This window comes from Acipenser ruthenus, chromosome 6, assembly GCF_902713425.1.
Source record: "Acipenser ruthenus chromosome 6, fAciRut3.2 maternal haplotype, whole genome shotgun sequence".
Lineage (NCBI taxonomy): Eukaryota > Metazoa > Chordata > Actinopteri > Acipenseriformes > Acipenseridae > Acipenser > Acipenser ruthenus.
The window spans coordinates 15,574,313-15,693,816 of record NC_081194.1 but is presented as its reverse complement, the minus strand read 5'-3'; the positions used below and the strand labels follow the sequence as shown (position 1 = coordinate 15,693,816).

The window sequence follows — 119,504 nt, the reverse complement described above, 5'->3', positions numbered from 1 at the left end:
TACCTGTGGCTTCCTGCAGAGCTCCGCTTGTGGTAGCCTGTAGATCAGATTATTATAGCAGCAATTCCTATCCCTTGTGCTATGTCCAATGCCTTTTTGTAAAACAACATCGATTCCAAAAGTAGCCGGCATGGTATCCTTTCATCACTAATGCCATAGACGAGCCGGTCCAGCAAACGATCCTTCAATGTGTCTCCGAACTTGCAATACTCTGACAGGGCACTAAGCGCCGCTATGAAAGCAGCTACTGACGTCCCTGGCTTGTGATAACAGCTAACAAATTTAAATCACTGTAATATGGGTGAAGGTTTAAGATTATAATGGGTTGTGAGGGCTTCCACTAACTCGGAAAATGTATTTTCACTGGGTTTAAAAGGAGCCACCAAACTTCTCAACAGTCCCACACACAGTAAGTAAAATAGCATGTTTTTTCTCTGCCCTCGTAATATCATTAGCAATGAAATACTGGGACAGTCCTCCTGCTCAGCACTATATTCCTCAATTTTGCCAAATGCAGACATTTTAATTTTCTTTGTCTTTTTTCCCGGTGAGAAAAAGTCTGACCATAAATGTTGTACAGTACCTTGGAATCGCTTTCAAAAATGTATCATCATCGCCAATTTAAAGTATCCAGACTACAGGTTTTAAACTCAAAAATGTTTATTGAACTTACACATGCTAGGCATACAAAACCTTGGAACTCGCCATCCTGAAAACTACCCTCAAACTCCCCACATCCCCTTCCTGAGTCCAAAGTCCTTTGACCTCTGCTAAGTCTCATAAGAGCGGGTCATACTTACAACTAGAAACACAACCCAACATACCATACTCTACAGTTAGGTTGCATTTGGATGGAGAATTTCTCTGGCTAAAAGAACACTACATGGAAACACACACAACCCGAAAGTACTACCAAAATAGAGTGAGAAAACGGTGAGACTTATTTTTCGTTTTCCATGGAAACTTCCCCAATGATTGCAGTCACCATAAAATAGTAAGGGAAATATTAAATAATAATAATAATAATAATAATAATAATAATAATAATAATAATAATAATAATAATAATAATAATAATAATGTAAACTACATTTGAAGCTTCTTACTCATTAATAGTCAAGAGTGTATATATATATATAGTTTATGCAGAGCATCTGGTCCATGCTTTTGCCTTTGTTAACAATGGACTACTTGTACTGCTTGCTTTATTTGAATAGAATATCAATACCTTCCTGGTTCCTCCAAAGGCCATAATTTAACCTCAGATCTGGTTTCACTATACATACTGTATCCAAAAGTATCTGTTTACATTACTATTCAATGCAGATTCCTAGGGCTACACAGTGCTCTCATTAAAGGGGGCTTCTTGATGCTGGCTATTCAACTCATATCTGTTGCTGATTTTGAGAAAATAAAAAATAATGTAAGCATAGTTGACCACTCAGGTGCCAGTGCAGTGGTGTTTCTCATTTCATTATACTATAGTTTCAATTAAAATAAATGTCTTATTTTTATATAATATATTGTATATTGTAGTGACTGGCTTCAAATTAGGCTTAAACTTAAACAAGTGCTTTTTTATGCTAGAAGGGCCCAAGGGTTTACTTTCCCAGTGATCTTTCTGTCTATCGGGCACTACCTGTATAAACATTTGCAGGCCTTATTCTTAGTCATTTAACACTTTACCAGCAGTTAGATTGTTATTATAGTAATCTCAAATCTCAGGTACAGTGTATTTATAAAGCAGCTGAACTGTGATTACAGGGCAGGTAAACTTTTGTTGAAATCTGTATGGGAATCTGTGCACTTTAAGAGCCTGATTCATCCATTATGAAAATGAAATCCTTAACATTTATTCTGTAATATATAAAATATATATCTCCCATTTTCAAATTAGTTTCTGTCACTGTCTAATTTTAACACCTTACAAACTCCAAGACGGTGCTTGGGAAGGAATTGCCCAGCCGAGGCTGTGTGAAGAGGCAAGAGTCGCCGTGAGAAGGCCGGGGCTCCAGGATCCCAGAAGTAGGTTAGTTTAGGGGAGGTTGATCCCAAACAGTGTAGAGAGAGGGTTTGCACAGAGTAGTAACTTCCTGGAGGGGGACGTTCCTTTTAGTAGGACTAGCTCTGACCATTTGTGTGGCAAACTTTTATTTTTAGATGTTTTGTTTTCTTTAATGTGACACTAGGACTACCATTGCTGGTACCCCAGCATCAGCACTTGTGTTGATTACATGTGTGCGGCGTGTCAAAACCCAATGCTCTGTATCTGCCTCATTATTATCCAGTGACAACCCACACACATAACGAACCCCCCTGTTACAGTTCAGTTCATATTTTTCTATGCCTTGAAAGCTTTTGAAGAAACAGTACTCTGCTCTTGAAAACAGAAACCCAGAAAATACCAGAATTTTATCACAGAACAGGTTTTAGTACAATAGTTGGTGGGGATGGCAGAGTTGAAAAGCTACATTGGAATTTGAAAGGCTGTTCAGTCTAAATAAGGAGTGGCTCTTATTTCACAATGTTTGACAGTGTGAAAGGCATGTATTTTATTGAGAAGGTTTGTAAACACCATTTGAACAGTAACATAGGAACGTATGTACCAGAGTCCTGGTTATGTTTACTTTAGTGAGTTTCACCACAAGATTGTTGGAGCAACACTGTGATGCTGAAGCTTAGGATGCACTGTGAAGCATTAATTACACATGCTGCTTCAACTTCCTGGTTAATGGATTAGTGAGTAGGTGACTGTGTGTATATTGTATGTTGTGTGTTCAGGGTGAAAGAACGGGAGAGAGTGAGGAGAGAAATAATCAATTGCTACGTCGTGCTGGAGGAGCAGCACGGTACGTGTTTGTTTAGTGTTCGTCGCTGTTTGTTAGTGTCTGTTCGTTTTGTTTGTCTATTTATTTTGGCGTAAAGTGCCGTGTCCTGTTTTCTGTTAAAACCTTTTTATTTATAATAAACCGGCGCAAGCAAGCGTCTTCTTCATTTCACCTCATCTGTCCTGTCTCTGTGTATTCATTTCCTGGTTCTGACGTCACCACTCAGCCAGCCGTGTGACAGTGACCTAAACATAGTTGAGCTTTTTATAAATATACAGATGATTATGAGCATGAAGAAAAGCTCTGTGAATGTCTTGATTGCCTATGTATATTTGGTCTTAAGCTCACTATCAGCAGTGCAAGTTTCTTGCAATCCCAAGTAGAAGGCCTCAGCGTTGATCCAGAAAAGACTTCTGTCATAAGTTTGATCTGGTTATGCTAGTGTTGTTAAAGTTTTGAATGATCTTTTGGTATGTGTTGTTCCCCTAAAGATGGATAAACATCATAGGTTTTAGGGACAAGGTAAGATCACGAATGGACACAAATAAATTGTTCAGACCATGAATGGTCTTTCCAACTATAAAGAGAACACTACTGCTTTATTTCTTGCATGCATTTTATTGCTTCAAGAAATGAAAAAAACATGCAGTTTATTTTTTTAGATTTCCTTTTACACTTACTATACTTTTCATTTAATAGGAATTTCTAGCAAGAATGGATCCATTTACTGGACTGCAGGTGCTCACATAGATATTGTCTTGCTTCATGGCTAACATTTATAATGATCAAACCAAGGAACTGTCAATGTGACTGTCTGCTTTTATATAAAATTGGTAATTAATACCTCACTCTTAGTCCCTTTACATCCTACAAATTCCAGATAACATTTTTGGATAGCAATAGACTCATTTACCTATACCTAAACTAGGCGATGATTTTCAAGTAGACACACATTTATTAATAAGTTATTGACTTTCTGCATTTATGCATCAATTTAAAGCTGAAGATACTAGAACTAAAAAAGAAAATGAGGTGTTTAATCTTTCAGCACTAAGTAACTTTACATAAAGTCTGTCTAGGATAACTAAATTCATACTTGTGTCTAACACTGAGCAATAAATAAACAGGCAAAGATAATTAAATTGGTCAGCTTTTTGAGTGGAGTTGTTTTTCTTAGACCTGCAAGGGTCTATTTATAAAAGTACTTGCCGACTGCCCTAGGTAATCGAATTTTGTTTAAAACTAAGAAGGTCGTCCACATTGATATTCATAAAATGATCTGTGCAGACCGGCGACTGTCGCTAAAAAATTTATGAATGGGTATATATTCGTTCACAACCGAAATCAGTCTCCTTTTGAGGGCTCTGAGCTCCGCTATGAAAGCAGCTATTGACATCCCTGGCTTGCGATAACAGTTTATGAATCAGGTCCTTTGGTACATAAACACAATTTAAAGCCTTTTTCTTTTTGGTTCTGTGACAGGGAGACTCTGCCAATGGTTCTTGGGTTCATGTGAGCCTTTATGGAAGCAGCTGGAAAGCGCAACAGGAGATGTGTTGCTAAGGAAACAATTGAGCCGGTAGGTTTGCCCTGTGCTGAGCTGATCAGGAGGTTTGGATTGGCTGGGGAGCTGCCCAGGGAGGATGAGCAGAGTTTAAAAAACATCTGTGCTACAGCTCGAGTCTACTGCATGGCCATAGTCATACAGATGGATGCTGAGCGAAAGATTGCTGTATTTTGTTTCATGTTGTGTTGCAGACTTGTATCAACCCGGCAGCTGAAGCTATGGAGCCAGCACTAACCCTGGGAGCATCTACCCTTGCACACGCGACCACAACCCAGGAGAGCGTCCGCTCTGCAGGATTAGCTACTACAGAATCCTTCAACTGCAAGACGGTGCTTGGGAAGGAATTGCCCAGCCGAGGCTGTGTGAAGAGGCAAGAGTCGCCGTGAGAAGGCTGGGACTCCGGGAGCCCAGAAGTAGGTTAGTTTAGGGGAGGTTGATCCCAAACAGTGTAGAGAGAGGGTTTGCACAGAGTAGTGACTTCCTGGGAAGGGACGTTCCTTTTAGTAGGACTAGCTCTAACCATTTGTGTGGCAAACTTTTATTTTAGATGTTTTGTTTTCTTTAATGTGACACTAGGGCTAACATTGCTGGTACCCCATTGTCAGCACTTGTGTTGATTACATGTGTGCGGCGTGTCAACACCCAATGCTCTGTATCTGCCTCATTATTATCCAGTGACAACCCACACACATAACGAACCCCCCTGTTACAGTTCAGTTCATATTTTTCTATGCCTTGAAAGCTTTTGAAGAAATAGTCCTCTGCTCTTGAAAACAGAAACCCAGAAAATACCAGAATTTTATCACAGAACAGGTTTTAGTACAATAGTCGGTGGGGATGGCAGAGCTGAAAAGCTACATTGGAAGAGCTGAAAAGCTACATTGGAATTTGGAAGGCTCTTATTTCACAATGTTTGACAGTGTGAAAGGCATGTATTTTATTGAGAAGGTTTGTAAACACTATTTGAATAGTAACATAGGAACGTATGTAACAGAGTCCTGGTTATGTTTACTTTAGTGAGTTTCACCACAAGATTGTTGGAGCAACACTGTGATGCTTTGGATGCACTGTGAAACATTAATTACACATGCTGCTTCAACTTCCTGGTTAATGGATTAGTGAGTAGGTGACCTAAACATAGTTGAGCTTTTTATAAATATACAGATGATTATGAGCATGAAGAAAAGCTCTGTGAATGTCTTGATTGCCTATGTATATTTGGTCTTAAGCTCACTATCAGCAGTGCAAGTTTCTTGCAATCCCAAGTAGAAGGCCTCAGCGTTGATCCAGAAAAGACTTCTGTCATAAGTTTGATCTGGTTATGCTAGTGTTGTTAAAGTTTTGAATGATCTTTTGGTATGTGTTGTTCCCCTAAAGATGGATAAACATCATAGGTTTTAGGGACAAGGTAAGATCACGAATGGACACAAATAAATTGTTCAGACCATGAATGGTCTTTCCAACTATAAAGAGAACACTACTGCTTTATTTCTTGCATGCATTTTATTGCTTCAAGAAATGAAAAATATATGCTGGTTTAAGATTTCTTTTTACACTTACTATACGTTTCATTTAATAGGAACTTCTAGCAAGAATGGATCCATTTTGATGACATCATCAGCTCTATAAACATTCGTTCAGTTCCGTCGTTAGCTGTTAGGAACATAAACAAATGGAATCTATCGACAGTAGCTCCCATCGTATTAACAGCGTGCCTGTATGATACGTGATTTATACACTGCAGGATGCAATCAGCTTCAGGTTATTTAAATGACCTTAATAATTATTAATGTTCCTTTGCTTTGCAGGACTTATGCAATTAAATGAAAAAACACTTGTAAATCAATTATTTAAATTATTATGTACGCTTAACACATATACAGCATTACTGATTACAAAAAATACACCCACCCCTCGTTTTATCGCCCCTTGCTATACTGCGGATTCGGATATATCATGGTCCTCCCCATTTTTACAGTCTTAACTGCACATGCCTTAGCTGCACTATACATACTAGGCAATTTCACGTAGAATTACTGTTTGTTTTATTTCATAATGCACACCACAAACAAAAATATACAAAACAACTTAAAACAAAGCATGAATATCGTACTGTTATCATATACACATGCATTGCACAATAACACAAAGCAAATTAAATATCTAATTGTTGAAGTGTTTTTTTTTTATTTTAGCCAACAAGGTGTTCACTTGTGGCAGCAATGCACTAGCAAGAGTCACAAGGCAGTAATGTCAGCTCCCTAGCAACAAGCCTCCTATGTTGGGAATGGATTCTTTCAATGCAGCGGGTTTATGCATTTGAGACAGGCGAGGAAAACTCGTGAAATTAATTGGAGACAGTAACAGGGCGAGCAGCCCTGTACATTGATTTGTTTATTTTATTTTAGAACAGGGTCCCCCTCCACCCCTGTGTTATTTTGTATTTGTTTATTATGATTTAGTATTGTATTTATATGACGGCGAAACGCCGCGGGTTGGGTTATTGTTTTTGTTATTTATGTATTTCCGATTTGTTTTTTGTTTAGCGTGGATGGGTAGCCCCATCCACAGCACTTTAATTAATAAACTCGTGCAGATTGTGGCCGAGGGGTAATAGGATAATTACTAGCCAGTTAAACCCCTCGGCCACGGTATATAAGCCTGCAGCTCTCTGCGCTCGGTGTGGGTGTTGGAAGGAGAGAGACCAAGACGTAAAGGATCAGTGACGGCTAGTTGCCCAGCTTGATCGTATATTTTGTGTTCGTGATTTTGTTTTGTTTCCCTGTTTTATTTTCGCTCTGTGAGCAAGTTTCTTTTTGTTAAAACCTTTTATTTATTTTTGTTATTTGTAAATAAAACGGCGGCTCCGCCGCGTCTTTCTTTATTATAACTGCAGTCCCTGATGTCAGTATTTTTCCTTCCTGCTTCTGCCTGACGTCACCGCCCAGTCACCCTGTCACGAGAGACTAAGTTGATGAGAAGCAATTACCCTCCGCAGTATGAATTAAAACGGTGTGCTGCTTTTTATATGAAAAATGAGAAAAAGCGGGTTGCGTAGAGTACTTATATTGGACCCTGACGCCCCCGAAAAAAACGATGGACTGGTTGTACAGTATTTGTTAGCCTATTTATTTTTCTATGGGTCTCTTGCTATATCATGGCCCTCGATATATAGCGGATTTATATTGGACCCGACACCCTCGTAATATCGAGTGGGTGGTGTATTAGGCAGTGTTAATCACGGGGGCATCAACTTTTATACAATATATAATAAAAAAAAAAAAAAAAGCTGAAACAATTTGTGTCTTTTTTTTTAATGTTATATATATTTTGTAGTTTATTTATTGGGGGAGGGGGGGGGGGGTTGTTCAATATGGTCAGATAACATTTTTGACAATGTCATTTTGATGCTGTCGTTAGTTTAGACTCCACCACACCCAGCGTTCAATAACTCCAAGTTGTCAACAGCATTTTGCTGTCGTTCACTCTTATGAATAGCAGGTTGACGCTCACGGTGGCTCCTGAGTGGCGCATCCAGTAAAGGCGCTGCGCGTGGAGTGCAGGATGTGCCCTATAGCCTGGAGATTGCAGGTTCGAATCCAGGCTATATCATTGTTGATCGTGACTGGGAGGTCCTAGGGGGTAGCACACAATTGTCCGAGCGCCCCCCGGGTAGGGAGGGCAATCCATGATTCATCGTGCACCAGCGACCCCTTTGACTGATAGGGTGCCTGCGGGTCTGCAGTGGAGTCATCCAGATCTGTGTTGTCCTCCAACACTATAGGTCTAGTGGCTTCACTGTGGATCTGCAGTGCGAAAAATGATGGCTTGGCAGGAACACGTTTTGGAGTATGTGTGTTTCAGCCTCTGTTTCCCGAGTTCATAGGGGGTTGCAGCGGTGAACCAGGATAAAAATAAAAATTGGGCATTCCAAATTTGGGAGAAAACCAGGGTAAAAACCATTGACGCTAAGGACCGATGAAAACTTTATGCTAATTAAGTAATAGTTAAGCTTTATCTCAATTTGTTTAAAACATGCCTACATAGATCGTTGGGGCTTAACGACGCTGGGAAAATCAGAAATGTCATAGAAATTTGTTTTCAAGTCTTGTAAGTGCACACTACCTTTAGTGAAAATTAAGCATTTGGCTGTTCGCCAAAATGCATTGAGCACAACTGGCAACACACGAGAGAAAGTGGACTGGGAAATGCCAGCAATTGCGACTGTTTACAACATGCTTTCAAAAGTTCTTAACAACTGTAAGTGTTACAATTGTCGGCAGCTGTAGTACATCTCATTATAATATTTGAGAACCCTCATTTGTACTATCTCCGCCCCCTTTTTGCAAATTTATGCAGGAACGCCCATAATTACATATTTATCTAAGGTTGAACCGCAAAGAAAAACTGCTGCCGCAAAGCATTCCCTAAAAAGTCGCTAACAGCATTGCACATGTTTAGTACATTTCACCCTAGTCTTCCGACTTAAAAAAGGCCAACAAGATGCTTGGATATATAGTGAAAAGTCTTGAATTTAATCAAGGGAAGTAATGTTAAAACTTTACAATGCATTAGTAAGACCTCATCTAGAATATTGTGTTCAGTTCTGGTCACCTCGCTACAAAAGATATTGCTGCTGTAGAAAGAGTGCAAAGAGCGACCAGAATTATTCCGGGTTTAAAAGGCATGGAAAATGCAGACAGACTAAAAGAACTGAATCTATTCAGTCTTGAACAAAGAAGACTATGTGGTGATCTGATTCAAGCATTCGAAATTCTAAAAAGTATTGAGAATGTCGACCCAAGGGACTTTTTCGACTTGAAAAAAAAAACAAGGACCAGGGGTCACAAATGGAGATTAGATAAAGGGGCATTCAGAACAGAAAATAGGAGGAGATTCTGGGATCAATAAACCACTAACACCCAAATGAGCAAGATGGGCTAAATGGCCTCCTCTCATTTGTAAACTTTCTTATGTTCTTATGACTCGTCTGCAACTATTGTGACAGGAGCAACACTTTAGTACCCCATAGTGTCTTAAAAGTTTTCATACAGTGCATGTATTTGTGAAAGCCAACTTACTTTGTAGGCTGTGAAAGCACCTAATCCCTCCCAAGACTGTACTGCCAGCTTATAGCATTTGGCACTATTCCTTAACCTAATGCAGTGTAGTTCACTCACAGTCAATCTTGCTTTTCTTGTTTTTCCTCTGGATCCTCATGGTGCCATACTATCACATGTCTATTTGCTCCAGGGCATCGCTGGATGAAGTCATCTCATTGGTCTCGTCTTATCCTGTGTGGGTATCAATTAACCCTCCATACAACAACCCTGCCTTTTATACACACCACCTCAGCCAACAGGGCTTCTCTGTTAAGAATACTTGTCACTATTTGAATTTTTTAGTAGCTGTATCATTTTCTATTTGGTGTTTCTGATCTGATCTTTGTTTGCCATGCTTTCTAACTATTCAAGCACAAATTAGTACTGAACTAAGGTTCATGAAAGAGGCAACCTGGAGGCGATTTTGTGTCAATCCTAAAGAAAAAAGAAAGCTCCAAGCCCACTTTGATCTCGGTTTGTGACCGCTGTATATCCGTCTTTTAAATCTTTTGGCATCAGGATGCCAAAGAATGTGGCCTGAGGTAAAACTAACATTCAATATACAGTACATCCTATTCCTCCACATTCCTTTCGACTCTCTGAACAAGTGTTTTCTACTGCTCACTGGTTGAAACTCGTTCCTTCAGCTGTAATTCCTGGCTCAAATACAAATTGTGTTTTTTTCAGTGTGGGAACTGGTTAGAATGTGTGCTACAGAGGTAACTGGCAACTAATGAGGCAACTCGTAGATGACAAGCCATTTAAACTATGTGCAAGGTTCAAGCAATAACATATAAGCCCTAAAGCCCCTAAGCCCTAAATTAAAAACCCAAACAATAAAAACATTGCAAGCATTTTTTTAACTAATACACAAAAGATAAGACACAAGCATTCAAAACAGTGGCAATGGTCATAATGAAACCTCTAGTCCCCATGCAAGTTATGTATGTTCTTACCAGTAATTTACAGTACTTCCCAGCTCTTCTTCTGTTCCAATAGCCACATAGCATACATAACTTGCATTTGTGACTAGAGGTTTCATGTCCGTTTTCAACGTAGAAGTTCCATAAAACTTTGTTTTGCATGCCCTCCCTTACAAATATTTTACCATCATTTTTTTTGTTTGTTTTTTTTGTTTGCACTATCATGGCTTCAAAAAATATGTTGCTATTGGGTATATTTTAGAGTGTTTTTTTGAGTTTGCGTGTCATTACTTTTTAAAATGTTGGCATTGTTTTGCTTTTTTTTAAGGATTGTGTCTTTCTTTTTTTAGGTTGTCATAATTTTTTAGATTATTGCAAGCAATGTTTTTATTGTTTCTGTTTCGCACTTCAGGGCCTCTGTATTTTCCTCTCCTGTATTTGATTTGAACTTCAGCGGTTAAGCCAAAGATAACTGTAATTCTTATTTCTCATTGTAAAAGGTGACACTCAGCTTGCCTTGTGTTTGACGGCCTACAGTTTATGAGGTCAAGTGAGGGACTGTGACAGAGACAGAATGATTCTTGGTGATAAATCTCCTTCCCGACCTGTGAGGACGCAGTGTAAAGGGAACAGGTGCCCTGGATTGGATGGCCTGACAATTCATTCCCAGGGCTAGGTGGAAGTCGGCCATCTAAAAAGGGGGCTCAGCTGCGGTACGTGAAGCCATTGCTCCAGAGGGAAAGCGATGTGGCAACCGCAGATTGGAGAAGAAACGGCTGCACTCGCTAACCAAGGGGGCGTGACTGAAGGTACAAATAAGGGACGTGGCTAGGTGATCTGTTCCTTTGTTTATATAACTGTAAGTGTTTTGTTTGTTTTGTCGAGTCTAATTGTACTGTTTGTCATTATTTGATGGCTAACACGATCTGGAACTGTCTCTAAAGGCCCGCAAAAACCCGGACACTGCACCATTGATCACAGATTAAAATTGTATTTCACCACAAGCACTACAGCACTCACTCTGGACTTGTGATCGTGTCTGTGTTTTGTGTGTGTGTTTAACTGTGTCTATTATTTCGTTGTTTATTGAACTGTGCAATACACATTGTTGTGTATTGCCAGCCCGCCATTTCTTTGCTGTTGTCATCAGACATCAGGATTATAAATAAACCACCATTTCACCAGTACTTTGTTGTTTGCCACTGTCTTGAGCACTGCATCACCTCTACACCTGTGCACTGCAAACCACTTTGCCACAGGGACACAGATCGATGTTTATAATGAAAAATTGTCTAGTGGACTTCCTTCCAAATAGTGGGATGTATAATAAGGGTAGGTGTAGGTTGCCCACTGGAAATACAGATAGACAGACAGAGGCAGAACTATATAAACAGTTACAAAGTGGAAGAGTGTCTTTGCATAATCAGGCATTTGCAATCTGCACCCATGTGCAGTCTATACCACAACCCCATAGGTTAACAATGGAGCTAAGTGTCACAGGCTAACACCTACACTCCACCCTGAATAACTGCTGCACCCTATTAACTGTTGTCATTTCCTAAAGGTCTTGTCTCTAGAGCTTTGTTTGTGAGAGTCGTGCAGTGTGGTGTGTTCATGGACCCACCCTTACTCTTGTCTGACAGGGAAAGATATTGAAAGGCTGTGATAAACCATGCAAAAAAAAAAAAAATACTATTTGAGATCAGTCGGCTTCAGCAGCAACGTCTGGGCTACCAGGGGGAGCGGAGCAGGAGACCATGCGACCACTTGTGCCTGGTGGTGCAGCAACCTGGGAGTAAGGCCCAGCGACCACAGGTCCGGACACACAGATGAGATCCAGGTCGAGGGATTCAGCCCCCAGGTGCTGGGCTGTGACATGGGTGGTGGTATCCTCACCTCTCCCCCCTTCTCTGTAGCTGGCGGCTCCCTTCTTGGGCTCTGGCAACAGACAATCCTGCAGTGAAACTGCTATGGGTGGAGATTATCTCCTCACCTCCCCACTTCTCTGTAGCCAGCAGCTCCCTCATCTTGGGCTCCGGCCACAGAATTTACGGCAGCGAAACTGCTGCTTGTTGAAACAACAAATTCCCGGGCGATGACAAACAGGCATCCCCAGGTGATGGCAGACCCTTGGGAGGTGACGGCAGGTGCAGACCCTAGGGAGGGGCGACGACTGAGCCCCGGCTTTCGCCACGCTGCCCTCAGCAGTTCATGCAGCGGCTGCTGAGGTCGGCATGGCTGGTTGCCCTCTGGTGGTGGAGACGGAAGCAGCGGGTAATCTTTCTCTGGTGGTGGAGGCGAGAACAGCGTGTAGTCTCCCTCTGGTGGTAGAGGCAGGAGCAGCGGGTACTCTTCCTCTAGCGGTGGAGGCTTGGGCTTCCTTCTTTGGCTCTGGATGCTCAGCCTGCCCCCTCTTGGGCTTTGGATGCTCGGCCTGCCCTCTTCTGGACGCTCGGGCTTCCTCCTTCTGGGCGCTGGACACTCGGGCTTCCTCCTTCTGGGCGCTGGACGCTCAGGCTTCCTCCTTCTGGGCGCTGGACGCTCAGGCTTCCTCCTTCTGGGAGCTGGACGCTCGGGCTTCCTCCTTCTGGGCACTGGACGCTCGGCCTTCCTCCTTCTGGGCGCTGGACGCTCGGGCTTCCTCCTTCTGGTTGCTGGATGCTCTGGCTCCTTCCACTTGGGTGTTGGACACTTGGGCTCCTCCCACTTGAGTGTTGGACGCTCAGGCTCCTCCCACTCCAGGTCTGTGTCTGGATCCCAGACGGCCTCTGGGCAGCTGTCCTCCTCATGCCCATAGCAGAAGCAGAAGGAGCATTGTGGGACACCGGCCCGGCCCAACTGGGACTGCTCCACCTCTCACTCAAGGTAGACCTAGTCCACGACCTGGGTCATTGCCTTCAAGGCCTCCATCAGCCTTGGATATCCTCTGCTGATCCCCTTGTGCTGGATTTCAGGCTTCAGCTGGATGAAATCCAGGAGGATATCCAGGTGGCTGTCCCCCAGTAAATGTCTCCCCTCTGTTTCAACCACAGTGGGGTGCTGGGTTCCCTCAGTCAGTTCTCGTACCTTTCCATCCTCTTCACTCAAAATAATTTCTCTTCACACAAATTAAAAAGTGTACCCGCAGTATCTGTTCTGGCCTGGGTCCATGCAGTCACTATATCCCACTCCTAATACAATGTGTGACAGGACGGCTGAGTGGTGACGTACACAGACCAGGAAGCTGAGAGAGACACACAGGTACTGCTGGTTGAAAGCACTGGTGCGTGTATTCATTTAAACAAAAATCAAACAAAAGACTTTCTCAAAAAGCTCACAGAGCAAAATAAACAGTTTGAACAAAACAAACTTTTGCACACTAAATCCCTCCACCAAAACAAGTACCGTGCTTGTGCTTCCATGAGTAGCATTTGATATTTTTCTTTTTTTTGTCACTTTCATTTTCTCTTTTACACTGATTACACACAGGGCTTTTCTGTCCTGCCACAGGCTCACTTACACTGTTAGATGATTTATTTATTTATGTGCAGTAATCTGATACACAATTTTAATTACACTGTTTAATCAGTGGCAGTATTTAGATCTGCTGCAATTGTGATCTGACATGTTCCTAGAATAAACTACAACGTCCATAATACAGTGGTGCCTTCACTTGGTAGGAGACAGCTGTGTGCATTGGGCGTCTTATCCATTTTGCATAGCATAAACAACACATATACCAAACGATGGCTAGAAGTAAAGGAAAAGCAAAATAAAGTGTTCATATACACATGTTCATTCATTCATTTACTCCAGTTGTTAGTTATATGTTGTTTTATTGCTGGGGTCCGTTGCAGTTGATTCTGGATTTAACTATTTCACGATCAGGGATGAGAAGGGGTATACATTTTTAAAAAAATAAAAATAAAACATATTTTTTGTTTTAAAGCTATTTCTAAGTACAATCTTCATTTGCACGAGATGACATCTCTTACACAATAAGAGACACCCTACACACAAACCACTTCTGGGCAGACCAGTGTCACGGTCGACCCCGTGTTGACCAAGGCGATGCAGGGGACTCCCTCTACGCGTACTGGGACGTGGCGGAAGTCCCCCACCAAAGTCTTCCCAACAACAACAGCGGCACTTGGGTGGGGTGCGATCAGAAGCTTCTGGGGGAAGTGTAGCCCCGCTCCCCCCGGTTGTGCTGGTGGGCTCCTCCAGCTCACGGTGGCAGTGACAGCAGTGCTGGCAGGCTGTAGCAGTATTGGCCAGCTGCTCCTGGAGGAGTTGGAGACGAGATGGTACAGGTGTTCGGGACTCGGTGGGGGGCCCACGTCATTTCCCGACAACTAATGTGGCACATGTGTAAAGAGTGGAGCGGTGGTGGCTAGGCATTATTGCTGTAGATGGCCTGGCTGACAGTTCCAACACAGGCATGCGCGGGAAGCCTGTAAGGATGTGGACCGTATGAGTGCAACCATCTCCAGGAGCCAGTCAGGCATGTCTTGGTTGTCTGCGGCGTCAAAAAGTATTGTTTTGGTGGTCATCTTCTCTTTCGTTTTATAGTGGGTAAAGGCGTTAATGATAATCAAATTTCTCTGTTGCTAGCTTTCGATATCCCAGTTAAGTAAACATTCCACAGATACATACTGTAACGATGGCTACATTAAACAAATAGCGGTACAACATCTTTGTTTTTGTTTATGTTTTACTAGGGACATTAGCCTACTCTCAGATCACTGAAAGAAAATGGTCATGCATGGGCTTTATAAAAAGAGCCAGGGGTAAGAACACAGTTTAAATCTTTATTTTAGAGCATCCATTTGAACCTCGAGTTAAGTTTGATACATTTCACCTGCTTTCCACAAAGAATGACACTTTGTAACAAATATAAACCAATGAACATAAACTGCTAATTAAGCACCACATTCCTGTGAATGTTGAAATTAGAAATATGTAGCAGTTTTAAATAACATGTTTACACAGATAATAACAATAAAATAAAATAAAATGGGGTGGTGTCTTGCTTTCATCTTTGCAAATTTATCAACCTGTATTTTTAGCTCGCAATAACCATAATCTCTGTACGCAGGTATCTTTTGACCCTTTTCCTGCATGAAAAAAACCTTTCGTTTGCCGAATTAATACCAACATTTGCATACCTTTGCAAAATTTATTAGAACAAACAAATGTTTGATATTTGTGATTTAAATAAAGTGCTTCCTTTTTTTAAAAAAAATATAGAAATAATAACAATTCTGTGTTGTCGATATAATCACTGGACAACGACGAACTATCAATCAAAATGAATGAATGCTCCCGATGACTTGAGACAACGCGATGTGATTATATTATGTGTCGGGGGTGGTGGGGCAAAAGGTTGAACACTTAATTCCATGTATATCAACTGCACCCCCCGCCCTCACTATAGCAAATGACGCCCCTGCTTTTAGTTAACATTATACCTATTCTGTACTTTTAATAAAGCACCGTTATTACAAGACAGTAGTCAAACCACGTATGGAGTAGGCTATAACGTATATGCCATAACAAACAATCGTCGTTCTGTTGAAAACAACCAGTAAAATAAATAAATAAATAAAAAAGGTAGTAGGCCTACTGTACTTTCCAGATGCTATGGAATCGTTGTTTAACCAACAACTGAATTCCCACAGGTGGTTCATTTACAGGGCGTGGTTCTACATGGAGGCAGGGAAGCCATAGTTTGTCAGTTTCAAAAGGAACACCTGTGGTTTGTAACTCGTTAGCTTGCGGATTTGGTTTAATTTTGTTGGTTATCCGAGCAGAGGACATGGAATCGGTAACTCAGGGAATAAGCTCCTTGCCAAGTGGACTCGGAGTATTTAAAACTGTGCCAGATATCTTCTTTATCCCAGAACTTGTAAGTAGCTAGAGAAATTCGTATATCCTGGAATGCTCGTGCTATAATGTTTGCTGTTCTCCAGTGGCATTTGTAGCACAATTGAATTAAACTACAGCTTTTTTTTTCTTTTTACTCTGGTGTGTAGCTTTTTTAACGTTTATTTCTTTACATTATCAGTTATACAAAATATAAAATTCGATGTCGCAGCTTTAGTCAGGTAATTACTTTTATAAATTACTCAAAATTTCTTTGTAACTGTACGCTAAAAATTTATCACATGCATAGGCGTTTTAGTGAGTTGCCATTTGCTGTAGTGAATTGCCATTTGCTATGTTTACATGCATGAACGTTTATCACATGCACAAACCGTGCTCAGGTTACATGCAATTCATCACTATTTTCATTAGAAAGAACTAAACAAAAAGGTAAGATCAGGTTGCTTAGACTTACTGTCTGCAACCACAAACATATTTTCTCTAAAGTGTGCAAAGTTGTGATGCCATAAATAACTTTAGCAAGTAATACAAATATTACAGTACGATAAAAAAAAAAGCTTTAAACGCGACGAAGACTAATGCTTCAAACTTTGATCAACGAGTCGCACCATGATGTAATGAACACGTAGTGCCACTCCGCAGTCATTAGTATTTTATGCTACAGATGTCATTGATAGTGACTAATGGTTGTCAGTCCAACGCCAACCAAAAAAAAGTACATTACAGACATAAAGGGTGTTCCCAATGATTACAAAGCAAAAGCATCTCATTAGTAAAGTAAATGTAGTCTGTACACACCAATCTTTCAATTCACTTGATTTTCAGTGTTTACAGTTAAAACTGAAGAAAAAAATATCTACAATGTAAATACATTCCCATTTAGTTTACATGAGAAATACAAAATAGTCCCCAAAAGTACAATAAATAAGTCAATATTTTCTGTACAACGTCCTGAGGGAGATGGTTGGCACAAGGGAGAACTGTATTCCAATGTTGGAGGAAGACCAGGAGGAAAGTTTATTTAATGAATAGAAAACATTTCTGGGTATCTGCATTGTAGTGTGTGTGATGTTACAGTATCTACTGAAAGTCCATTCAAGCCCTTGTAATGTTACTCTGAAGGGATTGAGCAAACATTTAGAAATTAGGAGCCAACTTCATGAGTTCACAAATAACCAAGCAAACATTTTGCTGAAGGCAATTTTGAGTAAAACGTTTTGAGTTACAATACTGTGCTGTTTGTTTATTATGAATTGGTCACTATGCTTTTATCCAAACTTACTTAGAGACTAGGGGGTGAACTATGCATCTACAACTGCTGTTGCAGAATCACTTACAATAGGACCTCAGTTTTACATCTCATTAATTTTTTTTTTAGTGTAACCTACTGTAATGTACACAACACACTGTACTTGTAAAACATCAGAAACTATGACCACAGGCAATGGTAGCTGTTGAGGGAGGGGATTGCCAGCTAAGAGGTATATTCTTCAAAAGGGGAACCCTGGGCCAAACCCTACAAACTCCCCTCCACCCCCACACAGCCATTAACTATTTTATTATTGACTCCATTTCTGGCAAAACCACCACATTCATCACAATTGAGCATTTTCTGCTTGTGAAAACCCAGGCCTAAATGGCAGGTATGTTCATGCCAACTCTCCCATGGTGCGCCCCACTAAAACTGTAATTAGTTCCCATCTCCCTTACCTTTTTAATTATTATTATTATTATTTTTTTGGACTTTTGAATTGAAATAACACCTGCATCCAGCAACATTAAGTAATCCAGTGAAATGTGTTTATTTACAGGGTACTGCTGCAGAACAGCAGTGTTAGTAGTGGCTGACCAAAGCAGGAGGCTAGTCTTCTTTATTTTTGTCCATCTTTAATCATGCATTTCACGTCTTCCAGGTTTTCGGTGGACTGGTATGGATCTTGGTGGCATCAACAAATGTGCTTCTTACAAACCCTCAAGGATGGGTGATGTTTGTGTCTGTGTTCTGCTTCGTCGTCACTTTTCTCTGGTTTATACTATTCATGATCGGAGTGAATCAGAGCAGCCCTGTGTGGACTTCACTTGTAAGTAATAAATAAATAAATGTGTGTGTGTGGATTAACCAGGATACATCTCATTTTCAAGGGGGGTTACTGTAGTGAAAAATGGTAAAAGCATATCTAAGTATATAGTAAAACACTGGCAAGCTTGGACAGTTATTGGGAGCTATAGTAAAGCATGGTTAAATTCAAAGGTACTGTGCAAATATACCAAGACAAAATGTAAGGGCATCAACAGCACACAATCACGCACTTGCCAGCTACAAAAAAATTACAAATGAATATACACATTTTATATCTTTTTCCATTGTACAGTTCTGTTCTAAATCTAACATTTTAGAATTCCAATTCTAATGTTACTGTTGTATTGTATAGTATAATACATATATTCATTACCTTCCCTAACCTAAACATCAAACATAAAAAAACAAACGTGTAAGTGCAGTTTTTACATTTTAAAGCCCTACAGCGGAGTGGTTTTATATTTAGACAGTCGTAACAAAGAAAAGGGAGTTAAAAAAAAAAAATCAGAGCTGTCCGGTGTTTATTTACAGTATATCATAAATTATAACACATGACTTGTAACATCCATTATAATGCTAACTACATGGAATAAGATAGATACATGCCATATGTTACTCTAGAACATCTTGCAATAATCCTTACAACTACAAGTCCATATAGACCTGTCTAAGCAAAATAAAACAAAATGGTACTTCATCATAGACTGGAAGAGCAGTGGTCAGCATTATTGGCTACAGAAAAAAAAAAAAAATACTTGAAAGACTAGAATTTGCGAGGCGTCTCACATGCAACTGGGTATATTAATCAATTTGAATCTACGATGCCACAAATGATCGGTCCTACCACCTCTGGGGAATGTGTGTAGATCAGGACTCCAGGTACTGTACGTCTGCCCAAGTATGCTGGGTTGGGTAAAGTTGTGATTTGTTAGAAGATCAGGGATAGATTTTTAAATGAATTTTACACAAATGTATTTTATATAGAAGAGGACTGTCCAGTTGTATTGGACTGTTAATTATTAACTTAAATGTGGATTTTACAGTAAATTTATAGATATGGTGCATGTTTTTTTGTGTGTCTTCTGAATTCTATTTAAAATAATTGACATGACTGTTGTGTATTGTTTTTCAGGATGTGGCTTATCATGGAATTGCTGCTTTATTTTACCTGAGTGCTTCTGTTGCACAGTCCTCTGCTACAATTCAATTGCAGAATGATTTCTTTGTTTCCAAGTCCTATCAAGAGGACATAGCTGCAGTAGTAAGTACACCACTCCATTGTTGGTGGAAATTGACACGTGTTGGTACAAATTAATTGGGTTCCCACATGGATGGATTTTCAAGAATGGTACTTTATTGATTAACAGAGGGTGGACAGAAAATGAGAATGACCCTAGGGTGCGTTCAATAGCCAGAGCGCTACAGAACGTTCCGTAACATTTTCTGTTGAACGCCCTGTTACAAAAAAGTGCTCTGTAACGTTAGCCAACACTCTCAGGAGGTGACTCTGGGCGTGTCAAAATGGCATTTGACCAAAATATCTGTGTTAAGTACATTATTGTCTATGCTTGTAGTCATTGTTAATGTGTAAATCTTGTTTGCTTTAAAAAGTGACGTTTTTCGTACGTTTCCACACGTACAAGACGAAAACAGTCTTTATAATGGCTGCACATATTTATAAATGTTATTGTAAATAAATATAAACTTATGGTCATATACTGTAGTATTTTTGTTACGTTACTAAAGATAGGAATGTTAAGCGCTATTATTCTCATAGCTTTGCTACCCCTGCACAGTTATAACATTTTTTTTTAAGGGGGAGAGTGACGTTAACTTTATTATTATTATTATTATTATTATTATACATTATTAGTATTAGTATTACAATTAGTATTATTAAAATAAAACATGACATAGGCTACCTTGAATGTTGCTCGCTCCATCCAAAAATGAGCTTTAAATGCAGCATCTGTGTAGTAGGCTACATCACAACGTTCTCAACGTCATTTTCTACCCTCACTGGACTATTGGAGTGTCACAGCCACTAACGCTGCAGTATCCGTTGCTGAGTATACTGTCATGTAGGCATGATACTGTCTATCTTCCAGAAACTCCTGCAAATCTAACCCCATTGCAACTTTGTCCGCCATTTTTGAAAACCGTTCACTAACATACCTTTCAATAAGACCTAACTTCCGCCTCGTAGCGCCACAAAAAAGCGCTCTGCTTATTGAACACAGCCCTGTCGTAACACTGTTGCCATGGACATCCATGATGGTGCTGTGAAGAGACTGTTTAAGTAGTCCTGCAGGGATACATGGCCCTTCTTCAATGATTTGCCTTTGCTTCAGTGATTTGAAGCAAAGTCTGTTGAATGGCATGTAGTCAAAATGTGTGAGATTCTATTTTGGTTATTGAATGACAATTGCATGAAGTCAATCTGGCTGCATGATTTATGTATGCCGTTTTAAAACAATACCAAGCCAACCCTGCAATGTTTCAGGTATTCCTACTTTGTTAATAATGTTTCAATCTTTCTTACAGGTATGTTCCTACATTGCCACCCTGCTCTATGTGATCCATGTGGTGTTTTCTGCATTCAGATGGAAAACTTCATAAATACATTGAGGACAAACCAATGTAACTCCTGCTGGACTGGCTCAAAGACGTTTCTCCTGGGGGGAAATACTTAAAGACCATGGATTTCCCAGCTTTATCGCTACATTGTATTTTTATTTGTTATTGATAAACAAAATTATTTGTAATTGAAGGGTTGATTTAAAGGTTTTTAATGTGAAACTGATACATTTGTGTTGTGTTCAGAATATATAATATAATGTGTGTGTATGTATGTGGTTAAAGTGTTAACCAATCAAATGCATTTCATTTTTTAAAAATGTTTGTGTGTAAGTTTTTGTTTTGTAGCCCAAACTGTTTGTGAGCTTGTTTTAGACACTTGGATTGTAAGTTGCAATAGATGGGTAAAATAAAGTTATCTTGGACTTTACTTGCAGGAATACAGTGCTCCCCTTTATAACTATAGTTAAGACAACCATGCTGTCTTATAACTGGTTCTGTGATTATAAAAAGGAGAGCACTGTAACTCAATACTGTTTAGGTTAAGGCAATAAAAGGGATATGCAGACTCAAGTACAGGTATTTGTTCCAACCATGGCCTTCATTTCTAAATTGAACCTCAAGTAGCTAATCAATTATTTGCACATGCAGTATTGAACTTGCAAACCGAATCCCCACCTACTATCCTCCTGCGACCCTGTGTACATGGTAATATACACCATTTCATAACATAAAAAAGACTGATTTGTCTTAAAGGTGTAGGGACACATTTTTCAAAGTGTTTTGTGGCACGTGACAGGATGATTTAATTCATATTTATTTAAAATACTCTCCGTTTTATAGGAGTATATTTAAAGAGTCACTGATACCTGGCATTACAAGGAACATACTTACATTAAACACTCGGAGTCAATTGCAACAAACTTGCAGATTTAGTACACAGCTGCATACTAAGTTGCGGACTAGCTAATACGATACTATATCGGGATCATCCCCAGCTGCGTACTAACTTAGTACCAATTGCATCGAAAAAAGACATGGAACAAAGTTGGGCACTAGCTGATCCCCAGCTTTAGTATGGGGCTCAAGATTAAGCTCTTTATTATTATTATTATTATTATTATTATTATGATGATGTGTTTCTTAGCAAACACCCTTATCCAGGGTGACTTACAATTGTGTAGTGTGCTACCAAACAGGAAATGAAGAGGGGTGGGGGGCTCAAAATTGGAGTGATTGGTTCCAGCTATTATATTTCAGGAGTGTTATATTTCTTTACAAATCTTTTTTTTTTATTTTTTTAATTTACATTTTTTGATCTTAATAAAATTATGTACGGAAATGTATTTACGCACGAAAGTAAATACTAAGGCTGAATTGCATAAGAATATTTTCCCATTGTCTTAAACGAAATTCTCATGTATAATCTAATTTTCCTAAAACACCACCAAAATTAACAAAGCTGCATTAAAGGATAAACAAAAGTTGTATTGTCCTCATTTTTTAAAATCATACAATGGAGCAAAAACTTTTTTTCATAGTGTATAAAAGATGCTATTGAAACTTTGGAGGATGGCAGAAAGGATTTCAAGCAATTCTGCTGCACACAACTGCATGGCATATACTTGTAAGCAGATTTAATGCTGCCTTCCCTATGAAAGAGGCTGAAGGTAGAGACACTTGAGTCATACTGGAATTATGTTATTATTATTTGTTTATTTAGCAGACGCCTTTATCCAAGGCGACTTACAGAGACTAGGGTGTGTGAACTATGCATCAGCTGTAGAGTCACTTACAATTACGTCTCACCCAAAAGACGGAGCACAAGGAGGTTAAGTGACTTGCTCAGGGTCACACACTGAGTCAGTAGGTGAGGTGGGATTTGAACTGGGGACCTCCTGGTTACAAGCCCTTTTGTTTAACCACTGGACCACACAGCCTTTTAATACTATATATATATATATATATATATATATATATATATATATATATATATATATATATATATATATATATATATGCCTACGTTAAGTTGAATAAGATGAATAAGTTAAATAAGGATGAAACTTTTTGTTGCAAATGTTTTGACACTTTTTTTTTAGTTCATTTTCATAAAAATTGTCAATACATTTTTGGATTTTTCATATTTGCTTTAGTTGGTACAATACCACAAGTCTTTAGTCTACAGAAATTGCTAGACTAACTTATTATTATTATTATTATTATTATTATTTATTTATTTATTTATTTATTTATTTATTTATTTATTTCTTAGCAAACTTAGTATTGCATTTTACTATACTAGTCAAGAGTGCAACAGCAGTTACTTTGGCTTTGTTGCAATTGAGACAAATTTGAATACGCAGCTAGGGACTTGAGCTGCTTAGTTCATTGCAATTGGTATTAACTTGTGTACCAGTTTAGTACCATCCTCTGTACTAACCACGGGATCATCCCCAATTAGCACACTCTTTACAGCTCGCTGCAATTGGTATTAACTTGTGTACTAGTTCAGTGCTGTCCTCCATACTAACCACGAGATCATCCCCAGTTAGTACGCTCCTTTCAGTTCAATGCAATCGACCCTAAAGCAGACTCTTTTTGTTGTTGTTGTAAAATCTACAAAGGTAATTCTGTGCTGATCTACTGTTTGGCCTATCTTTATTATTCTCTGTAATATGACAATAAAATAAGTAGCTTGGTTGAGCATTTGGATCCTTGTAGCAAGTCATTACCATTTAGTGTTGCCTTCATTTTTGCTTTCTTTCATGAAACTCTTTACAACTAGGAAAATGAATCAACCAGCAGCTTTGAAATGTAATCGGCCAGTCATAAAGCCCTAAATGATCTATGCTTTACCATGCTTTCAGTATGCTTTAATACACTTTGCTATGCTTTTACTATGGTACACTTTTATAAAGGTAAATCAACAAAGATGCATTGTTTACTACATAGTAACACTAACTTTCAAAGTGCTTTTCAAAAAATGCAGTGGAGATGCTGCAGAGCAGGTGAGTGTAAGCCTTCCTCTCTGCCCCTATCTTTATGTTTACTGGGTGTGTTAATTGCAGAAATCTTGAGAAGCTTGTTTGTCAGGTTTTAGTATGCCTTCAAAAGGAAGGCTTGTTTTCGAAACCCTTCACTTCACATTTTGGTGGCATCAAGTACAGTAAGCAGAGAAGATGGCAACAACAGCCCAGGCTATTAACAGCCTGCCCAGTGGGTTAGGAGTATTTACAACTTTGCCTGATTTATTCTTTATCCCAGAACTTGTAAGTACTATTTCTTCAGAATATCTGAATTTAAGTTACTTGTTTGGTACTTTTATAGATGTATATATTTATTTACAGTAAGCAATCTCCCATAAGTTGGTTTCTTTTGGGATGTTACAGTAAAAAAAAAAAAAATAAATGTAGACAGCAGGCTTGTCAATATAGGGTTAACTGTAGAAGCTGCATGCTGTTTATTTGTCTGAAGAAAAGCACTTGCCACAGGTTTGGAATGATGGGGGGACGACACCAAAGTGACATTTATTCAGCAGCTAATACTGGAATGTAAAATAAAAGTTTAAAATAATCAGGCTATTTCATGGTAGAGTGATACTGGTAACTTTAGTAATACTTCTTACAGTTACCCAGGAGTTTCACATCTTTGTACCATCATTTGTGAAAACATTTTCTCTTCAGTTTTCAGTATGGTATACTTAGCGTCTTTAGAGATAAAAGAGTTGAATAAAGTTATAATTACAGGTCTATATGTTAAAAAAAAAAAAAAAAAGTATAATGAATTCCATTCAACAGGAAGCGCCAAGCCTTAAAACTTCATACTTGCATGATCTCTCCCGTCACACCCCAGGGTGGAACAGGTGTTTGGTTATAAAGCTCTACAAAGCAGGCTTAACCAAACCCTTATACGGAAAAGGTTTACTTTTTCAGGACAATTTATATGATAAACACTTCTGAGTTACAAAAACACAACACATTCCCAGAAGTGTGCTGCTTAGGTATAGGCACAGGAATTAAAGCAAGTGCTGTACTTCAGAGGGTCTTTTTTCTTTCTCGTCCACCTTCACCTGATCATAGGGCATTTTCAGGCTTGAAAGCTTGTGCTGTGTTAGAATTAGTTAATACAAAGTACATTGCTGTTATGCTGATAATGTACAATGAGTACATTGAACTACTCATAGATAATAAGCACAAAAGTAAATGTAACGGCTGCTCTTGGTAGGTGTTAAGTGTTAGTAAGTGTGGAATTATTCATGAATTGACCTTAATTTTAAACTGAATCTTTTTTCTTTTTGGCATGGTATGTTTTTTTATAATTATAATATTCTTTTTTATATATAATACTTCTTATTCTATATGTTACAATTCAGTCTGTACAATATAAGATATTCATGTTACAATCGGTTTATTTTATGTGTGTTCATGCATAAATACATTTGAATTAAATACACGTTAATCCCAGAGCTCCTGAAATGAACCTGCTGATTCTTCTGGATTTATTTCCAATGCGTTATTAACCAAAGTTAAAAGATAACAAAAAGAATAACAAAAAAGTGATACCAAAAATAATCATGCTAATCGTTCTGACTTATAAAGCACTTAAAGGTACGGCACCAGCTTACATAAAGGAGCTTCTAGTCACATATATACCTTCTCGTGATTTAAGATCAGCTCATGCAGGCCTTCTGTGCCTCCCACAAGTGTACACAAAAAGGAAGGGCGAGAGAGCTTTTAGTCCCTGTGCTCCCAGATTGTGGAATGCACTGCCACCTCATATCTGAAGTGTTACATCAGACTTTAAGTCAAAATTGAAAACTTACTTTTTCAGATTAGCTTTTTTAAACTGCATTTTAAACTGTGTTTCTCTTTAATCTCTATACAAATGTATTATATTTAGATTTTCTCCTGTTTTTTTTATATATTAGCTTTTTTAAACCTTAATTGTAAGTTTAAAAATTTCTATGCACATGAATTGTATTTTGACTTTCTTCTGTTTTGTCCTGTTGAGTTCAAACTTAGCTGTTGAAGGTCTGGGAATATAGAGTCCAAAGTGACAACACAGGGAAAGAAATAACTTGAGAGTGAATAACAGACATTGAATTACATTAGACGTTAGGTTCTTGTAAATGAAGAAGTGCCTTTTCCCCTTTAAAAAAAATATATGATCTTATTAGAGACCACTCAATATAAACCCCACATTCTTTCCTTGTACATTTCGTAATGAGGACAACAAAATAAAGCAAACAACTGTTACCATTTACATAGAAACGAAGGCAAACAGGCTGAACAGGTTGAGCAAAGTAAAGTACATCTACTTCAGGGAGTTGTTTTAAGGAGTGTCTTGCTTTTTAGGCTCACCCATCTTTAATAGTTGACTGTAGACTACTGGAGAGACTACCTCAATACACTTAGAGTAACTGTAGCTTTGATTTTAGCATTGCAACTGAGAGAAGCTATTCAAATTAACCTAATATCTCCTTAATCTAGTCATTCTCCCGCTAAATCTGAGATTTTGAAATTTAGCAGGAGAATGTGGAAAGTCTTGGAATTTATATTTGAAAAGAATTTCTGATGCGGTTTACAGAAGCAGGTCATAAGAAGTGCTTTTAGGAATCCCAGTACTGAAAAATGAGATAACATAATACCTAGAAAAGCTAAACTACAATAATGGCCTTTATATGAATACAATGGGGTGTGCATCTAATTAAAACTGCAATTTGAATATGTACATGTATCATTAAAATTGGTTTGATTTGGTATTATGGTACTACCCAGATTTCAAACTTCAGGTTTGTGCACACCTCCAAAGAAGGCGTACATATAGCTTCGTAGACTTATTTAATCGTGCCTCACATAATTGTGCATTTAAAACTTAAACATATATTAGATACAATTTTTCCCAAATGGTGACGCTATTAAACTCACTTTTAACCTTAGATCAAATCACGTAAACATCAAGCATATTTCAGGAGCTTCCTGTACTCAGAACAAATCGTTTCAGTCGCTGTGCATCAGCGTTCATCTCCTCCTCACCAGACTCTACCTCCTTTTTGTGTTCGTCTGATGGGAGGACAGCTATCCTGCCCCCACTGGCCATGGCTTCCCAGTTTCCTATGGTCAGCCTCTCCACTTGCAAGCTAATTTATGGGTAGGGGTACCTCAAAAGGTGAGGCCAAAGACCAAATAATGTACTGTAAAAATATGTATAATGTAATATTGTTGTCTAGCCTGAGCTTTAATAAATCTATGGCATGGGTTTTCTGACTGAATCTTAGGTCCATACTTTGAGTGAGCTGTTATTATGTGAGGCACTCAGATTGTTCACATACTGTATTATACATCTGCTTTAATAAGGGGCAACCCTTTATGTGTACACATATTCTAACATTTTGAATGTCTTACAGGTTTTTGGTGGGCTTGTTTGGATCCTTGTGGCATCCACAAACGTGTATATGGAAAACCCTCAAGGATGGGTGATGTTTGTGTCAGTGTTCTGCTTCGTATTTACATTCCTCTGGCTGCTGTTGTTCATGATGGGTGTGAACAAGAACAACTCTATGTGGGCATCACTGGTAAGCTCTGTCAGTGAAATTATGAAGAATGATAAAGTTCTTGTTATAAATCCAGTAATAATGAATTAATTACATATTTTGCAGGGATGCATTTCCATTTGCTATTCATATTCTGTTTAAGAGTTTTTATTTTATTTTATTTTATTGGTAAGAATACCATTGGCCTCTACTGTATTTGATTGTTGAATTTTTGGAAGCATAATTCTAAGTCCAAAAGTGAACTGTACCTTTACTTGTTCCATTGCATGTTTTTTTTTCTGACAGCACTGTTCTGTTCTTTTCTAGGATGTGGCCTACCATGCACTTGCTGCTTTCTTTTACCTGAGTGCTTCTGTTGCATTGGCCTATGTTACAACAGTTTTGGGACAAATCAATTTAGGAAATGAAATTCTTTTCAAGTACTACCAGGAAGACATTGCTGCAGTAGTAAGTACTCCACTAAACTAATATGCTGGTAAACACTGTGGGATATAAAGTTGCGTAACACCTTATTTTTTAAAAAAAAACTTGATTTACAAATAAATATTTGGTGTGACATTATTATAAGATATAGGGTCCTATTCATAGGGCAGTTTTAAGGAATGTTTATAAACATTGCCTTTTAATTATGATTAGACAGTGCCTTACATGTACAGCTGTGGCCAAATATTTTGTATCACCTAGAATTTTAGGATTAACAAAAAATAAAATACACACACACACACACACATTATATATAAGGGGGGACATCAACAAAAAAACAGAACTAATTTATGTGACTGGACTGTGTTAGTTAAAAGTTGAAAGTCAGTTAAAAGTTGAAGTCATTCATCCAGTAGACAGGACAAGAAAGTGTATTGGAAACCATCTATAGTGCTTTTGCATTTAGAGCATATATCTAACAATCCAATTGCTAGTTTGAGTACTGTCTCGTTAGATAATACTTCGTTTTTCCAATCTTCCAGATGTAAGATATTTATTAAGATAACAATAACCGGCACGCAAAGCTTACCAGATCTATCACAAGCCCACACCACAGTGCAGAGGCATAACTAAATAGCATTCCACCATGCAAACTGCACTACTGTACCAGTAAACCAGCTTTTAGGCAGTGGTATGGCTGCTTAAAATCTACATGTTTTCTAGAGTCCATTGAAAATGCAACAGAGCACCATGCTTGGAGAAATGCTTGTATGATCACCAGAGGGTCATCTGAATGCCCAGAGTCAGGAGATTATGAGTCAGAGCATTCCTATAATTAAAGAAGTTATTCAAAGCAAGAAAAACAAATGGACACCTACATTTTCTCTAAGCCTTGTGCAAAGGCTGTGTTTTATGCAGGAGAGTTGTGATTAGTGAACAGCAGCAGCATGAAAACAGACAATGAGGTTTCTTCTTTTTTTAAATGTTTAATATTATTAATGTGTTATTTCATCTGTCTTTCAGGTGTTTTCCTATATCGCGACCCTGCTCTACGCAATCCACGCAGTGATGTCTGCATGCAGATGGAAATCCTTATAAAGGCATCAGGCACCAAAAACGACAAAGCATAACTGGACCCATTTAATTAAAAGACAAGAACATGCAAGTCGAAGGTTCTTATACACGAGAGTCTATTTCACTTAGTTACCCATTTTTATTCTTCAGTAAAGGTTTAAGGAAAACATTCTAAGTGAGAAATTAATAAATAAAATAAGAAATAATTTAATGAGTGAACAGTTATGTTTTCTATTTTAGACTTCCATGTGCTTTTTTTATTGAATATGGGCCATGAAAGCAATTTGCAGACCAGCTCAGTCATTTCTTCTGGAAAAGTACACCTGATTTAATGTTTAAAATAAAACTTAAAGCTTGCTTTTTTTTTTTTACCCAAAATATACCAGTATATCGTGTATTCTTTAAAAAACAAATTAATGAATTTGTATTTGCAATATGATATATTTTATATATGTAGAACAAACATCTTGTAAATAAAATGCTGTATTTTAAGAATAAAGCTGGCCATTGCTACTACATTTTGAGTGTTGTTTTTCCAAAAATTGATGTTTATGAAATAATCTATTATTTGACTAAAGATTTTGACTATACAAAACTGAAAAGTGTGACATATGTTCAGCCTTACATACGTCCACCCACCTTTACCATATCCCCTGGCATTACATTGTAGGAACAATTCAATAATTGATAAATCAGAGTTTATCTGGGTTGATTAGTTCTCTTATTAATAATATTTAATTGACGTATTACAAAGATCAATGATTTACTATGAACCCACATACACACACTAGAGACAAGGAATGTTTAATCAATAGTAGTATTTTATTAGGTATACACATATTAAACAGAAATCAGAAAAGTCAGAAATTAAATCTCTTAGTCTCTAAGCGCAAAAACACAAGTCAAAAGCTTTCACTGCAATCATGCGGCTAGCAGGGCAATTGAAATATGACACCGCCTATCACCTCACACACCAAGCAGCATCTTCAATAACAAAGCAGGCTATGACGTAGCTAGTAACTTGCTCACAGACACACATGCCCCCCCACACACACACAGCCTAAACTGAAATGATGCAGACAATCTTAGAATATATCACATTAAGCTTATTAATGGTATATAGATTAAGGATATGGCAAGTTTACTTTTAAAGAAATTATTCATACAACAATGAGGTAGATTACTTATAGTTACTTCATCAAGTTTCACTAAAAGTGTGCAAACTAAATAATTAACAGTTCAATTCTATGTGAATTGTTACAATTAATTAAATTAGTTCCAAGAAAGGAAAATGCAACTAGAATTATACTCAATGGTTCCTTGAAGCTTAGACTTTTGGTCTGCTGGCTTGGAAACTCAATCTGTTGAAGTGTCCAGTACAAAAGGCTCTCCTCTCAGCAACAAAGTCTTCAATCCCACATTGGATCAAATCCAGCAAAAAAAGCTTTAAATTCTCGATAGAATAAACAAACAGCTGCAACAAAGTCTTCGGTCCTCGGTATAGGATGCACAACAACGCCTGTCCGCTCTGTCCACTTCACTGAATCTTTTAGCTACGCAGGTAGCAGGGCACAGTTTCTTTTGGATACTGTGGTTTTAGGTGCACAGCAGACCCAGACTGGTTTGTCTGATAACAGTCTTGGTAAGTTTTACGGCAGTCCTCCAGCCAGGCCTCAGTCTCGTTGCTTGTGGTCGTTGACTCGCTTGCAACTTGCTTCCTCTTCTTGGGTCCGTTTTCAGGCAGAGTCCCGTCTATACTTGCACCAATCAACTAATCTATGTCAGAAATAACTACTTACAATGATACAATGTCTGATCGCCATTTAATAATAAAAACAGAAAGCAAATATATTTTTTCCTGACATTTTTCTGACAATATTCAACGACATCTTGCAAAAAAATAATTATACAAATCCCACTGTAATGCTATTAAAACAGCATGTTATTCATTTTAATTTTATTAAAACTAGAAAATGTTCTGAAAATGACTGCACAGCAAGCATTCAAGTTAACTAATGAAAGTAGTGATCGCTTTACTTATGTTGTATAAACATCTTATTAAACCGGATTAAAAGTGTAGCAAGCTGTCTAAATATGCATGTTCTAACACCAGTGTGTTTAAATGTAAATGAAAAGTTTCTGAATTAAATACATAGTGTGACAGTAAACAGAGAGAAATAAACTTGTGTATATCCATTGTAGTTTCTTCACAATAAACAAAGTGGCAAATGACACATTTTCATGAAGTAATGGCATTAGAGGTTTTTTTTAAAGCTGTGCACACAAGTGAAAACTGTCAGATTTTACTTCTTTTTTTTAATTTATTTCTTCAAGAAATAAATGTGGAAAAGGGGGGCGTTGCACAAAGAAAAAAGAAAACATTTTGGTTTTCGTTTATTACTCTCCTCATAACATTAAACATGATCACAACAAAACGTTGATCGCTGTACTTAACATTTAACTTGCTAGTTAGGCCAGTGTCTGGAAAGAGAGAAGCATTTTCGAGTGATGTGCATTACCTGCATCTGTATCCCCCGATTCTGACTCACTTGCCAAATCTGAAGCCTCGATTTCTTGATGTTGTGTTAATACCACACACCAACTCTGGTTTGCACCCTTCAAACACCTGACCCAGACACAAGAACTGCAAGTTTTTAAGAGCTTTTTGCTCACGTTTATTTAATCAGACAAAATCAAAACACAAAACAAAAGCCTGGCTCCAACTTGGAGCACTAGCGAAACATTTTCCCAACTGAACTAGCACGAGACCGCTAAGCAGCTTACCCATTTCAAAAACACAGTTACCAGTTTGTACAACACGCAGTTGGTTAAATGCACACACAGTACTCACAATTACCTACGAACAGACTACTACTTCATTCACCACCAACACAGACAAAGACCAGCTTTTATACATGAGCACATGACACTAATTACAAACAATAATTAAATTAACAATCCTCTCAAATGCACACAGGTTTTTCCCATTCAGCCCTAGAGGCTTTTGGGACACGTCCCATGGACTACAATTTATAAACGCCCAGCAACTCGCCCTGCCACAATACAATACAATACAATATGTACCAAACTCCATCTTATCATTTATTAATGTTGTAATTGGCACCACACTCCCCCCGCTGATATGATATGTTGGGCACAATCTCATTAGACAGTCGCAGGCCAGAGGTGGCCTTGTCCTTTTGGTGGGGAAGGTGGCCCAGAGTGCCACTGGTCCTTCCACTGGCATGACTGTCATTAATCAATAACCATAACATCACAATCAGCCAGTACATGGGTAGGGGAACGAGGCCCATATCCTGCTTGCTGGCAGTAGCTGTCAGCAAGCAATAATTATTCATCTCAGTCAGCCAGCACAAGGGCAGCTCTAGAGCTCAATAGACAAGACCACGGGCCAAAGAGTATATTTCGTTCTCTTGGTCCTTCTATAAAGTGCAATAAAGATTCGGTTAAATCAATCCGCCAAATGTATTGTTTAAATATTTGTAGCCTAAAATACTTATTGCTAGATTGGTACTTGGCACACAAAACATATTGTCATTTTTGCAATCCAGACTTTTTTTTATTTATTTGTAAATAGGTTTGGAAAAATAATCCTGATCTGGCAAACTGATAATAAAATCTGCAAAGTCACCTACTATACACGTTGAAGCATTGAGAGATCTAGGGTTGAATAACTTTTCACTATTCAACGCTACATTCCGTTTTGCTGCATTCCATTTTGGAACATTGCATTCGGATGATGCTATGTTGCCAAGCAGATTCAATTAAAGTAATTATAAGAATGTAGTTGTTTCATTTAGGATTAAATATACTTTATTTTCCTTATATTGTACTTGCTATATAAACAAAGTTCATTGAATAACTGCAGTACGGATTATGATTTATATCACTCCCCAAATAGCTTATATTGGTGTTTTTATTTATCATTCCAATTAAGTTTTAATTATATTAAATGAGAGATAACTCAGGCTTATTAGCATTACCAACATGTCCCTCTCATTATACTGAAGATATATTTACTTTGGGGTATGCACATTTTAAAAAAATACTAAAAAAATTAACAAGGAGCTACATTATAAAAGTAATATTCCTAAAACCTTTTATATGGCTAACAATATTTGTCTGACATACTATGAGCCTAATCCAAAGACGCTCCCATAACATTTAGTGCTGGATGAATCAACCATGTGCTCCATAACACCTCCAGTATACCACTTGGAAGGGTGCTTATTGAAGGTGTGGATGTTTTGGCAGTTATTTTTTAGAGCTGGTTTCATTGTCACAGCAAGGATCAGTCAGGCTGCCAGATTGTCTGCTTTTCAGATGACACACGCGGACAGATTAGCGGGATGTTATTATCTGGACACTGATAGAAAATCCAGTGTTGACTGACACCAGCCAGAGCTGATGGTGTGCTACTGACACTGGCCAGAGCTGATGGTGTGCTGTTTAGCTGGCCAGCCTGGTTAAAGTGGATAAGAGTCTGGTTAAGCTGGTCCAAGAGAAAAATAGGCCCATTAAACATAGAATAAATTTGTTGTCTATTTTTTAAAAATGATCAATTTTATATAAATCAGTTTATCATCATGTATGTGGTGACTGTAGGAAGGGAGGCTGTGTGATCCAGTGATTAAAGAAAAAGGCTTCTAACCAGGAGGTCCCTGGTTCAAATCAGCCACTGTCTCATTGTGTGACCCTGAGCATGTCACTTAACCTCCTTGTGCTCTGTCTTTTGGGTGAGACGTTGTTGTAAGTGACTCTGCAGCTGATGCATAGTTGACACACCCTAGTCTTTGTAAGTTGCCTTGGATAAAGGCGTCTGCTAAATAAACAAATAATAATATTAATGGAAACCATTGGTGGCAACGATGTTGCACCTTCTTAGGTTACAACAACAGATATTAAGCTGATACCCTGGGATCCTTCAGGAAGCTGCTTGATGACTCTGGGATCTTATGTACGTTCTGGAAATACAGTAAATGTTGACATTTTATTTACTTGGTTGTGTTTTAACTTCAGAGTATTTATTTATTCATTTTTAAAAATGTAGTCATTGCCAATGGTTTTTACCCCGGTTTTCTCTCCAATTTGGAATGCCCAATTATTATTTTTATCCCGGGTCATCGCTGCAACCCCCCAGCGACTTGGGGAACTGAGGCTGTTCCTGCCAATTCACCAGACCTATAGTGCTGGAGGACAGCATAGATCTGAATGGCTCCACTGCAGAGCTGCAGGTGCCCTATCAGCCACAGGGGTCGCTGGTGCGTGGTGAACCGTGGATTGCCCTGCTGACCTAAGCCCTCCCTACCCGGGAGGAACCCCTAGGAACCCCGGTCACGGTGGGCAATGACATAGCCTGGGTTTGAAACTGTGATCCTCCAGGCTATAGGACGCATCCTGCACACCACGCAGAGTACCTTTACTGGATGCGCCACTCGGGAGCCCCCAACTTCAGAGTATTTATTGATAAACATGTAACTTCATCTATAACTTCCAGCCCTCAATCAGACACTCGGGTGTCACCATGTAAGTACTGTAGTAGTACAACAGTATAGATAATAACATTACTCAGCATCTCCTAGCAACTATTCCAGGGGACTTACTGTGTTTTGACCATAAGTTTTAATTGGGAAATAAGTCAAGAAGAAAAGGTAAATGAAAATCACAACAGTTAATGTAGTCCTCAAAGAAATAAGCATTAAGCAAAGTAATTACAGTGTGCCACTGCCATTCAGAAGGTGGTGTATTATTATTATTATTTATTTCTTAGCAGACGCCCTTATCCAGGGCGACTTACAATTGTTACAAGATATCACATTATTTTTTTACATACAATTACCCATTTATACAGTTGGGTTTTTACTGGAGCAATCTAGGTAAAGTACCTTGTAGCCCAGATGCAAAGCAGAACGTTGTTCAATGGTGGTTAAATCAACAACCTTATTCCATATTTAACACAAAGATTTGCATCCTGAGCAGCCTCCTGTTTGGAGATCCTGATTTTCAAAGGTTCTCTTCAGCCTCAGTCAGCTCTCTTAGCCCACACCTAATGAAAGCATCTAACCGGTTAAGCAACTAAACTTAGGCCAAACCTACTGTTGATTTTTAAAATATTTTAAAGAGACTGTATACCAGAATAACTCTACTACACGATAAACAAAAATACATTTTTGCAATAAGCATGATACACATTTGTTTTCTCACATTCCATCTATCTTTTCACTGACATAGAAATCTTCATATGGGAGTTAATATTGGACTCCAGCATATGTTTAACTGGAGCTGACTCACATACATGCATGGGCATGCCAGAATATTTAATATAGTTATTAAAAACAGAAGATATGAAAATTTTACTTTAAGCCTAAAGTTGGGGTGGGGGGATTACTCTGCAATGCAGTACTACTGCCGTTGCTACATCAAGCATATTATATATATATATATATATATATATATATATATATATAGATATAGATATATAGTAAGACAGCAGGGAGGGGGGTTAAAATCCTCCCTTTGTAGGATATGTGCGCAGGCACCTTTTTTGTTAGTTTGCTTTATTGTTTGATTGATTTGTTAATTGTTTTATTATTAATTATCCCCTGCACCTGGTGCTTATTGTTAAATTAGAGCCAGGTGCAGGGTATAAAAGAAAAGTAGATAGTTTGTTTGGGGCTGCTGAGGAGAAGGAGGCAGATGAGGTGCTCTGCTGCCAAGCAGTCGAGAGAGCAAAAGAGTGTACAATTTAAACCTGTGTGGTTTGTATAAAGTGGTTTGTATTACAGGTAAACGGCTTAGCCGTCCTGTAAGAGCCGTTTACTCTAACCCTTGGCTCCACCAAATCCCAGCGCAGCTTAAAGGAAGCTCTGAATTAAAAGCCTGATTGTTTGTATCTTAATAAGGGTGTTCCCTCTAGGTTGGGGTTTAAGTGCTTTACTGGAACACCATGTAATACTAATACACATTCCTAGACTCAACAGACACTTCCATCAGCATGATTCTACTGCAGGCCAGCAAGTGGCATGGGAAAAGAGTTTTGTATTACAAAAGGTAAGTATGCTTCTGCTCATAAGAATGTACTAAAGGGTTGTTTTTTTATTTGTAATCATTGTTATCACTCCTTTTTTAGTTGAACTGTTTGTAACAACATGCATGCTAATTTTGTTTTAATCATTAACATGCCAGGACTTCAGTGCATTTGAAGTCATATTCACACACACACACACACACACACACACACACACATATATCATTTATAAAATGGGTCTTTTAAATACTTTATCCTGATTGGTCAAAACAGGTCACATGGGGGTGTGAATATTATTATTATTATTATTATTATTATTATTATTATTATTATTATTATTATTATTATTTATTTCTTAGCAGACGCCCTTATCCAGGGCGACTTACAATTGTTACAAGATATCACATTATTTTTACATACAATTACATTATTTTTTACACATTAATTTTACATACAATTACCCATTTATACAGTTGGGTTTTTACTGGAGCAATCTAGGTAAAGTACCTTGCTGAAGGGTACAGCAGCAGTGTCACCCACCAGGGATTGAACCCACAACCCTCCAGTCAAACTTACCGAATCACAGAATCACAGAAAAGGAAAAAAAAATACTATTTCAAAATGCAAACATCTTTGTTGCCACTGTGAAACGGTACCTCAAATCTGGCATGGATACCTCCTGTCACTACTCCAGGATCACAAAGGATGATTTAAAAAATAAATAAATAAATAAATATAAAAATTCTTCCCCAACACTGTCACCTGACACTGCCGCAGGTCTTGAGAGGTTTGTTTTGATGTGCAACTAAACATGGCCAGACGTGGCAAAGAAGGTCAGCGTGATTGTCCTGCTGCACTTCCTCAGACAACAACAACAACAACAATGAATGAAACACTGTGTTGCTCGAAATCGCTTGCTGCAGCTCCACCTACTGTTCAGAATGAATTTCAATTTCAATTTCAATGGCACTGTTCAATGTAACATCTATAAATAGTGTTTCTTGTTTTTAATCAGTTCAATGTTCATTAAAAAAAAAAAAAAAATTGTAATTTTTTTTTTCTTTTTAAGTTTTAAAGGACTATTTTTGAGGTCAGAGGCGGAAGGATATTTAATAAAAATTCCTTTTTTGTTAATTAAAACATGTTTTTACGTTTTGTTTTTTTATATTTCATTTAGTTAGTTGACCCATTTTATAAGCGCAATAATGCTACGTTTACACCTGCACACCCGAGCCGAGCCGAGCCGGTGCCGAGTTGAGCCAGCCTGGTACGGCAGGGGTAACTTGAGTTGCGTTTACACCAGAGAAAGGCGAGCCGAGATGAGAGACGTCACGCATAATGCACATGCTGAGTCGATTACATTAAATCACACAGACTGCAAAAATAGAACTAAGCATTAATTTAATAAAACCTCTTTTCACTATGGATTTTTTTTTAATTATTATTATTATTATTGCGGAGAAGTACTGAAAATGCGGGGGTGGAGGGGGCTTGCAATACATACCTAAACAAAGAAAGCAAAGACCGGGGACCATATTAAAGGTATACAAAATAACGCGCCTTGGATATAACGCTCGTACAGCATGTCCCCCAATTCCCTATACAAGTGCAATACTTCTACAGTAAATACAGTACCGGTGTTCAAACTGTAAACAACTTACAGTGTAACTTCCGTTTCTGTCTCTCCATGTTGATACAATATCTGAACTGAAGAAAAGCTGCGCTGACACTTTATAACACAGACATCTTATTCAGCATTAATTTTATAACTAAATAAATATTAGGTGTGTAACGTGGTTATCTTTCCTAATCTATTAACTTTTTTGCTGCGAGAGGAGCTGCAGCTTCCTCCGAGAGTCGAGACGCTTCAGCCCCGCTCCGGCAGCCGAACCCGGGGCGAGCCCATTCCCTCTCCCAACCCGCTCTCCTTCTTGCATTTTGTTGGTTTGCTTGTCTGTCGCTTCGAACTGAACTCCCCACTGCCGTTTAGCCAGGCTATAGTTTAAAAACTGCTGATTAAAATTATCCTCGAGTGGGAATGTTACCTTTTTTATTTTTTTGTTTGTTAAAAATATAGCGTTGATTACATTGTGCTTTATGCATGGTTAATTCACGGAAAGTTACATTTTTGATTCACTATATGCGTATTATAGAGAGGGGGTTATTTTATTTAGTATTTTAGTCAGATGTGTGTTGTTATGTGTCCCGCGGCGTAAAGGTAAGGAGTTAGGAAAACATTTACCGGTTGAGGTCCTGGGGGTTGCCACTTTTTCTTGTAATGACGCTTGAGCGTGATGACGAAATGCAGTAACCCCGCCCACAGCCTGCTTCGGCCCCGAGCCAGATTCAGATATGTTGCAGGGCTGGAGTTTCATGGCTTGGTTGTAACACACCCGTACCGTGAGGGCGTGGAGCCCTCACAGTACGGGTGTGCTAGTGTGAACGGGGCATAAGACACTTCAGGGTGTGGGATATACTCTAATATTCACACACCCCGGGCGGTTAAAGCCACTCGGCTTAGCCTCGTTACTTATAACGCACCCGGGGCGTATGGATATTAGAGTATATCCCACACCCTGTCGTGCTTTATTGCTTACATATTGTAGCATGCATGGGTGTAGGCAGCAGCAGGGCTGGTAGGTGACATAATCACACGATTACATGGGCCCAATATACGCTCCTTGCAAAGGAGCCGGCTCTTTTGTACAGCGGTATCGTCGCTATGCGACGCCTGTGACTTCTATTATATGTAAACTTATGGAAACTATAATAAGATCCAAAATGGAAAATTACCTATATGGTAACAGTATCCTGGGAGACAGTCAGCATGGTTTTAGGAAAGGGAGATTATGTCTAACTAACCTGCTTGATTTGTTTGAGGATGCAACATCGACAATGGATAATTGCAAAGCATACGACATGGTTTATTTAGATTCCCAGAAAGCTTTTGACAAAGTCCAGCATAAAAGATTAATTCTCAAACTGAACACAGTAGGGATTCAAGGAAATGCATGCACATGGATTAGGGAGCGGTTAACATGTAGAAAACAGAAAGTACTGATTAAAGGAGAAACCTCAAAATGAAGCGAGGGAACCAGTGGTGTACCACAGGGATCAGTATTAGGTCCTCTGCTATTCCTAATCTATATTAATGATTTAGATTCTGGTATAGTAAGCAAACTTGTTAAATTTGCAGATGACACAAAAATAGGAGTAGTAGCAAACACTGTTGCAGCAGCAAAGGTCATTCAAAATGATCTAGACAGCATTCAGAACTGGGCAGACACATGGCAAATGACATTTAATAGAGAAAAGTTTAAGGTACTGCACGCAGGCAATGAAAATGTGCATTATAAATATCATATGGGAGATACTGAAATTGAAGAAGGGAACTATGAAAAAGACCTAGGAGTTTATGTTGACTCAGAAATGTCTTCATCTAGACAATGTGGGGAAGCTATAAAAAAGGTCAACAAGATGCTTGGATATATTGTGAAAAGTGTTGAATTTAAATCAAGGGAAGTAATGTTACAACTTTACAATGCATTAGTAAGACCTCATCTAGAATATTGTGTTCAGTTCTGGTCACCTTGTTACAAAAAGGATATTGCTGCTCTAGAAAGAGTGCAAAGAAGAGCGACCAGAATTATTCCGGGTTTAAAAGGCATGTTGTATGCAGACAGGCTAAAAGAATTGAATCTATTCAGTCTTGAACAAAGAAGACTACACGGTGATCTGATTCAAGCATTCAAAATTCGAAATGGTATTGACGTTGTCGACCCAGCGGACTTTTTTGACCTGAAAAAAGAAACAAGGACCAGGGGTCACAAATGGAGATTAGATAAAGGGGCATTCAGAACAGAAACTAGGAGGCACTTTTTTACACAGAGAATTGTGAGGGTCTGGAACCAACTCCCCAGTAATGTTGTTGAAGCTGACACCCTGGGATCCTTCAAGAAGCTGCTTGATGAGATTCTGGGATCAATAAGCTACTAACAACCAAACGAGCAAGATGGGCCGAATGGCCTCCTCTCGTTTGTAAACTTTCTTATGTTCTTATGTGTGTGGACTGCCTCGCCCGGTGTGATGTGCCTGCCTGCGATAACCAAGATCACTACAATATAATCTATCTATCTAGGATAATAGACATTTGCTTTGCAAAATCAAGCTAGTGCATTTTTAAACCTTCTTAAACGTATTCCTAAATTATTCCTCATAGAACACAAATTCAACACAAAGATACACAGAAAGATAGAGAAAAAAGGTCTCACTGAAGAACCAAAAAGATCAAATGCTTTTACTGTACAAGTGTGAAACCACCCTGTGACAGGGTACTCCCCACCCCTGTGTGTATATGTATTATTTTGTATGTGTTGTATTATTATTTAAAATGTATGGTTTAGTGTGTTAACTGTTTTATTGTTATTATTGTTTGACAGCCTGGTTGTAGTTAAAATGCCCCATCCAGATAAATTTGTGAGAATGCGTGGTCAACAGCGAGTGCTTATTGACAAACTGGCTGTTCACCACGCATATGAGAAACCCCGTGCCGAATGTGGTGGGGGAATAAACTTGGTAATTGGTAGCCAGTCAAATCATTCGGCCACAATATAAAAACCATCAGCCTTGGCTGAACGGGGTTAGTGTATTCAGAGGTAAGTCGTAAGACGAGAGTCACTAGGAGAAAGCAGCTGCTACCCGTTCTGCTTTACACCAGCATGATACTTGTTTTTGTTTCGTGTCTGTGTTGTTTGTTTGTTTGTTTGTTTTGGCCTTCATGCTGTTCTGTTTTGTTTAAAGTGTTTTTTGTTATTAAATCTGCGCACCAGTGCATTCATTACCCCAGGCTGTCTGTCTGTCTACTTCCTTACCCGACGTCACCACACAAGCCAGCCTGTTCACACACCCCAACATAACATGCATACCAGACTGGTCATCCAAACTTCTACTGAGAATACTATTTAAACTCTGTGTCATATACACTACTTCTCAATGGTCTGTTCTTCCATAACTTCAAACACGCCATCTTACATTCTGAGGTAAACAAAGTTAAGCAGACAAAAGTTTTGACTAATGAATACTGTACATTTATGAAGAAGGCCTTCCTCAATGATGAAGGGATTAGCTGAACTGTTTGGCTATTTGAATTCTAATTGTTTTACCTCCTAAATGTCCAAGTTTTCAGAATATCATTCAGACAGTCTTTTAAAGGATGTGTCATCAATCACTGTTTGCCGGTTTTGGGTGTGGACTCCACCTAGAAGTCTAATTGTAAGAATAACAAGGAAAGTAACAATACTTCCTCGACGCCCTGAGGGAGAGACAAGAGACAAGAGAAAAGTATAGAATAACTACTGTAGTAGTGTAACTTGTTATGTTGCTGTTTAGGGATGAGTGCATCCTAAAAAAAAAAAAAAACAGTGCGCTGAAAGTAAAACAAGTTTTTTTAAAGAAAAATTATGACACTTAAACATATACTGTAAATAAATTATACTGTATCATGAAAATTCTTAAATACTGGATAACAGTGCGCTCAAAGAAAGTAAAGCAAGTTTTTTTTAAGAAAAATTATGACACTTAAATATATACTGTAAATAAATTATACTGTATCATGAAAATTGTATACCAAAGCTGCTCTTTGAGCCTGTGACACAGTTGTGGCCCCGCCTCCAAAGGCACAAAAGGACTGCGCCCTTTTTTTCATTTTTTTCAAGCCTGCTGCAATCATGGACGCAGTGACCTTGAAGGTTAATGGTTACATTTCTATTTCAGGGAACCAGGGTTCTTTCAAATACGAAATGTAACCATTACTGAAAGGGTGAGTGTAACAAAGCTGTTAAAGATTGCAGATGACTGGAATGCTACAAGGCTAAGCTGAAGCTTTCTTGTGCGTTACCATTCAGGAACCCAGTAACAAGTAGCTAGGGTGAAAGAACTGAGGGAAAATGTCGCCTCTATGTCTGTGTTGTAAGGGTTGAGTGAGAAGCCACCCTTAACACTCTAGTTCCAAAACCAGGGTTTACAGGATCCACGACATTAAGTCTGTAGAACTGTGGCAAAGTGGTGAGTGGTTACAGGTGTGTGCAGTGCAGAGTGGATACAAAATACAGACAGACAATGATTTCCAGGTGCAAGGTTGTTTATTGATTTATTATACAATGTCCAGAGCCGTATGGCGAACCCCTGTAAATAATAAATGATGGAAGTGATACAACGGCGTGTATCACTTTGTTTGTAATCCTCGGGTTTGACCCAAAACCAAATAACAAAAGTTCTATTACACCCACATGAAACACAAAACACAAACACAGTTACCAGTGAGTGATTATTAGTGCTCGTGCTACAAGACAGTTCTCCGTGAACAAAGGGGAAAGTGTTGGTGTCCGGGTTTGATGCTGGCTGAATAGCAACAGCTCCGGATCTTTAGTAGCAGTCTAAAATAACAAACAAACAGTTTTTACTCAGACAACTAAAACACAACACTCACGTTTTTAGCAACACAGGATACTCTTTCTAGGTTTGTTCTAACCATTTACAAAGGAACAGATCACTTACGCTATGTCCCCTATTTATATCCTCGCTCATGACCCCTAGGTTAACGAGCGCATCCGCTCCTCCAATCTTCGGATGCCACACCGTTTACCGTCTGGGTCATTGAGTTTGTATACTGTAGCTCCGCCCCTTTCCTAAATGACAGACTTCCACCTGCACTAAGGAATAAATTGTCATGCCATTTAGTTAAGGGTACTCTGTTTCTTTTAAACAGTGCCCTCACAGGTCGAGAGGGAGATCTAACACCAAGAATCATTCGATCTCTGTCACAAGAACCTAGTGAAGGTATGTGGAGAAGAAACTAGTGAAGGTAGACCACACAGCTGCATTGCAAATGTTTTTGATAGATGCACCCTGGAATAAAGACCACTAATTTGCTTCCCTGATTGAATGGGCATTGAGCTTTTTCGGAGTGGGCAAGTTGTCTAGCTCATAGGCAGTCATGACAGTGTCTGCTATCCACTTGGACAGCCGTTGCTTAGACAGGGCTTGATCATGGGACTTCACCCCATAGCAGACAAACATTTGCCTCCAACTTTTTGTCCTGTCAACATAGGGCAGAACATATGAGCAGAACTGGGCAGAGCGTATGGAGCTGTCACTCTCTGTCGGACTGGAAAGGAGGTGGATGGAAAGCTTTCAATTCCACAGACTGGTTGACATGCAATGCCAAGATAGTCTCTGGCAAAAAGGCAGGATTGATATGTAGTGTGACCTTTGTCCTGGCCTCTGTAAAAATGAAGCAGGCTTTTGCAATAGAGAATGCCTGCCTCTCACTCACCCGCTTTGTGAAGATGATAGCAAACAAGAAAGCCGCTTTAAATGATAAAAATGTCAGCTCAGCTGAATGCAGGGGCTTAAATGGAGGCTTCACGAGGAACAATGTCCTTCATAGGCTGCCGAAGCCGGCGAGCCTCTTTCAAAAATTACCCCACCAGGAAATGAGCTCCTGGGGAGACCGAGTCAATCTTAAAATGGCAAGCTGAAATAGCTGCCAGATAGACTTTTAATGTGGAGTGGGATTTCCCCTTGTCAAATATGTCCTACAAAAATTGCAGTATTACTGCCATGGGACAAGTCATGGGGTTGAACCCACAAGGCAGACACCATATCTGAAAGACGCCCCACTTGTACCCGTACTGGGAATGCGTGGGCACTGCCCTGGCTCTGTAGGGTGTCAATAACCCTGTTGGACAGACGCAGATGGCTGAAATGCAGCTGTTCAGGGGCAGACCAAGAGCTACAGGCTTGATGGGTCGGGATGCCTTAAGGTCCCCCTTGTCTGATTGAGCAGGTCGGTGACTCTTCTTCCTCTTTCACGGGTGAGGGGAAGGAGAGGCAGAGCTTGAGCAGGATGAGGAAGACTGTGAGGACGGTTTTCTCCCTTGGCACAGAACCATGGGGTGAGGACACAGTCACCTCTAAGAGAAGGTGATGGGGAAGAGCGCTGAGCAGGCGTAAGGGACGCTTGGAGAAAGGGGCACAAAACTCGCAGAAGCTGCGATTAGCTAGTGCCTGTCCCCAGGCAGGAAGAGCACCTGCCATGCTTGACCTCAATAGGCAGACTGGCCTTGTATTTCTGACAGTGATAAAACCCAGGCATGATTCAACAAGCAAACAATACAGTGTACAGTATATAGTTGTACAGTTGCTGCCTCATTCTGCTTATAGAGATCAACCTGGGCGGGTCAAGACCCGAGCGGGACCAGTTTGATACCGAACTGGTGACCTCAGCCCCAGTTGGTAGTGGGCTGAAACTGGGTTGGTTCGCTACCGGTTTGGTGTATTTTACATCGGGTCGGTACTGGTTCAATTACTGGTTTGGAACCTGGTCAGCACCAGGCCGGTTTAGTACCAGGTCGGAGGCTTTGGCACCGCGTAGGACCGGTCGTTACTGGTTCAGTGACTTTAGCATCGGGTCGGTACAGGTATGGTACCGGGTCAGAACCGGTTCTGTGACTTTAGCACCGGGTTGGTACAGGGACGACACGGTCGGTTCTGGACTGGTACCGTGTATCAGTTCACAGTCACTGTGGGTGGCAACATACAGGGATGGCCACCTGTAAAATCCTCTGGCAAAACCACTCAGTAAGTACCCACACAAAACTGAGGGAATGGGAATGGACTAACAGCCTTCACAATGGTAATGCTAAAAAGCTGTCACCAAAACGGCATCAAGATAATGTGGTTAAAATTGCTTAAAGCAACAACAACCGAAGCGAGTATCTCAGTCTCAGCAGCTGCTCTTGCTGTACGTGTGCTGAGCACCGCATTGCAGACAGGCCTGCGTGTAGTATCTGTAAAAAACAGAAAAACAAAGAGAAATACTTTCTTAACAAAAAACAGTAATTAAACAATTACATAAATAATGTAAAACACCTCACATGCTGCTAAATAGCAAAAACAAGAATAAAATAAGCTCCTGCCGGAGCTATGTAGCCTGGGGTGAGAGCACAAAGTCAGCTGACTTATGTTGCTGGATCCCTGGGAAGGAGCGACTTGCGCCACTGGCTTGACGTGGGGCATAAGGCCGCAGCGGGGCATAACAAGCAACAGGCTGTAGTGCACACAATACGCGTAATTAATAAAACTGTTACAGTGATTAGATTGAATATCGCATATAATTTGTGTAAACAAAAATGCAAATATATATACAGATCATAGAAGTAACAAATGTACTTCTCTGAACAAGGCTCTCCAATCAGGTCAGTCTTGAAAGAAAAAATGGCACTAATATCTGTGAGCGCAGTCCTTTTGTGCCCTCGGGGGCGGGGCTACGACTGCATCACAGGCTCAGAGAGCAGATCTGGTATACAATATTCAGGATTCGGGTCTTTAGAAGGTAAATGCTCATTTGGTAATGGCTACATTTCATACTTGAAAGGGAACTCACAATGCCCAAATCTGAACTACAAGCACCACCAGGGGGCAGCAATCCAACACTACAAAGTAAGAAAGGTCTTCTGCATTGTGAAAGAAATGAGTGTCAACAAAGGTGCTGTAAGGTTTTTTTTTTTTTTTATTTTTTTTTTAATATACATTCACGGTCTGCCGCTAAACAGCCTGGGAAGGAAAATAACCTAGAGCAACAGTATTTAGCATATATTTACATGCATTTATTTATTTTTTTTAACATGAAGTGACATTTACATTTGTCTTTACAAAACCCTACTGCAGGGGTCTAGTTTTTAAGAATATGTGCATCTTTGGATATCACAAGCAGCTGTGTTTACTGAGACACGTTATTGGGTTATACAGGAATGGGCATGAGAAGATGCAGATTTGCCTCACTACAGCAAACACAAATTACTGACTTGTGAGGAGTTATTAAAATTAGACTTGTAATTATTTTCAACGGGGGATTGATTGGATGTCATGCTTTCTATTCGAGAAGTGGACCCATTGCTGTTTTAGTACATACAATGACTCCAGCAAGATTCCAGCTCTGATCAGTAACTGATGAATATACACTTCAGCCCTGAAATCTATTCAATAAATTGACTGAATTAATTTTAATTAAAAATGACCACTCTGTTAAAAAATATTTTTAAAATTTTTTTTACACAAGTAGTTTTTAAAACTGAAATTATAATAAATGTATTAACGAAAGAGAACTGGTTTGGTTGTCATCCTCACTCTATTAAATGAGTGGAATTTTGTGGAAATGCAGGAAGTACCACCTTCTATAAAAAGGGTCATAGCTCAGCCCTGCCACTGATCTGACACCCTACCTGATTTTGAACTACAGGAGTCCTTCTATCATGCTGATGCAGGTAAAATATTATTCTTCTCACTGGCAAAAAAAAGTTAAAATCTTGACTTGGGCCCAAAGATAGCTCCCAAAGAGAAGTTTACTTTGCTTATCCAATCACTTCCGGGTAAAACAGGAAGCTAATCCCTGACCAAAATCAGTCCTTTCATTGGATTAAAGAATCTGAATGACACTTCCTTTTACATTAGCAATGTGTGTCATTAGCACAGGTGGTGACCCCTACTCCATGGAGACAGAGAGATAACAGGAGGCGTAGCATTCGTAACTTTAGTTATGTTAAACATGTTATACAATAATTATATTTAAGAATTATTTTCACTTTAAACTTCATTAACACACAATAGACATTTTAATATACTTAAAGAACTCTTAAACTTGCATCCACAAGATTAGTTATTAAAATGATTCTAAAACCAATTTAAGTTTTACTTATTTGTTATATTTCAATCTCTTAGTTTTATTAAATTTAAAAACCTGAGATTGTTAAACAAGTTAATATTATACCTTTGTAAAGGTTTGTTTTTCAATTAATTTTAGAATAAGGAAATTAGTAATTTCTATTCACTGAAACGTTCAATGTTTCATGGTAACAATTCAGTTCATGGGAGAAAGTCATGGCACCTCGTATCCTCCAGGTGTCGCACTTCTTCACCTTTTATAGGAAGAACATTGTATATTGGTCTTTCGGACAGACATTCTTAATTAATAGATAAGAATCAGCTTTGTTTGTTTAGACCAGACTGTAAAGATCAGCACAGCAGGTAATCTCAACTATTCCCCAATTTAAATCTTTATAGCCCTCTGTTACTAATATATAGTCCTTTGAAGTAGTTCTAGAGAATGTTAAGGGGGAAGGAAGGGGAAAGGCAAACTTACTTAATATCACAGCATCTCAAGTCTCATCGTATAAGATTTGAAATGTCATTTTATAAAGTACATTCAATTACAACTACGAATTTCTCCAACATAGTGCAGTACACTGCAATTATTTACATGTAAGATACTGAAACTATTTCTTTATAATATGTAGGCTTGTCTTTTGAGATTCATTTAAGATGTCATTCATTATAGGTCACTCGAATAGACTCTCCAGCATATACGTGGGCTGCATTCAAATGTCCGTAGTGTTATAGTAATGTGTCAAATGTAGCATGTTGCCAAAGCTATTGAAGTCATTTGCAGTTCTTCAGAGCAGCTGGCCTGTACCATAACATGCATAAATACAGGTGGAAGATGCAAGATACTCCTGGAGGAACGGACTACAATCCTGCAAAACACTTTTAAGCATCTGTATGCCACACCAACATCAACCATTGCATCAAAAGGTGGACTAACCGATATTAGATGGAGTGGCCAAAATACGCCTGGATCTGGGTGTGGGATATGTACATTGTAAATGCATAAACCAAAAAGTTAAATAAAAACCAAATACTTCAGGGGACACATATTGCCATAGGAATTTTTTTTTTAAGTATATATAAGTATATACAATCTTAAATTGTTTCTGACATATGACCAAAGTTACAACATATGTAGTTTTAAAAGTTATTTTTTATAAAATAGGATCAAGAGTATTATAAAGCAGCTCGTTGCTAGATAAGCCATTCTATCTTTTACAGGGATGCTTAAAATACTGCAGCAAAGTGTTAGGAAGGGGGCACTATTGAGCGTCCATAATGTACAGTACACAGAAACTAAAGGCATGTTTACACAGAAGCAAATTGCTGTGTTTGTGCCGACACTAATGCGGTATCACTTTTAGTGTAAATGGGAAATGCCAGTAAAAAGCAGTCGCACTTTGTGCCGGCACTGAACCACCTTTCGAGTTGGTTCAGAGACGTCTCTGTACTGAAACGGCTTTTTCTCAGTGTAAACTGCAATGCCACCACTGACACAATATTTTGCGTTCAAGGTGGATTTTTGTTCCCCAAATAAACGCAATTTCCAGTTCTGCCGCGTGTTGAAGAAATAAATCCAACAAAATGGCAAGTGACCCAGGCAGTAATTGGTCCGAAAAAGAAGTAAGGGAGCTTTTGACCATAAGAGCAGACGAGATAAATGCACAACTTGATGGAACTGTGTGAGATGCTAATGTGTATTCCATAATAGTAAAGTTAATGACATGCGGTGTTGTATGTAATAAAAAGCAAGTGATGGCTAAATTCGCTCTGTATGTCTTCCAATCTTTTCATTCGTCTATTGTGATATTCAGAAAGTATAGTGAAAAATATTGCGCATACCACGGCAGATACCAAAGGCATCATTGTTTTGATCACGGTACTGAACACTAGCAAATTATGTTAACATGAAAATATCCGCCTTCTGTGTAAATGTGCGAAAGCTGACAAATTGCCAACATTGAACCGACAATATTGTTGTGTGTAAATGGTAAATTTATAAAACAAATCGTAGCATCTGTGCAGGCACTGATCCTGCATTTCCTGTGGGAATACGGCTTATGATTCATATAGGATACTTACTCTTAAATAGGGTTATGTAGTATTTACGTAGTTTAATATAACATGATATATTATATATATATATATATATATATATATATATATATATATATATATATATATATATAAATTACATTAAAAAAAAACTGCCACCAGATTATACGTGCGTGGGAAATATGATTATTTTGCATGCATTACATTATGGTACATATGACTTTTTTTGTAATCTTGCTGCAAGTCATGAAATATACCAGATTTATCTATCAAGTGCTGCTGACTGCTTCAGAATACCTTGTGGCAAAATAAGCAGCACTATTACAGTATAAATAATTTCCCCAGGCAACGCTAGTAGGTCTCTGATGTCCCCATACTGCATATAGGATGTAAGCTTTTTATTTATTTTTTTTCATATTCCGTCAGCAAAAAACATTAAGCATAATATTTTATGCTACATTTCTCAAGACCAAAATGCTTGCCTTATTTAAACGTTGTTACCAATTAGTGATCCCATTCCTCATCACCAACCCCCTTTGATGACTCATACCAGTGCAGCTGTGGGATACAAGTGGCAAGCCTGCATCATTGGAAACTCTTTCACCCCATCCATACATACACTGTATCCATTTTAGGGATTGAATCGCTAGGATCACTGTCATTTAAATACAACATTGTGTATTATTTAAAACACCTTTAATGGTAAATCTAAATATCCCATGTATGTGCATGCAGTGGTTTCTCAAATGGCAATCACATTTGATTTTGCTAAGTCACCATGGCAGTAACCCATTTCTTCAAGTAAATGAAGAACAAATATACCAACAGTTGTTCTTCATTGGTAGTAAATAGGTAAGTGCTACTGTACTTATGGGATGTGGGGTAAACTGGCAAACCAGCAGGGGTAGCTGAATACAGACAGCAGCAAGAAAGAGATACCAATACTACCAGCAAGGAAATAAATACAAAAATAAAAAGACAATTAAGACAGTGTTTCATCATTGAGCAAATAATTATTATCTGTATGTTCATAAATAAATCAAGATAAGCCCATTATTTATTTATACAGATTTTAGATTCTTGGTTTTAAGTTTACAGAGGAAGAGCAGTACTAGTAACAATAAACAGGCCTGAAAAACAAAACACTAACCTAAAACGACGCCTATTCATTTACAGAGGATTGCGTATCATGGATTGTGAATCAAAAACTCACCAATAAGAAAGTATTTATAAATCTACTGGAGGACTTAAAATATTTTTGCACATGACATATTAAACATTACACAAACTCCTCGCCTGTTGACTATTTTCATTATACTGTATGTCCAACAAAGGAAATGAGTTGTTCTCTGCTTCTCCACTGCAAGGATAGCTTTGCTTCCACCAGTTGGTTCTGTAGCAGATCACCAGATGGTTCTTTTCACATCGGCCCAGACGGAGCGCTTCATTCCTTGAGCTGCCTTCACATCGTCCCAGTCCAGCTTTGTGTCTGGGATCTCGTCCTCTGGCTCGGGATCCTCCCTGGCTCCTCTGCGAGGGGAGGCGACGATGATCGGCAGCGGCCCGCACACATTCTGAAACTCCACCACGTGCAGCTGTTTATTCTCCGCCAGGTTCTGGTGGGTTTCCTGCGGGGTGGGAAAAACAAGGTTTTTTTTTTTCATTTTGTTTGGGTTTGTGTATGCCATCGCATATCTGGAGTTGCAGAAATTGGCTGTTACTTTTTTACTACTCAGTTTTAATGATATTCTAGTACTACCATTTGTTTTTGGCAACAGTCACATCAACATTAATTTGATTTTTCCTTTTTTTTTTGGAAGATCACTTCATTCCTATATCAAAAACATCCTTTATTTATTCACTGTACACATGACTTTACCAATAATCTATGCAGTCTATTCTTTCTAAAGAGCAGCGGATCTTAATACAGTCCCTATAAAACTCTGTCAAGGACATCATGTATTTTTATTACATGAAGTGATCTTAGTAAGAATCACTCAATAGTAACTCCCTTGCACTAGTTGTCACTGAATTCAGTGGTGGCAGTATTAAGATACCCTGTCACTAGACCAATTGAACAAACCCCATTGTAATTTACGATTTCCGATAATTTGTTAACACAAGTTTAGTTTAACTGGGCCTGACATCTATTCTGATGCACAGATAGATAAATAAATAGATTCAAGTAAACCAAAAATAAATGACTATACTCCAAAAAAAGAACAAATCTAAGCATGACCAAAAAGTGCTATCAGTCCAAAGGAAACTGTCAGATTAGGTTAGCAGCATCAAAGTGACTCGGCATCCCAGGGGGAAATACAGCACAGTTCTACATTACACCAATTCCAGCCTCATCGAGACTGAGCTTGAACTAAAATGTATTCAAGACAAAAATAAAATGAAAATGTTTTTGAAGGGGGGATCTTGTTTCTACAAACAGTAACAGTGGGTAAATCCCAGTCATTCCTTAATGTATGATCTGAGAGAATGCAGCAGTGGAAATGCAGCCGCTGTCATCCCTTTAATAGCACAAAGTCCTATGTATTGCTGCACTTTATTGGGATATATTATAAAATGGATAAGGAGACCACATAATCCTCTACAAAGATAAAAACCCTGCAGTATAAAAAAAAACAGTGAAACATTTTTCCTGCAGTGTGATCTATAGGAACAGAATTTTCAATAACGTATAATAATGAATGTAAATCACTAACTCTCTCTGTATAGAATTATGGAAGCGGAACATACACCCTGTGGCGAATACTAATATAGCTCAATGTTGCAAAGTTAATTAAAATCCTCATTTGGGCATTTGGGGATTTTGACTGCACCAGAAAAACAGCAGGATATCGTTATTTGAAAAACAAAGAAACAATCAACTTGTCAACACCCTTGTATGATTTGTGATGTGTTGGACTGGGTAGATCCTAGGGTAGTGGTGGGCAACCCTCGGCTCGCATTGCATCTACCTGCAACCCCCCCCCCCCTTTTTTGTTTTTTATAAATAAATAAATACATAATCCGGAAGAACTGGAATCTCTTCATTCTATATATGTAATGTGTTACCTGGAATATGCGATACAAAAGTTAAAGTACATTTTGTAATAAAATGAGATCGATAGATATATATCTATATATATATCTATCTATATATATCTATATATATAGATATATAGATATATATATATATATATATATATATATATATATATATATATATATATCCTCCGTGCCTAAAGAATCATTACCTGTTTTGCCAATCCCTGGAATAAGGCTCTTGTAATGTTGAGCAGATTTGTTGATCCAGAAACCTTAGCATACATGTCTTCAATACCAATTAGTTTGCACATAGTAATGATAGCTCTGTGGCAATGCAGTCCATATCCTGGAGAAAAAGTTTAAAAAATAAAAAAAAGAGGTCAATACTAATTGTATATACCTATATTTGTCAAGAGTCCAAATAGACTTCAATAAATTGTAATTATTGTGTGTGGTCATAACTGTAAACAATAAATCACAATAACAGTCACAAGTTTATGTGTTTGACTTGCTGTTCTTTTAAGAGCAGTGAAAATGACATACATTTTTATGCGGGTAGAAAGATTAAACATTCAACTTAGTGAATTCAGTACATCTGCAAAAAGCCTGCAGTCACTGTGATAGTGACAACATGAAACAGGTGCTCCATAATTGTTTTATGTAAGTTTTTTTTTATACTAAAGTGATTTAGAGGACTGTTTATTTAACTATTATTCTTTTCTGTTGACAAAACACTGGTCTCACTTGAAATTTAAAATGTAGCTGTATGTTAATTAGGGAGGGCTGGTCCCTCCTTATGTATGTGAGGTGAGCTAAAGTGTCTGTTCAGGTTAAAAAGTCATCAGCATCTAGTGAATCAAGTTTCCTTTTGTATTGCTGTCAATATGCAGTACCTGTACACAACATCGGTTCACTAGATTTTGCTTCATTTATAAGAGGACCATAGCAAACAAAAGTAGTTTGACATCATTAATTACACATCAACACATAGCAATCAAATTCAAACTGCAGCATAAAACTCATTAACAGTCATTCATTCCTAATTGATTTTTAAATATGACAAAGTTCAACATTTGACTGCTCAGCCGCATTAAAAATAGATATTTCCTGTAGGACAGTGATTGATTTTTTTTCTTTTCTTTCTCAAACCCAGTGGTGACTCAAGCAGACAGCATATTATCCGCTTCCATTTTTCACATGACAGAAAATAACTAATCTGCATATGCAGTGTATTATGCCTAAATCATTCTAATAAAGCTGTACACATCGATACAGGCTCCAACATCAAAGTAGCACTACTTAGTTTTAGCAACAGGATCCTCTTCTTTACAACAGGGTCCTAGGGAACACAAATGCAGAGGCAATGCAGACCCTCCCAAGACCTTGCCCCATTCATACCCTGCAGTGAAATCTTGCTGCAAGCAGCTTACTAAGTCACTGTTCATCATCAAGCTGGATGCTGTTTTTAGACAGCCTGGATCATTTATATGCAGCTAAATTCCTTTGAGAGAGCTTGATCCCAAAATCTTTCGCAAAGGCCAAACAGTTGTCATTTTTCAAAGACTTCTTTTACCAGCAACCTATCCTGCTCAGTCGGCTTTGTTAAGCTCAGTGGAATGCACTGAACCCATGCTTTTCTAGACCCCCTCCCCCTCACCAACACCACTAGAGTTTTATTATCCAGCTGGGCTGCCTGCTGCTTCTCTGCAGTAACTTAATTCCATTCTTTACTGTATATGTTTTATTATTAACAGTGTAGTTCACGCTCAGTGATGGGAATCACTGACTGAATAGAGCTGGTGCGAGTGCTCCTCTCACTTGGACATTGTAATGGGTCAGTGATACTGATTAGTTTGGATGTTTAGTTTTTTGCAAGTGTCATTTCTGTAATATGAGAATCCTCTGAGAGGAAATAAGAGAGATACAGTATCTAGTCTTGTTTATGCACTTGGCACTAAGCCTTGACATCCCTCTTGGAGAAAGCTGAAACGAATAAGGTTATAGGCTGGTGTAAATTTAAAAGAAGAAATGCTTGTTTTTAACCCAATAACTGTAATACCTCTATTTTGCTTCTTCATCCTGATGGTTGTTCTCTTGAATTTGGAATTAATATCATGATAAACTATAAAAAAACAACAAAAAAACACTGTCAGATACAATTAAATGGGTCTATCTTACATTGGGGAATGGATGGTAGGGTTTGGAATACTGTCAGGCAGGTTGGTTGTTACCAGAGAAAAGCCATCAACGTTCTATAATCAGTGATTAACTTTGGAGGGTATCGGCCTCTTAGGAAACAGTTCACTTTTAAACCGAATAAAGTCTTTACTGGTATACCGACCGTTTAGTCAATAAATCAGAATGGGTTTTGAAATTACAACACAAAAGGCACCATGCAGTTATATACATTATTATTAAAACCAGAAAAGACTTTGTGTTGATCTAAGTTTTTAATGTGCACGTACTACGAGAATACCAGCTTTATCCTTTTTCGGATCTTCAGACATTGCTTGTTTTTCTTTTATAAAGACCTAAAGAAAGCAACTGCAATGCCTGAACATGGTTATAATATTCCTTCAATTACAATGATACAAACTATAGAGAATAATGCACTGATAAAAGGAAATTACAGTTTTATCTGGCATTATCTGACGTTTTAAAAAGACACTCCAGTTAAACTAGACAGAGTGCTCAGCTGAGTGTCACCTATTAGCCATTTTGAATGAACTACCCCAAAGTTATGTGGATCTCCTGATTCAAGTTATGTTTAACAAGCTATACAGTAAGGTAACTTTATAGAAAGACTAATTAACTGGCATATTAAGTTAAAAAGCAAATATGCATGGGTATAAATATACATATTATAATATTAGACATATTTACTGGTCTGCTGTTTTGAGTGGAGTTATCTTCCCTAGAGTACGCTGTAATAACAACAGTCTGCAGAGATAATCTGTGCTAGAACTGTACACAGGTCTGCTACAGAGTTCAATACTGTATCTACACAAAATGATCATGCTCTAAACACATCTGGCCCCAGGGAAAGTATTGGTATTAGTGTTTCCTAAACCCGAGCAAGCAGAAGGGGTCTCTCAAATGATGCACATGATGCACCTTAATTATTTTACTTACTAGTATGGTTCTGGTACCTCTCTATGTAGTACAAATAATGAATAGCTCTGTTCTTCGCCTGGAAAACAATAAAACAATGCATCAATGGTTAATAAAACAAAAAGGCCTTGAAAAGCTAAAACGGTTAAGAAAAACTGACATTCATTGTGTCCACTTAAGACTTTGTAACAAATGTTTGAAAAACGTCTTACTTTTCTCAGAGCTGTAGTTCTATCAGCTGCTTTTCCAAGTGCAAAGCCTAGAGAGACAAGAGACATGCGTATTTATTTATTTTTTATTTAAGAAAATGCCAATAGGTGTGTTGTAACACAATAGAGATTGAGAACATTTTGATTAAATTCCTCATGAAAGATATGTTAAATGAATAATTACACAGAGCGACTATGCAAGGCTTAACTTCAAAATTGGAGGAGGATGTTAGGTTTGTTTTCAATACAACTCATTTACTTTCCTATTGTTTGCCTTGGGATATGCAATAGTTATCACATTAAGTGGCAATACCTGCTGGACAAATAACAGGTTTGGTGGTGTTCGATTGCAGAACCCATTCAGTATTTTGTGCACGTCTCAGAATTAAAACAAATTATTATTATTATTATTATTATTTATTTCTTAGCAGACGCCCTTATCCAGGGCGACTTACAATCGCAAGCAAATACAAATACATTCAAGTAATACAATAAGAGCAAGAAATACAATCATTTTTGTTCAAGTGTGAAATGACAATGAAGAGCCCTACTGTACCTAAGGCTTGTCTTAAAATCTGCTACAGGTTAGTTCATAATATGTATTCTATATAGTTTCTATTGCTCTTTAAAGTGTTTTGCATTTTGCTCTTTTGATTGAAAAATAAATTAGCACCAAAAAAATAAAACAAACAAAATACCAATTACGTTTAATTGACAGCAAGGTCAATTTGTAAGACTGCGCAGACATTTGAAAAAAAATGTAATGGTTCATATTTTTCAATCTTCTAATCTGCGGGGAATGTAGGCACATCCACTTTATGGTACAAATGAACAGCACGTGAAACTGTTTCCCTAGGGTGACCACCTTTTCAAAATGCAAAAACAGGACACCTGCCATTCCTTATGCTGGGGTACATTTACATATTTTCTTTTACTGTTTCCCTCGAAGAGAGGGGGTAGTAATGATTAGTTGTAGTGATTGTGAGAGTAAAATGATTAGAAATGGAACCAGCACAAAATATTTGTCAGCTACTTTTTCCTTTAAGTCTGTATTTCAAATGGGTTTACTTGTCGCTTTTATTGTTGTGGACTATTTTGTAGTTACTGTTCTGTCTCTATGGCAGCACGTTGTGTTTATTCATTTTTAAAAACAAAAACTCAGGAAAGAATAGAAATGCAGCACTCTGACTGAAACGCTTTACAGCATGTTGATGCAGAGTCATTATCGGCATGAGATGAGATGTCGGTGTGGTTCAGTTGTGTGTACCATGTGAAAGGTTTCTGGGGGTGCGCCTGGATATAGACATTTTTTATTGTTTTAACTGGCGAGCGAGTGTAAGGCAATGCAAACAGATATGCTATGGTTTGACTGTAGCGCTAAACTGTAAGATTGCACTGTGTCTATGAATTCGGGACAAATCCTGTCCCGGAGGCATTAAGCCCGGTACCGGGACTTGATCTGTACACTTCGGGACTGTCCCGCCCAATTAGGGACGGGTGGTGACCGTATGTTTACCACGTTATTGAAAAATGTAGTATTTATAAATGTAGTTTGTACGACGGGCAACATACAAACCACTGAAAGTTATCTGTATGTTTTTTTTTTTTTTTTAATCAAACACCATTCAGAGACATAAGTAAGCAGTAGGATTTATTTCCTCTCTCACCTGCAGCACCGTTTCCATTTCCAACAGCAACGAGAGCGCTGATGGATCTCTTTCGTCCTTCCTTTGCAGTCATGTTAAACACACTTTTCACCTGGGAAAAAAATAACCTTCATTTAAAATACACATGCAAACCTTCTAATTATATTTCAGACACTGTATGACTAGCACAGCTCCTGAAGAAATGTGTTTTATTTTGTATTATACATCTTAGCCTGAAAGGTACATTTTTGTAAATAAAGAAATGCATAAAAGATGAACACAGTTATCGATAACTCTGTCTTAGCCATTCCAGTAGAAAGCAGTACTGTATCTTCTATTTGTAGCCGCTTTGTGTCTATGAATTTACTATCTGCTGCTGTACCAGCAGGGGGCAGTCATGACACAGTAATGAACTGATCTTTGGATCTAGTGCAGATCCCACATTGAGATAAATCCATTACAAATCATTAATAAAAGTAAAGTTAACCACACAGCACACAGTTAAAATATAATACGTGCTATTTCTATAACATTTTATATAAAAGGTTATATATATATATATATATATATATATATATATATATATATATATATATATATATATATATTTTTTTACAAATTAGTACCAGTACCTCCATTAGCAACCCCCTTTGTAGTATATGCAAGTAAATGCAACTGATAATTTGCAGCTGATTTGGTAACTAATAGAAAAACAAAAACAAAAAAACACTGTGTTTAAGCGAATCATACGTATTTACGAGAGCTTACATATTTATATGTGAAGGTTGTCCAGTCAGTTGAAAGTAAGCATTATGTGTACATTTGTTGCTTTACATCAGTTTGGTGTGTGTTGATATTTGTGTATTACACTCTCTTTGGGCTTGCGCACTGTATTCATTTAAACTTGTAGCTCAGAAGTAAGGGCTGATAATACGTTATTAAAAACGATTCCAGAAACAAACATAGCCTTCAGTATACCGCTATGGCCAAAAGTGTTGCATCACCCTAACCTGCAGAATAATGGCACGTTAACATATTAAATTACATTCTGCTTTGTAGCTTTCCATATACATAACGAAAAATAGACATTTAAAAATGAGACATTTCGAAATAACATAAAATACTGTACTACTATTATGGCTTCCGGTAGACTTTTGCGATATCATTTTGTAGGGCTGTGTTCAAAGGTTCGAAGGTACGTTCACTAGCCAGGAATTCGAAGGTAGTTTTAAACCTTCGAAGGTTCATCAGGTGGCATTCACGCAGTGTTTTTTTCCCCTCTGTTAACAGAAACTGTTTGACAATGTGCGACTACTATAAATCAGACATTAAATGTCACTCGCGTGCAAAAATTGGATCTGTTGAGTTGAATGCAAACTGTGCAAGCGACAGCTAATGTATTATGGACGCACAACCAATGTGCGTAAATTCATATTATTATTAATATTTTTAGTAGTAGTAAAATGTGACTGACAACCTGCTTGGAATGGTGACTGTTAAATAAAGCTTTGTTTTGCCTAAGTCTACTCCAGCTGCTGCAATGCAAGCTTACTGTATATATCGCAAGCAGAGCAGCATCAATTATGTGTAAATAAACGTGTATTTTTATTTAAATTATAAAAACATGATTACTGTTCTATACAACATATTTTTAAACTACATGTGAATGTTTTATTCCATTTATATGGCTTACCTGTAAAATAGGTTTTTCAATCAAATATAAACAAATAGCTATGGTGACGTCACCAGTAAATTATGCAAATTAGTACCACTGAAGGTTCGAACCTTCCTTCGAGAATGTGTTCTGGTCAAAATGTACCCTTTGTTGCAGCCCTGTCATTTTGTAGTTTCTTTGATTACATGATGTTAAACAGAAGATCAACATGATGTTAATATACTTGCGTTGGGTCAACCATCCAATTTAAACCCATCACATCTACCTTTAAACCATGTGAAGCCTTTTTAAGCCTGCCAATAACCTGCTGTGGCAGTTTTCATACCAGCTGCCAAGGCCTCCTATTCTACGAAATTAAATTAAACAGATGTCACCTCCCAACATTATTTTGCTGTTGTATAACTCAAACACATCAGCTTAATGATTCGTTACAAAGGGGTTGTCCACAGAAACAGAAAATACATAACCATTTACTATACAGCAAGTAGAATTAAATTCTAATTTTCATTTACTGTCACTAACATCTGGTTCAGTTTCATCATATGACGAAGTACTATTTTAAATACAATTACAATTAATAAGGCAACTTCTTTTTTAACCATAAATATGTAGGCTACTTTTGCAGGCTAGATTTCTGCATTGGAAGTTACTTGAAAAACAAGATTCCCCTGTAAAAAAAAAAAAAAAAAAGGAAATAAACCACTTTGTGCTAAACAATCCGGTTATCAGTATTCCTTATTGATTAGGGAGTGTGATCTCCTCTCTTCACTTTACATGCGAATACAAAGAACTGTCTTTTTTTTTCTATTTCATATGCCTTTTCGAATTCTTAGGGGCATCACAGGAAACCACAAAGTTAACTACATACTATACAAGATGCATAACCAGCTGAAGGTGGTGGAACCGGAGTAACAGGGCGTTCACAGACAGCAGATCAGACACTGTTCCAGGGTCACCAACATGCACACACCTAATCAGTGCAGGTCAGATACCTGAGCGAGTGGAGCCCCCACCCACCCCCCCTCCCTCATGAAAACGGTCCTATTCTCCTTAAGTTTAAGTGCTCTGTTGGGACTCTGAATATTGAAGTGCAGTGGAACGATACTGTACGACATATTGATTAAATGCTCCGAGCCAAATGTGTGAACATTCTCTGCTACTATTAGACCAATACTCCCAGGCTGATGATCAGTAGGGTTCTCTAAAGAGGGTCTTGGAAGGTTTAATGCCGAAACTTTACGCTAGCTTCAAGTACTAGCATTCACATTATTAAACACATTTACTGTTGAAAGCACCTTCAATCTTTTCCTTCCTGGAAACCGCTGTGACAAAGAGAGACTGCCACTTAAAACCAGTTGTGTAACATCCACCAGAAGCCATCTGTTCAGACTGCTTTAGATATCATTATTCCAGGGAGATAAATAAATAAATAAATACAAATAAAAAGTAATTTTGGTTGGAAGTCATAGCAAGAGTAGATTACAAGATTTGCCCATGCAATATACGCGATACACCTCAAAGCATTCCATTTTTGTCAGAGCACACCACCCACTACCCACCAATTTTGATTCAAAGTAATTTCAGATACTGTATGTTACAGTGGAATTGCCTTCATTCCTGTGATGTGTTCCACCACAAACTTAAAGTGGATGTAGCCAACAAATTAATTCTATACATTTTTCCTGTTGTACATTTCCATTCGGTATGTACATCTCAAATGTGAAGTTTAGAAAGAAACACACTTTAAAAAAAACAAAAACATTTTAAACATGATATCTGGCACTACACTAGGTTAAAGAAATCTTTGTTTGCAAGATTTGTTTTCCGGTAACCCTTCAACGCCTTCTTTCCTGCAATTAACCCGCTGGCTGCTTTCCCTATTGACTGATATACAGTCAGAAAGATACACTGATCTCAAAGACACTTCTAAGGTGAAAATAAACCTAGGAAATGAAACAGTAAAACCTTCCTGGAAGTAACGCAAGGAAACTGAGAACCTAATAAAAATACATATCTGCTGTGTTTCTTTCAAAACTGCACAAATGCTAAGATTTATAACATTGATTAATTTACATTATTTGATGCAGTGTCATTACTGAGTTTCTGATCTTCCATATCAGATGCTTTAATCATTTAAAAAATGCTGACCGATAATCTATGTTAACTGCTGTGCATCTGCTAATAGGAGTTAACAGCAGTCACCTTTTTCCTGTTTTAATATAACTTTATGAGTCTTATTCCTTTAAAAGCCCACTGGCTATCTGCTTTGCAGAGAAACAAATTACCAGTTTCTCTTTCCAAGACAGCTTGTTTCGTGGTCTCGGCTAATACTGTCAGAGTTATTGTACTTTATTAAGAAACTTTAGTTTAACACCCCTGTTGTGACCACATTCTTAATGTTCTAACACCTGCCCTTTTATTCCATTCCAAATATACCCTACATTGTTTAAAAAGAGACGTGCTTTGCTTTAGGTGGAATCATTAATTAGCAGCTGTTACCACTACAATAGTACATTATTTTACTATATACTCTTTAAATGTATTGGTGGACTAAGAATGAAGCAAACTCCTTAAAAACGGACCGCATTCCCTACCTGAGCACTTGCAAACAGGTCGATCACACTATTCATGCAGAGACACTGCCTGCCATTTGCACAGCAGTTGATTAGTCAAGCAAGGATTAATACCAGAGCATGACAACGATCAAACATTCGTCGAAACCCTGCAGGAACTTGGAAGACAGAAGGAAAGAGCAGGTGTGGGGGGGACATGCTTGATGTTGCAGCAAGAGTAACCAGACTTGTCTACAAATGTTCTCCAGGAAGGTTAAACCAAGGCGTTCAAACAGCTTGGAGCATATCTAGTGGAAGTGAATGAACTATATCGGAGGAGGATATGAAAAACACTGGGAACTGCGAGTTTAGATCTAGATTTCAAGCATATATCTGGCATACGTTACCAAAGATTTGTAAGTTAGTGGTTTGACAACTTTAAAATCCTAAGGTACCCATCTATGCAGTATTATGACAAGAACCTGTTAACTTACTATTATAAATCTTCTCAAAAGTAAATACTTCTAAAAAGAAGCTAATTGTCTAATGAGATAAAAGAGATAGTGGTACTTAACAGGTTAAAAGGACGCCAAGCACCAAATTGATTTCCTCAATGGTTTTCCTACCGATTAAAATATAGGGTAGATAAAGAATGTTACTGTATGTACATGTTTGCTTTACATCCTTAAATGTCTAAGAAGTTCCCCAATCAAGATGTTGTTTATGTCTTTAAACTGTTTAACATTATACAATGTTAGGAGTGTGTCAGACTAAAAGCATATAACCTAAATACAAATGTGTAAATATAAGACCAAACACATGAGATGTCAATACCACACTGTGTTATGCGGGAAGCTGGCCAGCTCTGGTTCTTTTTTTATTAGTCTAATTCCAAGTGGCTCTCCATCACAAATGCAAATAAATATTCAAAATAACACAACAATGGACCTTGGTTTCTCTTCCTGCAGCGAGTGCGCACACAAGTAAGCCTTCTTTGGGCATCTTAAGGTTTCCCGGGACACTCAAAGACCCCGACTAGAAATGCCAAAAGTCCATGTTTAATCAAGATTGCACAGATGGACATGAATGATAATTGCACTGTGGCTTTATGCACTGTAAGCATATATGTTCAGAGAGGACTACAGCATGCTGACCTTGAGTATGCCAATGTCGTTGCCTTCCAGACACCTTTGCCTCTGCAGGCCATTAGCTCCGGAGCTCAGTGCTGTGAGTTATACTGATGGCATAACAGGGACCTGGCAGAGACTTGCTCAGTTGCTTTGACTTTAGGATTAAGGAAACCAGTATTTGTTTTCTGACAGTCTCTGGACATAAAAAATGGATATGTCCTTATTTATGCAAGGATATGTTTGAAGAACATAAATCATATGATCGAATGTTTAATTTCTTTATGTATTGTAAAGGGGAAGTTTCTTGTATGTTGAAGTCATTATCACTATTGTTTATGCTACTGAAAGTCTTTCGAATCAATACAAGTAGAAATATTACAATGCACAGTTCCAGGGCACACAAAAAAATTGAGAGACATTCCTTTTTAGTGTCATTTCCAGGTTGACATCCTATATTTATTTGCATCCAAACAGTAAAAACATGTCAGGTAATCACTTGCTAACACTAACAGCAAACACTAAATATTTAGTTTTGTATTTAAATGTGTTTAATGGAAGCTGTCCTTGGTGAAGGTCGTTTGGTTTTCATTATCAGAGCTTATCCTTTTTTTATTTACAAATAGAAGTATGATACAAATTCATGCCAAAAGATATAGTTGCACGAAATATGGCATGTTGACACATACAGTAATTTGAAATGACATTATTTTTATGATTATTTCTGTATATTGTGGTAACTGTCAAGCCAATACAGAAGCAGCACAATAAGGAGTGATAACTTTGCCACATGGCCAAATATATACACAAATCAATAAATACATAAATAAAAAATGGCAACACTAAGACATAACATGGTAAACATGAAATGTATGTTTTGTTGCTGCGTTTACATTTTTGGAATTCACTGATAAACAAAGTCATAAATCTCATTTGTATGGATTCAGCCAAATCTAGTTTCCAGCTGCATGTGTATCTGTGCTCCTGCAGATGCTGATGTAATTTGGCTGATACACATTAAGTTTTAAATTCATCTAGGGGAATAGTTTATTTTCATCACTGTACTATTTGTCTTTTATAAACCGCTTCAACAAAAGTACCACTCACTATATTTGACGATACAGTATGATATCTGAGAGCTCCCGATTCTTCAGGAGTTCAAATTGAGGTTCCGTGGCTTAATCAAGATGGGATGACTTACTAGTTTGTATCTAAACCTATTATCGCTTCAATTTTTGATATGTAATAAATTATTGTGTAAGGATGAAAGGCTGTCAGGTTGTGGTTATAAACAGATGATGACAAGGTCGGAACCAGGAGGGTTGAAATCACAGAGTTCTTTATCAAGCTAGACTGTGATCGGGCCCACAGGTAATGTCGTTTTTGGTGAGCAAACTTGATTAAAACACTGGTTTGTTTCAATCTTCTAATAAGCAAAGGTTAAAAACTAAAGGAAATCTCTGCAAATGGCAGGAATAAATATTGCAGTGTGGCAGGGCAGAAGAAAATCCCTACGTATAATTAGAGGGGTGTGTTGCTGGTCGGGATGGGTGTTTGGAAGGAGGAAAGTGAGCGAGCTGAAAAAAAATCTAAAATGAAACAGAAAGTAAAGGCAATTGCTACTCGTGCTGGGCAGACCAGTACAGTATATGTTTGGTGCTTTGGTTTTTGTGCAACCTTTTATTTTGCTCTGTGAGCAGTGTTTTGTACAATCTTTTGATTTATTTTTGTGTGAATACAAATGGCGCACCAGCGCTTTCAACCCTGCCTGTCTGTGTCTCTGTGTCAGCTTCCTGGTCTGGTCTGGGTAAATTTAAAATTTACTAAATCAGACTATCCTGGTCCAGACAGGCAAGCTTCACATGTTGAGTAAATATTTTATAAGGCATTCTTGCACATTCTTGTACATTATTTTTTTAGGCATTTAAAGACCATGCAGCATCAAACTACATTTTCATATATAGGCCTATATATTTTTTTCACCGTCATCTTTCCATTTTATGATATTTGTAATGATAGGAGTGTTTATAAATAACTCATATATTGTGATTTATTCACCTTTTTATATAGTACATGCAATAAGGTGTTTTCATCTGTTCAGGAAGAGCTCTTCAGTTTAAGTTTCCAGATTCCCTTTTACCACGGACATATGCCACAGGGTAGAACCACCAAAACGTCTGTATAACAGCCAGCACCATTTAGTTACCTGCTAGACAGTAGCTACAATATGTACTAAATGGCACTGGCTTTTGCTGCTATACGGACACTTGCCCTTGTTAAATATGTCTCTGGTGAATCTGTCAACCAGAACTGAAGAACTGCTATGGAACATGGCCAAAGCACCCGATCACACTATATCAAAAAGCACCCGATCAAACTATATAAAAAAGCACCTGATCAATACTATATCAAAAAGCACCCGATCACACTATATCAAAAAGCACCCGATCAAACTATATAAAAAAGCACCTGATCAAACTATATCAAAAAGCACCCGATCAAACTATATCAAAAAGCACCCGATCAAACTACATCAAAAAGCACCCGATCACACTATATCAAAAAGCACCCGATCACACTATATCAAAAAGCACCCGATCAAACTATATAAAAAAGCACCTGATCAATACTATATCAAAAAGCACCTGATCACACTATATCAAAAAGCACCCGATCACACTATATCAAAAAGCACCCGATCACACTATATCAAAAAGCACCCGATCACACTATATCAAAAAGCACCCGATCAATACTATATCAAAAAGCACCCGATCAATACTATATCAAAAAGCACCCGATCAAACTATATCAAAAAGCACCCGATCACACTATATCAAAAAGCACCCGATCACACTATATCAAAAAGCACCCGATCACACTATATCAAAAAGCACCCGATCACACTATATCAAAAAGCACCCGATCACACTATATCAAAAAGCACCCGATCACACTATATCAAAAAGCACCCGATCAATACTATATCAAAAAGCACCCGATCAAACTATATCAAAAAGCACCCGATCACACTATATCAAAAAGCACCCGATCACACTATATCAAAAAGCACCTGATCATACTATATCAAAAAGCACCCGATCACACTATATCAAAAAGCACCCGATCACACTATATCAAAAAGCACCTGATCACACTATATCAAAAAGGGAATGCATGATTGCAAACATCATAAATAAACAAACGAACAACAAAACACACAATGAAAATTTAATTTTAACCAAGATATTTGATGCTGCCCTATCACTTGGGTGTTGAAAAATCCCATTCTGCTTACTTGAGTTAATTCCAATACAGTTGTACAGTGTTAAGGTCACTGGAGAAACTGGTTCCAGGTTTCAATGAAGGAGGCTATCTGCACTATAATTATTCCACATCATTCAAGAAGTTTCCATGCAAATATTTTTAAACCACACATATGAGTTACATTTAGGGTTCAGTCCGGAACACACAGTATGTTACCCCAACCAATCAGAGACTAGAAACAATATACAATCCCAGATAATAATATACATTAAAGATCATTATAACAATACATTCAAAAGAGCAATTGATTCTTAAGCCCAACATACATGAGGAAAGATGTTCAAAAAAACATCCTGGTGTATGATCAATTAGAAGAAAAAAAAATAAAGCACTTGTTGATAGGCACGCTGACAGGCCATGTCCGTATGTGGGGGCAGAACCTACGAAGGGCATGAAAAATACCTCAACAACTGATTTTTGTATACTTCAGATTCACTTTATTTAATGTATCCTTACGCCAGTGGAAATACTCTCTTTGCCTTTAGAATTAGACAAAGGCTAATTGCTGGGGAAAAAAAACCCAACATATTGCTGCTGAATTATTCATTTATTTTTTCTAGATATTTTAAAATGAAACAAAACAAAACTGTTTTAACCACATTGGTGCAGCAAACAAATTACTGCTGGTTTTAATTCTTTACACAACAATGTTGTTTTACACCTGTATTACTGTAGCACTGCAAGGGCTCAGTTCAACAGGGAGTAATGATTCATTCAATCTCAGTGCTGGTCACCCTGAACAAGACTTATTACTCACTGGTATTAAAAAACAGTGTTTAAAATTACCATCCCTTCCCAATGCCTTAACCTTGCTTTTTTGATGTATAGGCAGAATGTTTCCTGAATCATTTGAAGAAGCAGGTTCTCTCATGTCGGCTGGGCTTTATTTTAATGTAATTTTCTTTTACTTTTTATTTATTTGTTATGTGTCTTATTGAGACTTGCACTTTTATTGCAGGGATGCAAACAGTTCTTACACAAAGGGATTTTCTGCCAACACAACCTGACCTTGCATCAAAGCGTGAATGTCACATAGCTCCTTAATATTCAGTACTATGAGGCAACAAACAAGTGAGCATTTCTTGGTTAAGAATCTTATTTTTCACTTGACCAAATTGTCCTACATAATTTTTTTTTGGTGGTGGTGGGGGGTGGGGTGGGGGGCGGGGGGAGCAGGGTGGTTCGATATGAAATATGAAGTAATTCAAAAACCTGTTTTTTTATATATAAGTGTATGGCTGAAGAGGAAGGGGCTAGGGGAAATATCTAATGAAATCAAGATTGATTCTTCTGAGAAGGTTTGGCTTTACTCGTATATAAAGGGAATGCATTTTCTTCTCTTTCAAACTAGAGGGATGACAAACGGCAGCCGCTGATGGAATGTGAAACAACATCGATAAGCTGCCCCAAGCAGTGAATCTGCAATGCAACAAGGACGGGCTGAATTAGTGTTTGGACAAGCGAATCCAGGATGTATATGCTACATCTGACAATTTTAATTCTGAAGCTCCCAGAAACATCCTCACTCTGTGATCTTTTATTTAGCCAAGAAGTGGTAATAGAATTACTTCTCTACTAGTAACTTTTCCAGTCACATTATTACCACAAATTGTAAGCTTTCTTGTAATATGTTAACAGTGCTTATAAACACCAAGCTACCAAACCATTTAATTTGGCTTAGAGAATCTTAGAGAGTTCTACTCTAATTATACTCCTGGTACCTCACTGAAAATGAGACACTCAGTGTTAGTGAGTATAACTATACTGGTAAAAACAGTTACATTAAACAAACAAACAAACAAACAAACAAACAAACAAACACACATGTGACAGGTACATTCAACTACAGTACATGTGCTAAAAGATTAAACTACAAGTAAGTGAACTTCATTAATTTTAATAAAAACCACTATCTTGGTAAAATCTTGGCTAGAGAAGTATTCCCTAAAGAATGACAGAAGACACTGTACACCTCAAGTAAAGTCCACTGGTTATCTGACACCAACACCACTGTTGTTCACCCAGGCTTACACAGGTGCCAATTAATTTCTAGCACAAAGGCCCCCACAGGGCACGCAGAGGCAATGGCACTGTGAAGCTACAGCGGCACTCAATCTGCAGCACTGCTGCCTCTATTAAGAAACCTACAGTAGCACAGGCTTGCAATTCCCTTATTCACTTTACTTTGAACTACTGGTGGAGACTGGATAGGTGTTTGCATTTCCAAAAATACTGATTCAGTGTTAATTAAACAATGGTGTTAAGGCCATACTCGTACACCTATTTAAAAACTGACAATTATGTATGTGGTCAGCCTTTTGAATGCTTTATTTTTTATAAAGCTGTTGACATTTTTCTGTCAACATCTTCATATTATTCTACTTTGCATGCTTATGACATTCTTTCATGTTTTTTTCTTAGTAAGAAACAAACTCTTTAAAATTAGCCAGTTAGATTTCATAGCAAACCAAAAAAATTTGTTCCTGTCACAAAGACGGCCGGAGTGGGTGGCGTCAGACCAGAAACAGGAACACAAACGACAGAGAGATGGGGTTTTGGTGAGGCTGAACGCGTGATCGCGTTCAGCATTTAATAAACAGAACAGAAAATAAAAGGTTGGAACAGACAAAAACACTGGACACGGCACTATAGCCAAAATAAATAGACATACAAAACGACTAAACACTAAACAGACGGTGCAGGACAGACAGACGAACAAACACGGTGAGTGAAAACACTTAACTATTCTTCTTCTTATTATTATTACCTCCGTCTCCAATCCCGTTCTCCACTCACTGAACACCAACCCTGAGTGCAAGAAATGTGCGTCTATATATACTGTTGTGCTGGGATTCAATTACTAATTAATTACTCACTTGAATCCCAGCACGTGAATTCATTACGTGCAACCCCGTGCCACACATTATACACATTTTATCTGCACGTGAAGTGATGTGCCATCCTCGTGCCTAAATATAATTATACACTTTAAACACACGTGAAACACAGACCCGTTTATATCCCGTGTACCAATCTATACACCAACATTAACATACGCACGCATACATACATACACAGAACACACAAATGCACACAGGGGCGGGGCACTTTGCCACATATACCCCCCCTTGTGCGCAGCACACATGGCCTCAACGGCCACCTCCCCCCTTAAATACCCAGCAGTCCAGGCCAAAGTCTCGGGCTGGGAAGGGAGGCTTCAGTGGGCCCATGGCTGGAAATGCTGTCAGCTCCCCTGCCGGTAGTGGCACGGCTGACAGCCTGTTGGTCCCGTCCTGCAGCGAAAAAGCTGCGGGGGCAGGTGGTCCCCCGACCTCCCCCTTCTTCGTAGCCGGCAGCTCCCTCCTGTGGGGCTCCGGCCACAAGAACTCCTGCAGCGAAACTGCTGCTGGGGAAAGTGGTCTCCAGACCTCGTCCCCCTTCTTTGTAGCCGGTAGCTCCCTTTGGTGGGGCTCCGACCACAGTACTGCCGGCAGCGAAGAAGCTGCAGTGGGAGCACGTCTCCGGACCTCCCCCACGATCTCCGGCAGCGAAACTGCTGCAGTGGGAGCAGGTCTCCGGACCTCCCCCACGATCTCCGGCAGCGAAACTGCTGCAGTGGGAGCAGGTCTCCGGACCTCCCCCACGATCTCCGGCAGCGAAACTGCTGCAGTGGGAGCAGGTCTCCGGACCTCCCCCACGATCTCCGGCAGCGAAACTGCTGCAGTGGGAGCAGGTCTCCTGACCTCCCCCACTTTCTTCGTGGCCGACAACTCCCCTTGGTGGGGTTCCGGCCACAGTACTTCCTGCTGCGATGCGGAGCAACTAGCAGCCCCAAGCAATGCGGCACGGCTGGCAGCCCCAGGCGAGGGTGAAGCGTGGCAGGGAGTCAGGACCAGCCGGGATGCGGGTGTTGGCCCTCTTCTCGGCCTCTGCGACCAGGCGATTCTTACCCATGCTTCCCTCAGCAGCCTATGCAAGGGCTGCGGAGGGCCGCCAGCTTCACGCCCTGGTCTTTCTGGTGAAGGGAGAGGCAGCTCCTGCTTCTCTCCCCCTGATGGTGATGGAGGCAGAGGCAGCTCCCGCTCCTCTCCTCGTGATGGTGGGGAAAGTGATACCAGCAGGCATTCATCCTCTGCTGGTGGGGGAAGTGATACCAGCAGGCATTCATCCTCTGCTGGTGGGGGAAGTGATACCAGCAGGCATTCACCCTCTGCTGGTCGACAGGGACCCAGCAGGCATTCACCCTCTGCTGGTGGACATGGCGGAGGCAGCGGCAGCTCCTGCTGCTCTGCTCCTGCCGGTGGAGGTGGCGGAGGCAGAGGCAGCTCCTGCTGCTCTGCTCCTGCCGGTGGAGGTGGCGGAGGCAGAGACAGCTCCGGCTGCTCTGCTCCTGCCGGTGAAGGTGGGAGCAGCGTGTAGTCTCCTGGCGACGGAGGTGGGAGCAGCATGTCGTCTCCCCCTTTTTCAGGGGACTGGTGCTGCTCTGCCTCTCTTGCAGGGGACTGGTGCGGCTCTGCCTCGGAAGGGGAAACCAGCAGGCATTCTTCCTCTGCTGGTGGAGGTGGGACCAGCAGGCATTCTCCCTCTGCTGGCAGCTTGGTTCCTAGGGTTATGGAAGCCCCAACTTTCCTCTCTTTGGGCTGTGGACGCACCGACTCCTCCCTTTTGGGCTGTGGACGCACCGACTCCTCCCTTTTGGGCTATGGACGCACCGACTCCTCCCTTTTGGGCTGTGGACGCACCGACTCCCCCCTCTTGGGCTGTGGACGTTCGGGCTCCCCCCACTCAGGCGTAGGACGTTCGGGCTCCTCCCACTCAGGCGTAGGACGTTCGGGCTCCTCCCACTCAGGCGTAGGACATTCGGGCTCCTCCCACTCAGGCGTAGGATGCTCGGGCTCCTCCCACTCAGGCGTAGGACGCTCGGGCTCCTCCCACTCAGGCGTAGGACGCTCGGGCTCCTCCCACTCGGGCTGTGGATGCTCAGGCTCCTCCCACTTGGGCTGTGGACGCTCAGGCTCCTCCCACTTGGGCTGTGGACGCTCAGGCTCCTCCCACTTGGGCTGTGGACGCTCAGGCTCCTCCCACTTGGGCTGTGGACGCTCAGGCTCCTCCCACTTGGGCTGTGGACGCTCAGGCTCCTCCCACTTGGGCTGTGGACGCTCAGGCTCCTCCCACTTGGGCTGTGGACGCTCAGGCTCCTCCCACTTGGGCTGTGGACTCTCAGGCTCCTCCTCATAACTGCGGAAGGGACAGTTGGCGAACAGATGATCCTGGTCGCAGAGGAGGCACCCCGGCGTTGGCTTGTTAGATCGCCGTGGATGTCTGGCCCTTAGGCGGCACTCCTCCTCCCTGTCCTTCACCTCTTTATCCTCCTTCCATCCCATTTTATTTATTTATATATATTTTTTTTTTGTAATCCAACATTTTTTTTTTTTTTTCAAAAAAATGCGGTTCCTGCTCTGGCCTGAGTCCTGGAGGCGCTGTCGATCCCACGCAGGACACCACGTGTCACAAAGACGGCCGGAGTGGGTGGCGTCAGACCAGAAACAGGAACACAAACGACAGAGAGATGGGGTTTTGGTGAGGCTGAACGCGTGATCGCGTTCAGCATTTAATAAACAGAACAGAAAATAAAAGGTTGGAACAGACAAAAACACTGGACACGGCACTATAGCCAAAATAAATAGACATACAAAACGACTAAACACTAAACAGACGGTGCAGGACAGACAGACGAACAAACACGGTGAGTGAAAACACTTAACTATTCTTCTTATTATTATTACCTCCGTCTCCAATCCCGTTCTCCACTCACTGAACACCAACCCTGAGTGCAAGAAATGTGCGTCTATATATACTGTTGTGCTGGGATTCAATTACTAATTAATTACTCACTTGAATCCCAGCACGTGAATTCATTACGTGCAACCCCGTGCCACACATTATACACATTTTATCTGCACGTGAAGTGATGTGCCATCCTCGTGCCTAAATATAATTATACACTTTAAACACACGTGAAACACAGACCCGTTTATATCCCGTGTACCAATCTATACACCAACATTAACATACGCACGCATACATACATACACAGAACACACAAATGCACACAGGGGCGGGGCACTTTGCCACAGTTCCATACATGAATTACTTTATGCATTTACTGCAGTTCAAATTCTACCATATGGATTACAATCAAGATAGAAACCACAATCTTTACAAATACATTTTAGGGAACTTATTTATCAAAACGTTATGAATCTGGGTTTAATTAAATAAAAACAGTCAAACTAAAACCAAAAAAATCTACCGTCATTATAAAAGAACACATTGAGCAACACAAATGACTTATTTGCAGTAGGCGAGTGATAACTTCTCTGCCCTTTGAGAAACACATTTTCACTTATAAAATGACAGTACAGACAAGAACACAAAGCCAGACAGCAGTGAGACAAAGGGAGCAATCTTTGATTCAAATTACACTAAAACAATCATCTGAAGAAAAATATCTCGCAAGCATGGTGTTATACAGTAATTATAAGTAGCATTTATTAATTCACATAATTTCAAAATGTAGTGAAAATTGACATTTTTCCAAGATTACACTGGGTGGAGATAAAGTACAGCCAGCTGATACTGCATAGTGCAGATGTATCAACATTAAAACAAACAAACCAGGTAAATGGCTTTTTAAGTGGCAATAAATTACCTGGCCTTGGGGTTTGCTAAGAAATAAATAATAATAATAATAATAATAGTGTTATGAATAGCCTTGGTTATTTCATGCAATTTCCTTTGCTCATTCCATTTGCAATGTTTACAATTAAATATATGATTATATGGCAAATGATGAATCTATCTTTTTTTTATAGATATTGCATGTAAGCCTATGATGGCTTTGCCAATGTAGGTTTTAATGGAGACCATGGCATTACAGTGTATTTAACCTATTAAATTCCTAGCCAACAAACTGCATTATTATTATTATTTGTTTCTTTAGCAGACGCCTTTATCCAAGGCGACTTAGAGACTAAGGTGTGTGAACTATGCATCAGCTGCAGAGTCACTTACAATTACGTCTCACCCGAAAGACGGAGCACAAGGAGGTGAAGTGACTTGCTCAGGGTCACACAATGAGTCAGTGGCTGAGGTGGGATTTGAACCGGGGACCTCCTGGTTACAAGCCCATTTCTTTAACCACTGGACCACACAGCCTCCTACGTCTCTTCAGGTGTTCAGAACACGAAATAGCATTTTTCAGAAAATAACCCCCAAAGCTCTCTCAGGCTTATCATTTGCTGTTTTTGCAGAAAGGGAAGTAATAAATACAGGCAATACGGCATATTTTCCTATAATGCACAAACACTGGATAATTAGGAATGGCCTTATGGAACAAGGGTACATGTTACAATGTAAACTGCACTTTGGAGACGACTCAACATCAGTCAAGTTCATCATTAAGAACACCTTTTAAGAGAGACTCATAGCAATCTGTTTTCCGAATGCACTACAAACCTTTGAATCGCTGATCACATTTGTTACAGTTCGTGCTCAAAGACTAGCACTCTGTTACAGTAGAGATAAAAGGATCCAATTTATCACTGGCTCTTGACTCGAGCAGTAGTCCATACAGACTGTCATACACAACTGACAACTACTAAGCAGTGCACAATTAATGACAAATGGGTAACTCAGCCCCTGGGCTACGCCACAAGTATCCAGAAATAAACTCAAAATGCTGTGCAAGCCATGGAATCTAATTAGGGTTTAATCAGTTTGTATCTGTTAGAAATGTCATGCAGGATAATTGGGCACTTTACATGGCTGGAGATGTGGAGAGGCTAGAGCAGTCGTTATAGCCTGCTGCTTTCTTATGGAGACCCAGGGCTGAATTAATGTCATCCCCATAAAGTACATGAAAAAAGTTAATTTGAACAACTGTGACGGTACAAAGGCTACCTGATAACCATATTTAGAAATAAGCTGTTTTTGTAAGCTACAGGGTGGAATGCTTTAGGCCTTCTTGGTGACAGAGTTCATTTAGGCTCTCCATTTGATCTTATCAGACCACAGCCAAACGGCTTACCACTACAGAGACTTTCCACAAAACAATATTGATTAAAAATACATACATACATACATACATACATACATACATACATACATAAACAAGCTTCCCATGACAATCATTTCTCTTACACGTCTTGTCCTCTTCAAAGTCACTAAAAACTGGTGGATCTATTTGAAATACTGATGTCGCTTAAACAGATAAGGCTCCAAATGTACTGTAGCACAGCACTGACAGGACTAAAACAGATCAGTGACACTACCTTGGCCGCTTGCATGAAATAGTTAAATGAAACGCTGAGCAAAATATAATGTACAGTGCTTTAAAATATCCAGAAAATGGCAGATCTTACCTCGATCACCCGAGAGTCAAAATCTTCATAGGTTTCTGTAAAATAAGTTAAGAGATGTGTTAATATGGCAATCTGGCATTAAGTAAGTCTTTAGGATCTATTCAACATTAATCATGCAACAGCCAACTATTACGGACTAAAGGTTTGAGATATATATATATATCCAGAACTACAGCAGCGCTTTATTGTTCTGTAACTATCTGGTAATGCCATCCATCAATTGTGAAATGTACCCTATTAAAACCCAATTTACTGTATCATGAAGACATGGGTATGTATTGTGAAAAACAAAATATAAATAAATAATTAAATAAAAAAGCAAATTGTACATTGACACTAATATTTTACTCCAATCTAGGACAGCAGGTCAAAAAAAACCAGACAGACACATTTTCAATATATAGCTGTAATCTTAATTTTAAAAAAATAAAAATAAAAAAAAAACAACATTAGAAATTCTCATTTGGTTCAGGGGAGATTTCCGAAAATTTTGTTGAAAACATCAGTTCAACTATACTACTATTGTCCAGCTGGAGATGTATCAGGCTTCAAATCCGTCTACTACTACTGGTACCACGAAGAAAAATAAATAAATACTACGACTACAGCTGTACAATTACTACTACTACAACTACTACTACTACTACTACTACTAATAATAATAATAATAATAATAATAATAATAATAATAATAACCCTGATCTATAGATTTTACAAGTCCAACCCTTATTTTACAACGGATTGCCGGAGGTCAGGGTGGTAACCAAACAAGACGTGTTTTGTAATGGGACAGCCCCTCTCTCGTATGTCCAATAGGAATGTGGGGTCATGTATTTATTTTGTCTTTTGGATCGTTTCCATGTCGCGTTTGGTGTGGACTGAAATTCGGCGACTTCGCTCGCGTCCAGTGTGGATGCAGCTTTAGAAGTACCCAGTGGCGTAGGCAGGACTTTGTTCGGGAGATGTTCAGCTGAAACAAAATAATACTAGCACTAGTCAGTTAAGTGCCACATTTTTCGGTGCATTTCCTGAAGTGAAAAAGAAAGGCTTAAAAGTTGAAACTGGTAGGGTAAGTTTGCAGAAGCTTGTGGACATTTTGCAGCACACTAGGCAAGTGCAAATATCGCAGACATATTTTCCTTTAACTTGTGTTATTTTTCTTGTTGTTGTTTAATTGTATGTTTGTATATATGAAATAAAATGCAATAAAAAAAAATAAAAACTAAAGCTACCCCAAGACCTCCCTCCTATAATTACCCAATACAGCACAATTTACATACAAACCCACGATCCCCACACACTCCCATTATTATTAACATAAATAATACGTAGTTTAAAAGAACCAATAAAAACAACTCTTATTTTTTAGAATGTTTTTAAACAAGTTTCTATCTAATTATTTAGAGGGCAACATTATTATTATTTATTTCTTAGCAGACACCCTTATCCAGGGCGACTTACAATTGTTACAAGATATCACATTATTTTTACATACAATTACCCATTTATACAGTTGGGTTTTTACTGGAGCAATATAGGTAAAGTACCTTGACTATCAATCAGCCTTAATCAGAATATGCATCAAAACCATGTATTCTTTAAACTGTCAGACACCTGCAATTCAGGATTATTATATAACACTCAAATCTTGTTTCGATCACAGCGGGCTCAAGTACATCTGTCACTGAATCATGTTAAAAGACATTTATACTTCTTTACATTTAATCATGGTAGATGAATATCCCTGATGACATGGATTGTGGAGGTAAATATGTATGACTGCATCACTTGATCTCAGAACTGCTCAATTGTGGTGGACAATCCTGAGCACAGGTTTTATTGAGGGTATCAGAATCATGATCAGTTATGTATTAGTTATGTATTGGAGGCTGTGTGGTCCGGTGGTTAAAGAAAAGGGCTTGTAACCAGGAGGTCCCCGGTTCAAGCCACTAACTCATTGTGTGACCCTGAGCAAGTCACTTAACCTCCTTGTGCTCCGTCTTTCGGCTGAGACGTAGTTGTAAGTGACTCTGCAGCTGATGCATAGTTCACACACCCTAGTCTCTGTAAGTTGCCTTGGATAAAGGCATCTGCTAAATAAAAACAAATAAATAAAATAATAAATATTACATTTGCATGGGTGAAAGTGGCCAATGAACATTTTGAGTGAAACTCCTGTGGAAAAACCAATCTTTTGGCCGAGGGTCTGGGGGCTGCCAGGGGCCCCCCGAAGCTCTGGGGTTGTACATGCTCTCAGATGCATTTTGAGCCATTTTGGACCACTTTCAGAAGCAAATTTGAACGGCTTTGTAGAAAAAGAAATTCAGAAATTACTTCACTTACAACTTGTCATTTTACCAGATGGATCAACCTGATAAATCACACATGAGGATAGTTAACAAGCATTGTTTTTGAAATGTTACTCAAACCTTTTACATATATGCCCAATTCACATAATATACATTATAAAACCTCAGCTGTAAAAATCACATACAATCTCTGCTTAACTCAATCAGATGTTGTAAATACTGGGTTCATACAGTTTTTCTCATACAGATTTCAAGGACTTTTCAAGGACCATTTTGACAATTTTCAAAGACCTAATTTAAGGAGCGTTTGCATTATACGCACTTTGAGTATAGATAAGCTCTGGACCAGTAAACTTTCTTATTCAGTAACACTGAGCCAGTTTTGTTACCTATAGGTGAGTGTTTCATTCTAAAAGCAGTACAACTCAGAAGCAATAGTCCAATAATTCTGTGTCTCAATCATAGGTGCCTGACTTTGTTAAAAAGTGGGGGGCAAACTGAAGGACTAACTGCATTTTTTTTATTATTTTTTTTTAATTAAATTAAGAAGCTAAGAAACCAAGCAAACCTTGCTGTCGTGAAGTTACAGTTTTAGTAATCACAAGCCAACAAAATTGGGCAGGTGTTTCAGCATAAAATGTTCAATATGTACTCACTAAGCACGCATTCATTACAAATACATGCAAGTAGCACAACCAGTACAAATACTTGCCATGTCAGAAGCACTATTCTGAAGCAAATGCAAAGATTTATTTTTTTGCTGAATAAAACAATTTCAACAGTATGTATTTAACAGTATAAACTTAGTTGCAGGAAAGACCAGTCAAGAGTTATTTCCTGTTTTATACCATTAAAATGGTTTTATTCGTCTAAAAAATGGTGTCTTTGCCTTTGTGCTGCCTTCTAAATATGGTCCACTGAGTTTGAGGACAAAGTTAGCCCATAATAAAACCACTTAAAACAATAATGTAACTGCTGCTACTGCAACCAAGTCATTTCTTGCTAGTTTTAAAATATTTATATTTTGAACTTTAAATAATGGGGCAAGTTTTGCACTTACTTCGGATCGAGTACATTATTGTATATCTTTAGCACAGGCTGACAGTGCGCAGAACCACAGGGAGAGTAATAAGCACAAATATTTTAATTACCGTACCTTACAATTTCAGGTATGTACTTTTAAAGAAAAGGCTGGTTCATACTTCTTTCGCAGGTGAATGCGATACTTCAGGCACAGAGAGCTTCACTATTTGCTGTACAGAGTTTGTACTGTATTTCGTGCAGAGTTTGTTATACAAGAGGCTTAAAAAAAAACAAACAAGCGACGTTGTTGGTACATCCGTCCTCTCAACCAACAGAGAACCCAAAAGAGAGAATTTTATACAATAATTAGAGAGATGCAGGTGTATGACAGTGAGAGATATTTGAGGTATTTTAGAATGACAGGTGAAAGGCTTTACGATCTGTTAAACAGATTGGGACCAGTGCTTCAATGCAAAAATACACATGCGATGCCAGTGCCACCTGCAGAAAGACTTGCAGTCACACTGCACATAGCAACTTGTAAATTCACAGCAAAGTTTGGCCACAAGCTTCGACTCCACTCATTACTTCAGACCAATTCGTACTTGGTTTGATTGAATGGGTAGTACACAACAAGCTTCAACAGGAAAGCTAAAAAGTTATTTCAATAAAGAACAATGACAAGTTTTTATGAAAAAAAACACTCTAGCCTATTCACTAAAGTAAAAACAGGCTTCTGTTATTTTTAAGCATCACTGCTTCAGATTATTACTAGTGCTTCATAATAACAGGAACAACATTTTATTTAGAGTTGGTGTTGAACTTAACCCGTTAAATGGCCCTGCAGCAACACAAACCTACTAACTTTCTTATTTAAAAAGAAATAAATAAATAAACAAACAAACATCTGGTTCTCTCTTGCCTTTCTTCAATGCATATAATTTAATTAACAGAGAATAGAAACAAACTATAAAACTAACACCTAGCCTATATTTAATGAATCATTTTTTATTGTCTCCACAAACTGCCCAGCATCTTCTGTTGCAGTCACACTGCTGCTGACGCTAGCTGTTGTAAATAGCACACTGCAGACTTTAGGTCAAACCAATGTTTGTGTAGGATGCATTTTATTATGTTTTTTTTGTATTTGTATTTTTACATCGTAAACCATTTAAAGGCAAAACCATAACAAAACATAGAATACTATGGGCCTCCCCTGTGCCCTATGGGTTAGGCGCCTACTGTCTCAATCAAATTACAGTTCAAAGGGAGAAAGAAAAAAAAAACAAAAAAAAAGTCACAAAAATCAATTACGTGTGATTTTATTTGGCATTTCTACGGAATTCGGTCTACAGACGGAAAACTTTCACCCATGCCTTTGTTCTGATTGTTGCTTTTTGGGGGTGAATACAGGCTTATATAATTATTAAAAGAGGTATGTTCACATACTGACAACACATGTCATTACGTTGTGTTTTCAGTACTGAAACATGATTGGATGTATACTGGGAAGCACTTACTATGTTCATCCTGACCTACTCCATCGTGACAGCTTTTTGTTTTTTTTAAATCTCTGGCAGATATGTTCATTATGGGCATCAAACTACTGTAAACTGTCTGGTTGCATGTAACAATCTTGAATAGGTTTTAAATATATTGCACAGTTTCAAACATGCTGTAATTCCATTGAGTTTTAACATACTAAACCAAGGTCTAAATGTTATTGCATGGTTAAAGAATGTATATGTAATCTAGGCCTATATACTATTGTATGTTGTTTTCCTGTATGCTGTAATACAGGTTCTGGAGAAAAGGTGACATTGCTTCCACTTCTGCTTCCCTTTTTAAAGTGACATTGTCCCATATGGTTTTAATAGTAGTTTTAAAACATAATATTAAAAAATAATTTGTGCAGTTTTTTTACAATCAAACATAGTACTGAAAAAAACATAGAAAATGACACGTGGAAAAAAAGAATAATCTTATTTTTCTGAGTTATTAAATCTGTGATGTAGTTGATGTGGCAAGCTGTTTAGTGTTGGTTAGACAAATTCAAAGTGTTTAACATGTGGATAACCTTTAAAAGGTTTAAACTCTAACATTTAAAAAAATCATGCTAGCTTAAACTACTCTTAGTCGGAGGAGCCATATCTTACCTCCGTTTGGACCACTGTCAGGGGGCCCGAGACTGATCCCTCCCCAGGAGTTTCCGGTCCACCCTCGCTCCCTCTTCACCTTCATCCTCCTCCTGCGGTCCCACTCGTCTCTTTGCCGGATTATCTCGGCCTGCAGATCCTCCTGCTGGGCTTGGTCTCTTTTAGAGATAGCCTGGATAGTCCCACTTTTCACAATTGGGATATTCAGACCAGGCCAAAGGAAACCCCCACGTCCTGACAAAATAACACACCAATATTTAAAATAACACTTAATGATTGGGTTTACCCCATTCCTTATCAAATACCCTGGCTAGCGAACTGTGCTTGACATACAGTAACAAGCTGCAGTGTGAATGTGTTTTTTTTAAGCTGTGTTTTTCATTACATAGTTTTGTTTAGCACTTAGGCTACTGATTTTCCACTATTGCAGAATTATACATTGGGAATGGAATTAGGCATTTTGGGAATGGAATTTTGCAATGTTGTCTTTTTTAGCTCACAACTAGTTTTTTGTGTTTTTTTTATTTTTACACGCAGCCAAGTTGAGTTAATTCATCATGTGACTTCACTCACACGTCTCTGCTGAAACTCAACATGGTGGCTGAACCAACGAAGAAAAAAAAATGCAATGTTTCAGCAAAAGACAGAACTAAAACATTTTCTGATAATCTATATGAGGATGGCATGATACTATTCTGCAAATGTTGCTGTCATTCGATTGACTGTGTACGAGTCAATACCATTAAGATCATATTGCCAGTCGTAAACATGTAGAAAACAAGAAAGCAAAAAAGACAGCAACAAACGCAAAGCACTGCATTCTTTTCTATGCTGAAAAACTGAGTCCTAAGATACCGCGCTCAAAGCGTGACTTTCCCGAAGTGAGCTAAATTAATTGCATATTTAAATTACTGTTTAGTTTATTTATTTATTTCCACTCTACCTACATTTAACAAAGCTATAATTAGCCAGATTAAACCATGAACATTTCTTAATTAAATTATATTATCTGGACGATGAAGAAACAAGCTCAAAGCTACTTTTCTAGCTATACATTCATATCATTAAGTTAAAGGAAATTGATCGTTTTACTGTGTAAAGGATGTTGTCACTACACTACACAGTTTGTTTCATAAAGACATTCAGACTTGAGACACACCTCTTGTTAAATTTAGCAAATAAGGCAGAATTAGCAAAGAAACAATTGGGAGGATTAATTATGCATTTACATTAAAAGGGGCGCTATTTAAATTACAATCGGGTGATACACAGCAGAGAATCTGTGTAGAGCAACGTGTCAGTCAACACACATTTTTTATATTTTATATTTTATCCTGGTTATTGTATTGCCAGTAAAACGCTAAACTTAATTTGTTGAGTACTGTAAATAGGATTATTGTTATTGTAAAGCCAGAAAAAAATGGAATTGGTCATTTTAATAAAAAATGAATTGTGCTATTCCCCGGAATGGAAAATCAGTAGCCCTAGGTACTGCTTGAAGCCATCTGTACAAGTATTGGATAAGTCCCCCTTTGAAAGTGAGAAAGAAGCATTTGAAGTTTCCTTTGTGATGTGATTTCAGAAAGAGTCAACAGATTCAGGCTATGCTACCCTACATACTGTTTCAGGGGGTGACATACCAGACACCTTATTACTAAGGTTTAAGACACTTAATAGAATAAAACTGGGTAACTCAAGATTACGTGCAAGCACAAAGCAGAAGGAGCAGAATTTGTTGCATTGATGACTTCACGTGGTCCGGATCACTTTGCTAAAACCAGAACAAATAAAACGCTATGGTATGACAAAGGAGAAGCAGAGAATACAAAACAAGAGCACACAGAGATAAGCCTAGAATAACTGCTGGTAACCAACATACATCAAGTATGTCAACTCAAAGGGCTTTGCTACCTCCATTCTCCCAAAGAGGAGATTACCCAAGCCACAGTGATCAGTTATCTGTGTGCTTGGCACATTTGCTTGGGTCATTGGACTTAATACTTCTTTTGTGCATTGAGTCAAAGTGATGTATGCAGACCTGATAAAACACAGTTTTATTTCACTTATGCCATGTGTAGATAAGCAACAAGATAAGCAACAAATAATTAAAATAAATCAGCTATATGGGTGAATGAGCTAAGCTCTTCTGTGGTTGCATTTGCCCAATGTGGGCATCTTGGTCACATCACTAAGGAACAATGCATTAGTTAGTGGTTTGAGAAGTGTGTTGGATGTAGACCAAAATTAGTATTCAACAATTGTTTGTGTTATCCACTTATGCAGATGTACATTAATAATTAAAAAGAAGGAAAAAAAACAGGATTATGTGCAAGTGAGTTTAGGTCTTCCGAGCCAGTAGAAATAATTAGAAAATAATGGAAAAAAGAGAGGCGGGACTGGAAAGTTTGTTTAGCTGTGCTCAGTCTATCTTATGATTATACCTAGAAGTACCACAATTCAGCTAAAAGACTTACTGGCAACATATAAAAGCAAGAAAATAAAGTCAGACAAAAAAAAATCTTTAAAATAGAGTACAAGCCATTTATCACCTTTTAAAAATCGATGAGACAAATTTAGAATTTCCGAATTTGACAAGACTGAAGAAAAGTTCAATAATCCTACCCTCGCCGACAGTCTGCCCTCTGTTCAGATCTTTTTTCATCTTTCTTTTGGTTCTTTTCCCTCTTCCTTTTCTTGCACCAGCTCCAGTCTCTGCCATGACTCCCCTCCATAACTCCTCAGCTGTCACTGTTTTAAGAAAATAAATAAAATAATTAGTTTTCTGCTAAAATGCCCTTGTAAAAGTAATCCGCTACAGTAAACGAAAAATACTGCGTGCCAGAAATGGTACCTCATGGGTGATCATAGTACAAGTGTACAAAAAGGGCAAAACAAAAATACTGGCAAAACAAAAGGTGCCATGAATATGGCTAGCACTACTCCTCTAACCAAGGAGGCCCCGCTGACACACTCCTCACTATATGGGATTTCAAAATCCCTAAACTAATCTCTACTCCATGTAAGTTTAAAACCCTGACCCCAGTTCCACACACAGGGGTTGGCGGTTTGGTTTCTTTCATTGTCCGGGGTAGCGTGGATGATCTTAATCTGACCCTTTCTATCACCAGACGCTGTCAGGACACGCCTACCAACCGATCAAGGAACTTCAGCCGTCCAATCCACAGCTATCGATTCCCTGTAAACAAACCTGGCTGGCAGCATGTCTCGGGCACAGTATCTGGCTCTCAAATTATTTATACAAAAACAACATACGAAGGTAAAATAAACAAAACAAAAAACACACTTTTCATGTGCAGGGCCTCAAACCTACTGCAGAAGTAATGCATTAATTTTGGATTATGGATACTGCTAATGATTTCTATTAGCTGTCTTCCAAACAAAAAACAACCATGTTTTTTTTGTTTGGTTTTTTTGGTCCAATATCAGGAATAAAGCACCTGCCATCAACATGATACAGTGCAAGTTCAGATTTCATTGAGCAACACTGTCCACAGGCCAATATGCCCCATTTTCATATCCAACAAGGAGCTGTTACTTGGCCTCATAAAATGGGAAGAAAATGCAATTTCCAATACCAGCAGTGATCAGGACAGTATCCTTAAAAAATAAACTACATAACAAATAACCAATATTCAGTGGCTTTAATCACACTTATTAAAAGAGAGAATAGATTGGTGTGGCAAGAGAGGTACACCAATCTAATCACAATTCTTGTTTTACTAAATTAATTTAAAATGGAAGAGCAGTTTTTTCTGCTGTAAGTTCATTAACCCGTTCGCTACGGCACCTCTTGAAATCGTTCACATATGAACGATGATGTAATGGTGACGTTAGATGCCCATTTTAAGCCTTTTTATACAACCATTGGAGTAGTGGTTAGGGCTCTGGACTCTTGATCGGAGGGTTGTAGGTTCAATCCCCAGTGGGGACACTGCTGCTGTACCCTTGAGCAAGGTACTTTACCTAGATTGCTCCAGTAAAAACCCAACTGTATAAATGGGTAATTGTATGTAAAAATAAGGTGATATCTTGTAACAATTATAAGTCGCCCTGGATAAGGGTAGACCCGTCTTCACGGGTCTAGCTGGACCCAAGGACCCGAGACCCGACCACGCATTTACGAGATCGTACTTCAGTTCATTTGATTTTCAGATAATGTATTTATCTTTGTATCTTTCACACAAACATATTACATATTTCATTTTACAGTCCTCTGTGTAGGTTCATGATGGAATAAACACTGTCTGTAGTTCAGCCAGATTTCCAGGTTGACTGGAAAAAAAACACTGCTTTAATACTGTATCTAGTCAGTGCATATACTAAGCTGGGGAAAGGAAAAGCGTTCCACTGTTTTTTCGGGCCTGGTCGGATCCGGGTCTAATAAGAATTCTACATCGGGTCAGTTCGTGGTCGGGTTTGATTAATTCGGACCTGTGAAGACCTCTAGCTCCAACAACCAACCAGGAATGGTTTTATATACTTTCAAAACGAAAGTTAAGTTAGATAAACAGAAAGCTAGACGAATGAGTTTTAGTTTTTTTGTTTCGGGAGATTTGACGATCACAAGTACAAGTTTACCAGAAATCATACGAAATCGTCCAAAATGTTTATAAATCCAAAAAGAAATTAACTAAATATTAACTGTAGTGAAATATTCATAGGATGAACTTCAGGGATGGCTCTCCAATGAAAATGCATTTCACTAAAGCCCCAGGCCAATATAAAAATACCTTTTATTATGATGTGTAGAATTGCAGTATCTTAGGTTTTAGTTTCAATTATCATATAGGCCTAGACCATGATTTTAAAGCGCAGCATTACCAGAGAACATACAAACTTGTTTTACATGACCAAGAACGCTTACCGAATAATTTGATTTTTTTTTTTTTTTAATTTTTTTTTAATTTTTTTCTTTTTTTTACAAACCATGTTGATGAGTTGACAGACCTATCTAATGGCAAACTTCTTCACATTACGCACCCATCAAACAATTTGGTGTAAAATCAAACCCAGACACGGTATTTATAAAATTATTTCTGATCCCAGTTCCTGAGTGTTGTGGCTACCAGTGATACAGTTACAGTTTTTAGATTGGAGACTAAATTACACTTATATTTTTTTAGAGACATTTCTAAAGAAAAAATAATTGAGTACATTTTAAAACTTATTTTTTACATTCAAACTAGGTAATCGCAGGGTATATTTCATCATAGAGTGAAAACGTTATTCTCTTAATAATCTTCAGACTCTCAGCTGTTTAGAAAGATATATTACGGTATACTTACGGTGGCTATTTATCCTGATACACAAGCTGAAAGTCAAGTTATGTCAGTCAGACCTCAAATAGGTAGAATGTTCACCGAAGCTGAAAGGCTCCCGACTGATGATGGAGATGATAATGAGGCTTGGGAACCCTCTGATTGAAAAATAGTAAAATGAGGACAGACAGGCATGTGTCTACACTAATATGTGGATGTCAACCCTTGTCAGCCACAAGCAGAACCAAAAACGTGTCCTGCGTGTACTACAATGGTAACACATTGTAAAATCATGTTTGAATGTAATGATCCACAAGCATTATCATTTTCTCATTTGAATGTTAAATCAGACAATGTAAAGATAATTGAATGTTTAGGATGTGATTCAGCTCACCAAGTAAAGTGGGCTCACTTGAGAAAAACAGAATGCAAAGATGGGAGACCAGCTACCAGAATTCATGTATCATGCAGATATCAAGCACTTGAAACTGTCACACACATGTGGATGGATCCTGGACCTTGTGGTGGCTTTTAAGGAACCTTTAAGAAGAGAACCAGAAAAAGATTTCCAGTCATGCTGCGAGCACTCTGAGATCCTGATGGATACTGTGTTTAATAGACCACTGGAAAAAAATCAACCAATGAAAGGGCAAGAATATTGTTGTAAAAACTCTGTATTCATTTAGAGTTTGCTGAGACAGCTATAAGCAGAAATGTTATTGGAAAGAAATCTGTGTTAACCTAAATGAGAAACTCATATAAAACATATTGACCTAATTTAATAACCTTGATGGGGCCTCTTGCAATGTTCATATAGCCGGAGAGCTTCTTGCATTTTTACTCATCTTGTGGGAGAACCAGGGCTGGGTTGCACCAGCTATGCCTAAGTTTGTCCTATTTTCGGTTGCACCACACATACTTAAGGCAGAATTTAGCTAGTTTGTTACTAAGAGTGGAGACTCCAAGTCGATCACGTGTTCCCTTTCAGTAACCAATCAGCACTGAGGATGTTAGAGCTGCTGATCAAAAAGCCACCTTCTTAATGGATACCCTGAATCGCTGAATAATTTATTATTTTATTATTATTATTTATTTCTTAGCAGACGCCCTTATCCAGGGCGACTTACAGTCGTAAACAAATACATTTCAAGAATCACAGTACAAGTAATAATACAATTAAGAGCAAGATAAATACAATGACTTTGGTTCTAGCAAGTACAAGTATGACAAAATACGATTCAATAATGAAGCAGATAACAGTGTCAGTGATAGTTGCATCAGGATATAATTAAATACAAAATACTACAGATTAAATAACACTTGACAGATTACAGTACTCTAAAGTACAGGATTAAATGCAGTAAAATAGGGGGCAGATAAGAGCAAGTAAAGCGCATTTAAGGAAGAGTGGTAAGTGTCCAGGGGGAAAAAAAAGAGGAGTTCTACAGGTGCTGTCTGAAGAGGTGAGTCTTGAGGAGGCGCCGGAAGGTGGTCAGGGACTGGGCAGTCCTGACATCTGTAGGAAGGTATGGAAGGGTGGTGGGCAATTCACTGACACATGGAGACAGTACTTTATTTGTAACGCCGCTCAGGCGCACTGATTTATTTGGTACAGTAGATGGCGCTGTTGTCCGTGGACTGGATACTGACAACAGTAACCAGAACCACGATGCTTACTAATACAGGTACAGGCACAACAAGTGCTCGTAAATAATAATGAAAACCAAAGGCGAAAGAAAAAGGGAAAATAAAACACAGTAATAAAACTACAAACAAAAAGTGCTGCTTACGCAGTGCCCCCGCTGCCGCTAAGCCGGTCAGAACGGGCTCAGTTACCCTCTATACACTGGGATGGCCGGAGTTCCCCGTACAACTAAGCACGTCCCCTCGGGTACGTGGTGATTTCTGTTATTTCTTTCCTCTTTAAAATTATTTTAAGGCCGGCTGTTTTCTCAGCCAGTTTTGCCTCGTTTTATTTTAAAACTGACGTCTTTCGTCAGTGTCACTGGGTATTCCCCAAACACGGCCACCCGAGCGCCCAACCAAACCAGATCTTATGGGCCGAGCAGTCTCCCAAGGCCCGCCCCTCAGCCACTCAGAGAGAGGAAAAGCACACACACCCTCTTCCCCACCTCTCCGTGTCATCGCCATGACCGACAGGCGGATCCCACGAGACTGCTGCCCTCTACCTGCAGTAATACGGATGTGCCAAATAGTCAGTCCAGATCTCCCCTGTTACAGAAGGTCATTCCACCACTGCAGGGCGAGGGTGGAGAAGGAGCGGGCTCTGGAGGCAGGAGAGCGTAAAGGAGGTAGAGCCAGTCTTCTAGTGCAGGAGAAGCGGAAAGGTCGAGTGGGGGTGTAGGGAGAGATGAGGGTCTGGAGGTAGCTGGGTGCAGTCTGGTCAAGGCATCTGTAGGCTAGTACAAGAGTCTTGAACTGGATGCGAGCGGTGATCGGGAGCCAGTGGAGTGAGCGGAGCAGTGGCGTTGCGTGGGAGAAGCGAGGCAGAGAGAACACCAGGCGAGCAGCGGAGTTCTGGATGAGCTGGAGCGGACGGGTGGCGGACGCAGGGAGGCCAGCCAGGAGGGAGTTGCAGTAGTCTAGGCGGGAGAGTACCAGGGCTTGGACCAGGAGCTGGTCCAGGCCCTTTAAAATCAACATACTTCAAATTCATCCCACAGATTTGAATGCTTCAGAATAAAGCTGTCATGTTTGGATCCGATGTAGTACGCTGTGACCCAACCTGTGAGGGTGCTGTGTCGGCCATCTAGAAAGGGGGCGGAGTTACGGTACACTAAATCATCGACCCGGAAGGGAAACAATGTGGCAGCCGCAGATTGAAGGAGCGGTTGCACCCGTTAACCAAGGGGTCATAATTGACGGTACAAAAGAGGACGTAGTGAAGTGATCTGTTCCTTTGCATGGTTAATGTTGAACCGGAAGGAAAACCTGTATTGTTATCGTGAGTGTTTTGTTTGTTTTTGTCATGTCTAAGGAATCACTTTGTTTGTTGTTATTAGACGGCTAACACGATCCGGAGCTGTCGCCAAAGGCCAGCACTTACCCGGACATCACTGCACCATTGTTCACAATTAACTGTACCACGAGCACTAAAGCACGCACTGTGGACTTGTGATTGTGTTTGTGTTACGTGTGGGTGTTAAAGATCGGGACTATTATTTCGGGACCAACCCGTGGATTACAACACAGCAACACACAATGCTGTATTGCCTGTTATTATTATTTACTGTGTTTTGTCTTCAGACTTGGGGATATTAAATAAAACACCATTGCACCTGGATTATCATTGTCTGTCTGTTTATTGATCACTGCAGCACTCCTGCACCTGCACACTGTTAACCACTTTGCCACATACGCAAAAATAAACACACTCTGGGGAGTGTTTTCAACATACGTTCAAAACACTCTACTAGTCACTCAGGTCACGTTTATAACACTATACTTCTACGTCCAAAACACTCCCCTATGTACTTTCAAAACACTCTCAAGCATTTATTACTTTCAAATCACTGAAGCTCACAACACTTTACAGTACATTAAGTTCAAAGCATTTACGTACATTTTTACAGTTATGTTATTATATTTGTATTTCCCCAAACGTTTTTCAGCTAAAGCTAAACACAACCATTTACTAATTGAAACTAGCTGTACAAACGTACAGGATATCAAAATACAAAGAGAGGTGAAATACAAAGCAAACAAAAAAAACATTACCAAAATTAACAATATACACATTAAAGAAAAAAACACAGGACTACATCCAGAAACAGACTGTTCTGCAGACTGTTGATTTATACACCTGTATCGAGTCGACTACCGGGTTTTGGAAATACCTTAAAGTGAGGCAAACCTGGAGAAATGGAGGAAGTGTTCCATTTCTGGAAGATTAATGTTTTATGTTACTTTTGACTTCATCAGTGATCTTAAAAATATGCTCACGTCTAAATTTAAAACGGGCATAAAGGTCACTATCATCGTAATTGTCAAGAGGATGTATGCGGTCTCGCAAAACACGCTGATGCCGAAAACTCTGAACACAATCATTTTCAAACAGAAGTTCACATAGTAGTATTATTTTTTTTTTTTTGCTGGTACCCAGTATTATCTATTTCTTAGCAGACGCCCTTATCCAGGGCGGCTTACAATTGTTACAAGATATCACATTATTTTTTCATACAATTACTCATTTATACAGTTGGGTTTTTACTGGAGCAATCTGGGTAAAGTACCTTGCTCAAGGATACAGCAGCAATGTCCACCACCTGGGATTGAACCCACGACCCTCCGTTCAGGAGTCCAGAGCCCTAAATAGTTGCCGTGCCATCTTGGAATGTGATTCTACGAACAGCTTACACCTACCTGAAGGTATGTGTAAAATTTAAGTAACAACTAAGCCTTACGTTATAACTATCTTACCTGGTGCAACCCGTGTAAATTTAGTAATGTGTAAAACCAAAGTTAGTAAAGACGCTATAACTAAGCTAAGTAAGAACTTACACACAGCTGGTGCAACCCAGCCCAGGATTCTTATGGTACCAGAAAATATATATTTTAATTGTAATTTTGCTCCCAAATTTATAAGACCTTTTCCCTCCTTCGTGCATCTTTACTCCTTAAAACTAATAATATACAGTACCAGGCTTTTCCCCATTTTTCTAAGATAAGAATTTATGAGGTCTTCTCTAAAACTAATAAATATATTCTTGTACCATGGAGCTGCCTCTCACTTGTTAAGCTAAAAGACTAATTTATTTATTTATTGCATTTATATAGCGCTTTTTATACAAAAGTATCGCAAAGCACTGTACAGTACATAGCATGTCACACATAACTGCCATAATGAGATATTTTTACATATTTAAATAACAGTATACACAGTACAAAAGCAGCAATTTTAAAGTTACATTAAAACCCACTAAGATAAGAAAGCCATTTTATAAAACTGCGTTTTTAGTCTTGACTTGAAAACTGTAACGGTCCCAGCTTCCCTGACAAATGAAGGCAGAGCATTCCATAATTTAGGAGCTCTACAAGAAAAAGCCCTACCTCCCGTGTTGCTTTTGTTGACCCTACGAATAACCGCAGCCCCACACCCTGTGGTCACAGAGTGCGGTTTGGAAGATACGGGGTCAGTAACTCCTGCAAATAACTAGATGCTAATCCATTCAGAGCCTTGTAAATTATCAGCAAAATCTTAAAATCAATTCTATACTGCACAGGGAACCAGTGTAAAGAGGCCAAAACATGGGTAATATGTTCACTATTCCTGGTTTTAGTCAGAATTCTAGCGGCGGTATTCTGAACAAGCTGCAAGCGGGATGCCACACGTTTTGGGACACCAGGAAAAAAAGTGCATTACAATAATCAATTCTAGATATGGAAATATTTCCTTTGAATTGGAACACCTGATATATCAGCGAGTTCTGCCTTGGTTGTAAAATTTCAGTTGAGTTTGGCAGCAGATTTAACTGGTCCATCTCTTGAAGACCTCTCTGCGAAGCTGACTGCTGGTGTTGTATTCAGAGCCTCTGGTTTGGACGACAGTCCTTTTTTTGTTCTGCTTTATATTTTAAGACATGCTTCTCTGCAGGAGGGTAAGCATAATCTTGAATGTATATCTCACCTATATTGAAGCATGATGCTATAGGGTAGGATTATTATTAGCTTTAGGAGATGTGGTTATATTGTATGCATTTAGTGTAAATGGGTGCCTTTAGACTGCCTAAAGGTATGTGATGTAACCATATTGCTTTAAGAATTAAAGTTTAAGTATTATTAATGATGTTGGTTTGCAAAGACACCAGACTGCCTGGACTGTCAGTGAGCTAGGATTTGAAGTAGATCTGCAACCACTCGATCCATTTAAACGTTAATTAACCAAAATATATACTCAGATTCTTTAAACATTGAATACCTGATTATTCTAGATTACCTGTTGTCTGGGTATGTGATAATCTGCAAACCAGTACATGAACAACGCACTGTAGGAGTATACAATCAATTTGTCCTCCTGTTTGCTTCCCGATTCTACTAGAGAATAAAAGAAGTGCTCGAACATGACACAACCCTTATGCCAGGAGCGTATTAAGAGCTTGCATCACTAAACTGCAGCAGTCAGGATAATGTCTTCATTGCATACAATAATCAGTTGATCTTGGTTATTTATCAATGCAAAGCTTAGCTTGAAGGTGAAATGGTATATTTAAACAGCATTCTATTAATCTCTTTAGCTAAACAATGCTGAAATGCATGGATGGACTTCAGAATTATCACATTCTGATTTAATAAACTTAGATCCAACCTGACAATAATGGGAGCGGCACTGTCCGCATTTATTTCCCTGGGTCAGATTCACAGTACTGGAATTTATTTACCCAAGATGGCCCTACTGAGATTAACTCTTATATTTACAGTCTTGTTTTGCAAGCCAATACAAAAGAAAAAAAAAACACTAGCTTGCACCAAGGTCACAGAACTGAGTCACTGAAGCTTTCCATGTAGTGTAATACTAAAGAGTGTCTTTTTATAAGGACGCAAAATACAAGAATTGCGGAAATTACCTCCTCATAATTTTACACAATTTCCATAATATTTGAGGGCAGTAAATTAAGTTCTTTCTGTCCAAAAAAAAAAAGACATAGGATTCTCAGGTCTACACCAGCTGGATTTTTCAATGTTACAGTTTACAACACCTATGGACAGGGAATTGAAATTGTAGTCTTTGGCTGAGAAAATAAATTCTGAAGAAGAAAAAAAAAATGAAGACTAGTAAAAAAAGTAATGAACTAGAACAGGAAGTGACCAGACTTAATGATTTCCATTGACAGACCTCGCTAACCCTCAAGCGAGTGGCCGGTTTCAATGCCATCTTGTGTGCAGGCGATACCTTCTTAGCATTCACTTAGTGAGTCACTAGCAATCCCAATTGTACTTTACTCGTGACTGATGAGGTACTGTACTAATGCTGCACACAATTACATTATCACCACATCATGTTGTAAATGGAATATGAAAAAGACGTTACCTCTGTCACACTTACCATCTTAAGCATCTTTTAATTGGCTTCTTGAGTCTGCAGTTAGGATTGACTTCAATTAAAAGCAACTGACAATTGCTAATTACATTTTAAAAGGCTGCTTTTTATTTTTTCTAAATCAATGCAAAGTGTGTTCTTGTACAAATAGATTATGGAGATGTTAAAAGTGATTCATTATAGAGAGGATAAGGATTGTTTTGAAAGGTGCAACTTCCAAACATGGCAATTAAACAAGCCTCCTAATAAAAACAATTATGTGTGTACACTAAATTTGTTTTATCTGGGGATAATCAAGAGCATGCATACTCACTTCCAATAAATAAGCTTGAATGACAATTTTGGGGTAATTAATTAAAGAACAGCTCCTCTCATAACACAGTTCAACAACAACATACTGAGCTGTTGTACTGTCTTCATCTTTCAATGGGATACCAGTTGAATGCAATTTAAAATCAGTCCCGCATGGTTCCAATAGATAAAACAAGTTTGAATTGTGAATCCTTTTGCCCAGTTAGGACTGCATGTTGGCAACTCTAACGGAGGAAATTATCCAATGTGTGTCCATTGCAGAGGTTGGGCAGGTATAAAATCTCTTAACAGAACAACTACTGCTAGGGAAATATTGGAGGCCAAAAGAAAAATGTGAGTAGAATTCTAAAATTTGTAGGGTTGTGTTCAAAGGTTCGTTCACTAGCCAGGAATTGTAAGTTAGTTGTAAACCTTCGAAGATTCGTCAGGTGGCATTCATACACTGTGTGTGTGTGTTTTTTTTTTCTTCTGTTCACAGAAACTGTTTGACAATGTGTGAATACTATAAACCACACATTAAATGTCATTCGCATGCAACATGCAACATTCGATCTTTTGATTTGTATAATGCATATTAGTTAAACAAAACTTGTTGTATTAAAATCCACTACCAAATCGTTATATGTAGGAACTCTCAGACTGCTGTGTGTCCCGCCTGTTCGCCTGCACTCTATGGGCGACAGGGCCTTCTGTTGCTATGCCCCCAAATTATGGAACTCTATTCCACTAGAGATCAGGGACTCAGCTTCTTTGAGTGTTTTTAAAGCTAATTTAAAGACTTACTTTTTTAGAAAGGCGTTTTTATGATTTTTATGATTGTTTTATTTCCTTGTGCTTTTTTATGTATAATCTGTTTATTTATTGCTGTACTATTAATTGTGAAGAGCTCTGAAATGACTGCTTTTAAGGGCGCTATACAAAATAAAGTTTATTATTAATATTATTAATATATGGCGCCGCTGCCGTGCATTAGAGTGGTAAAAATGTGCCAGTGATTGATAACCTGCTTTGAACGGTGACTAAATTAAGCTTTTCTGCCTATGTCCGCTGCAGGTCTTTTAATTGGACGCAATAAGGTGCTGCTGCAATGCAAGCTCACTGTATATATCGCAAGAAGCATCAATTACCTGTAAATAAACAATGTGTATTTTTATTTAAATTATAAAATATGATTACTGTTCTATATAACATTTTTAAACCGCATGTGAATGTTTTATTCCATTTATTTTGATTACCTGTAAAATAATTGGATTTTCAATACAAGTAGCTATGGTGACATCACCAGTAAATTATGTAAATTAGTACCGTCGGTAATTGCTCCGAACCTTCGAAGGTCAAAATGTACCCTTCGTTGCAGCCCTGCTAGTTTTATCAATCACCAGGTAGAATAATTTCTATATAAAATACTCCCACACCTTCCAATTTACCTTGCTATTCTTTATTCATCATCGTGGCTGAAAACTGCAGCTCATGTATAACCGATGCATTATCAAAATTAAATGCCCAAAGGCTGAGAGTTTTTATATTTCATTAATAAAACACTGCATATGAGAATTATGCAATGTTTCATTCAAGCTGTTTTTCCTGTGCGAGGGGAATTTATGTTTGCAAACCTACACTATTGTATTACAGTATTGGAATGAAGGTTTGCAAAAGCATCTGTTATTCTGTGTTTAATAAAGCTGCCACTAGCATATCTTCCATTTTATTTTTCACAGAAGTCACAAACTGTATAAGGGTCATTCTTTAATACAGCGATATCATAAGTGTGACTAACTGGCCATCCAAAATAACATGCCAACAGATATTCATTAAGAAAACAACTTCATGAATAAAACACAATGTGTATTAAAATATAAGGAAATAAATGCCCAGGTCAACTAAATGTTAAGAATGTTTTCACTTTTATTAAACATCGTAGGTATGGATGCAGCATAAAATGTAGTTTTGATGAGGTAAACGGTTTCTCACGACTTAAAGGAAACTTCATTCAAAGTAGCTAGCCACTAGATAGCCCTGGCTCTTACTTACTAGTTGCAGCTGTAAGTCAAAGCTATCAAGTGCTTTTATACTTGAACTGAAGAGAAGCTCCACAACTCTGTCAAAGCACATTGACACTCACAGAACAGTTGAGTAAAAAATCTTTCCTTTAATTATCTGTGTTTATTATGAATACTAGTGAAACATCCCATATTCTGAATATGCTGTTTACATAGCTGAAAGACGTAGCAAAAATATATTCAGAATGCTAAAGAGTCAACAAAAGGATTGATGCCTGGTTCCCATCTACTGTCCCTAATCCCTGTCAGGGAAGGAACAAATGCCTGCAGGCTGATCTATAGCTGCCATGGTGTTCAGATATTACTGTCATACTGCCAAAGATCTCAAGCCAGTTAAGGCTGGGATACAAGAAGAACTCAACCAATGTCTCCAGGCAAAGCAACTCCAACTGGTTAGCTACAAAATGATCATGGTTATGCATTATGGAGATGAAAAGACTATATTAAACCATGAAGTCTGCAAAGTCATTACTGATTTCACTTCTTCCACATCCATGTATTTATTAGTCATTGTTGTAACATAAATAATTAGCTTTGTGGCTCAGAATCAGATATTTTACCACCATATGTTCATATACTGTAGTATAATGAGAGATCTATGAATAGCTAAACTAAGATGTGCCCACAAAAATCTTGCACAGGCAACTTCAATTTCTACAACAAAAAACAAATCCTACTGTAGTTGAACTCTTTGTGATTGATCCATACACATTCAAACTTAATACACCACAATTATAAATCTAATTAATACAACTCTAAGTACAGGATTTTCAATAATGAATAAGTTTGAATTACAATATTAGCCCCCATCCGCCCCAGAGTAATATTGCAACTCAATCTTATTCACGTTTGATCTTAGAAGTTACGACTTGTCATGTCAGAGATAACCTTTTGGATATGGTTACATTGGAGTCATTTAACCATTTATTTGGTATTAAAAATAAACAAATAATAATAATATGTCTTGAATGAATGCCTAACTTTATGTACCATAGTAACATGTACAATACAAAGTAGCCTCAATGTCCTACTAATAGTTTTTTTTTTCTTTTTTAGATGACCCTTATTTTTTATGATGCTTGCCATCATACTGAGTAATTCTGGGTTCTGTTGCTCCAATAGGGAGTTCTAATATCTTTCTGTTCTGTAAATCTGCTTTCACCAGGCTCCAAGCTGGCTCTGAGATTGGTTGGGAAATCTTACATGCCGGGGGTGAACAAGCTTCTTCAGTCCATTCAAATTGTGTGAAAATGTTTGCAGATCTGCCAGCCCTAACTTCTCTATCTATCTATTTAAATGTAGAGTGGGTGGGGCTGGTAGTTGTTATCTCCCGCTAGGGAAGTCACTTTGCAAAAAAGTGAGTCAATATCTATACATAGCAAAATAAATACAACACAAATTATAACCAGCAAAGGTACCAGTTTTCCAATGTTCACACTGTAAAAGCAATGATTATGTCTCATTACATACAAATCATAAAGAAATTGCATCTATGGTACTGCTATTGATCCAGTTCCGGTGTGAAATTAATACATATATAGATACACACTTTCCCTTAAACATACGAAACGTTGATTCTAATCACAATTGGGTAAGTGGTTCTCTGTATGTAGTACAGTATGTACAGTAGAACTCAAATATGTGACATGCAAGAAATAACCCACGGCAGGGTGTGCGTTAAGACAATTCTTACCACACTCCCTGGGTGAATTGTGAGGCACAAGGCCGCAGGCTACACTTTTTTTCTTGAAAATAATTACACAAAATAGCTTTTTTTAAGGAAAAAAAGAAGAAATATATTATGTATCCTTCCACTGAGATAAAATATTCCCTGAAGACTGTTTGATTGTAACATATATTTTGTACTTTTTTATTTGCCATAAACATTACATTGAACATTGCCATTTCTAGTAACATTTTCGGGATGAAATGGCATTTGGGAATTGAAAGCAGACTGATTTTCCACATCTGAGGGAGGATTCATGGAACAGCCAAACACTGCTCTTGACATCGAGGGAGGGGCTTCCGAGTGTGTTTTGTTTAATTTTTTTTTTTTATTTAATATTAGACATTTTATGCCAGGTTGACAGGTACACTATATAAGCCAGATTTTTAATATTATACAACTGCAGATCTGAAAAAATGATCCGATAATACAAGTTCTTTCTTCCAGTTACTAATTTTGCAGGTGAAATAAGTGGAATCAGAATTTCTAACAATCTGTCTATATTAGCTTTTCAATATTATAACATACCAGAAAAATATGGTTCCCTGGAATATATAAATATACACAGCAAAAGTGACTTCAGAGTGCTGACCAATGAAAAGGCAACTTTTTCTGAAGTAATTTGGAAAGATATAGCAGTCCATTTTCTTTAATCTAAGGTTACAAGCTGGTGCAGGCAAAGCTTGGTAGTGCCTTTATCTGTTGTCTTTTCTGGTCTATTGCTCTCCCAGGCATTTGAAATACAAAACCAATTTCAGATAACAGCAGTAGTTGGCTGGCTGCTTGTTATGATTGCAGGTGTCATGAAATGAAACTTTCTGGCTTGGTAATGCTTCTTTTAAGGATTTTTTTTTACTTTATTAAAAACATAATACACACTAACCAGCTGTTAAATGTGTCATTAATTCTTTCTAAGGTGTTTGATGAGATAATTACCTGACAACTATCTACTAAATGGATCACTTACATTTGTTGAAGAAGCTGCCGTGTCTGTATTGCTGCACTGTGACGCTAGAAGCTGCTGAAGAGATGCACAAGTTTGTTTGCAAAGCCTGGGACAGACGAGTGTACTGACAGTTGCTCGCTGGCACAGAGACACCTCCTAAAACAGAGAAGCACAAATCATGAAGTAACACACACATACAGTCCAAATAATACACTTGTAAACTTTACAGTAGTGAGAACTAATTTAATCTCAGCAATGATAGTGTAACAAAATGTTAGAACTTGAAGCTACTGCACTACCAAGTAACTACGATGCGTTAGGTGTTACAGAAACCCGTTTATCCGAGAGTGATGGAGACGAATATAATTAGTGGGTATACACTGTATAGGAAAGACAGGAAGGACAAAAGAGGCGAAGGGGTAGCGCTATACATCAAAAATAGTCTTGAAACACAGGTGTTAAATCTGGAAGAAAAAAAACAATGCAGAATCAATATGGGTCAGACTAATGGGCAAAAATTCAAAGGGCATAATAATAGGGGCATACTACAGACTGCCAAATTCAGGCACCGAGTAAAATAATCTGTTATACAATGACATTACAAATGCATGCAGCAAAGGAGAAGCCATATTAATGGGAGATTTCAACATCTTCCATATAAAATGGGAAAACCCGGTGGGGAGCACGACAGACGAAATTGAAATGGTGGAAATGACAAATGACTGCTTCCTAACGCAATTTGTCAAAGCACCGACTAGAGGGGCGGCACGCCTCGATTTAGTCTTTTCAAATATCAAAGACAGAATACCAGAGAACCACTGGCCACAACATGGTCTCATTTGAAGTACTTTTTAAAACCCTGAAATTAATGACAAAAGCTAAGGTTTACAATTTTAGGAAGGCAAACCATGAAGGAATGAAACAGAGATTAACAAAAGTAGATTGGAGTAAAATAGAGAAAATATCCATGGAAAAAGGATGGCTGTTTTTTTAAAAATCTATTACTAGAGGCGCAAAACAATTACATCCCAAAAGTAGACAAATCTAAATCTGAAACAAAATTGCCAAAATGGTTTAATTGATCAATTAAAAAAAATATTCAGAGAAAAAAAGGAACTTTACAGAGCGTTTAAAAGGGACCAAGAACAAAGTACACAGAGAGTACTTGGAACTGCAAACACAAGTCAAAAAGGAAGTTAGAAAGCCCATGAGAGAGACAGAAATGAGCATTGCTAGAGAGCTAAAACCAATTCCAAAAAGTTTTAACATTCAAAGAGGAGGTAAAATGTCTAAGAGATACAAATGGTTAAATCATAGGTGAAGAGAAAACAATAACAAATATATTAAATGATTACTTTTCACAGGTTTTTACAAAGGAGGATACGGACAACATGCCCCACATGTCGACCTGTTCCTATCCAGTTTTAAATAACTTTAGCATAACAGAGGCAGAAGTGTTAAAGGGACTAGGAGCTCTTAAAATAAACAAATCCCCTGGGCCGGATGAGATCCTCCCAATAGTACTCAAAGAAATGTAAGAAATTGTTTACAAACCGCTAACCAAGATCATGCAACACTCTCTTGACACAGGGGTTGTACCGACACACTGGAGAATTGCAAACGTAATACCGATCCACAAAAAGGGAGACAAAACCGAACCAGGTAACTACAGACCAATAAGCCTGACTTCTATTATACATACACTTATGGAAACTATAATAAGATCCAAAATGGATGGAAGAATAACCTATATGGTAACAGTATCCTGGGAGACAGTCAGCATGATTTTAGGAAAGGGAGATTGTGTCTAACTAACCTGCTTCATTTTTTTGTGGATGCAACATTGACAATGGATAACTGCAAAGCATATGACATGGTTTATTTAGATTTTCAGAAAGCTTTTGACAAAGTCCCGTAGGCATTCAAGGAAATGCATGCACATGGATTAGGGAGTGGTTAACACGTAGAAAACATAAAGTACTGATTAGAGGAGAAACCTCAAAATGGAGCAGGGTAACCAGTGGAGTACCACTGGGGTCAGTATTTGGTCCTCTGCTATTCCTAATCTACATGACTTAGATTCTGGTATAGTAAGCAAACTTGTTAAATTTGCAGACAACGCAAAATTAGGAGGAGTGGCAAACACTGTTGCAGCAGCAAAGGTCATTCAAAATGATCTAGACAGTATTCAGAACTGGGCAAACACATGGCAAATGACATTAAAGAGAAAAGTGTAACGTACTGCACACAGTCAATAAAAATGTGCATTATAAATATCATATGGGAAATACTGAAATTGAAGAAGGAATCTATTAAAAAGAACTAGGAGTTTATGTTGACTCGGATGTCTTCATCTAAAAAATGGCCAACAAGATGCTCGTATATATAGTGAAAAGTGTTGAATTTAAATCAAGGGAAGTAATGTTAAAACTTTACAATGCATTAGTAAGACCTCATCTAGAATACTGTGTTCAGTTCTGGTCACCTCGATACAAAAAGGATATTGCTGCTCTAGAAAGAGTGCAAAGAAGAGCAACCAGAATGATCCCGGGTTTAAAAGGCATGTCATATGCAGACAGGCTTAAAGATTTTAATCTGTTCAGTCTTGAACAAAGAAGACTACGCGGCAATCTGATTCAAGCATTCAAAATTCTAACAGGTACTGAGAATGTCGACCCAAGGGACTTTTTTGACCTGAAAAAAGAAACAAGGACCAGGGGTCACAAATGGAGATTAGATAAAGGGGCATTCAGAACAGAAAATAGGAGGCACTTTTTTTTTTTTTTACACAGAGAATTGTGAGGGTCTGGAACCATCTCCCCTGTAATGTTCTTGAAGCTGACACCCTGGGATCCATCAAGAAGCTACTTGATGAGATTCTGGGATCAATGCGCTACTAACAACCAAACGAGCAAGATGGACCGAATGGCCTCCTCTCGTTTGTAAACTTTCTTATGTTCTTACATGATTTGAAATACAGCTGTCTTCACTTGCTTTCAACAGGTTGGGTACCAGTTTATCTTAACCTTGTTTTCTGTTTAAGTTGTTAACTGGATCATGTGTCATGACCTGGCAATGTTTTATAATATGCAGATTATTATTATTTATTTCTTAGCAGACGCCCTTATCCAGGGCGACTTACAATTGTTACAAGATATCACATTATACATCATACAGATATTACATTATTTTTACATACAATTACCCATTTATACAGAAGATTATTACACTATAACAATGTGATTAGAAATATAGGAACTTGTACTTCTTTAATTTCATCTGTATTTAACCATAAACAATTATACATTTAAAATAAACACAAATAACAAGCCAAGACAGGGGTTAGCAGCAGATACAATGCCTGCTTTACTAGTTTTTATGTATACAGTATTAGTACAGTACTGACAGTTCTAACATTTCCCATCCTTTACACTAAAAACAAATTCACTTATCAGAAAATACAGTACTAAAACATTAGATAGGTCCCTTCCGGGGTTATACAGCAATACCATTGACATGCAAGACTAAACCTACACTTCTGCCTCCATACAGGGATGGAAATAAGACTTCTACTATATAGATGAAACTGCTATGCAACAGGAGTCCTATTTTCATCCCTGCCATATCAATCTTTCTCTATAGTTTATTGATAGCGCCCTCCTGGTGAAGCACTTGAGAACAAGTGACCCAGTTTAGGCTTAAAATTACACTCGGAGCACAGTTCATTATAAATTCAGAGCGCCAAGGCTGAGATCTGTATAAATAAATTTGAAGATCAATCAATTTACCTTAAATTCATCTCCAAGTAAATACAGAAGTAAATAGATCTGAAGGGTTAAGGCTACATTATTCATCTATTCAGTGCATGGATTCTCATTTCATTTGTGCCAAAATACCTTCTTCTGGTCAGCTCAATATAAAGACCAGTTAGTCATTAAAATTATTCTTTGTCAGTACCTTTTTAATCATGACCAATGTACAAAAATAAAAATAAAAAGTGAAAGGGTGGTGGTATTAACACCCTCCACTGTTTACATCATTAAAATAGACCTCTATATATATAACAGATATAAGGAATTAGTTTTTTCTTTAAGAACAAATGCCCAGAGCTTAAGCATTCAAGCTTTTTTAGGCTGCCTCCGACACCTGCCAGACATCATAAAAATTGCAAGTCAGCCAGGCACACATTATAAGCTTTGGTAATGAGAATTCTGAAGACTATGGCTTCCAGCCACAGCAGAAATCAAAGTCACAAAAGAACGATCTTCAAATGGATGTACTACACATTAGCTGGTAACTTTCAAAGTTTAACTGCAAAGAGCCCTTAGGTAGCCCTTAGGTAGCAATAAGTTAAAGGGCAATGGCAAATTATCTGAAAAGAATAAAAACTACCAAGTAACGACTTGCAGTAGATGCAGATTACTTGCTAGTTGAGAATGTCTGAGAATGTCAACATGTTCATGATAAACAAAGCCTCCTAGTCTTTTTAAGGAGTCATAATGTGGATGACTGTACATACTATAGGCCATCAGTTTATTTTCCAAAACTTACTTCAATGGCTTTCATTGCTTTTATGCTTAGATGGGAATTGAGAAAACAAAAGGCAAGATTAATAAATAATGTACCTATTACAGCCAACACTTTTTAATATTACATTTTGCATGACTGATGGCAATCTAATCTTGATAAATATTTCAGCCAACAATGCATTATTTAGATGTTTAAAAGCAAATAATGGTAAAACAAAGAAACTGCCTTTTTTTTTTTTTTTTTTTTTAATCTAACCGATTAATATCAGGGCTTGAATTTCATCGCGGGACTGCGGGAATCGCACATTTTCCAAGTTGCTCCCACATATCTGCAACTTTCAGTGCGGGAAAATGCTGCAGAGATATTTTAAGACGCCAAGCTACTGTATTTTCCACCCAATTTAGAATGTCTGAAATGCTACAACAATCTCTAAGGAAGTGGGTGTCAGTGACGAAAATACTATGAGCCGCATTCTGAGTAGTTCTGGTCAAAATAAATACATTTTAAAAAGTAGTGCTGGATATTTTAAGTGCCGCAAGACCTTATTCTCTCGTACGTGATTCTCGGCCGCTATCTTTAAGCATTATAGAAACTCAGTACACTGCAGTATAAGTAAACAGTTTTGGGGAAAAAAATACAATATTATCTAGGTGTTGTTTTGCAAGCGGTGACTTTCGCTTTAACTCTTAAAACACAACTCCATTCATTTTACTTACATAATATGAAAGGGCATTTTGTGGCCTTTCATTTGACAAGTTACATGCATGCAGTACAAACTATCCAGTAGTTAAACATACATACATGAAAACAGTGAAAAACAGGCAGAAATAGGGCTGTGTAAAGAATTTTAAAAAAAGGAGCGCTGGTTAAAAAGAAAAGCACCTTTTTCTTCTGCTGCATGCAAAAACTTCACGTCAGGCAATGGCAAAAGCAATGGAGAGTGCTCTGATGAACAGCTGTTAGGTCTCCTGAAAGCAGCTTATTTTAAAGCAACACCAGTATGAATGATGATGCAGTAAAATATATAGTTTTTTATATGCAAAAATGCCTTTATTTTTGCTATTCCCCCCTAAAATTTTGGAACCCCCCCCCCCCCCCCCCATTGGCTATAGCATTGGAGGGAAATCCCCCAGCACACAAACATGAAATTCTAGCCCATAATATTTATTTGTATTCAGCAAATAGTTTACCATACACGTTTTTCATGTTCAATTGACTGCTGCAACACAACCAACGCTAGCAAGTGTGTGTATAATACCTGCTTAGTAAATGTAAAATGAAAGGACTTTTTATTGGTTATGTTAAAGTTGATTAAAACATCTAGTGAAAAAACTTAAAGTGAAAAAATGTTATGACCACCACCTTTCGATCATTTTTTTTTTTTTTTTTTTTTTTTTTTTAAAGGATGATTTCTGGTGGCTGTAGCTTTAAAAAAAAATCCATACACCTTGTCTGGCACTTCTGTATGGCCTACCGCAGGTCTCAGTGCAACAGATCGTGGTGTCGTAAGCAAGTATTTTAATTTTAAAACATGACATCTGGGGCAACTCAAGAATAAGAACATCTCATTGCAACCCTGGCTTTACACTTTCAATTAGATGTGCACATCCTTGGTCGTTTCACCTAGAATGAAATTGTTCCTATACCATCACGCAAATTGAGAACCGCATCTCCTCTCCCCTTCCCCTTAAAAATGTTACAATGGGACTAAATGTAAAACAAATGCTACAATAGTATTCCCACTTTATCAATGCTATACCATATTTTGATGTAGCCTAAACAAGTTTATGAATCATATTTATAGTATCAAAAGCACATTTAACAAAAAGGTCACATTTACTACCTATCTATATATCTACCTAGATCTGTATAATGACAAACTGGCACATTAGAACATAGCCGTTTGTATTATCTGTTTAGAATAGACACAATGTAAAAGCTCACCACATGCTGATGCGTGTGTGTCATGTACACTACCTCAGTGTCAGAAGTACACCGAAGTGTTCGGCATTCCGACAGAGGCTGGCACCCTCTGAAACACATGCAAATTACAAAACCAATAGAAGCCTTTCGTAAAGCCCAATTTAAAGACCTTTGTCTTTCGACACAATAGAATTCAATAATACCACTGATAATTCACCTCTCAATGCTGTTCGGAGGGCAGAGCATACCAATCTGGCGGCCGCCATGTTTCACTTAGACACCGAGTAAGAGGCTTTGAAACCGCCTGTTTAAAATTAGTATTAAAAAGTCTTGCAACTATTAAAACTGACACGCTTTTCTATTAACGTATCCTGTAACAAAAATAGTACATTGGATCGATGTATTAAATATTACGAAGAACGTTGAATGATTTATATTTGAAAGAACTACTGCTTTATTTACAGCGTCTGAGGTCCTTGATAAAGGACCCAAAGCAAGATGATTTTGTAACAACTTTATTAAAATTTGCAAATACAAACGACCTATACTATGAGCGAGCAATGTTGATTAAAGGAGTCCACATTTCAAGGAAATTCCATCACCATACTGAAGGCTAGAGTTTTTTTTTTTTTTGCTTTAGGAAAAACCGACCATGAAAACTGAACATTTCCGCAAAGCATGCATAACACTGCATATTACAATGCAAACACTAACTTAGTGACTAGCAGTGACAGACTTTGTTCAGATTGAAAAGCAGTGAAAACTGAGCCGATGTTATCTCAAAAAGAAAAAAAAAACAGTATTTTTAAGCGCAAGTGGGTCTCTAAATTAAGAGAACGCCCATGCTTTTGGACTTTAAAATGTGTATTTTCATACAGGTGTAATAAAAATGGTATGGTAGGCATACTCCACTGCACTATTTTCTTAACATCGCCAAACACATTTTGGGAGCCTTATTATCCCCAGACCAGGGTTCATATCGTATTCTGGGGGTATAAGAAGCACCTGTGTCTATATGTTATATTTTCACAAATATCTAGAGAACCTCTTATCTACTGTGATTTACATTGATTAGATAAAGTTATTGATGTAAGGGGATACAATAGGTTGCTTGTCTTTATGTCACACTGTAAATCTTTTCATTCATCAAGATAACCCTTAGTAAGTTCTGATGAAACTTGGTAAAGACCCTCTAGCACAAGTTATTGAGTATATCATAACCTGAATGTCAGTAATTCATTTTACAGCTTGTCCAATTGTAATACATTTAAGTTTAGTATTGGTTTGATGACAAATGTGTGTGTATTTCTGTCTGCAAAAATATATAAAATGCCAGCAGGGTCCTGTTTTAATGACTTAAAACACAACTGCAGTATTTAACTGTTTAGGGTATTGAATTGACCTCACTGTCTGCAAAACGAGCCCTTGTTTTCTTTCTCTCTGCACAATGGCTTCAAAAACTTAGTACATTTATATTCACTTATTATTATCTGTCTTGTTTACTCCCATTGTACTTTGATAAATAATAATGAATGACAAGAAATTATAAAATGACTTGTGGTAATGAAGTTTTACATTTCCTGTAGAACATTAAAATAATTAAACTTAAGCAAAGGTGCACTGATATTTCAAAGCATTAAACAAATCATGAATAATTTAAATATGTAAAATGTTTTTGTAAACTGCTCATGGGTCAATGGAGACATTGGCGACTCATGGCTTGAAAAACTGGTGGGGCACAGATTAAATAATAAACCCTGGCAACAGTAGCGTAGCCAGGATTTTTTTTCGGGAGAGGGTGGCAATGGTAACTTTTTTAAGGTGAATAGTCACAGTGGTGAAATTGGCAACCTGATTTCTTATTAGTGCATTGACGTTTTATTTTCGAAAAATAAAGAACTTTTTTTTTAACAGAAGATCCAATAACCAAATACACTGTTGTGCAAAATAGTTAAAAAGAGAGATTCAGTTCAGAACACTTCCGTTTAAAAACAAAAAAGGAAATACGAAGCAAAGGACTTCAACTTTTAACATGCGCATCAGATTTCAATTTCACATCATGATAATAAATAACTATATATAATTTCATTCGTACTTATGGTTGTTCATTTCATATTTGGTGTTCAAACAAAGCAAACCATTTTATTTAATTTCACTAATGTAATTACTCTTTGACTGACGCAGGACTGCCGATGGTACCTAATCTTCTGGAGGTTCGGGGGAGGAGGGACTTGTGCACACAGTTGCATTAACTACATTGTATAACTACAGCGCCTTTAAAAACAAAACAAATGTACAAACAGCTGATCCAACAAAAAACTTTGATTGACAGCAAATCCAACCACTCATTTTTTTTTTTTTGGTATCACACTTCACTGACATTCGCTAGTTGAGCTGACGGACACGCTGTAGCCTAAACAAATAATCAGAATGAAAACAAGTAGGTAACCAAACTCAGGAATTGAAACAGTTTTGCCGGTTTTCTCTCAGCAGCGTCCAGAACTGTTTTCATTCTGATTTATTTCTTTAGTTATTCAATTAATAACAGGTTGTACATTTACCACTCCATCTCCAAGACCTGGATGGACTTGGTTACCGTCCCTTGATGAAGCTGGCTGCACAATCCGTGAAAAATGATAATCTTATTAGTAGGCTGGCTGCTGGAGAGGTCAGCTGGCAGTAAGATATGTCATGAGGCGAGTGCATTCTATGTAAATACATAGGCTACTCATTACATAGTAGATGTCCTCTACCACATCTATGTGTGTAGTAGCTAGGCTACATAGCATATACAGTAATCATAGCCTATATGTTTCATGCATCTGTGTTTGGGGTTGAGCAAGTACAGCTTGCTTATGTTTTCTCATTGGTTGATAGCAACGCGGTAAATAAAAAGTTCTTTCCGTGAGCGAAAAGAAAAATCAGCGCCGCCCATGCCACGTCCGCCCCGCTATAATGGGAAGCGAAAAATATAACAATATTGCAATTTCTTACACATGTTTCAGTGTGAACGACCCTAACACAGTGGCTAAGCCACTGCCTGGCAGAAATCTGGGGGGGGGGGGGGGGGGGCACGTGACCAGGCGTGCCCCCCCTATGCGTCGCCACTGAATGGAGACACAGAACATTTTGCTTAGGGGAAATACTTTGTCAATTCACTGTGACTATGTGACTATGCTTGCCCTATTCAGTTTTGATTTATAAATGTTTACATGTTGTTATTGTGTAGACTAATGGGTATACACTAGGCTTGAAATTGTGTCACATTATCCTTGGTGCATGAAAACATGCACATAAGAGGAGAAGAGAGGAGAATGCAGTTCCAGTTAAGAATATTACATATTTGCAACCTTTGGTTTTGTTACTTGCCAGACTCCAGGTTTTGCACGACTGGATGCAGATTTTGATAAAAGTCGGAACTGAATTGCTGCATTAATATCTAAGAGACACAAATGGCAAAATCATAGACGAAGAAAAAAAAATCAAATATATCAAATGATTACTTTTCACAGGTTTTTACAAAGGAGGATACGGGCAACATGCCTGTTCCTATCCAGTTTTAAATAACTTTAGCATAACAGAGGCAGAAGTGTTAAAGGGACTAGGAGCTCTTAAAATAAACAAATCCCCTGGGCCGGATGAGATCCTCCCAATAGTACCAAAAGAAATGAAATAAGTTGTTTACAAACCACTAACCAAGATCATGCAATTGTCTCTTGACACAGGGTTTGTACCGACAGACTGGAGAATTGCAAACGTAATACTGACCCACAAAAAGGGAGACAAAACCGAACCAGGTAACTACAGACCAAAAAGCCTGACTTATATGTAAACTTATGGAAACTATAATAAGATCCAAAATGGAAAATTACCTATATGGTAACAGTATCCTGGGAGACAGTCAGCATGGTTTTAGGAAAGGGAGATCGTGTCTAACTAACCTGCTTGATTTTTTTGAGGATGCAACATCGACAAGGGATAATTGCAAAGCATACGACATGGTTTATTTAGATTTCCAGAAAGCTTTTGACAAAGTCCCGCATAAAAGATTAATTCTCAAACTGAACGCAGTAGGGATTCAAGGAAATGCATGCACATGGATTAGGGAGTGGTTAACACGTAGAAAACAGAAAGTACTGATTAGAGGAGAAATCTCGAAATGGAGCGAGGTAACCAGTGGAGTACCACAGGGATCAGTATAGGTCCTCTGCTATTCCTAATCTACATTAATGATTTAGTATCTGGTATAGTAAGCAAACTTGTTAAATTTGCAGACAATTTGCAGAGGAGTGGCAAACACTGTTGCAGCAGCAAAGGTCATTCAAAATGATCTAGACAGCATTCAGAACTGGGCAGACACATGGCAAATGACATTTAATAGGGAAAAGTGTAAGGTACTGCACGCAGGCAATAACAATGTGCATTATAAATATCATATGGGAGATACTGAAATTGAAGAAGGAATCTATGAAAAAGACCTAGGAGTTTATGTTTACTCCGAAACCTCTTCATCTAGACAATGTAGGGAAGCTATAAAAAAGGCCAACAAGATGCTCAGATATATTGTGAGAAGTGTTGAATTTAAATCAAGGGAAGTAATGTTAAAACTTTACAATGCATTAGTAAGACCTCATCTAGAATAATGTGTTCAGTTCTGGTCACCTCATTACAAAAAAGATATTGCTGCTCTAGAAAGAGTGCAAAGAAGAGCGACCAGAATTATCCCGGGTTTAAAAGGCATGTCGTATGCAGACAGGCTAAAAGAATTGAATCTATTCAGTCTTGAACAAAGAAGACTACGCGGTGATCTGATTCAAGCATTCAGAATTCTAAAAGGTATTGACAATGTCGACCCAGGGGACTTTTTTGACCTGAAAAAAGAAACAAGGACCAGGGGTCACAAATGGAGATTAGATAAAGGGGCATTCAGAACAGAAAATAGGAGGCACTTTTTTACACAGAGAATTGTGAGGGTCTGGAACCAACTCCCGAGTAATGTTGTTGAAGCTGACACCCTGGGATCCTTCAAGAAGCTGCTTGATGAGATTCTGGGATCAATACGCTACTAAAAACAATTAGGGCAACAGTGTGGAGTAGTGTTTAGGGCTTTGGACTGGGAGGGTTGGACAAGAAGGCTTGTGGGTTCAATCCCAGTTGGAGGACACTGCTGCTGTACCCTTGAGCAAGGTACTTTACCTAGATTGCTCCAGTAAAAACCCAACTGTATAAATGGGTAATTGTATGTAAAAAATAATGTGATATCTTGTAACAATTGTAAGTCGCCCTGGATAAGGGCATCTGCTAAGAAATAAATAATAATAATAATAATAATAATAATAATAATAATAATAAATAACAACCAAACGAGCAAGATGGGCTGAATGGCCTCCTCTCGTTTGTGAACTTTCTTATGTTCTTAATATGGAATTCAATATTATATCCTGGCTAGGGTGTAGACTAAATACTGCTATCTGGATACAACAGTATTGAGCAAAAAAAAAAGCAAACAACAAACCTTATTTCAGTCTATTTTTTCTCTGTAGGTGATGAGAAATAGCAGTTTAACACCTGGGTTTCCCTGGTGAATATGCACATCTAACACCTGGCTTCCCTGGTGGATTTCTGGGAAGAGAGTTTCAAATAATTACCCCGAAGAAGCCCAAAGTACAAGGAACGTCGATCTGAACACTGAAAGCTGAAGGCTTTTTTTTTTTCTCTGAGAAAAACCTACCACGAAAACTGAACATTTCCCCAAAGGATGCATAACATTGCATATCAGAATGCAAAAACACTAAAGCAGTGACATAAATTGTCAGTACCACAAATGTTACATCTGAAAAAAAATTAATAAATCATGGTACACTGCCCACGCTACCCAAATATATTTGATTTATATATGAAACTGTCATATATGAAAATAAATCATGTATGAACTATCTATTTTCGTATAGATCTTATACTGTACATTGCAAAATAATATGTAAATATGATATAATAATCCAGTAGCAGCGCCTGGTTTCTGAGTTTGTCTGATGCTGATACAATATTATGTTATTTATGCAATGCTTTATTGTTTCCAATAACTCTAAAAGTGTAACTGAATTTCTGTAATTACTCGACACGCATTACAACTGCATGGTTTAAGTGATCTATTTTATACAGACAAAAAAAAATACTGTTGTGGTATTGTGCATTGTATGACAAGTAGAATCTTGCTGTGATATAGAACTGTTTGCATAAACAAGCATCACAAAGGCTTTGTCCATGCATTTCTAGTGGTGTACAAAACCACCGAAGAAAAATCTGTTACAAAATGCATTTAAATAAGATAAATGAAGAAAAGAAAGACATGATAGAAAGACATACATAATGTGTTTTTATTTATAACTCTCTTAATGAACAGCTCTCTTTAAAGTGCAAAATGAACATTAATCTCAATTCACTTAGGGTAGGGTGTTCTCGGTTCACCATGCACCAGCAACCCCTGTAGTCTGTCCGGGCGCCTGCGGGCTTGCCTGTAAGTTGCCCAGAGCTGCGTTGTCCTCCGACGCTGTAGCTCTGAGGTGGCTGCATGGTGGGCCTGCAGTGTGAAAAAGAAGCAGTCAGCTGACAGCACACTCTTCGGAGGACAGCACGTGTTCGTCTTCGCCGCTCCCAAGTCAGCACGGGGATGGTAGCTGTGAGCTGAGCCTAAAAATATCCCTATTCCAAATTGGGAGAAAAAATAATAAAAACAATTGGCGACTACTAAATTAAAAAAAAAAAAAAACTGTTCCTTGGGAACCCCCTGTATCTGTTGGTTTTCATGCAAACTGAGCTCTCAATTACTTAACTAAACCCTTAATTGAACTGATAATTTGCTTAATTATACCTTTATACTTGTTTTCAGCTCTTAAACAGTTGCCGATACCGTAACTTGAGCTCTGCTTAAGAGCCGAAAACAATTAAAAAGGTCTAGTTAAGCAAATGATCAGTTCAATTGAGGGTCTAGTTAAGTAATTGAGAGCTCAGTTGGAATGAAAACCAATAGACACAGGAGGTTCCCAGGACCAGATTTGGGAACCACTGCTTACACCACCCAGTGTGGTATTGTCTGGGCGGGAACGGGTATAGGCATACTGTGATGGGGCATGCTCTGTCGCTGGTTCCTTGGCATATGCGTGCCGCTGTGTAACCTGCAACGTGAGATGCATTGCCAAGTAACCGACTGAGCAGGGAGGCTCGGTCGGGAGCTTGGCAGAGCAAAAGTCCCTGATTGGCTAAGGGGCGGACACTGAAGAGCGCCTGACCATTCATAAGAAGAGGCTACATTACAGAGGGGAATGCATGCTACACTGGAAGATGCGTGCTGTGAGACGGGCCTGTGAAGGCATTGCCCAGCCTGAACTGTTGGAGAGAGAGACAACCCGCTGGCAGGCAGCCAGCAAACCCTTGCACTCAGTAGAGCGAAACTACAAACCAGGTAATGTTTGTGAACCATGACAATCTGTGGAACGAAGCAGTCGCTGTGTGAGTAACCAGGACTATTTATTGTTCAGTATAAGGGTTAGCTTAGTTTAGAAATCCTCCCAAAGTATAGCGAGGGCGTAGCGCACAGACTCTGTAGCGGGACCCTCCTTGTAGTAGAGGTAGTGCTAGCCATATAGACAGCACCTTTTACTTATTAACTGTGTTTTCGTTGTGTTTGTTTTGAATGTTTTTCTACCTGCTTCCCCCACACTAGGTTACTATTGTTGCTATCCTAGTGGCAGCACCGTGTAACTGCAATCACTAATTCATGAACTGCAATTGTGTCTGAATAAAACCTGCGTGCCTGTGAGGCGTGTCAAACACAATGTTCTGTGTCCTGACTTTTATTCCAGTGATCACCCACACACATAACACTTCCCCCTGTTATATGGAAGGCCATCCCAGTCAAAAACGCGTTATTTACTACACATTTCGAATATTTAGTACATGTTCTAATTTGACTAAAGCATGTGTTGTAATTCTAATTATTATGCTTACTAATTTGGCCAATCAGATCACTGAAAATGAAATGAGAACCAATTAATTTAAAGAATAATAAAATGCGGAAAAAATTATCCAATTAAAAGTTGCTTTACATCTACCATTCCCGCCCAATTCGTGGTGGTATATGGACAGACTCGGACCCTCCAAGACTAGCATCAACCAGTGGTTTCAATATTTTAGTGTAAAACTGAAATAAATATAATTAGAAAAAAAACAATTTTGTACATTGTTAATACAAACTGAGAAGAAGCGTGCAGCGCCCAAGAGGGGGGAGGCCGAGTGTCCAGCGCCCAAGAGGGGGAGGCTGAGCGTCCATTGCCCAGAAGGGAGCAACCAGAGGCTTCCATTGCCCAGAAGGGGGGAGCCGGTGTCTCTCGCACCCGGGCAATGACGAACAGGCATCCCCAGGCAATGCAGGACAGGCAACTCCGGGTGGTGCGGGAGATGCCTGTTCGTCATTGTCTGGGGGTCCTTTGCTGCTGACCCAAGGGGGAATTGTTGTTCCTGCGACCAGCTTGGCCACTGGAGAAGGGCCTTGCACTGCTGTCAGCCTTTCCAATGCCAGCATGACCACTGGAGGAGGGCCTTGCACTGCTGTCAGCCTTTCCGCTGCCAGTGCGGCCACTGGAGGAGGGTCTCACACCGTGGCCACCAGAACTGCCACCAGAGTTGCTGTTGCCGTCTCCACAGCTGGGAGGCATGGACAATGATAGAGACTTTTGGGACTTTAGGGGGGAGGTGGCATTGAGGCCATGTGTGTTTCACACAAGGTGGTGGTGGTGGTGGGGGGGGGTGACAGGGTATGCCTGCCCCTATATTTTTTTAGATTGTTTTTGTATTATTATTATTATTATTATTATTATTATTATTATTATTCAAATGCATTGTATTGTGTTTGGTAAAAACAATGTTTTGTTATTGTTGTTTGTTGTTTAAATCCCCATCCATCTAAACTTGTGCATAATGTGGCCATCTCCAAATTGATTAAGTGATTACCAGTTTGGAGATGGCCACTTATATAATAATGCATCAGCCACTCATAGTGGGGAAGAGGGATATAAAAGGAGTGAGAGAGAGAGAGATCTGTGATGAAGGTAAACAATTGTTATTCGTGCTGGGGATAGACCAGCACAATACTTGCTTGTATAGGTTTATTTGTTTTGGCCATTGTGCTTTTTTGTTATTTTAAAGTGTTTTTGTTCCGATTTGATTAATAAATACACGCTCAGAGCTTCACCCGCAGTACTGTGTCTGTCTATACTTCCTGGTCTGTGACGTCACCACACAGCCATTCATGACACACGGTCGGCAGCACTCAGCAAATCTATATTTGCACCGTAGTAGAAAATCGCCACCATGGTTTGCAATTTTCCTAATTCTTGATTTTTCTTTAAGCGTATTTCATATCTGAAATTAAAATGATGCTATCCCGAAGGTGATGGTTACTCTTTTAATTACGCTGCATGACTGTAAAATAACCATACCCTATGTAGGTACCACTGTAGAATGACCAGCCCCTATGTAGAAAATGCATAGTTTATTTACATTTATTTAGAACACGTACTATTTTATGTATTCTGAATGGTCCAAATCAATACATGTACTAAATATTTGAAATATGCAGTAAATAATGTGTTTTTGACCCGGATGGCCTTCCATACTGTTACACATACATACATTCATATGCACACATCAGCAATATGTTTTAACAGAATACAATTCCAACACTAAAACCACGCTTTTAATAGAGACAGCACACTCAATAATTCATTCAGTGTTTATTTTAGTTAATACACATTTGTCTCCTTCATGTGCAGAATTAGGGACAAAATAAAATATTCACATTTGCATCAATTTTTATTATACTAATCCCCTTCAAACAACTGCATTTTTATACAACTTTTTGTTTTATTTACTTTTTATGGCACAGAGAATATTCTGCTTTTGGGTAAGGCCAAGTTAATTAATATTAGATAGATTTTTTTATGTGATAAATATTTGATCCTACCAGGCTTATTTTAAATTATAAATAAACCTATTTTCCTGCTAAGCATATTTTAAAATACATTTTCCTATTTACCCACTTAGGATTCAATCAAATCAAACAAAAATTACAATAATTATTCCACAACCTATTTATGGCTGTATTCAAACAAAGGGTTTTGCATGATATTATTCAAGTTATTATTATTATTTTGTTATGTTTAGGTAACACAGTGTTGGGTATGTATTCATATTGTGGAGTTCAATCACATTTCTTAGTGTTTTGTAAAATCTCAAAATGAGTGTGTTTAAAGCAAGGTTATTTTACAGTATATACTGTAAGATGCTTATTAATTTAAGAGTTTACTAATATATGTGGAAACTAATAGAAAATAAAGCTATATTTCCTTTAAAGGCATATCTAGATATTGTGAAAATCTACCTTCCAATTATAAATTCCTGATTTTGCCATTTGTTGGACAATTTGCATGGGCTTTAATAAACAGCATGCTGGTTAGCTTCCAATCTACGCCCCCAGGCACTATAACAAAAGACCATTCTTACAGCATACTCTTGTTACAATGGCAGACAGGACTAGAAATTAACTGTATCTCTGCCCTTCCCCAGTGTTTGGCAGAAACATGTCAAATTCAATTTAATGTTAACATATTATTATTTGTTTATTTAGCAGACGCCTTTATCCAAGGCGACTTACAGAGACTAGAGTGTATGAACTATGCATCAGCTGCAGAGTCACTTACAATTATGAAAGACGGAGCACAAGGAGGTTAAGTGACTTGCTCAGGGTCACACAATGAGTCAGTGGCTGAGCCGGGATTTGAACCGGGGACCTCCTGGTTACAAGCCCTTTTCTTTAACCACTGGACCACACAGCCTCCTAACATAAATATAAAGTGCTACACAGCAGTCACAAACATGTAGGATTCAAATACCAAATAGGTGGTATAGAACTAGAACAGGTCAACATGAGTAATAGGCTCATCGAAGAAATGAAAAAGGGAACAGAATGCTTGGTTATAAAGTCAAAAGGGTACAGTAGAAATATCAGTGACTGGCTTTATTTGCTGGTCTGCTGCAGATAGATTCATGCTGAAATAAAACAGATTGAAACACAACAGAGATTAGGATGCAAATAACAAACAAAACATAACAAAAACATTGTATTCTGGTTATTGTGCATAAGCAGCATTATATCCTGCTAATCAATTAATAAAACATGCATTTTCCAACCATTCATTTTTTCATTTCGGACAAACTACTGTATATTCATGGTACAGAAATTACAGAAGAGTAAACATTCATCCACTACAAACCCAAAGCAAAGCTGTTTTAATATAAAAAACAAACAAACAAACAAACAAACAAACAAACAAACAAATAATAATAATAATAATAATAATAATAATAATAATAATAATAATAATAATAATAATAAGCAAGATTTCTGCTTTTGCATCATGGTGAGAGAACCAATGGTGAAATACTGGTTGGCCTTAATGACTGTGTTAATGTAGACCAATCAAACCTCAAGTGCGTTTCAGGCTAACTTTATACAGCGAGCAAAAGGCAAGTTAGTTTCTTATGAGAGTTACCTTAGAATTTAGTTGGTTGAGTTTTGGAAGTTGTGGATGAATACAGTTTCAAAGAAGTACAGATGGCTAGTGGATTCCCCATAGATATAGTGATACAATATGAATTCATATGTCTTGTATAGGGGGGGGGGGGCACTTTCTCTTTTTTGTGTTTTTAATGGGGAGGTTCTTGTTCCAGAAAGCCAATTACCTCATTAATAGCTCCCTATTTAGCCTCTCCTCTTTCAGCTAACATGCAGTCTGCTCCAGAGTAGCTTGCCTTTTACTTGAGCAATGTTCTCATCGGATATCCAGTAAGTGGTATTGAAACTCTACAAACATGACTGCTCTCCATAGTGCTGAACCAGACAAACAAATGTGAACCGAATGGGTAACCTTCTGGAGCACAGAAGCTGTGGTTCTATACAAGTTCCAATTATAGGGCTTATATATATATATTTTTTTTATTTAAAATATCTGGCTGAGGAGACCATGTCTGGCCATTGAAGCAGAAAACTTAGACACATTTTTGTTTTTGAAAATAAGTTATGGATAGAGAGGGGGGAGGTGATGGGTTGCGAATGAGCATGAACACAGGAAAAAGAACGTTTCAAGTTTCAGGTGTGATGCTAATTCGTACTGACAGGGAGTGTTTATTGGTTTGATAATTAAAGCGGACGCAGACTTATACAAGTATACTGTTTACAGAGAATAAAATTAATGTACAATATCGATATCAAGTGGCAGTTTGTTTATCCAGCTGATCTCTAATTACTCTCTAATGCCAGAGCAGACTTTTACATGAGCCAATTATTTGAAACAAGTAACTTAAGCTAAGGCTTAAGCTTTCAACAATGCAAATGTCTTCAACGATGATCTTTCAGGTTGTCTCTAATCATTCCCAGCATGATCGATTGAAAACTGATTATTCAGCTTTCAGTAGCCTGAAAGAAAACCTTTCTTTGCAAATAACCCTGCAGTCACCCAGGAGAAAAACAAAGAAGAAATGTCAGATAGTCTTGGTATTTTCTCACCGAGTGGGAGCATCTTTTTTGGAGCCGAATATTAACTAATGTTAACGTTGCAGGACATTTCACTTTGGCAAAGGTAGTTTGGCAAAGGGAAATCTTGATTCACTTCATAGAAGGTTAAAAGTTGAATTGACTTCCTGTGACAGGTTGACTGAGTCGGTGACGTCAGACAGAAGCAGGAACGTAAAAACACTGACACCGAGGGAAGTACTGTAGTTCAAAAGAATCGGCTGGCTGCCGTTTTTATTTGCAAAACAAAAATATAAATGAAATATTTAAACAAAAAACACACGCGCTCACAGAGCAAAATAAAAGGATTAACACAAAACAAATCTCGCACACTAAATAATAAATAAACCATATAGGTCAGGCTGGGCAGATTGCCTTCACTGGTCCTATTTTAATTCTTATTTTCTCCACTCCTCCGTTCTCGTTCCTCCTCTGAACTCCCACCCCGAACTGAGAGTGCTGCAGGTTTTTTATATCGTGGCCGAGGGGTTTAACTAGCATGCAATTAATTATTCTATTACCCCTCGGCCACAATCTGCACGAGTTTATTAATTACAATATGGATGGGTCTTCCCATCCAAGCTACTAAATAACAAAAATGGCTACGCCGTCACTAACAAAACAAAAACATACGGCGCTCGCCGTCATATACATACATAATAATAATACTAATAATAATACAAAATAAACACGGGCAGAGGGGGACCCCACTCGAAAATAAAATAAACAAAACAATGTACAGGGCACCTCGCCCTGTTACACTTCCTCAGCTTGTTTTTGTTTTTAACTGCACCCACACTGGCCCATTTTCAACTGCCGTCTTTGTGGCAGCGTTCTATTGTGCTGTTCAAAGGGAATCCTAAATCCTGGTATCTCTTATGTTTATATTTACCCTTTAAGTCTTGTAAAATCTAACATAAATTACAGTATATTCAACAGTCAAGTTTATAATGGATCTTCTTTACCTGCTTTTCAACACAGACATTTTCCTGTTAGCTGCAAAAGTGCGTAATCTGTACCATGGACATAAGCTGGATAGAAAATTTTATTGGAGAGTATTGTTTTATAACCCACACAAGAGGCTACAGCTGTACTTAATTTTGTTTGGTTGGAAACAAAAAAAAAATGGTATCTCAGTCATTCGGGCCATTATGTGTTTTGTTTCAAATTGATGACTCTAATTTCATGACATTTCTTTTGGTTTTGTATGGTTTTGAGGTGCCATATATGAGAATTATTGGTTTTAGTGTATTTTGCTGTACAATGAATTTTGACAAAGAATAACAATAAACGCTATTTTAAGCCATCACTGCAAGTCCCACTTATGTTTATAGGGCTTGGCTGGTTTGATGCCTTGACACGAAGAACATCAGTTCTATGCCGATCATGTAGCAAGCCTTTGATATCTCGAGATGATACAGTCTCCCACTGATGGCTTCATTTGTAAGTTTAATTCATCTGCAATTGAAGTAAAAACGCATGTATCTTGTTGGGATTCTGATTTCATTCTCAAAGTGTGTGCTGTGAATAAAAAACAGTTTCTTAGCGTCTCCCTAATGAATGGAATTATGCATGATATTTCTCTTCTGCTAATGAAAAGTGAGTTTTGATTCCTTCAATAATACAAAACCAGTTAATATGGTAGCCAAATAAAAACCCTGGTTTATTTGTAGTTGGTTAGTTTACTTTCTTTCTAACCAACCTCTGTCAAAAGTAAAGTATCGTGGGTTTGAGTTAGGAATTCCTTGTGGCAGAACTGCTTCATGAGTGAAGCAATGCTTGTACTAATATTTACCCACCACTGTGCTATTTTGTACACACATATGTTTGCATATAGATTTCTGGAACTAGGATGCTAGGAGTCCATTCAAGCTCATCAAAATGTATGTTTGTAAAATGATTTTATCTAAATGTAAAGAAAGAGGCATACTAAAGGTTGTGTCCTTGTGGACTGGGATTTGAAGCTCCTGGATATCCACTATTCATTTTCTGTTCTTTTTTTGGTGTAGCATTCAGACAATATTCCATCTATGTGCACCATAGAAATCTGTTTTTGGAGATTAAATTAAGTTTTGTATGCATGTAACATTTTTAGACTGTTATGTGTTTCTCAAGATTCATAGAACAAATTCTGTCAATTTAAAATGACCTTGTAAAGTTTTGATTTTGCCATTCGGTTTCATGACTTAAATCCTATAGCCTTCTCCCAACAAGGGAAAGCAAAAAAACGTACATTTACTTGTATAGACATTCAGCTGTATTTAGCATAACGTGTATTATGATAGTAGGGTTCAGACTATACAGTACCTCAGTTCAGAGTACCATGATTCAGATTAGAGGAAGACTATTGTACAAGTGCTGTATAGTATACATTTTGTATATGGTAAGCATAACGTTGTGCCATAATGCATTCAATTCTCTGTAAACTGAAAAACTTTAGGGGCATGGCCTTGTTACCTCATGAGACTGCAATTCACTGGTGAATAATTTTCGAAGTAACATGCTCCAACCAGATTCATTCAGAGCGCCTACGATTTTTGATGGATTACCTTGAATAATGTATGTTTGCATGCATACTGGCTATTACATTTTACTTATTAATTAATGTTGCTGATTGACAGAGCCCCCTTTACTGCTGCATGGCTGATTGCTGTCCCGCACAAGCAGCTCCCAATCGGTTATGTCCCTTGCCATCATGCTGCTTTTATGTAATTAAACTGTGCTAGTTAAATAAAGCATAATGAATGTTAGGTTACGGGTGTAACCCTGGTTCTCTGAAAGAGAAGATGACCACCAACAATACTTTTGGGATATGCCTGCCACAGGTCAGGTATTCACTGAGCATTTTATATCAGAGCTGCCGATGGGTCCCTCCGGGGAGTGACATCCTCAGTCCCGCCTCGGTGCCCACTTCCTCTTTATCATCGAACTCGTGAAGGCGACCGATGCGACTTAGCTAGCCACAGTACATGTGTCGGACAATGAGACTCCTCTAAAGACAGCCCTTGATGTAGCCATTCCTCAGGTAGAGTTCACCATCACCCGCCCAGGTGGGGGCAGGCCAGCACTAGTATATGCCAGTGTTCTTCAATTGGCATCCCGCTGGCCAAATCCAACCTGCAACGGCCTTCCGTCTGACCCGTCAGATGTCAGCTGTAGTGCTGCCAACTGGGTGGTTTTTCCGCAAAATTTGGCTGTTTTTAATTATGTTTTGCGGGAAAATCACTTTAATTTATGGGGTTTTAATGTGAAACAACTAAACAGGCTTTTAAATCGTCCAAGTCTTTACTTTCTCATTAAACGCAGAATGAAGAACGTTAAAATGAGAGCACAACATTTTAATAAATGACTGGTCTGTATTAATGTTAATACAATTATGAATAGTGATTGTATTAAAGTGTGTCCTGCGTTTATTCTTTTTTAAATTATAGATTAATCACTTATTAAAATGTTGCACACTCATTTCCATGCAGTTTCTTCATTCTATATGCACCAAAACACATACATTAAACCCATTTTACTACTAAATGGCTAGCAGGGATCAATCAAATTCTTAAAGGGGAATAAAACGTCAGGGAAAAACACACAAAAACAACAATTCTAAATATAATAATAATATTCAAGTT

The 119,504-nt window shown here is 38.4% G+C and overlaps 3 protein-coding genes across 3 annotated transcripts; 2 read left to right on the top strand and 1 right to left on the bottom strand.

The window, feature by feature from the left end:
• The first annotated feature begins 16,070 nt into the window (after nucleotides 1–16,070).
• Nucleotides 16,071–21,439, top strand: LOC117410996 (myelin and lymphocyte protein-like). The gene is made up of 4 exons (XM_034017986.2): nucleotides 16,071–16,307; nucleotides 18,199–18,366; nucleotides 19,498–19,626; nucleotides 20,910–21,439. The coding sequence occupies exons 1-4, from the start codon at nucleotides 16,218–16,220 to the stop codon at nucleotides 20,982–20,984; spliced, it is 462 nt and encodes a 153-aa protein (XP_033873877.1). The 5' UTR covers nucleotides 16,071–16,217; the 3' UTR covers nucleotides 20,985–21,439.
• Nucleotides 21,440–24,089: 2,650 nt separating this feature from the next.
• malb (mal, T cell differentiation protein b) lies at nucleotides 24,090–29,513 on the top strand. Its single transcript, XM_034017554.3, has 4 exons — nucleotides 24,090–24,214; nucleotides 27,352–27,519; nucleotides 27,805–27,945; nucleotides 28,945–29,513. The coding sequence occupies exons 1-4, from the start codon at nucleotides 24,125–24,127 to the stop codon at nucleotides 29,017–29,019; spliced, it is 474 nt and encodes a 157-aa protein (XP_033873445.2). The 5' UTR covers nucleotides 24,090–24,124; the 3' UTR covers nucleotides 29,020–29,513.
• A 20,300-nt stretch (nucleotides 29,514–49,813) lies between these two features.
• Nucleotides 49,814–103,619, bottom strand: mrps5 (mitochondrial ribosomal protein S5). Its single transcript, XM_034017413.3, has 11 exons — nucleotides 103,468–103,619; nucleotides 96,819–96,953; nucleotides 82,040–82,165; nucleotides 79,418–79,651; nucleotides 73,930–73,964; nucleotides 56,847–56,937; nucleotides 55,183–55,229; nucleotides 54,992–55,049; nucleotides 53,919–53,981; nucleotides 52,069–52,205; nucleotides 49,814–50,448 (listed from the first exon to the last, which is right to left on the bottom strand). The coding sequence occupies exons 1-11, from the start codon at nucleotides 103,514–103,516 to the stop codon at nucleotides 50,224–50,226; spliced, it is 1,200 nt and encodes a 399-aa protein (XP_033873304.1). The 5' UTR covers nucleotides 103,517–103,619; the 3' UTR covers nucleotides 49,814–50,223.
• Nucleotides 103,620–119,504: the final 15,885 nt, after the last annotated feature.

Excerpts from the sequence above, each read along its gene's own strand:
- LOC117410996 (XM_034017986.2), top strand. The coding sequence starts at position 16,218 with ATGGAATCGGTAACTCAGGGAATAAGCTCCTTGCCAAGTGGACTCGGA. Across the intron at positions 18,367-19,497 it reads GCCCTGTGTGGACTTCACTT|GATGTGGCTTATCATGGAAT; the intron begins GTAAGTAATAAA and ends ATTGTTTTTCAG. Across the intron at positions 19,627-20,909 it reads AAGAGGACATAGCTGCAGTA|GTATGTTCCTACATTGCCAC; the intron begins GTAAGTACACCA and ends TCTTTCTTACAG.
- malb (XM_034017554.3), top strand. The coding sequence starts at position 24,125 with ATGGCAACAACAGCCCAGGCTATTAACAGCCTGCCCAGTGGGTTAGGA. Across the intron at positions 24,215-27,351 it reads TATTCTTTATCCCAGAACTT|GTTTTTGGTGGGCTTGTTTG; the intron begins GTAAGTACTATT and ends AATGTCTTACAG. Across the intron at positions 27,520-27,804 it reads ACTCTATGTGGGCATCACTG|GATGTGGCCTACCATGCACT; the intron begins GTAAGCTCTGTC and ends GTTCTTTTCTAG.
- mrps5 (XM_034017413.3), bottom strand. The coding sequence starts at position 103,516 with ATGGCGGCCGCCAGATTGGTATGCTCTGCCCTCCGAACAGCATTGAGA. Across the intron at positions 55,050-55,182 it reads GAACTACAGCTCTGAGAAAA|GCGAAGAACAGAGCTATTCA; the intron begins GTAAGACGTTTT and ends ATTGTTTTCCAG. Across the intron at positions 52,206-53,918 it reads GATGAAGAAGCAAAATAGAG|GATATGGACTGCATTGCCAC; the intron begins GTATTACAGTTA and ends CTTTTTCTCCAG.